This window comes from Tetrao urogallus (genome assembly GCF_951394365.1).
Source record: "Tetrao urogallus genome assembly, chromosome: 4".
NCBI classification, from domain to species: Eukaryota; Metazoa; Chordata; class Aves; order Galliformes; family Phasianidae; genus Tetrao; species Tetrao urogallus.
In genome coordinates this window covers 26,597,795-26,741,973 of record NC_136817.1, presented here as the reverse complement: position 1 = coordinate 26,741,973, position 144,179 = coordinate 26,597,795, and the positions used below count along the sequence as shown (strand labels likewise).

At 41.5% G+C, this 144,179-nt stretch overlaps 8 protein-coding genes across 8 annotated transcripts; 5 read left to right on the top strand and 3 right to left on the bottom strand.

The window, feature by feature from the left end:
• Nucleotides 1–43,963: 43,963 nt before the first annotated feature.
• LOC306945638 (glycerol-3-phosphate acyltransferase 3) lies at nucleotides 43,964–60,495 on the bottom strand (the record flags this gene model as incomplete). Its single annotated transcript, XM_079534406.1, has 12 exons — nucleotides 43,964–44,090; nucleotides 44,628–44,707; nucleotides 45,230–45,358; nucleotides 45,624–45,709; nucleotides 46,144–46,199; nucleotides 47,350–47,465; nucleotides 47,864–47,957; nucleotides 48,170–48,259; nucleotides 48,738–48,812; nucleotides 49,285–49,555; nucleotides 53,432–53,504; nucleotides 60,352–60,495. 12 exons carry the CDS (start codon nucleotides 60,493–60,495, stop codon nucleotides 43,964–43,966), a joined length of 1,341 nt encoding a protein of 446 aa, XP_079390532.1.
• Nucleotides 60,496–71,118: 10,623 nt separating this feature from the next.
• Nucleotides 71,119–87,987, bottom strand: LOC306945367 (glycerol-3-phosphate acyltransferase 3-like; the record flags this gene model as incomplete). Its single annotated transcript, XM_079534093.1, has 12 exons — nucleotides 71,119–71,233; nucleotides 71,696–71,775; nucleotides 72,961–73,089; nucleotides 74,184–74,269; nucleotides 75,417–75,472; nucleotides 76,918–77,033; nucleotides 77,321–77,414; nucleotides 78,355–78,444; nucleotides 78,578–78,652; nucleotides 79,776–80,046; nucleotides 81,618–81,690; nucleotides 87,832–87,987. The coding sequence occupies 12 exons, from the start codon at nucleotides 87,985–87,987 to the stop codon at nucleotides 71,119–71,121; spliced, it is 1,341 nt and encodes a 446-aa protein (XP_079390219.1).
• Nucleotides 87,988–94,340: 6,353 nt separating this feature from the next.
• ABRAXAS1 (abraxas 1, BRCA1 A complex subunit) lies at nucleotides 94,341–100,275 on the top strand (the record flags this gene model as incomplete). The annotated part of the gene is made up of 9 exons (XM_079534568.1): nucleotides 94,341–94,427; nucleotides 95,063–95,153; nucleotides 96,355–96,391; nucleotides 96,966–97,032; nucleotides 97,860–98,053; nucleotides 98,434–98,553; nucleotides 99,007–99,091; nucleotides 99,514–99,625; nucleotides 99,763–100,275. The coding sequence occupies 9 exons, from the start codon at nucleotides 94,341–94,343 to the stop codon at nucleotides 100,185–100,187; spliced, it is 1,218 nt and encodes a 405-aa protein (XP_079390694.1). The 3' UTR covers nucleotides 100,188–100,275.
• A 1,160-nt stretch (nucleotides 100,276–101,435) lies between these two features.
• MRPS18C (mitochondrial ribosomal protein S18C) lies at nucleotides 101,436–103,695 on the bottom strand (the record flags this gene model as incomplete). The annotated part of the gene is made up of 6 exons (XM_079534092.1): nucleotides 101,436–101,506; nucleotides 101,590–101,649; nucleotides 101,980–102,037; nucleotides 102,356–102,439; nucleotides 103,269–103,330; nucleotides 103,437–103,695. 6 exons carry the CDS (start codon nucleotides 103,693–103,695, stop codon nucleotides 101,436–101,438), a joined length of 594 nt encoding a protein of 197 aa, XP_079390218.1.
• A 45-nt stretch (nucleotides 103,696–103,740) lies between these two features.
• HELQ (helicase, POLQ like) lies at nucleotides 103,741–119,141 on the top strand (the record flags this gene model as incomplete). The annotated part of the gene is made up of 18 exons (XM_079534914.1): nucleotides 103,741–103,893; nucleotides 104,202–104,928; nucleotides 105,403–105,581; nucleotides 106,111–106,311; nucleotides 107,285–107,357; nucleotides 107,794–107,891; nucleotides 108,377–108,475; nucleotides 109,191–109,336; nucleotides 110,222–110,461; nucleotides 111,261–111,402; nucleotides 111,699–111,803; nucleotides 112,305–112,524; nucleotides 113,657–113,814; nucleotides 114,896–114,994; nucleotides 115,285–115,458; nucleotides 115,919–116,032; nucleotides 118,389–118,523; nucleotides 119,064–119,141. 18 exons carry the CDS (start codon nucleotides 103,741–103,743, stop codon nucleotides 119,139–119,141), a joined length of 3,141 nt encoding a protein of 1,046 aa, XP_079391040.1.
• Nucleotides 119,142–121,939: 2,798 nt separating this feature from the next.
• On the top strand, nucleotides 121,940–126,332 carry HPSE (heparanase; the record flags this gene model as incomplete). The annotated part of the gene is made up of 12 exons (XM_079534091.1): nucleotides 121,940–122,103; nucleotides 122,905–123,050; nucleotides 123,208–123,333; nucleotides 123,445–123,618; nucleotides 123,690–123,861; nucleotides 124,001–124,048; nucleotides 124,748–124,841; nucleotides 125,059–125,165; nucleotides 125,239–125,353; nucleotides 125,624–125,742; nucleotides 125,865–126,011; nucleotides 126,173–126,332. The coding sequence occupies 12 exons, from the start codon at nucleotides 121,940–121,942 to the stop codon at nucleotides 126,330–126,332; spliced, it is 1,572 nt and encodes a 523-aa protein (XP_079390217.1).
• A 2,425-nt stretch (nucleotides 126,333–128,757) lies between these two features.
• On the top strand, nucleotides 128,758–135,358 carry COQ2 (coenzyme Q2, polyprenyltransferase; the record flags this gene model as incomplete). The annotated part of the gene is made up of 8 exons (XM_079534225.1): nucleotides 128,758–128,971; nucleotides 129,250–129,416; nucleotides 130,668–130,789; nucleotides 130,994–131,079; nucleotides 131,915–132,048; nucleotides 132,489–132,677; nucleotides 133,361–133,412; nucleotides 135,336–135,358. The coding sequence occupies 8 exons, from the start codon at nucleotides 128,758–128,760 to the stop codon at nucleotides 135,356–135,358; spliced, it is 987 nt and encodes a 328-aa protein (XP_079390351.1).
• Nucleotides 135,359–141,643: 6,285 nt separating this feature from the next.
• On the top strand, nucleotides 141,644–142,494 carry PLAC8 (placenta associated 8; the record flags this gene model as incomplete). Its single annotated transcript, XM_079534090.1, has 3 exons — nucleotides 141,644–141,755; nucleotides 141,826–141,950; nucleotides 142,342–142,494. The coding sequence occupies 3 exons, from the start codon at nucleotides 141,644–141,646 to the stop codon at nucleotides 142,492–142,494; spliced, it is 390 nt and encodes a 129-aa protein (XP_079390216.1).
• Between the last annotated feature and the right edge of the window lie 1,685 nt (nucleotides 142,495–144,179).

The window sequence follows — 144,179 nt, the reverse complement described above, 5'->3', positions numbered from 1 at the left end:
ATGCTGAGAAACAAGAACTTACATAGCATTGTTAAAGGAGAAACATATTCCATACATATGGATAAATAAATCCAATCTGAAGACAGTGCACAAATCCCAGAACAGAAAAGGAGACACTTGGACGATATCCTTTACATTCTACACTTACATTTTTAAAATATTGCAGTACTTAGAAAGGCTTTTTAAGTATGACTACCACATAAGTAATTTTGAATGTGATTCATTCTTATATGAAATATTGCACTATACATACTCTGGACCTAGAAATACTAGCTTTGGTTATGGCTGTTAATCTACTTGGTCTCACTAAAGAAACAAAGCTTGCAGTCATGCTACCTGCCTGTATTTCTGTCCCTCCCCAATAGCTTTTCAACCCAAGAAGAAATTCAGACCAACTCTGATGGACTATCAGTGGTACTGAAGACACAGAGCTCCAACTGCAGCCAAGTAGAAGAGACAGGGAGAGAACAAGCCCCTGTCAGGGCCTCAGGAGAGATCAAAGCCATGACATACGCTCACCAGCAGAGACACAAATGCTGTTGGACTCCTTTCAGAGAGTGCACACAGAAGCACATTCTTGAGACAGACCCACACAGAGCCAGACTTTATCAGCTCCCCTGTTAAAAGCACTGCTTGTTCTACCCATGCAGCTCCTTCAGCAGTGACCCAAAATGACTCCCACACTCACAGTACCTTAGTTACAGTGAATTGGAGAGGTGATGGAGGAATCAAATCACTTTCATGTAGGAGAGATGTACGGCTAGAATAGTTTCCTTTGCACTGTTAGCAAGCCCATTTGTATCACAACACACAGTCACTTTGTGCTTCATGCCAAGGACCTGCAAAAACGAAAACTGCAATAATCCAGCAGGAAAAAAAAAAAACAAATCAGTGTGCATTCTGACTTCCAGGTTGTGGAAGCAACCCGAGCACCTGGCACTCACTTCACTTGGGCGTTAGGTGCCAGTGTCTTGATGGTAAGCAGAGGGCCATCAGGTTCACTGCCTGCTGCTTTTGTACAAAGTCGCTTAGTACAGAATCATCTTAAGCATGCATTAATTACGCTGCACAATGTTTACAATATGCAAATAAAAGTTGTCTTCTCTCCTACAGAGAGAGGCTGACCTCCACCCAGGCAGACTCTGAGTCTCCAGCAAAGCTTTGCTGAAATCAGCAGAGCTCTGTAGAAAGATGGCAGTTCAGCGTGGACAGCAAAACCGGGATTGAAACCCATGTGAAGGGACAAAGAAAAATAGTGCCTGTTTTAAAGTGCATTTAAGTCCAACTATTTACTGAATAATAAATTATTTGCTAAAAATCTAAGATGAACTGGAGCCTTATAATGATTTTACTATTAATTCAATTCTTCTAGAGTTCTTGGTCTTAATTAATTGTTGCTGACATAATTATAAAATATATTCCATTTTATAATGAGTATAAAGTTCTGAAATACAAATTGAAGATACCTCACATTTTTAATAGTTGTTTCTTAACCTTTTAGGGCATCTCGTTTTTTGTGGTTGACGGAGTTGGTGTGAGCTTTTTTTCTTTTACATATAGAACATTATCTCAGATATTATTGGTCAGACAACAGGACAGATCGCGTTTGTGTTCTTTTTTCTCTGCAATGCTTCCATGCCATGAATACAGTTATTATAACACATCCCACTCTGGCACTCAGCTGATAACACCATTTATGGTCTCCATTCGCTCTGTTCTGCTCCTTTTCATCTTACTTGATGTCATCTTTAATAAAGCAGCAGAACAACTGTTGTGCCACTCCAGAAGATGTCATCATCTCATTCCAAATAAGTATGTGCCACAGCTTTTTCTAAAAAGAATCCAGCAAACCAGTAGAGTCAGCATAAACCTCTAGTCTAACAACAGCTGCATGCTAGAATCATACAATTGCTCAGGTTGGGGAAGACCTTAAAGATCATCAAGTCCAACCACAAAGAAGAAATGTGATAGAACAGAACACGGTAATGATACTGTTGATCTTGCTTCTGTGCTCAAATTGTTGGAATAACACATTAGTGGAAAGCACTCAGATGGCTACTTAAGCAACCTGCTGTGGGGAACTGCTATAGTAGAGAGTTGGACTCAGTGATCTCCAGAGGTCTATTCCAATCTCTATGATTCTGTGATATATACCTGGAGAATATATTCCAAAACTAATTGTAAAGAGGGGGCCATGCAAGAAAAACCTGAAGTCTGCCATGACCACACTAAGGTTTTGAAGCATTCTTTCTACTCTCCTTCCACAATGTTCCAGTAATTAACTCCTTCTGACTTCACTGGGAGGCACCACACAACAGTTCGAGGATGCAGCCTTGATTCATGTAAATTCCCACTGCAATGTGAACACATCCCTGAAGGAACTGTTCTTCGTGGAGGGCGAAAAGTTTCTAAGAACCATGAAATTAAATGAGGTATTAAAAAAATAGAGTTAAATGTAGAAAATGAATTAATAGGATTGTGATCTTAAAGAAATAGAGACTTTTTGAGGGTAAGTGAGAAATGACAACAGCCAGTTATTCCTGGAGTCTGTTTATCTGGTATCCATCAGTTCACCACAAAGCCAGTAATGCTAACTCTCACAGTGCTTCAGCAGTGGAGTTCCTTCAAGATGATAAATCCCATTCCTGAGATCCTTTCCCAAAACATACACTGTTCAAGAGGGCAGCTCCCCCCAGTACAATCCCTGGGAGTTAAATTCAGAGCTTGCCTTCCCTTGAAGGTTCCCTGCAATCTATAGGCTTGCTGCTTAATTGAAAAGTAATGAAGATATCCATGCGTAGCATTTCCCCCAAGACTGCTGATTGCTATAGCCAAGCTTTTTCCTAGACATGTGAAGAATGCTTAACGCGCTCACATCCCTCAGGTGTTGCCAGGTAGCTTTGTTTACTAGCTACCCAAAAAATGACTCTTATCTGTCAGAGGTGGCTGCATACTCTGAAGATCAGCCTGGTACTTAACTTGACTATTAAAAAAATATTATGTATCCACCCTCCCTTCAGATCAGCTGGGAAGGATTTAGGTCTCAGCTCAACATGTGAGCTAAAATAAATAAATCACATTTTATACAATCATTAGAAGAGAACAATGAACAAAGCTCATTACCAGTTTTTGACAGAACTCAGTATGTCAGCAGCGCAATCCACACGAGGGTTATAATATTTTGCAGTGCAAGACACCAAAACCTGTCTGGCTGGCTTTGAAAGGCAGCGTGCTATCAGGAAACACGAAAAATTAACACCCTCTGAAAAAATGCAAGGTAAAAAGAAAAAAAACCACCTTGTAAGGAGGCGCTGGTAGCATCATCTCTGTAGCACAACTTCAGTGGGGCAAAGTCCCCACTCTTCTTCCCCCAGAGCTCTGAAACCCCTGAAATGAGCTTGTCTAGATTTCACACCGCTCCTGTTGCTCAGCTTCTCTTTGAGCTCAAAGCATGGTGAAAAATAGCCATGGACAACTTTTGAATACATGCTCCAGGATCTTTTAACCATTTTCTTCTCACATACGAAGGAAATATGACTTTTTATAAATCTAATCCCCTCCCACCTATCCATTACATGTATTCAGGGCAAGCATATAACACCTCTAACTCTCCCCTCCCAGACACTACCAAACGTGCTTGCTGTTGCTTTCTTTGCACACCTGGAATAACTTCTGACCAAGTGAGCACCTTTTTAATGGCATCATTTCTCATTTACTTCATTTTCTTACTGATTTATTTTAAAAGAACTGTCTTTTTAGCTCTGATGCTGTTTTCTGTCACAAACAGAGAAGGAAATAGTCCACTGTAGGTCAGTAATAACAGAAAAAGAGTATAGATTTCCACAAAATGGTTTCCTCCAGCCACAGAATATTCAAGACTGCAACTAGTAATAATAATAGGAGTTGGAGGCATTTTCTTTTCATCCATGCACATTTCCTCTTGTCCATGAGAACAGTCACGAGTTTCCATTAGCCAAAGATACCAGAATACTGATGAGACTCTGGGAAGAGCTCTGTTCTTTATTGCAAGTTGGCAAGACTTGCTTTTCTGACTCTATCCCTTGCATGCTTAAACACCATTTGAAGTGGATGAGAAATACAATTAAAGCAATTTCATCTTTGCAGAAAAGGGTATCACATGGATGAATCAATATGCCTCAAAATATACATACAGAGATGAGACATAGGAAACCATCAGCTGCAGGAATTGAGGTTTTTCAGCCTGGGGAGGTTAAACTGAATGCATGATGGAACAGTCATAAGATACATAAACATTTTGCTGCAGACAGGAAAAGAATGACTTGTTCTCCACATTCAAATGGAGAAACCAAAAAGGAAGGGCCATAAGCTGCAGGCAGAGAAAACCAAATTAGGTTTTAAAAAAAAAAATCCTTTCTAACGCGAAAGATAATGAAAGCCATGCAACAGACTGCCTGGACAGGCTGTGAAGCCCCTGGAAAGGAACACCTTCAACCATTCATTGGTCAGACGTCTGTCAGGAAGGACAGAAGTATCACTGAAACTTCTTCAGAGAGAGAGAGATGCTCCATAACATCCCTTCCGCTCTATTTTCCTACAGATTCTGCAGTTACATTAGGAATGCAGCTGGGGCAAAAAATAAATTAAAAAAAATAATCATGGCATTCAGATGAGAAAGCCTCTCCTTTAGGTAGTGAAGATGCACTTGTGTCTCAGTAAGCGGCTGTTTTCAGACAGAGGAACAACACTAAAAATAAAGTCTGGCAAGGCCTGACATCAGTACTACATCTTAAAGCTGAGAGCTGGCATTTATAGTTTCTCAGGCAGTAATGACACAGCCATTTGCTCAGGTGTACCCACATTTTTGGGTTGTAAATAGCTCGGTGAAAGGACTGTCCCTAATTGTTTCCAGCCTTTTGTTTGTACACCACCTAGCAGAACACTGCTGACCATGCTGAGGCCATGGTAAACTGCAATAGAAAAGTTAACTGCCAAGCTAAGGAAAGAGACAAGCATTTAAAGGAAGTTTATGTGACTGCTGGAAGCACTCATTTGGTAGAATCTACATTTAATGGTCTATACATTTAATTAAATTTAGTCAACTGTTTCCTGAGGGAAATCACTGGTGGGAGATGACTAGGGACCCATAAGAAACCCTTTTTAGAGCTCTGAGTTAAAGAAACAGGTCAGGGGGAAAAAAAAAAAAATCTCCTCTACAGGAAATGTTTACTAAGACCTCTTTGTGGAGATGGAAGGACTCAGATTACTAGGCTTCCAGACCAAGGCTCAGTTAAGAAGGAAATTTTTAAAATGCTAAGTAGGCAGAGCTGTCCATAAGACTGCTTGGTTCAAGAAAGTTCAGAGTTTACTCTTGTGATAGAGAAGGCTGAGGCTCTCATGGAAAACATGATAAATGTGTTTTCCAATGTAGTGCCCTGAATGCCAGCACATTTTTTTGCTGAACATTATAGGGATACTTCGCCTACTACATAATTGATTTTCCAGTAAAACTGAGCCTCTTTCCCGATTCCAATAGAAATCTGCAAACCATTTTCTTTGATTATCCAGTACTGGGGTAGGAAAGGAAGCTCTGAGAATAACAATTGAACTGTGCACGTGTGTTCACATAAACAGGGCTATTTGCAATGTCCAACAGGTTTCACAAATCACAATAATATTTAAGCAACTGAATGCTTCCAGCACATATTCAAGTATTCAAACGTATTGGATTCAGCACAAAACTTTTCTTATTATCCCAAAAATTTCCTCTAATTTGAACAGAAACTACCAAAGCCTCCTATTGACGAAGAGCTGAGAAACTGTTCCATTTATGTATTAGCTTCTGAAACTTACAGAAGATGTAATTTGGAATAAGTCCTCAGGTAGGTCAAGACCACGCGTGCTCTCCAATCTGCATAAGCACTGCGTACTGTGCTCAAAGCATCATCTGACAGACTAGAGGCCTTTTCCAACCCTAACCATTCTATCATTAGCCTGTAATCAGATAACATATCGTAAGTAAAGCCTCCTATTAATGTACCCCACACAGAGGTCATACCAACAAATGCTATCTCTTCTCCAACACAATGCATTTAGGCTGTAGAATCTGATGCTGTTTAAGAATGCTTTGGCCCAAGACTCCAATATACATTGTCATCTTCCTGACTCTTCCAGTCATAACAGGAATTCAGAAACAACGAACATAAAAAGAAAAGGTGCTAGGTGTCACATCAGCCTGTAAGTTGCTGGATTTTTTTGCAAAGCATCAACAGCCAGTTGGCTACATCCTGTTCTTAGGTAAATGTTCCCATAGTCACATGAGCCCATGCTATCATTTGACTGTTTCTAGATAAGTAAGTCTGTACTGTTTCAGTGAAGAGAGAAAGTAGTAGAAAAGCAAATATCTTTAAATGCTCTGCAAAAACTTTCCTATCACTGCTAGCAGTGCACTGTTGGCAAGCGATGGGAGCATACTGCTGAAATGCAAATGCTTATTCCTCTGAGAATGGATCCAGGTACTACAACAATTAAAACACAATCTACTGGAAGAAAACAACAGCCTCTAACACCAAAACTACTAGAAGGGACATGGCAAGAACTTGAGGCACCTTTATCCTTCCAGTAGTCTGCTCAGCTCTCAGAGAGACCCACTCATGCTAATCTTTGCTATTTTCCAGAATATTCTGAACCAAAACTATCTCGCAATGTAAAAGCGCATTACCACTTCCTTTCCTTTTCCCTCTGAAATAACCTACTTCGCAATCACAATTTCCTTCAAAAGTCCACAACATGTAGGGGGGAAAAAAAAATGAGTGCATGAATAGCAGGAATGTGTGGAGAAGGCAGGTAGAAGGGACAGCATGCATCCAAGTGCCTAAGCACTTACCAGAGCCCTGTTGCAAAGCAAGGTTTATCATATTGCAGTAGCGAGGGCATTGACTGCTTTAATTCAGAGGTATGCATCCAGGGGCTAAGGCCCTCTTGTCATTGATACACTTGACTGGCAGGCATGGATCTTCCCTGTCAAAATATCCAAGTGTTTAAGTAATGACTAGTGCCACTTGAGTGGAAAAAACTAGGCGAGCTGTCAATACAACGGGTGTCAGAAGCACATTGTTACTCATCCTAATCACAGTAATTGTACACAGAGAGAGGCAGAGAAGAAAAGGAAATGAATGCCTATCTGCTGGCAACAATGCAACTTCATTTAACCTTAACAGACCAGGCATTGATATCATTTCTTCCTGGCACTCTCTGCGATCCTGGTGTCAAAACAGCTTCTCATTTGCAATGTATGACAATTTCCTCACATCTGAAAAGACACTGCTGCAAGTCAATAGACTATAAATTGCACTTGGAAATGGGATCATCTTAACTAAAGCCTGCCTGCTTTCCCCAGGAGGCCCCAGCCTGCTCCCCCTCCTTTTAATAATTTGTATGTTTAGGTGTTCGGTCAATTTACTCTACACTTGTAATGTCTTATAGCCAAGACCATCAATCAGATTCGGTGTGACAAAAATATCCTGCTACAATATTACAAGTTATTAAAGGGATGATGGGAGAAGGCTGCATGCATTTACCGTGTCCCTTTTTTCTCATCTCAGGAAAGCTGTCACAAACCTGAGCTGGTGATTCATCTTCCCTTTGCTACCAACAGGTAGCGGCCAGGAGTGGACTTGGATGAGTTGCTCTTGACTCCCAACCCTCATTCCCTCTCCAGCTACCCACTCCTCCCTGACATTTTTCCCCCTTCTAGGAGAAGGCATAGCACACTGGCCATTGCAAAGGCTACGTGAGTTATTAGTTCACAGCTTTCAGAAAAACAAGCAAAGAGTCCCAGAGAAGTTCAGCTTCAGTTAAAGGGCCCCATCACAACCTGTGACATTGCATTTTTTGAGGCAGTTACATTTAGACCAAAAACATTTTGCATCAAGTTCTAAAAGAAATGTTGTCAAAATGCTTCCATTTATATATTACTTTCAAAAGTTTTAAAATTAATATTAAGTTAGAATACATATTATATTCTTATGTGTGTAAGAAATACATAAGTATTTTTAAGTTTCAGGACTCACCATTTTTCCTGAGCTTTAAGTTAGAGGGCAAAATGGGGAAGAGTGAAATGGCAGCAGCTGACTCCTCGGTTACATGGACTACAAACTGTCTGCACTAGGGTGTCTATTTATGACACTGCACATCACCACCAGAGCCACATGTCAATTCCAAAATTGAAAAAGAAAGGGCTGAAATAAAGTAATAAGCACAAAGAACAACGGGAGGCCTGCATGCTGCCCAGGGATTTCTGCAAGTGACAGTCCAGGTCAGGAAAGGTCTGAAAGGATGCAGCAAGCAGCACACAGATGCTGGGAAGAGCTACATGATCTTTCTTCCTGTGTTTTCTTTAGTGGGAGAGTCACCTTGACTGCTTGTGATAATCTAGCAGTCTTTATACTTTAAACTAATAGTCTTCCACCAAGACTGCAGTACTTCCTATCTTCTTTTGCAATAGGGGCAGTGTTATATGCCTGATCCAGAATTCCAGCATGATATCCTCATGCTGGCAAATCAGACACACAGAGAATCTCTCAGATACTTACAGTCTGCACCATAACTGCGAAGCAATCATGAATGGGGACAGTGTCACCCTAACAATGAAATACATGCCTGTACTGTATACGTACATGCAACTCTGCTCAGGAAAAAGAGTCACAGCCCAACTCACCAGCACACTGTGTGCTCAACAATGTCTGCTACGTACATTGCTGAAGTATGTATTTACAAACAGACTCAGATTCCACTCAATTTCCCCATGCTGTGCTATGTTTTGTTCCTCTTTATTACCTATGTACTGTGATCAGCAGATGCCACTGAAAAGCTCCTTGCTACTAAATGACAACAGGCTGTACCCAGTGATGACTGAACTGCAGAAAGCTATGTGTGGTACTCACCCCTAGCCTTGCTCAGGAGTGAGTCTTCAGCAGGACACTTTATTTAAAAGGTTTCTGTCACTCACAGAGTAACTTCTTGCTTTATACCTAGAAAACAAGCAAGGGAATCACAGACAAGTTTTTCTGATCCTTTCAGTTCTAGATACAGTATCTGTGAGGTGGCTTCTGATTTCTGTAAGGGAGTGGACACAACAATCCTTAGAAACCTACTTTTTCAAGAGGCAGATACCTACCAATTGCAGTGAAATTACAGAATCATAAAATGGCTCAGGTTGGAAGGGAGTTTAAAAACTAGCTCAAACCCTCTTTTGTATGCAGAATTGTCACCTACCAGCTCAGGCTGCCTAGAGTCCCATCCAAGCCAGCCTTGAGCGCCTTCAGGGATGAGGCATCCACAGCTTTTCAGGGCAACCTGTTTGAAATGAATATAAGAAAATCATGTAGCCCATTTCCAATGTCATTTCAGTGTGGAATCCTCTCAGTCTCAGAAGACTGTTACACTATATGCCCATTACTCAGATTCCTCCACAAGATGGCTTTGTTTGCACAAGAAACAAAGCACACAAGTTCCACAGGACTCTCCTGAGGGCATTTACCTTCAAAAAGGTGTTTTGGTCATGGACAACAGCTGCAATCCATGCTGTGAGATGGCCCTACAGGCAGCACCTGCAAGACCCCTATGGCTGGCACACAGCACAGAATCTCTCCAAACCAGCAACTCATGTTTGTTTTTCACTTGTTACTGGTGACTAATGTCAGCAATGTTGTTGGGATGTTTAAGTGCAATTTCAAGCATGACTGGTTTCATATGCTGTTTTTTTTTAAACAGAAAAGGTCACGGCCGTTTTGTTTTGCAAGCCATTAAGGAGGAAATTCATAAGGCTCAAATCCACAGCGCAAATTAGTACACGGCTCAAACCCTACCATGAGGTCCACAGTTGGCTTTTTTTCAGTGCATTGCACTTCTGTGATTTAGGCAGTCCCACAGGGGATTGCAGGGCAACAGCTTTGCCTTGAAAACTGAAGAGGAGGCGTACAAAATTAGTGATTTTTTTTTTTTTTTTTTTTTTTTAAAGCAGTGGCCATTTTAAAAACAAAACAGCATTCCCGACATAACAGGCAGCCTCACTAATTTACTATTATCTTGTGTAGCAGAATTTGGACAGCAGCAGCCATGGCGTGAGTTACAGCAAGGCGTGCTGTAGGATGCTGTGATCTTTGCACAGCCAGCCCATTTTTTTTATATTGAACTTTGAACACACTGCAGCGTCTGCGCCTGTGGAGAGATGGCCCAGGAAACAGCTAGAATATTAAGTACCCCAATATATGTTTCCCAAAGGAGGCTGGTGCTAATATTATACATTGCAACAACATTGCCTGAATGGTTTATTAATGGTAGCAAAACAGAGTGAATACGACATACAATGATAATAACAATAAATGTTATTTATATGGTGCCTACCCGCGACAGCACTCTAGAGGCCTCACAAAAATACACTTAAAATGCTGGCATTGCAGTATTAAAATATGCCCAAAGCTTCAACGAATAAAATGGATGTGATGTTAAAAATGTGATTTACTTATACGCTGTTCCCTCAGCAGCAAATAGACATTTTAGAGGGACAGACCGACATTTTTTTAAATGGCTGTCAATTTCATTTGCCCGTGCGTTTGGAAGGCACCTTACAGCAATATGAACACACTTTGAGCACAAGCCATCTGCAGTCAGGTTCCTTTTAGGACTCAGAGCAGATTCCAGGGCAAGAGAAGCTCCTGAAGCAACAAGATTGCATTATGTATGCATGCAATTATAACTGCAAGGTAAATAAAAGTGAACTTAGCTTTAAAACGTTGCTAGAGCACGAGACAAGTGTGACACAACCCAGGGATACCTAACCATATCTGAAAGGTTTATTAAGAAACAGTAACAAGACTTTGACCAAGGCCCTATTTATCTGCTAAAATCCTTTCCTTACACACTTAATCACAGCAAAGCTAAGGGGAGCATCAGCTCATAGCTGTAGCTGAAGACTTCCCCCATTAAACACTCTCAATTATGCACCAAGACATCATGTGTTGCCTCTCCTCATCTTCCCACGTCAAATACATTTAAAATGGAAAACACTGAGCACACGGGGAGTGTGCACAGCATAACTCAGTGTCCCTGTGCCCAACAAATGCTGTTTTACAGAAGTGTGCGTGTGTATTCATGCTGCCATTTTCAAGAACAACTATTCCAGTACCACAGAGAGCACACTTTGGGCCAGATTGACTGAGCAGACACTTGGCTGCAAGGAAAACAATCTAGTCTGAACTACACTCCTGATAAAAAGAGTCATTTGCCGTTTGTTGTGGGTTAATCCTGGTACACAGCCAAGCCCTTCACTGCTGCTCACTCGCTCCCCTCAGTGGTAAGGGGAAAAAAATGAGAAAACTTGTGAGCTGAGATAGTTTAAGAGGCATGGAATACCCCTTTGATCAGCCAGCATTCACTGTTTCAGCTGTGCCCCCTCCCACATTAGCTGAAACTTGGGTATCTTAACAACATTGTTTTGGTCACAGATCAAAAACACACTGCCAGAAGGGTGGCACAATAGAAAAAAAAAGATTCTATCCCAGAGAAAAATCATTGCACTTTTAGATACTTTAAATGTACTTCAGTGTGTTGGGTTTTGGGGAGACTTTCTTTGTTTGTTTTCCTAAAGACAGTAAAAACCTGAGGTCACATTGGACTCCATTGGAGAACCTGGCAAACAGGTGCAACCTGGCAGTAAATAATAATTTAAAATAAATAATAATCAGCAAAGTATTAGTTAATTCCAAGCAGCAGCATTTCAAAAGCACCGAAGAATATAGCCTATTTTCTCTATAGAACACACAAATCATTACAGCAAACCATCTTTAATCCCAGGGATTCTCTGGGACCATGTAAAGACCTACTGCTATCCCTCTCCACGCAATAAGCGTGGCATCCTTCTTTGACTGTGAACAATGAAAATTTCTCCTTTATCAAAGAACCCGAGGGAGAAAAATCATCTTGTCTTTGCATAACACACCACTCATTTTTATGCTTTATATAAAATAATAATGAATGTGGAAGGATCGCTAAGTTCCAAATCAATCACAGTCTTTTGATGTTATTATTAACTGCACATACTCCATTCTTGTGGTTTATGGTATCATCAGAACCCCTCAATTGATTTATACCCTGGTGATCTAGTTGTCTCTATTCATTATCCCATATTTAATTAATATATCCCTCAGAAGGAGTTGTCAAAAGACAAAGTTAATTACAGCAGCAAAAAAAAAAATCTACTCAAAATCACGTGTCATATTTTAGTTCGGTGACAGCTCCTACAAAGGAACATTGAAGCCACTTTTGTACATTTTGCTGCTTCAGTGAATAACTACTGTTGTATTTTCCCGCCCAAAGAACACAGCAGGCTAGTCTCTGCTATTTACAAGGTACTCCAGACTGAAAAAATTCTTATTACGTTACTATGTCTTTGAACTAGGCTTCAAGTCCTGATCCAGAAGAATGAAGAAACTGGCAACAAGTTATTAACCTTATTCATCAGATTTAAGTAGCACCCTTTATTGGGGGAAAGAGAGTATCATACCTGGTATATAAATTCATCAGAATTTTATTCAGAATTATTCCAGCTGTGCAGGCAATTTTTTCAGAAATGCCTTCATCACATTCAAACAAATGGCTCCTTTTGGAGGAATGTTTGCAGAAATCGTACGTTTTTAAGTTCACGTTGGAAAATATTGATATAAAAAGAACACTCTAAGTTTTAAGTATAAATATTTTCTGTGGGAACTGGATTCCAAGAGCTGCGTTTATCCAGAGGTGTAGGGCTCACACATTCTACAAAAAGCTGCCTGGCTTTTCTCAACTTTTGAATATTTCAAGCGATATCCGTGGGAATCCAGTTACAAATAATTGGCATTTTAAGACATATTTGCAGAATTTTAGTGAACAATTTTTAATTGCGAATATGCAGATGAAATTCTATCTTTTTCCATGTATAACTTAAAAAAAAAAATAAAAAGTCAGTCTTTGAACTGCATGCATGAAGTAAGCTGATGATGAACTCTGCTACATATGTAGCACTTGTGCTTTTTGTCACAAGTTGCGTCCCGCAGTAAATCTACTGGACTGATATTTTTAATACTTTTTTGTTAAGGTTCGTTTCTCATATTCTTCTCTTAATATGGCCACATACATTTGTAACTCCAGGTCTAATAGAGAAATAGTAATTCTCAGAAGGGTATCAAAGTTAGAAATATAAACTTGCAAAAAGTGATCTAAAGTTGACCCAGGGATGAAAATCAACATTACAACTACTCATACCTTCCATCACGTAATATCTTACTGTACACAGCATATATCTACATTCTTTCTCAGAAACCCCTTCACAGATCTTAACCATATAGTTGCTTCAAAGACCTTATGACAAAGATTCCTGCACCTTTTGGACTAATGACCACTGTTACCCTTCAAATTTTTACCACTTGCACCATTGCTACTTAGAAAGCAGTGATTACATAAATGTTATTCCAGTTTACAGATCTGCAAACCTGCCACAGACCACTTACTGTGACCTCATGAACCACAGCCCGCAACTTGGGAACGGGAGCTTTGAGATTCAGTTTCCAGCTGTGTGTGTTTACCTACCATACATTAACTGCACAACAGAAACAGCTGTGGAATGAATGGTATTGCTACAAAGCAGTTGAGGACACCCACATAAAGAAGCATAACTCTGCTCTTGATTACAAAAGCATTATAACACGTATTTCATTTCCTGAAATCTTTCTTTTGTTATCATTCTCAAATTCTTAAACATAAAAGGGGGGTTTCAGACATCAGTTTTTCTGATTATCGTTTCAAGAAGATTTGACTACAGTGTTTCTGACTGCCACAGTGCACCACTATGACTATGAAATATGTCAGACCTTCCCTCAGAGCCCCAAAAGTTTCAAAACTTTCCCAATACTGCTTATTTGGGACGCGTAACACCAGCATCCATGACATAGTGGATGCATGTCGACACGACATAGTCATAGCATGCTGAAAAGTACCTCTGTCTGTGGACAATAATAACAATTAACCTATCAGACAGGAAATCACACTCTAGCATCCACCTAAACAAGACTAGTGTTGCTTCTTGAGCTGCCTGGACATGAGCTTTGTGCCCCAAGCAGGAGCATAGTTGTTGTGATCCTCCCTAGAAGACAGTACTGTGAAAATGATCTGCAGGAGAATGATGGTACTTCACTCCTTAGTCCCTCAAGATAACACCTTCAAAAGCTGCTGGACAAAACTAGATTCCTTAATCAACATTTAACCATTTGTTGTCTTGATCTTGCAAAGCACTTAATTGCATTCTGTCTGGCAGTTCAGTTCACATCCAGCTGCAGCTCTGCCTACAAAACTGATGACAATTTTCAATGCTTTGCTAAACTTCCAAAGCTGACCTAAGAATGCTACTGCAAGAGTTGCCTGGAACCCACAGACTCCACCAGCTCCCTTTTATCGCAGTGTCCCAAAAGGGGATACAATTTCCAGAGGCACTGCGAGTCTATGATAGAGATCATCAGGTAATTCTTTCTATGTTATTCAGACAATTTAGTGAGATTATTTTAGTTTATTAATCATTTCTGAGCAGACTTCAGCTTCTTATTCATTTATTTATTATTTGCATAGTCTAACACACAGCTAGTGCAAGCAAGCATTAGCAAGCAGAGAAAACACCTTCAGCCCTCAACTTTGGTTACTTCAACATGTGGCAGAAAATATTTAAAATGATGAACATAAATAAAGAATGTGAATAAAAGACAAGTATAGTCAAATATATGATAATAAACAAAATTATTAATCCTTTAAAAATTGAAAAAGGAGCTTACTGACCAGAATCAGAGAGTTTGTCTTTTGGGATGAGAAGTAAATATCTCCCATCACTGTCTAGCATGCTCCAGGAGCCACATGTTTAAGGATAGAGCACAGCTTTCCGGCAGTGCTGCTTTCAAGTAACAAGTGAAAAACTCGTGCTGGCATTGAGATACAGTGATAACAGATACAAACTAAGGAAAAAGGAGAACAAGTCTGTATGGGATGGAGAGTATCAATATTCTTTCATCAATACAAGGATACTAAAAGCGTTTTTTAAAAAAAACTTCTCAGGCTGCCTGCACGCATCCCTGGCACAAATCACCAAAGTTGTCTGAACACTGTATGAATTAACTGAGAACCCAATAAGTAAATACTACTCCTTCACTTGTACAGCAAAAAACGGAAGGGAAAAAAAGGTTGAAGTGTCTGCTTGGGAGTATATACAAACTAAATCAAAGGTATTGTTCAAAATTTACAGCAGGTCATCTCTTCTTTTTTCCTATTTCTTTTCAATATCGAATGAAGGGCTGACCAGCAAGGTCAAACTTCCCTTATTAATGAGGCATTGCTAGAGCTTTGTCTCATTAGGGCACTCAGAACTATGCATTTACTGCAATTTGCAGCACTTAATAGAGAAAGGTCAGAGCGGGTTACGTTCAATTTCCACTTGGCAGAGGGAGGAAAAATGGAAGCAATTCATTTGCACAAATTTGAATAATTCTTCTCAGTCTCCTTTTCTTTATCTATGTCTAGATAATTCCTGCATCTTAGCCCACTCACAATCATCCCAAACCTGCCAACAGGCAGCTTTCTATGAAGGCCGTAATGGAGCTGACAGATTCTATGAATCCAGGTGTCAGAAGAAAGCCATTCGCTCCCCCCTTCCCCTCACTCACAACAGGGAATAGGAGCTGCCTCTAGTGAGCTCTTAAACTTATCATAAATGTATCAAGATTGCTGTGGGCCATGAAACAGCTGTAGACAATTAATCTTTCCACAATTCTTCGGCATAAGAATTGCTTTCTCTGCGAAGTAACATCTGCCATGCTGAGGTGATTATTCATGGGCAATGGGCGCCACCATAGTTTTATGCATAGAGCCATCAGTGGCAATGAAGCAAAATTTATAGTTTTCCCTGGTTCAGTAAAAATAACATTTCAGCTGCATTAAAATGTCATCCATCAGCATTGTCCCAGAGCACAGGGCCCCATCTCATCCAGAGAAATTAAAAAGTATTCATTTTAATGCTAACTTGTGAAGCTTGCAGTGACATTGCTTTTTTTTTTTTTTTTTTTCACCTCCTTTTTTTGTAAGCTATATTGAGGAGGAGGCGGAGAACTGAAGGAAAAGGTTACGTGGTGCAGCGAAGCTGAGGATTAAATGTGCTACTGGGGAGTAATGATATACCAATTACTGGGCTGCTGGTTCTTATTTATTCATAACCCCTGAACGCTTAATCAAAAATCCTTGAATCAAATTGAACAACTAAAGAAGGAAAGTTATTTCACAGAGATAATGTAATTCTTCAGCTTAAAAAAAAAAAAAAAAAAAGCAAGAGGGTGCCAAATGGATATAAAGGCAAGACACAGCTCTTGCCAGAGTGGTAGGGTTAGTCTTTTAAAACATTAGCTTAAAGGAGTAGGGAAATTTAAGCCGGAAATGTAATGGTCGTAATTTACAAGCAAGTTTCTATTCTAATTTCTAGAGTAAAGCTGATTAATGCCTGCTTTGGCACTGTCCTCAAGAGAGAGAAGTGTGCTAAAACTTATGGTATGAATTAAAAGTGCTTTGCGTTGCTAATGTGTCATGGCTAGATTTCCACAACCACACTGCCTGGATAACATCTTCCCCAGGGTAAGGCTGCTGTCCCTGGAGCTGCCACTCACATCGGCAAGGATAACACACATTGGATTTAAGAATCCATTTGGACAGTCTATGGACAAAATATATTTTTTCCTTGGTAAATACACAACAAGAAGGAAGAGCAGACCACATCTGTTCTTGTTGGAACAGGACCCAGCCGTCCTATGCCCCAAGGCCCACATGCAGCGAAGAGCTGTAGTGGGCCTAACTCATGTCAGGGCTACTAACATGCCTGGTTTATTTTAGGTGGAAAGAAAATATTCAGAGTATGAAGAGATATATGGAAAAGGCTTGAAATTCCAAAGAGTATTCCATACAGTATCTAAATGGGTCTCCATTCAAGTTTTCTAGAAAATCAGGCTAAATTAATTTCTGAAGTGTTTTAAGTTCAATAGAAGCAGCAGATTGCACATGCAAACCCATTTGAAAAGAGAATTTAAAGTTAGCAGCCTCACCTTTAAGGAGAGATTGCTTTGAGAAGCACATCAGCCTTGGGGCTGTAGGTGAAGAGCCTCCCCACAAAAGCAAGCTTAGCTCTACGCAGGAGTACACACAGTGCACACATGGAGTATATTTTATCTTCCTCTACTTGGTTTGACTCAGTGTGTCCACAGACTGGTTTTACCAATCAGTTTTATGGTCACATTTGCGCCTCCTAAGCTTTTTCTTTCCACAGCATCTAAGTGCAGACAAGTTTTCCTAAAGGGTTCAAATCCTCTATATTTTGTGTTTTCCTTACAATAAATCTTATTACAGTGTGAGTGCTCAGAAAGAGAAATTCAGGCTTGGATCATGAGCGAGACTTAAATCCTTCAGTAATTTATCTGATGCCAAAATAACCGCTGCTGTGTCCAGAGCAGCTCTCATTTTATTAAAACAGTGGTAGCAGGTAGATGTGCTATTATTAAACTACTTAGTTCTGTACTAATGCACAGTTTGTTCAAATAAAAAATACCACCTTCTCTAGCTTGAGAGTCTCAAAACAGTGGTAAATGCACAGTAACATACAATTTCCAATCTAATGTCTGCATCTGAGGAAGCGGTTAACTACAGATCTGAAAGATAAACTACGTGCCCACAAGCACGAAGCAACTCTCAGGAACTGAGTGGTGGTAAGCAACTCCAAATGAGGAACAAACAGGATTGTGATAAACTGTTACCTACCAGGTTTGGTTTCAGGTTCTTTCTTCTGTTTCCTATGTGTTAAGAGGACTTGCTCAAGACCCATGTTGAGGGTGCAGAAGGCTTGTGCTGGTCTTTGGTGCATTCTTCACTTTTTATTGATTACTGCAGAAATGAAGAAAAAAAGAGAGAGAGAGAGAGAGAGAGAGAGACAATGAGACCTGTCCCCAGCACGGGAACAAACAAAATCATTGTGATGGTTCGCACATTCTTTCAATCACACTGCTGATTCATTGGACAGGACAGGATCAGCTCTCAGGTCCTGCCTGACCTCACTCAAATTATGAGGTGCCTTGCATAGAAGAAATATTACAATTGGCAAGATCAGAAGAGAGCAACAGTGCCTGCCAGGCTCTTTTGAGATTTCAATGTATCAGCCAAAGTGGCACGCTGAAGGACACAGGACCCAAAAGCAAGGGAAATACTGAAGGAGAATCGCAAGTAACAATCCTATATAGATTCAGAGAGAGAGTGAAACAGCTAGTGAGAAATTATTTAAGAAATGGATTTGACACGAGGAGAATATACAGATCAGCTCATTAAGGTGGAAGGGAAAAGACACCTCATGTTTACTAGACTGCTTTGTTGAATGGACAGAATGATGAAGTATCAGCAGGCAAAAGAAACAGCTATGAGAAAGAGACAGAGAATGAAAACAGAGGAAAAGGCACTAGGAAAGCTGGGAAAGGAAAATATAAATTTAGTATTAAAAAAAAAAATCCACGTGAAAGAGAAAGATAAAAAATAGAGATACAGTAGAAAAGAAAGCAGCCAATACAGTTAATTTTCAGCCTCCACAAGGCTCCAACATTTGCAACCTTACACTTAGTTATGAAATCCATCTAGGGAACATAGATCAAGATCCATTCTCTCTTCCATGGGCAATCCGAACTTTCCTGGATTCAGTCTATGTGCAGAAATAACATTTCAGTTACCACAGCTGAGAAAGCACAATCATCCAAAGAAAGTACAGACTTTGCATTTTTAAGGAGATTTTCTTTATTTTTTTTTTTTTATTATTATTTAATTTCACCTGATCTTGGCCCGTGTTCCTTAATCTTAAAAAAATATGGAGTTTTGGCTTATGCATATGAAGTTCTTTGTGCACAGAAGTAGTCCACAGGCTGTGGATGTCCAGCTTTGCAAAGAACAAGATCAAAGAAGGAAGAAAAAAAAAAAAAAAACAAACTCTTCCAATTTCTCTTTTTTCAAGTCAGAGAAGCCAGGATAAAATGGAAACTTGAGCGACCAAAAAAAAGTGTGTTACATTTCATGTGCTTAACTCTAGCAAAGAAAATAAAATATTTTAGATCTTAGTTAAGAACAGGGTTTTCATAAGCACCCACAAACAGACTCAAGATCCACTCAGTACCACACCAATCTCTGACAGCTTCGAGCATCAGAATCCCAGACAAACAGCATGAGATCAAGACAGTACTTTTTCTCCTGGATGTTAATCTCAGTTAGCAGCCTGGTCTAGTATTAAATGTGGAGGTTATTGGCCCTGCCTGTGGCAGGGGGGTTGGAGATTCATGATCCTTGAGGTCCCTTCCAACCCTCTGATTCTATGATTATTTCAGGGATCTCCTGAGCACTGACTGCCTCTTGCAACATCCAATCCATCTTAACAGCACTGCTGAACTTTTGATGAAATAACGGTTTCAGGCAGTCCTCAATATCTGCCTTTAGCTCACTGCTCTCTCTACCCCTCTCCACTATGAGAGTCTGTGAAGAAGAGCAGTAGGAGATGCACATCTGTTGGGGCTACTGGCAACGGTGCCAGGCAACTCCAGATTTTTCCAGCAGCTCTCAGGATATTTGACTTCCTCAGAGGCCAGGTTTATTGAGCATTCAGTCAAGCAATAGTGCTTGTCTACATGACTTCTTCATGCCTCAGCAGGGAAAACTGGCTGAGATGATCAAGTAGGTGAAGTTTTTCTGGATGCTAGCAATAGAAGCATAATCTGGTTTTCCATTCCATCTAGGAATGTTTCAACTCAAACAGTAAGCCACAAGGCTTTTAAAATTTGGCTCCTTTTTCAACTGTACAATTACCCTTCCCAAGAAACGTTAGGACAAGACTATTAACCACATTATTGATTTTCTAAAATAACAATCTTACCATGACTTCATCAGCAAATTTGCTGATGCCAGGCCATAACTACACTCAGTGGTCACACCAAGTCATCTTATCCCACTAGGAAGGTCTCTCTCACCTTGAAAATGCCTGGGTTTTACCATAATACAGGCTGAATGCTCCGGGGGATTCATCAAGAGCTTTTAATTATCATTTACACTCTGAGAACTGGAAACCCCACTGGAAGTTCATGTTCATAATACCTATCTGCACATAATTTTCCCAGATGCAAGTTTCCTCTGAGTAGAGTAGAAAAGTGCTCTGAGGAGTCATTCTTAGAAGATGCAACATATCATAACAGCTTGGATATATCCCCAGGATCTTTGGTTTTGTCTACCATGCATTGGATTTTACTCATTCAGCATCACAAACCAACGCAACACCGCTTCCCTTATGCTGAGCCAAAGAACCAGTGTAATAGGGAAAAGCACGACAAAAGCCAGAGGAGTTTCCCACAGGCAAAAGGGAAGAACCAGACCCTGGTTAGCCACTTGCCACGTGAGGTTATGAGGTCACAGGTGACTGCTTAGAGACATGGGAGACTGCAACCAACATGAGAACTGTCCTCTGGTCCTCAGTCACACTCTTCCATCAAACACTTCTTTATACTCATCTTTCTACTTGGTACATGGACAGATGTGTTCCTGTGCAGCAATTTATCAGCAGTAAGGCCTGTGCAAAAAGCAATTTAGGAGACAAGAGAATTCCCAGAGAGGAAAAAAAAAAAAAAGATGCATTTTTGCAACCTCAACCCTCAACTAACAGCACCCTTTCATTCACGTTCTATGACGCGCTCACATTCGGAGCCAGGCAAATTATATCCTTTCTCATATTCTTTCCATAAGGCTGTACACCTTTTTTTTTTTTTTTTTTTATACAGTTATTTACTATAACTTTACTTCATTAGTGTTAAAGACTTTATTTCATGTTAAATGTTGGGGGTCTTTTAAAATAGGAGACACAGGAAAAAAAAGAGGGCTACTTTATCAAATACATTAAACGCTTACATCTATTTGATTTTAAAAAATTGTGAAGCACAAATTATCCAGAGCTTAGCACTCAGAGTCTCTTTCTTGGCCTATAAAGTCAACAGTTATGGTGTTAAAGTTTAATCAATCCCATAAAATGTTACTCAGAAAGTGACCCTGGTGTTATGGCTGAAGTACATCTCCTACATTAAAAAGCACTTTCATGGAAGCCAGAGCAGTGTTATTGAAAGAGCAAGCTAATAGGTATCTAGATGAGGTTAAGAGAAGGAGGTAGAAGGAGAGTATTGGGAAAGGCAGTAGAGGAAAGGGAAATAAGCTTTTTTCAAGTGATTCCCCTTGGAGCTAAAATGTGGATGACTGGATGACCAGATTGGAAGGATAAAAAGCTCTTTTACAAATTGCCCAAAAGCTAGTTCTTTGTGAATTTCACAGTAAAGCTGAATGCAGTTTTCATATTCAATATGAAAAGATAATAGCAAACACCAATGGTTACATCACTGTAGTGAGACAATAGATACAATCACCTTCTGCAGAAGACAGGTTTCTGAATACCACTAAAAGTAAGGTTAATCAAATTGCAACTTTATCAGAACATAGTATTTGTTGGCAAAAGAAAAAAAATAAACCAAAAAAGATCACTAATTACAGTCCATGAATATTATTTTTGACCATTTTAATTCTGAATACAAACACATTTCTAACATCCAACTATCTTCCATGGAAACAGGAAAGCTCTAGGCAACACATGTCAGCCTTGCCACATATTCAAAAATTCATTTATGATTTGGAGTGGAATACTTGGTATTCTTCAATGTTTCTGTCATGGTCCGCAATAACTATGGGTCTTGCCACGAGTGAAGAATTTGAAAGCACACTAAACTTCTGAGGGAAGTGATATGGCTTAAAATCAGAAGAGGTAAGCCTCACAAGAAATTCAAAACTCAGCATGCTACTAGATCTTTGCACTTCACAAAGTACAACTTAGACTCTACCGCTCATCCACAAGTTAGGAAGTCTGCCAGATTTTACATCAAGATTATAAACTATGCTGAGCCCTTGGTCCAGTACATTGTGTCTTCCAAACCCATGTCTAAACATATGCAATCCACTCAGATGACCAATTTAAATCCAATAAAATTAGTATTTGAACAGAAATTATGGCAGAAGCTATGTAAAAACTGTTGTAGAGACACAGTCTATGGTCAACTCAGGTGAACAAAATTTATTTAAAGACCTAAAAGGAAAAAAAGTTCTTCTTTCAAAGGCCTCTGACTCAAAATCACTTGCTGTTGATAAGCAGTGTCTTCTTTAGAGTGTTGTTTCAGGCTGCATTAAAAAAGGGGTGGCCAGCAGGGAGAAGGTGATTGTCTCCCTCTACTCAGCTCTTGTGAGGCTCCACCTGCAGTACTGCATCCAGGCCTGTGGCCCCCAGTACAGGAAGGTCGTGGAGCTCTTGGAGTGGGTCCAGAGGAAGGCCACTAAGATGATCAGAGGGCTGGAGCACTCAGAGAGCTCTCCTATGAGGAAAGATTGAGGGAACTGGGCTTGTTTAGCCTGGAGAAGAGAAGGCTCCAGGGAGACCTAATTGTGGCCTTCCAGTTCTTGAAGGGAACGTATAAACAGGAGGGGGAATGGCTGTTTACGAGGTGGACGGTGACAGGACAAGGGGGAATGGTTTTAAACTGAGACAGGGGAGGTTTAGGTTAAATATTAGGAGGAAGTTTTTCACTCAGGGAGTGGTGACACACTGGAACAGGTTGCTCAAGGAGGTTGTGGATGCCCTGGAGGCATTCAAAGCCAGGCTGGATGTGGCTCTGGGCAGTCTGGTCTAGTTACTGGTGACCCTGCACATAGCAGGGGGGTTGAAACTTGATGGTCATCATGGTCCATTTCAACCCGGGCCATTCTATGATTCTGTGATGTTTTCTTGCTTAAGGAAATTTCAAGTGACTTTTTCTCTCAGATGATTCCAAATGAGTTATACTCTGAAGTGGGAATCTCATATTCCATATAATAATTTAAAAAAAAAAAAAAGGTTTTTTAACTGACACAGATGAACAAAGAACTAAAAAGTTGTCCTAGCCTGATCTTGAGTGTATTCCAATAGCACTATCCCAGAGGGTCTTTTAATGCAATAAGGACAACTTCTTGCACTTGTAAAGAACCAAACCTCATCCATTGAAAACCAAGAAACTTCTCATCATAAAGGAAGAAAAAAAGAAAAAAAATTTGCAAATTTCACCCAGAAAACAATACTGGACAGCTCCTTAAGCCTGCAGAGCACCCAGAAAAACCACTCACCAGCAAGCCCTCCTCAACTCTCCTCCTCAAGAATTTGTTAACATCCAAAGGGAATCATTCTTCCAACCAGTCAGAATTACATCTCAAATAACAGTATATTCATTTTCACACGATTAACACACAATGCAACAAATACATGCAATGATTCCAGCAGAACAGAGATACTGACAGAGCTTTGCAGTTAAGACTGAATGTCAAAAACAAGACAACAACCTGAGGGATAATTTATGGAAAGTTCTTCACAATTACTGCAGTTTCACAGTTCTTCACAAATAAATCTGAAAATGCTTTCAAATACTAGAACCTAAATGAATCAACTTGAATGTACGAAGGCGTTAGAATCTATCATCCAGATTCATGCCAAATTATATTAATCTGAAGTTCAGTTTGAACCTCTCACTTCACAACGTAATTTGGAATTCCTCCAAATTTCAGCAGTGTTTAGAGCCAAGGTTTTGATGAGTAGTCTTGTTGTGTACAGCAGTGCAAGTAGTACTTTAATACATGTAATACTAAAACGGAAAATTATAATACTAACTCAATTGTTGCATCTGAGAAGTTTACAATGCTCAAACACCACAGTTTTCTGTACAGTGCTTATGTCTAATTACACTATTTTCTTTGACATACCTATGCCAAATAAGCATTTTATAAACTGATGAGAGCACTCACTTTATTAACTTCCTTAAGCTGTTCAGGTGAAATTGCAAACATCCAGATGTTGACTTGAGTGGAACAGCTTCTAAGGTCTTCAATTTACTAATGGGTCCAGATCTCCAGAATGAGCAAAACTACAAGCACAAGAGACTGATTATCATAGTGCATCCACTCACCCATTCATTAGGGCACTTTATCTGCTTCCCCTCCACATCCCCCCCATCCAGGCTACCTTTAAACAGCTTTAACCACAAGTTTTCCTCCTTGCTGAGGGACTACTGCAAAGTTACTACTTCCAAAGCTTTCCTTCACTATTTAGCTTAAACCATTTTGCCCTCCTTTACACCTCACTATTCAAAGTTTATCTTTCCTGTATACAAGAAACAATTCTTCTTTTCATCTCATAGATGAGCAATATTTGTAGACCATGGTTTCTTGTTCAAAATTGAGATGGTAAATAATTATATGGCAAACAACAAATCACTCATCTTCCTGCCATGCCGCAGAATGCCAAAAATTGTAGTTCTTATTTCACACTAGAGCAAGGTTCTTTATTATAATCTTGACTGGGAACATACTAGTAGTGAAGAAGGTTTCTGATTTAGCGGAGATCAATGATTGATAAACAAATACAACTATACCTTCAGTGTAAAGTTCAGACACAAATCAGTGTTCAAATCCCTCTACTGCAGAGGGAGGATTGCTATCTCAGTGTTATTCCAGTCTATTCAAATTGCCAGCTAAAAAAAGGCTTCTTTTTTTGTTCCTTTAAGTAACTTATTAGTTAAAAGGATGTGAATTAACTTAGAATGAATGTTCAATTCATATAGTTGAATCGCCATCATCATTATTACAGGAAGCTCTAATCATTACACAGCCACTAATATCAGACATTCTGCTAGCTTGCCTTTAATGAACATGACTCACATTTCACTTTAATGATTCCTGCACCCATGCCTCCTCTCTACCTTCTGCTTCTACCATGTATGGGGGAAGGGTGGCCTTTCTAAAGATGAAAGGCTACCTTTTAAGAAAGGAATAATTCCCAATATCTTCATTTTATTGGTGCTCATGCTGCAAAGACTTGGATACATCCGGAAAGTCTAAGAAAGTACTCACTGCTATCTTCTTTCAAGGAGTCTCGAACTGTGACACTCTAAATGGTAGCATATCAAAGAAGTGTTATCCTCAATAGAACTGAACTGTCTGTAGCATTTCCTCCAGAAGAGTCACCTTCTCATCTTGCTCAATCAACTCTTCCTCTCCTACAAGGGAACACAGCAGCTGAAGCAGAGTGGAGCTGGCAGAAAAGGGGCTTGTAAAAGTGACAACACACAAATCCAAGTGCATCGCAATAAGGACAGAAAACCAAAGAGCCCATGGGAATACTTCCAAATGCTTGACCCCCTCCATTTTCACACAAATCTAATTTCATGGCAAAAGTCAGCTACTGAGATACTGCAGCTACAGATGGCTAAAATAGTCGCATGGTTCACATAACTCCGTTTCCTGGAGTCTTTAATATATTCACAGCACAGATCATTTTTCAAACAATCCCCCCTCAGCCAGGTAGCAGTCAAATATTTCTGTGGCTGCCATAAACAATTGCTTGAGAAGCATTACCAATAACAGCCAAGGATAGGCACAAATTTTGCGCTTCAGATGTCAGCTACAACAACAAAATATGCAGCTGCATTCAAACAAGAACACAAGGGAAAAAAAAACCTGCTACTTTGCACAAGACTTGCATTATATTCCTTAAACTTTTTTTGCCAGTAATTCTGCAGTTCAGTGCTGTAGTTTCTTCATTACACTGTCATTTAAACAGAATCCTTCTTCCCTTAACCTGACTGCTAGAGCCAATTCAATGCTATGTGCTAACATAGCCTTCACAAAGGATAAGACTTCAGCAGTTCAGATAGTCAGGTTGTATCCTACGGGTCGTGATTACGGGTGTAAATATATTTCTTCTCTACACAATGAGAAATCCTCTACTGCACTCATCAGTTAGACAGACTAAAACATTTTACAGCATTTCTGCTGGACAGAGGAAGGAAAAGTTTAGAAGACTTCACAGAAGTAGAACCTCTACATCCGTGCTAGGTGTGATGCCTGACATCTAACTACAAAGCATTCAGTCATCTGAGGCCACAGATGAGCATTAGTACAACAACTTGAAACACTTACATGAGTCAAGGGAAGTTAGAACATTTCTAAAACTGGTTAACAAGTTCAGCATTTCAGTTTGCTTCTCAATATTTTGATGTGTTTTTTTGTTGGTGTTATTTTTGTTTGTTTGTTTTTTTTGTTTTTTTCCCAAGTTTTATTCACACACCAATTCCTGACTTTCTCTTACTGACTTTAGAGAGGCTGGTAGAGTTAAGTGTCACCAAGCTTTTATGAAATAGTTTAATCCTTCAGAACCTGTATGACATCCATCCTTAATTTATAGCATCATACACCATTTAGGTTTGGGCAACTCCTGAATTAAGGGCTCAAAAACATTAACACTTTCCGAAGTGCTTGTTGGCTTAGTAACCAGTGTTCATATCTTACTTAAAAGATACAAAGTTCAATGTATATGCTACATTATGTAAATACTCTACTAATACTAATGTAGCCTACACGTGCTATCACTGTTTCTGCACTGTAAGCCGTTTATAGGGTAACTCAACGCACTCATATCTTAAATGGGATGCTGCTGCTCACACTGCTGCAAGACCAATTTGCATGAGATACTGGGGAGGGGCAATTTTTTTTTTGTCCATTGCTGCTTCAGACACAATCTGAAGAGCGTTCACTCATGTCAGTCAAGTTCAGCTAGAGATTACCACCACAGCTCTCCTTACAAACATGCTAGTGATGTATACTAGGTAGCAAGAAGGTAGGAGAAAACTGCAACAAGTTTCCAGACTGCCAAAGCTGACATGGACTAAAAACAAAAGAACACAGTAGCTATTATTACTTGCTGATAGGGACTTATGACAGATGGGGCTATATCTTTCCTGCAGTCATGCCATGCGAACCATTGAACAACATTTTGGGAGCAGAGTCTCCTGCAACACCTCTTCTTTAGCAGGTCTGGGCTTTCCTCACTCAGCCTTCTAAGAAAAAAAGAAAAAAAAAAACTTTTTAAGGAAACAGGAATGATAAACAAGCTCATTCAGGAAATCCTAGGCATCCTCCCAGAGATTTCATGCGTATAAACTGACAACACCAGGCCTGAACTGATCACCAATGTGGAACTGGCCATAATCTATTTCTGTGCTCAACACTTCCCACACCCTCAAATTTTCAGTATGACAGTTGTGTGGTGACCACATGGGAGGTCACTCATAGGTTGGGGTGGGTTGGGGACAAGCAATCAAATTGTTATTCACACTCCACAGAATGCTCCCAGGAAAGGACAAGGTTGGGGCACAGCATGCAGTCCTTCTGTCAAGAAATCTTACTGCCAATAGAGGGGACAGAACAGCATGGAGAATAAAAGAAGGCCTCTGATTCTACACTCTTTAAAGCAATAGCAAACAGTCAACAAGGAACTCCCTTCTAATTACCAGAGAAAGACATGAGACTACGTTTCACCTGCAGCCCTTGGCTACTGATTATACATGACATTTATGCCAGTGACTGTAACTGCAGATCTAAACGTTACTCGATCAGAGCATATCCCTTCATGCTCAGCACATAAAGAGATGAAGGATTTGTTTCCATTTTGGTTTTGGAGTATTTTTGGTTATTATTTCATGCATCTGGTTCCTTCTGCAATTGGTCTTCATTATGTCTTAAACTATACAGTAACCTTTTCTCAGTTCTGTGGTCTACAGCACACAAGCATTTGCAGGATCACAGTTGAACTATTTCTGGAAATGCTGCCCAAAATTTGTTTGTGGTGTAGCTCGGTATAGCTCAATCCATCAACACTGACTTTGGCCTAAAATGTTCAAATAGCTTTGGAACAGGAATGGAAGAGCCAAGTCAGCTAAAATAACATTGTTGGTATGAAATGTTGGCCAAAGCTTTTAGTGATCCCAGAACAAAGTGTCTTCGTTTGTTTTTGGTAAAAACAAAACTAAGATCCTCAGTACTCACTCACTGCTGTCATCTTGCTTCACATCTATCACAACCAAGAAGAGAAGCAGAACTGCTGATTACCACTGGAAAGACTGTTTTCCAGATTACCTGCAGAAAGAGAAAATGGTTAGCCAAGAAGAAAATGAGGTATGAGTTCAGAAGTCTGCGAAACTATTCCGCACCTAGGCATTGCCCATACAGATTCATTGCCCACGCAGAATCCCCTGAGTATCTGGGACCAAATTCTGACGTTTCGGTTGATGCTAAACAGCACCTTCCACAAGTAGCTGCAAGGGACTGTAAGCCACTGAGTTAGACTCTGACCCTCGCAAGCTCATACAAGTTCGCAATTATCCCAAACTGCATTCTTGTCAACAATGCACAATTTTCAATACATCACTCGCTTTTCAAGTCAAATTAACGCATCACAGTCAGACTGTGCTTCCTAGACAACTCTGTCCTAATTGAGACTTCCGTGATTTTATTTCAAGAAAGCAAGAGCTTTCATCTGTGATTTCAATTGCAGGGACAGATTGATAATGAACTGTGTAGGTTTCTCCAAACAAAATATCACATTCCCTGGATGCAGCTACCTGACAAAAGACATTAGAGCACAGGAGCTGGGACTGTGCTTAAGCTCAGACATGTATTGTTAAATGTGACATGCTCAATTTATCATTAGTTATGAAGTGAAAACGGATGAATACACATTCAATTTAGTTCAGCTGCTTTCTTCATTTATCATACTCTTTCATCATCCATCATTCTTCCCCACCACCCTTTTGATTTGAACAAATAACATACTTTCATAAGTTTAATCTAATTAATCATAATTGTAAGGTAATGTTCCCTTAATGAAGCGTATACTGAGCTTTATAAAGTTTGTTGCAATTTTAATAAAATCTGTTCCAGATAGAATCTACAAATGTTTTCAATGGAGCCAAAAGCATCCCTATCTCTCTCTCCCACTCATTACTAAGGTTGATGATGATGTATCAGTACAAGGAGTTGCTCAAGCATATTGCTCTTTTATAGAACAACTGTTCCAATAAATTGGAAAGCGTTCATCATTTTACGAGACAAGACGTGCAGTTAAAAAAGTTAATTGAAATAGACACAAATTAAGAAAAAAAACCTTAAGATTTTTTCATACCTTACTTCTATGAAATACACAATACTTGCTATCTTCTGAGGGCATCCTGAGTGCCAAAAATTGTATAAAGAAATTGCTCATTAGCATCAAAGATGGTAGGCAGAACTAGCAAGTTTTGCTACAGTTCTTCAACTGCAGTTAACCCAGAAGGGACCTGATGTCTGGCAATATCAATGAACAGAAAAATCACTGCACAAGACCAAGTGACAAAATTCCAGTTCTACTCAAGGAAAATCTGGTGAGCTGAGTCAAGTCTTACCAATTCCTAATTTCACTCTCCCCCCGCACTGTCTATGGTGAACAATGTTGCTTACCTTATCTAGTTGTGATTTCCCAAAGTTCATAAAACATTTCAGAGCATCTGGGCAGAAAGTGCTGTGGACATTCAATATGACATATGATTGTTATTAATGTGCAATTTCATTTGATCATTATTAACATACTGAGACTCTTCACACTGAGATTAACATACCCTCCATTTGCTAACACCAAAGCACACTCATTTGTATCTGTTTCAACTCTTATATCAGCAATTATTTCAAAGTTGCAAAACCAGAAACAGCACATTAGAGAATTGACTTGTTTTCCCCCTGACAGAATTTCACATCTGCAGGCCACTAATAACAGATGCCTGCCCTTTTCAAAATTGGGCAGCATATCTAGTTAAAAGCTGTACTTTGCTCCAGGGGGTTCTGTCCGTGTCAGCAGCCCAGTCATAAAGAGTACTGGCAAGTTAATACTCCACCCATCCAACCATATACCCACAACATTATTTCCACATTTTCATTTTTGAAGTGTAGTGTCACAACTTTTAATTCAGCTTCACTTCAAACTTTTGAGAAGTATCAGCAAAAGAAACAGTTTTACCCACTGTATGTAACTACTGCCCCCATCTAAGCAAGATGCAACTTGCCAAGGTGACAGGTGAACAACTCAAAAAGCATCTATTAAAAGCATCTAAAGCATCAGTTTATCCAGATGCAAGTCATTATAAGGCCATTTCATTATAGGAACGACAGTGTAGTTCGACAGCTGGTTCCCTAACTTATATTGTAAAGTTTAAGAGCTTTTCCCTTCCATTATGTGAAATAAAAGTTTCAAGGTTTCTGGCAGACCGTTAAAACAAAGTTTGCTTGTGACACTCCCTTGCTGTGCACAGCATTAAAGCCACACATTTTCCAGTGCTCCCCTCAGACCTGGAATCTCCCCTTTTCCAGCTCTCTCCTTCCCATTTTACCCACAACAATAACATGGGCCAGTGAGGAAACTGCCTGGTGGCACTTTCTGTTCCCCATCCCATACAACTTGACTTTTCCTTTTCCCTCCCCTCAGAGACCACTGTTTAAGCATAAGCTGCAACAGTAGCCAGTGGGGTCAAAGCACTGCTACCAATTAAGATAAGTACAAAGAATGAGATCAATTAGTCATTTGTTATCTTTACAGTGCAATAGCTGAAGTTCCACAGTATGCAGTCCAATAATCTGTACAACCCCCAAGCTGTTCATCTTCTGCTGAGCTGATCATTCATTATCAAGCACATAGCAGCATAAAGAACTCTTCATTGTTAAAGGCAACCAGTCTAGCACAAGTGACAAGTCTTTGAAGCTCCCGTCCATCCCAAGCCCATATAGTTTAAAATGTCTGTAATACACACGTTAAATCTTAAGCAGATTTATGGCCTGATCCTGTTTTCAGTGAAAGCAAAGGGAAAAACGTATCAAACTCTTGGGAATCAGGTTCAACAGTTCACAACAGTGCTCTGCCTTAAGCACTAACACTGTTGTAAGGCAGAAATACACGAGTCCAAACCAACAGATACATATATTCAGTGGAAAAAAAGATGCCTTCTGTGAATTGAGTGAAGGCAAAAAATACCACCCAGTTACCTGCTGAACCTATGAAAGATTTAATACGCAGGTATAAAACATACCAATTCTTATTTTCCTTGCTCTGAACTGGCCTGTGACCTCTGATACAAAGAGAATAGCAAGATGGGGATGCAGATGGCATGGAAGTCTCACGAGGTACACACAAGTTAATTCTCTACAAGAAAATACTCAAACAAGGTGATGCTTACCACTATCTCCTAACGTACAGCCATTTCTTTTGATAATAAAATGCTACTCTGATGAATCACTTCAACTTGGCAAAGAAAGACTGCACGTGACTCATTACTGCTCCTCAAAACAGTTCAGCAACAAAGATAGGATAAAAGACAACTCTATGGAAAGCAGTAAAGCCCATGACCTCAAGCTCTCAAAATAGGACCATCCGTTTAGAGAATAACCATGGTCAAAAAAAAAAAAAAAAAAAAGAATAACTCTGATGATGCAATGAGAGAGTCCAGTTGAAGAGAATGAGCTGGTCAGCATCTACCACCATACTGATGTTGAGAAAGAATTGATTATGGAAGAAAAGAAAGAAAAAAAAAAAAGCTTGCTTTGATTTGTTTTCATTTTGATTTTGAAAAAAAAAGTAATTTGAAATTAAATAAAAAAAAAATTCTCACAACCAAATCTCAGAATCTGCTTTCCTTCTGTCTCTTCATACTCTTTTTCCTACAGAAACTGATGAGTGGAAACAACCATGAAATGCTTTTTTGCCTGCTTTTTCTTGGAAACACAAGGGCAAGAAAAGAGAAACTTTAATGTGGTACAGAACTTCCAAGTTAAATTCTTCCATTTCTGAGAAGCTCAGAAGAAAAGCAACGCTGCAGTTTTTCATCCCAGTTCCTACAAGATTTCCACCAATGCAAGTGCAAAGAGGTAACATTCTAGGAAAACAATGCATCCATCTGAAATATCCAAGCTGAGGAGGCACTGCCTGGTATGAACAGCAGTCCTGCCTACGTGTGCCAGGGGCAGCAAAAGTTGCAGCAGTGCTGCATCTCTTCCAGTACAGCAAGTGGTGAGGGGGCAGGAGCTAGCCTACTGCAATTAGACTTTGCTCCTCCTCAGCAAAAAGCAGAGCTATCATTTTCCCAGCACTCTTCTGTCGTGGTTTTCCCATTCTTACAACTCGCATTTTCTGAAGGACTCGAAGCCACTCTGGGGTTGTGTCCTACTTACTATTGGCAGCTGAGTCCAGCGCACTCATTGAGGCTCCCTGCATCCAGTGAAGCTGGTGGATAAGCCTTCTATTTAAGAACTAATTTTTTACAAAGCCCAATCTCTTACATTCGGTTGTTGTTTGCCCAGGAAGTTTCTTTGTCATTTACCAGCTTGGTGAAAGGCATTTACTGAGCTCTGCTTTCCTGGCAGTAGAACAGAAAGGGCTTGGATTCAATTCATTACAGTTTAATGCCATATTTGCAGTAAGATTCACCACTTTAAAAGAAGAAATGTTGCCACCATACTACGCTGCTAGGAAAAGATAAGAAGATACACTAATTATCATCTAAGTTACATATCTGCCATTGCTAACTTTGCTGTACATAGCCACTGCAGCCTTACATTCAACTCTAAAGCAATAGCTCATAAAACCTGCCTCTGCCACACAGCACTGTCTGCCCAGAGGCACACTGCTAAGTTTTAATTAATAGATAGTTTGTAAGAAAACCACAAGGTAAAAACAAAAAAAAAACAACAACAATACATCCACCATGCCCATTTCAGCAAAACTACAACTCACTCCCATTCTCATCCAGTATCAGTTTCACAAGTGTATAACAGCATATAATCAACAATCCCCATGCCTGAGCTAAGCCTATTTGTTCCACATCCACACTCAGCATGAGGAAGCATTTCACTCGGGCAAATGTTTGTCTCAAAATTAGAAAAAAAGAATCCTAACAGCATGCGACCATTCACTTTTTCCAAAGAAAGCAATTACATTCCTTATGTTTTCCAGCTTCTGGTTAAAAAGGTGTTTTCCTGGAACTGTTCTAAAAGAAAACTGCCAGGAACAGAGCTGATCAATTAACATGAGGAAAGAAGAACAGTAGGCATATGGGTAAGTGGGGAGGATGTGCAGGGATAGAAGGTGGTAATAAAGGGGTAGAGAAAGAAATAAGTATTGTTTCTTGTGAACTACCTTATGTGTGCTGGCATTTTATCCCAGCTTTTAAGAGCGATTCAGCCTAGAGATAAAATTCAGCAGGACTATCTTGAATGGTAAGAGCAAACTTAAACCCTGACAATTACTAAATAAGAACATAATTAATTATTTCTTCAACTGAATAGTCCTGAATCCTACCACAAATCAATCAGCTCTTCTTGCCTAAGAAGCTCTGACTCTATTTTAGCTCAATGAAAACAAAATCAATGAAGGCCAATTATAGCCCATCTTGTTAGAGTATGCAAATAGTGCACAATATAGATGAGCTGCTATTGCTTTAGGGCGCTGCTGAGAAATATGCTTGTCAGGCAAAATGCAAACGTGAGCTGGTACTGGCCCCTAGCTGCATGCTGTAAAACACCAGCTCTTTTCTAACAGTTTTCAAGGGCATGCAAAAGCAGCAGAGATACTATGCACCCCACAGTAGTTGATCATTAGTTTATTACTCACTAATTTAAGTTGCAGAAAGCCCACAAATGTGTCTTAGAACAAAGGATCCAGGTTAGTTACAAGAGATGGTGCACAGGGGAATTCTTGAAGTGTGACTGAGCCTACTTTCCTTACAATACAGAAGATTATGAATAAAAGAAAATTTAAGAATAGATAACATAACATATCATAACAAAAGGATTTCAAAGATCCACCAACAGTAATTGAACATCTCATGCTCTCAAAGGAAAACAGAAAGCTCTGAATGCCCAGAACACATTTCTGGCCACAAACATAGGCAGTAGTATACATCCACTCTGCTACTGTGCTAATCTAAACCTAACCAAAACCCAGACTGAAGCATTGCAGGAAGCCTTCTTCTCTTCCCTCTGAAGAGTCAAACTGTAAAGGAAAAATTCACCAAAGCATTCACATGTGTAATGTATGACATCCAGCTCTCTGGAGACAAGAGGTTACTGCGAGACAAACTGCTACAAGTTGAACTCTGACAGACTTCCTGAGCTCTGCATAGCCCTGTGCACATCCCCCAAAACCTGGTCTTGCTGGGATCTGTTCGTTGTGAATGAACTTCCAATAGTTTACTCACAACAGTAATTGTGATTTACTCACAATTTAAACAGTAATTTACTCACAACAGTGATTTCAGTTCAGAAATCACCTGTAGAGTCTGAGTCTGCTTCTGCGTTCTCTGGCTGCAGCCTGAGCACACTTCTGACGAAAAGCTTGTTGCATGCTGACTTTCTGCCCATGCAGTAGAACTCCGTGCTTAGCTTTAAGGACTATTTTTGATTGCCAGCTTCATTCTAAATTCCCTAATGGAAAAATCCATATATATTAGCATATATATAGCTAATACTGACGTTTATCCTAAACAAAATAGCATTTTGTAGCTGAGAATTTGCTCTATCAAACAGTGTTATTATGCTCTATGTACCCATTGTAGCTTCCATAGAAATATATAGGAGGTATTACTTCCGGAGCAACCTATGTAGTACACTTATAGCTCTCACTAGTTTAGTCTGTTAGTAACAGACATAAATTACATTACTCTCCCTTAGGTTGAGTCTGTTTTGCCCAAGGTAGTAATTGGCTGAGAGTTTTACCTGCTACAGAGTCCATCTTTTTTTAAGAATCACAGTGACATCTGTTCGCCAAGCAATGAGGGAAGACATGAAAGCAGGAGTCTGGTCATTTCATACCAGGAGCTTGACAGTTTGTCTGTTGTGAACCACAAGGGGTTCAAAGTAGTAAGACATTTTTCAGTTTTGTGCCTGAGATCTTGCAGTGAATTCTGCACCATTTGGGTACCTCAACAGTGGTTGCTGTGTCACATAGAAATCAATAAGCTGCATTTGAAACCAGAAGTGTGTATGTACACAAGTTAGAGAAAAAAATGAATGTCAGACACTCATTGGTAGTGTCCTGTTAAAAGACATAATACCTGAAAAGGATCCGAATTGAGGAGTATATGAATTTGAAAAAGATATAAAGTTCATTTGACAGAAGTGCAGTTCTGACAGAAGCTCGTTACCTAAAACAAGAATTTGACAAAAGTAGCAGCATGCCCTAAATTTGGCTATTGGAAACAGCACCTCCAGAACCAATTAAGACTGGTGAGTACTTGCTAGTGAGCACATACCTATTAAATTTTAAACGTGTATCCACACTGTACAGCAATAAAGCAGCGACATTCTTGGTTAAAAGGTAGTTCTCAGTCTTAATTCTTAGCACAACTTTTACCAAGCCATTCCATCCCTCTCATTATGCTTCCAAAACTTCTGCTCACACTGCAGTAAATCACCTTGCTCACGTAATCTAAGGAGCAGAAATCAGTAGATCTACAGAAACTGGAAACCCTGATCTTCAGACAGCACTGATTATCAACTCCCTAGAAGTTTTCATAAAGAGATAAATGAGTACATGTCACTTTGAGGGAGAAGCAGAATCTAAGACAAACGCTGTTGCCACCTTCAGGGTTTATTTTGAGCACCTTTGAAACACAGCACATTTCTACATCGACAAGTGAGAGCACAACCACGTCCTGACTGAAACATATGCAGAACTCGGTGAAGGACAACACCCTTCAGTTAAAAGTAAGCTAAAGTTTGGCCCTGATGGTACATGAAGAGATGATCACTACTCCAAAAGATATGGAGGTGGTAACAAAGAAATGATTGAGCTGGGCTTGAATACAGCATACTCTGAGCAGCAAGTTGCTCCACAGAAGCTATGAATGCACTCCCTCTCCAATCACATCTTCCTCATAATTCATGTGTTATCTATAATTTCACAGAGTTAGCCCATTTGTGTTACTTCTAAGCTTCTGAAGACTTACATTTGAGCCCGATCTTTCTAGAGATGTCGGAATTTCTAAAGATCTCCTGGTACCTCAAGCTTAAGGCCTCTCACTATAGCATGCAATACCCACCAGGCACCTAGCAAACCTAGAATCCTGAAGTACCCTCCCATAATGTGCAACATCACCACACCCTCAAACCCTGATAAAATGGTTAACTTTCACCCTAAACCAGTCAAGGTAAATAAACACCTGGCTTAGGGACTTGTCCATTGATCACTGGTTTACGTTTTTAGAAGGTAGTTATTTCCAAGTTAACAAGAGTCCTCTTCCCCACCAAGTAACAGCCTTATTATTGCTGAACAGGACTGAGAAGTTCCTGTTGTTGACAAGGGATAACGCTTCTGAATCCTCATCCCTTTCCCTGAATACCAATCCAGTATTAGGAGCTGAGTGAACAAAACAGATGGAGAAGTTTGCAATTGTTGGAAAGGATAAATCCTTGACCAGGGAGCCAGCTTAGGTGGAGCCACTGAATTAGATGAAGCATAAGAAAGAGAACTACAGTATGCTGCACGAAAGGTAGTTTTGTGCTAGAGCCATCCTCACATGGGTTTCTACTTTACACAGCACTGTCAAGCATTGAGACTAATCCATTATCCCAGGATGAAGTGAGGAGGAACACAGCATCCTTCTCATTGTTCTTTCACAGCAAATAAAACTTATTGCAGGAAACAGTTACGTTCTATTTTAGGGAACCAGACTGGCAAAGCACACGAGAAAATCTGATGCCCACTAAGAAAAGCTCTGACTCATGTCAAGAACTCACTTCAGGGGCAGAAAACATCATGGGATGTGCTGCTCAGAGCTCCAACTGTAGGCGGTGGCAATGCTGTGGTAAGAAGCAGACAGCAGAACCCACTTTACCTGCCAACTCCAATAGTATCAAAGTGAATTGTATAAGAAGTCAACCTATTCCTCTCTAGCTCAGGCAAAAACCTGTCTTCACCACCTAAAACAACATTTCTACTGGTTTGTAAAGACTTAAGTAATCTGCCAGCCAATTTACTGTGCAGGGATGTAACTTAGAAAAAATGAAATAAAATAAGCCTATAATCTTTGATGCAGTCATCAAATGAAGCACAGCACTGCTTTGCAAGGATCACCAAATCCACTTTCTGCTAAGAACTTGGTGTATTCACTCACCCTGTGAGTGAAAAACTTCCTCTTAATATCTAGCCTAAATCTCCTCTACCTCAATTTAAAACCATTCCCCCTTGTCCTATCATTATCAATCCATGTAAACAGAGGTTATCAGTCTCTTGCTCCAAAATTAAAACCTCTGTCGAATCACATCTTTGAGATATGCCATGCATACAGAGCATCATCTGGTGTGTGATAAGAAACTGGACATAGTCCAGTCTGTGGATGAACACTACCACAGGACTTATGGACAAAGATGTTCTACTGCTGATGGGAACACAGGAAACGTCCTGGAATTCAGCAGGTAACGTCTTAGCAGGTGGCTCTTCCCAATGCACAGATGCTGAAACAGCAACCTGGAAAGCAAAGCAGATTTTCTGCCCCTGTGCCAAACCTAGCCTATAAAGAAAAGGAAGAAGTAGCCAGGAAGATTTCTCTGTGCCTCCCCACTCTGTTGCAGGTACAGCTCCAAAGCTCAGACCCAGGCAACTCCATACACATCTGTCCAGGTAGTAGCCTTATCACAATCTGCAGTGCAGTAAGGTGACCCATGACTCACCCATCCCATGCAAACTAGTGGTATGTTTTCCTGGATAAGGCCGATGCTTCCATATCTCATGTCTGCCTAGTATTTTAAAACAATAATATCATTTTTCTCAATAGCTGAAGGGTAAGAAGAGGTCATACACACCATTACAGAGCCTAAAAGCCAGATATTAATTTTGAAAGACTGTAATAGCTTTGCGATCTGTGCACCAAAAAAAAAAAGCATCACCATCATTCCAAATGATGTCTTACATGCACTGGCTTGTCTGTAAAATGAATTTACCTTTTCATTACTATTTACTGACTGTGCTTGTATTTCATTTGTATGGATTTTTTTTTCCAGCAAATAGAGGAAAAAACAGCCTCAGAAAATCTAATATAAAGATGGAGACAGTGAACAATTATTGGAGTCTGTATCTCGACTCCTGAGGTCACATTTCTGCATTTTTTATTATGTTCATTACAAGGAAACACAAAGGAAAAAAATAAAGGAAAACATTCTGGACGGCAAGAAATCAGAACTAGGAATGGCATGGACATTTTTCAGGAGCAGCAGTGCCAAAAAGCACAGCTGTGCTGAAACATTCACTCTTAGCACTATGCTTAAACAACTAGCTTATCATCCAAATCAATATTCAAAACCCCCAAGATTCCTTAGCAGCCTCCTAGTCCAACAGCATATGCTCAGGCATGGCTGGGTCAATACCTGTGTTTTGCAGCACGCACTGGCACACATCCACCTGCACAACTCCCAACCCAGAGCAATACAGCCCGTAGTTCTGTACCTGTGCCTGTAGCACCAACCTGCAGTCAGGACAGAGACTAGAGCCCTTCAAAGCTCTTGCTGCTCATGAGACCTCATACAAATTTCTCTAACTTCAGGACTGGGCTCATTCACATTAGTGTGGGGAAAAGAAATTATATACATATACTAACGATATACATATATAATTAGTTCCATTTTATCCTTTCTTAAAGCAAAGCTATCTCAGTGAAAACTTGTCTGCAAGGAAGGCTGATTAGTGTGCAACACAAAACTGCACTGAAAAGAAAAATAATGGGACAGTACAGAGACTGATGTGAAAACACCCTGAAGCTGCTCCTGGAGAATAAAATATAGCCCAATATTAGCAAGACACCAGCCTACAGTGTCCTGTATCAGTAAAGTAAATATAGCTTGTGGAATTCACCTTTCTTAAATGAAAATAGAAGGGTCTCCAATCAAGGACAGCATGTCCATTCAGATTTTAGCTGTAATGGTAAAACAGTTGCTCCAAAAATAGGACACAATAGCTTCTTGTCTCCATCGTCTAGCAATGCCACAATTGTACTTCCTACCTCTCCCAGAAAGAAGCAATTAGCCAGGCAGGAAGAGAATGTGTTTTTCCTCCCTTCTATCTTTAATCTAATTCAAGCTGTACAGAAAGGAAGGCAAAGATCAGGAAAAAGAGATTGGGGACAAGTGGAAATAGAGATTTTACTATCCAGTTAGGCAGAGCCATCATGCTTAGGCTTTTCTCCAAGAATTTACTTGGTTTTTGAGTTGTTTGCCACAGGAAATGCAATTTGCAACTTCATGGCAGCTGTGAACCAGGCTCTGCGTCCCTAATAACTTTGCACTTGTCACTTGATTCAAATGTTTTAGAAAGGAAGCAAAGTTCTTTAAGATCAATACAGCTTACCAGTTTCATTAACACAGACGGGCAGCCCAAGGACAGATTTCATTCGTGTTTCCAAAGAAAGTAACAGAGACATTATACATGGGAATCTGCAGCCAAGCCACCTAGTAGCATTGCAACCCTGAACCCCAAGTTCAATTAGAGCCTGCAGGCTGAGCACACATCTATATAGAATCCAGAAGGAATTAGGCTACTTTAGCACTAGTACTGACAGAATCTTAGATTATCCAGCCATTACGTCACATCCAGCATCCTTCAAAAAGAAAAGTCAGGAACTAGCAACCTACTACTAGGGTGTTAAAACTAACACCTTGAGAAAGGTTGCATAGTTGACTTCTGTCTTCATCTTAGTTAAAAAACCTTAATGCATTTTCTGGCTCCTCCCTTAAATACCTCAGTACTGCTTAAAATCCATTCCATTCCTCAAGCAAGAATTTGCAGACTCAGTAAATCCTGGGGCGTACAACTCTTGAGAAGCACTAAGCAAAACAAAGAAGAGCAGGAATGCATTACCACATTTGCCCTCTTAGTGTTCATAGCCATCTACATTTATATCACCTGTATGTCAGAAGCTTTTATCAATCTTTCAAGTAGTGGAAAGGACACAAGGAAAGTTTAAAACATAGTTTTGGTATTGGCTCAGGCTCTTGGTTTGAGGATTTTCAGTGGTCTCCTTCACATCAACCATGCATTTTCTGTGACAGCCTACATTTATTTAATGTTTGTTACATACAATCAAAGAGAAGCCAAGTGGAGGCAGAGCAACTTAAACACAACACAAACAACAGAACCCTTTGCAACACCTGCTGTGCACATACCAAAAATAGCAGCTAGATCTGAGAAACACAAGAACTGGCATATCAGTTTGATTTCAACAGCATCTTTGAAAATGACTGTCTATGCCTTTGTCCAAAGCCAGAGAAGAACATCCATGTTTTGCCACAGTTTGAAAGAAGAAATTCATTTCTGTAACTTGGTCTTCATACAAGTTGCAAGAAAAAAAAGAAAATGAGGTCTTAAATAAGAATTAATGCCCTTAGCTCTGAGCACTAGGAACTAAATCTTAATTTCAAACTGTGGATTTCTTGAGCTGCCTCAACTGATCCAAACCATTTCAGCATTTCCCAGACCTGTCAGAAAAAAAAAAAAAAAGAAAAAAAAAGAGGAAAACATTGTACAAAAAGCTTTCTGAAAATATAAGAAAGAAATGAGAGCAGCTTAACCCCGGCACTGAGCCAGGTGGCATCTTCTATTCATTGTCCCAGTGCTAGTACCATTTGGGTTTACACTGCTGCTCAAAAAAAATAGTATCCTGAAATTAAGAGACTCATTTCCATACCACTCCAAGAATATCTATCTCCTTCCTAATTCATTACAGTCCAGAACCATCTATTAGCAGTCACTGTTGCTGACATAGCTGGCATTGAATATATTAAAAAAAAAAAAACAAAAAAAAAAAACCAAACAAACAAAAAAACAAAAAAAAAAAAAAAAAAAAAAACACACAGAAACCCACATTTGCAGAGAGTGGTAGTAGTCTAGGAACACAACACAAAAAACTATTAAATCTTGCCCAGATGGAGTCAAAGACTAAACAAGATAGTATCTAGCATAAAGAAAGGAGGTGAGTATATGGAGGTTTCTTAAACACTATCAGCTTGTTCATTCATCTACTTCTGTAAGCATGCTGCAATTACAAAGTGATCAAGGAATGCTCTTTCTCACAGCCATACAGATGTATGCTCTTATTCAGTTGCTGTAATGCATACTGCTAATCTGTACTATTTGTTTGCTCCAATGTAAGAAGGAAATGGTTTGTTTACCACTTTGCCCAGTAGCAGTTACCTATGAGGCTCTGAAACTCAACTTTATAACACAACAGTCGATCCCATTTGGCTTGCTAGATATGATTGAAATATCATTTTGTTATATTTCTTATTAGTTTTTGATTCAGCAATTGCTTTCCTTTTAAAAGCCAGTTTTGCCTTAAGCAAGAACCAAATCAATCTTTGCTGCTTTCCCCAAATCTCAGAATCCCATGGCTGCAAATACTTGCATTTAACATGGCATCACCATGAGATTTCATTATCCACTATAGTTTGACTGCCAGCTATCAAATCCAGAAGCAGGAAATTGAGACATATCAGCCCACAAGTTGATTGTGAAGATGGTCTTATGAATCCTGCATTTACACCTTCATCTAATGCTACTTATTCCATCTACTGAAGAATGTAATACTGCATACATTTTAAGTTCTCTCTATATACACGCTTTTATAGGAGGTAGAACATTTAATATGCATCTATTTTGCATGCCTGTGCAATGTTCTGTGTGACGGAAAGTATAGCAATAACAGCAGGGTGGCAAAGTCTTTGGCTACACCAAATGAGCACAAGCCCAAACAGCAGCTGTGAACACAGAAAAGAAAGAAAAAAAGCTTCTTACCTTTTGAGGGCCTCAGGTAGCCAGGGATCTCCAGCAAAATACCCTTGCCTCCACTGCCAACCCTTAAATGAGGTCTGGGAAGGGGTGAATCCTTACCCCACCCCTTCTGGTCATTCAGCTACATTGCACGCACCTGAGTTCCACAGGGCTGGCCCTGCCTTCCCACCAGGTGCTCAGTCACTGGTTCAAGCTGTGACTTAGCATTTCTGCTACAGTGTGTACGTGTACGTTTGTGCATGTATATACACCTGTGCACGTTATTTAAAAGTTCTCCTTTCAGAAGGCTTCCTACTGACAATACAAGCTAGCAAATACAGCTCAGAGAAAACATCCAGAAATGATAACCACATTCATTAACCCAAAGTTTGCGTAAGTTCATCTTAACAGGACTAATATAATAGTTCAAAATGGAACTAGGTTCAAATAAGGGAAAAGCCTTTGCTTGCATCTCACTTTTGTTACTTCTCTAACCTTCTCCATACAAATAGTTTGCTCTTATAAAGGTCTGTAATGCTAAACCTGAAAGTATTATAAAGGATGGTTTCTGATGTTTTCTTCTAAGGTCACATACCTCAAACAGGTTTCATGATTAGTTGTACAAAACAAACAAAAATATGACTGTGCCTATGTAACACTCAGACATTTATGTCTGTGTAAATTCATGTACCTAGAGATAATGGAAAATGTACCAGGAATGCTTATTTGTAAGACTATGTTGGAACAGTTTCAAATGTGATTTTCAGTTCTAATACAGTAACTTTTTCTACTCTGTCTTATATTCAAAGTCTCTTTGTTACAGGAAAAGACATACAAAGTCAACTCACAGTTTGTTACAAATTTACAAACTCATTTTTTTTCCAGTTAATTACCTTAATTACCTGAGTCTCCCTGACTTGACTTCAAGTTCAGCCTGCATGATGTCTCCTACTCTAGACAGCAGAAACACTACACTAGTTTAAAGAGGGGAAAAAAAAAAGGAAAAAGGTTAGAAAACAGGTAAGTGAGAGCTCAGCAATAACTGGTTCTTTATGTTACAGTGACTTAAGTTTCCATGTTACCAGGAAGTAAAACTGTTTTGCATAAATACTCATAGAAAAGAACATAAATGCCACACAACACTCATTAGAAATATAGAATTTATTAACTCTTTACATTAAGACAGCAACATATTGCAACTTCGAGTGTGCCACTTGTATCATAGATGACTTACAGATCCTCTGTACAGCTTACAGCTGTAGCTATTGCTAGCCCAGAAATGTTTTACTGAATTGGAGTGGCTCTTTAAATCCTTCAGTCATTAGCAGCAATTTTTGCAGAAGGGTAGTCCTGAAAATCCACTTCGTGAAAATACATCTGTCAAAGCCTATGGTATCCAGCTGCATAATGAATCTTTATAGTTTGTAGTCTAAAGAAACCAACTTTGACAGCAGCAGTGGGCAGGGAGATTGAGGACTTGCCCCTTCCCTTCAGAAACAGTTTTCAATAAAGGCAATTCCATGTCATAAGGCCACCAAATTCCTCACTATCTTTGAACTGCACTTTTGACAAGGCAAACTCCTTTCCTATCCTTTGAGTTCTGCAGTCCTTACTCCCTTTTCCCCTTGCACATCCAGGTGCAAGCTAACAAAAGCAGTCAATATTACAGTTCTGATATCATCCTAAAACATTTAAGAAACCCACAACTAGAAAAGTCTGAGCAACAGAAAAAGAAAATTGTTTAAAGCTTCCAAGAACCACAAACAAGAATTATCTGCACAACCAGTGCCCTGACATTACTCAGTGTATTTCCCTTTATTCTTACAAGCTCAGAAGAAAGGCAGTAGTTTTGTTTTGTTTTTTAACCCCTTTAGTCTTTTAACTCTTCGCATGTTCTGCAGGAGAATACAAGGACTTACAGTGCCTTATTGCACAAAAATTCAGAGGAACAAGGAAGTGAAAAGAGATAAGGAGACACTGCTGTTAGCAGGCTCTGCACCAGCCATACAGAGAATATGCATACGCAAAAGGGATTTTGTTGCTTTGTTTTTGTGTTAATTAAAAAAAAAAAAAAAGAAAAACACTATTCCTGCTAAGGCTGGTTGCACAATACTTGTTTTTAAGAACCACCTTTCAGTCTGACTCTGTTCCTGCAGACAGACTTCTTTGTGATCCATTTCTCACTAACATCTTGCTGTAGTTTTTCTGTTGTTCTTCCTTGAAACTATCTTTGACTTTTGCTCGTTTCAGACCTCCATCCCTGCAGAGAAAGAGCAAAGAGTAAGCCATCATGTTTGCTGTTGAGTTTTGTTTGTTTTAAATACGCTATCATCAAACTACACGTCACATCAACTGATGTGAGTCAACTCTAGTCTTAACATCCAACATCTCAGAGATTTTTCTGAACTTCTACACCCAGTTTTAATAGGTTTTTTTTCTTTGTTTCTCTAAACAGTACGTACCTTAAGCCTTAATGCACATGTTGTCCAACTGTAGAGCTCATTTATTAAAACAGTCTGATCCAGTGCTGACAACAGGTTCCAACTAGGATACAAGTCTTTGCCCATCTGAGGGGCTATTTCCTATGGCCAGATGGCCTCATAGCTGAATCAGTTCACCCATTTTCCATAGATTTTTTTATTCATATACACGTATATGACTGTTACATTTACTCCCTTGTATTCTCCCAGGTAAAATGAAGTTAGATGCGTTTCTCAGTCAAAAAACATTTAACAACTAACAGAAGCCTACAAGCTCAAGCAGTCCATACAGTCTTACTAATGATGCAGTCACTTACCAGGGAAGTTCAGTCAGTCCCCCTTGGCGAGCAATGGCTGACCTTACTCGGTTGGCAAACTGAACAGCGTCTTCTCCATCCTTTGAGTGTTTTAAGTTGAATCAAAACAGAGAGAAGTAAATTCAACCTGACCTCCATCACCATCATCTGCTCCATCATTAACTGTGTACCAAGTAATTCCACCCTCCTCATGACAACATAACCTGAGGTTTCCATGAGATAAACATTTAGCTCATTTTTCTCCAGAATATTGAAGTTAAGGGAACTTGTGCTCCAAAAGCATGGATTAACAGAGAGGAGAAGGTTTTAAGCTACAAATGTACCATTAACTGCAGCTTGCATTAGTAGCAACACTATCATATACAGCAGTATATTTACCACTATTCTTTGCATCTTTAGTACAGCAATGGTAGTATCAAGCTGCATTCTACATTCAGCAGAGATTCTCCCAGTATTTCAATACATCTGGAAAAGCTAAGTCTAATCATTTATTAAACTAACCACCAATAAAAGCCCTGCATAAAACAGATTTGGAGACATGGAGTGGACAGGGGTTTTGGAAAAGAGTGCAAAGAGACACTTGCAAACAGTGACGATCTTACCTTTCTAACCATTGGTGGCATGTACCACACGTGGCAAACAATGGCCCAGCTAGTCATTATTCGCAGCAGGTAGCTGACAATGTTGTGTTTGCTGCTGTTCCAGAATGCATCTCCAAACTGAGGATCATACTGCAAGGGATCACAGGAAAAATAAAAATGAAAACACTCTTTCCCTCACAAATCACCACAGTTTGTCTTAAGCGCAAGGTGGGTGCTTTCAGCCACAGGCCAGGCTCATTCCAGTCACTTGCAAGCCAGGAATCAACCACAGCAAGTGGCCAGTTGTCACTGCTACTGCGCTTTTCATTAGCAGCTCTGAGACAGCTTCCCATCACCCTGACAAAAACAGACCCCAAATCATTTTCAAGTTGAGCAGCCAGACACCTCCTCATACCTTGATTGCAACAGGATAGATTGTCCCTCCTATTTCAAAGCTGCCCTTCTTGAACATCATCACGGATGTATTGTTTATACAGGTGCCTGTCCAGAAGATAAAGTTAGTATTTCACAAAGCCTAGTACATTTCAGTAGCAACAGCAAGGAGGAGTAAAGGCAGGCCGTTATGGGGAAGTTAAGCACCTCTCCACACTCGCTTTTCTTCCTTCTCTTGTGATTCATTTGCTGAATAAAGCCACAGCGTGTGCGAGAGAAAAAAGTCAAGGCTAAGGTTAGATCAGTAGCACTGTGAATAAACATTCATGGGGCAAAATAAACTGTCTTCTCATTCTTTGGCCAGGACACCCAACAAGCAGGGCAGTATTGCATTGCCTTAGGGTAATTTTACATGAAAGATGAATAAAATAAGAAAGCTAACCCAGAGGTGAGAATTCATTTGGACACCACAAATCACAAGAAAAGAACAGACATGAACGTATGCTCAACAGAGGGAAAAAAAGAACAGTTCAGCTTCTTACCTTCTGGGAAAATTAAGATTGGAAGCTTGTTCTTATCTGCCACATGTTCCCTGAGTCTGTGGAAGCAAAAGGTAAAGTTAAAACAGCTGTTCTTCCACATTTCTTTCCCCAGGCAGATGCATCAGATTACCAAACACACTTTAAGAAACCAAAACTGTTTAATGGACACAAATCTGTACTTTCCATTCTTTTGCAACAAATCTGAAACACTGTACAATGAGTCCTTCATTACCACATACAAATTGTTCCAATTAGTTTTACACTGAAGCAATGCTTTGCCTGTATGTTACTTTATAAATGGTTGTCAGGAAAGCCAAGCAACCTATGCCATTAGGTCATGCCAATTAACTCCAAGCAAACTCAGTTTACAAGTGGCTTACAGCAGGAAAAAACCTGCCACACTTGCTGGAAGATCTTTTTCAGCCAGATACTTCCCCACACACTCCACCTCCACATCAGCAAGCAAAGACTATCATGTCTAACACCTCCCTTCTTGAATTAAGCCTAGACAGATCCTGTTATAGAAAGTCCACTTTACATGCAGAATTCAAGTCAATTTAATTTAGATATAAATATTGGGACTTTAACAGCAAAGTAGCTGTTAGGATGATAATTTCCCAGATCTGATATTCTGTGGTTGTCTCTTGCAGTTCAGATCTTACTAGAACCTTTGTACCTGAACTGTTTCATTCTTTCAAGCACTTCTCTGTGACTCAGGAGCCATTCATTTTGACCACTGTACCAAAGCCCACTCAAACAAGCACTTTCAGGTCATTCTGAATAAACCTGATCAGTGGACACCATCTCTTCAACCCACTACAAGAACAACACTCTGTTTCATGCCAGCTTACAGTAAGTTGCAATAACAGTTTACTAGCGTCCCTATGATTGGGGTTTATAATCAGCAGTGCCCATGTGGAATAAAGGCAACTGCACATGCCAAAAGATGACACTTCTGCAAATCAGCCTTTTAAACTTCCAGGATCTTCAGGTCGTACAATTTCCCCATTTCCCACTGCAACCTCACTGCCTGTTTGCACTTCTGTCTTTCCACAAGCATGTCTCCTGCTATGGGTCTCTTCAAAGCTTACTTCATAAATTGGGATCTTCAATTGTAGAATGACTGTTCAGAGGTGGTCTTTCAATCACTAGAACGTACCAGAGTCACACGAGTAGCACAGTTCCCCATTCCAGCTCACACCTCACCTTTTTGTCACTAGATGGCGGTCTTTAATTTCCGAGCGCTCAAACCAGACATGAGGACAGGCCTTCACGGTGGCTCTTTGAATAACTCCCATCAATCCACCGTGAACCTGGCCAACCTGCAGGCCCAGTGAAACATATCAGCAAACAAAACCTCCAGAAAAGAGCAGTTTTCTCTCCTGCATCCCAGCAGATTAGGTCATACTGTAAATCACATCTCAGGATTGAGTAGTGTGCACCGAAGTTATTAAAGCACATTCACTTGAAAGGATCTATAAGCATGCAAGAAAGCCTCTGAAGTATTTCAAACAGAGCCTGAATTGACATTCCCAGAGCAATTTCATCAACATGAAACTTGAAGTCAGACTTCACCATACTTTATGTTTTTCCCCAGTGACTCATGCTCAAGGTAACCTTATCCACCAATTTTGAAAGCTAAAAAAATACTGAACTCGTGAACCATTATGTCAATCTTTCCTTTTCCCATCTTTCCTCTCTGCCATCAGTCTCCTCATACCATTGCATAGCATCCATCGTTGGTCAGAATGATCGCATCTATCGGTGATGTGTGGTTAGCAACGCAAATGCCTCCTTTCTGAGGTTTGTTCTCCCTGCAATTACACAATTAGTTGTTAGACTACTAGTGCACTCAGCACCACAACTCTGTAAAGCCATCAGTTAAATCATCACCTAGCATGACATAAACCTGTGGTTCAGGAACAAACTGCCCTCCCCTCCACACACCTCCCCCAGTTCCTAATAGAATACTCATAAACAAAGGAACATAAACACAGTTTTACAGCCGTAACATTAGCTTGCTTACTTGTTATGGTAATGGATAGTTCCAGACAGAGCTCTCACAAGGATCCGGGAGCATGTGAGGTGCACCACTTCACTCAGATAGTTTTTCAGACTGAAAGAGAAGACACAGGCATCTGGGGCATGCTGGAAAGCAGCTAGACACATGGGATAAGTCCTTTACCCTACTCAACATAACATAGGGCTAAAAGATTTTCCTGGAACTGCGGTGTAGGACTAATCCCAGGTCTACCACCCACTACTACACTATGCCAAGAGGCACATCATGTCCTTGGTCTCATTTACCTAAGCAAGACACTTGTGCTGGGATTTAAAAAACATTCTTTTTTTTTTTTTTCTTTTAGTACTCTAGGTGAGTATTTCTCATAGCAGCAAGAAGGGCCCCATCAAAGCACTAGCCTCAGTGCCAAACATGGCAAGCAGCCACCCTCAGCAAGGCAGCATTTTTGTGGGTAGAGCAGACTATCAGTAGTCCACAACATGTAAAGCCTGTCCAGTCTCAATCTTCAGTACTTTGGACTGATGCAAGGCTACGTAATTGACAGTTTGATCCTCACACAGATAGCACTCACCTGCTGTTTGGAAACTGTCCTATCACTGTTGTCCCCACAATCATTGAGGTAATCCCAATGGCAGCGAGAGTAAAGCTACAGAGAAACAGACATAAAAGCCAAGTAAATTCAATTTATATCAGTATCACATTGCAACAGAAAAGGAACTCCAGTGTTCAATTATCCTGCAGATCCTTTGCACAGTCAGTTAATTCCCTGATACACAATGCTCAAAACCAAACTAGCTAAGGCAGCAGCATCAGATGCCCTGACGCATGTAGTGTGCAAGTTTGACACTGATATTTAGAGGACTGCACAGTTTACATTCACGTTTTCAATATAAGCGACTTAGGGAAAGCATTCCACGAAGAGATGATCAATAGACCTCACGTACTGTCCTCAGTGCACAAGATAAATGCTCTGAATGGCTTCTTAGCAACTCAGAGGAGAGTTTAAGCCACTTGATCTTCTGCATATGCCAATTTTGACTTGGTCTGAAAAAAAAATGGGGAGGAGCACATTTATGTGATCCCTGAGCAACAAAAACCCTCTGCAGCCGCAAGCTTACCGGAGTGGCAGAAGGAAGCAGTACCGCACTATAACCCCAATGACCCACACAACAGTAAGCCTCAGGCTGACGTAGTGGAAGTTGACGTTAGTCCTTGTGAGGAGATTCCAGGAGACCAGCTCTTCAGAGGAAAACCTCTGAGTAACTTCATCTTCCACAATGGCCTCAAACCCTTTTCTGCAGAAATAGAATATGTCGGAGAATTGGAACTCCATTCGATGTAGACCCGCAATTTCTTTCTCCATAGGAGTTTCATTTCTTTCAATGATACCTTAAGGAAGAAAAGGGTAACCATATGAAGAAGCAAATCTATGAATTAAAGTCACCCTCCAGAACTCTGCTTTGGTTTAGGATACAAATCTACTGTCAGAGCTGGACTTTTTTTTTTTAAAGCTCACTGTTTGATAAGCATTCACTTGCTATATGAGCTTTAAAGACAAGTCATGTAAGCTAAATATAAAGATCAAGTAGCTGCTTTCTGGTCTGGCTCATGTAATTGATGACTGAAGAAATCCAGAATAGCATTTAACCAGAACAACCATCCCCTCAGACACTCAACTGCATGACAGAGGTCCAAGTTCAGGTAACCACTTTGTCAGATGCCCTCTGATGAACTGCGTATCTGCTGTGTCTCAAGGTTGAGACACACGGGGAAGGAGGAAGCATCCAGCTGTTTCAAATTACAAAAGCCTTTCTCACAAGTACACACCCTGCAGGGCTTAACTTCCCCTGAATTCCCAAAAAAGCCTTGCCATCCAGGGATACATTACATACAATAGTCACATTACAACTGATGTGGGAATTCTTTGTACTGCACTGTATCACACATACGTGTGAACACAAGGAGCTCCAAGAAATGCCTCAGAAGCCTCCAATGTAAATACTGAAAAAAGCACCCAAGAAAGACATCACACTGCAAACTCCTAGCACCTTCAGCCCTGAATTTTGCAGCCACAGCTTGCTATTTCATCAAGAACAGCACATTTTCCTATTGCTAGCCTATAAACATAAGGAAATAAATATGGCACACCCAAACATGCACATTTCCCTCAGAATCTGAATTATACAAAGCACCACATTCAGCAGCACGGATTACTTCTGTGTAGTGTTCTAAGCACAGATTGGAGCTTTATTTCACATCTCATTCCTTCTTTTTCAGGCAGTCCCTTAGAAGTGTCAGGGGGCCCAACCTCCACACTACAGGCCAGACAGCCCAGCCTCTTGCTCCACCCAGCTGTTGGGGTGGAAGAGAAGTCACAGCCAACAAGTGGGCCAGTGAGACTCCAGCACCCAGTGCACCAGCAACATTCCATGCACTGCTTCCCAGAACCCAGAAAGCTCAGCCAAGCAGCTGCCTTCCCAGCTCAGGCTTCTGAGCTCAAACTGCCATGAGCACTGACACAAGGCTCAAGTTGAACACACTGCTGGCACATCACAGCTGTAACCTTTCCTCACCAGCTGCACAGTCATCGTCACACCCCTGTGCACAGGCTGCCTTTGGGACAAGGTATTGCAAGCAGGACCTGAAGGTATTAGGATCACAACTAAGCACATGCTACTTAAGTGATATACTTAGCCCTCTGGTTATCAGAAGATAGTATTTAACAGCCTTTAATCCCTTGGCCGTAGGCAGAGCTCAGATTGCCAGAGGTAGCTGAAAGACAGCTTTAGGTAGGAGTACAGCAAAGATCTTTCACAACAACACACCATAGCTACGGCATTACTCAGCATGGCAACACGAGCCCTGAGCTTCTCAGTTCTCACACACTGGTTAGCTAGCTAATTATGCAAGCCTCAAACTTCTCACTATCTGCTACTTACATTACTTGCATATGTGACATCCACTAGAAGACATAAGTGACTTTAACAGTGCTTCAGTGTTTTCATACCCATCAACTTGAAGAGGAGTGCTTTTTGACCAGCCTGCACTTACACTGACAGCTCAGAGCTGGCTCCCCAGCTGCTCTGAGACCCAGATCTAGCCTCTAAATACCTGCTCAGCCAAGAGCTCAAATACTGGGACCAGCACAGAAGCACACTGCCCTTTAAACATTAAACAAGGAAACAGTCCCAGATGATTCCTCACGTAGCAAGAACCAGCTAACATGTTTCTTGGGACTACTCTTCACACACATGGGAGCTGACTGCTATTTTTGCTAACAGGTATGAAATACACAGGATTTCGGTACTGAAGAGAAAGGCAGTGTCTGCTCAGTCACCTTCTCACATTCACATCAAGAGACCAGGTGAGATTAGTATTTAAGGTATTTGAGTAAGCACATCGTTCCTCTGCAATGAAAAAAACTAGTCCTTGTATGTGCAACATTCCCTTTTTTCCTGACCCATCTCCCACTGAGCACTGAGTTGTTAGGACAGACAGGAGAGGTACTGCACATTCCCCTCGTGTCAGCCAGCACTGAACACACACATGCATACACACGTGCAGACCACCACCTTTACCCCATTTTAATCAGCTACGCAACAATTCATTATCAGCAGAAATTTCTCCTCCCTCAGTAAATATTGCATAATGCAACCAGGCCTGTCTCCTCGCATTCTGACACCTCAGCAAATGCCAATACAGGATTGATAGACCTTCACCCACCCCGGTCACCAAGTAGTCTCATCCACATACAGGAACCTAATCATAAGTCAGTCCCTACAAGAGTAGTGCAGAGAAAGCAGTTTGGTGTGAGAGCACAGATATCCTCCATGCTTCCCACACCTTCTCAAAGTAGATCAGAACAACATGCACTGTTTAAGTCTTCTCTCTCTAAAGCTTTCCTCTCTTTTCTAGGAAAAAAAAAACCTATGTGCCTCCACAATCAAACTTACAGGAAGGACAGTGCTCTCTCTGACTCTGCAATTAGAGCAGCACAGTCACATCCTCCACACTCTCAGTGACCCAAGGTACGATGGGACTCATCACCCTTAAATGAAGGATGAGTCTCACTCCCTGTATTACTGACTCCGTGGAGCATAAAGCAGCTGACAAAACACAAGGGAAACCACTACCTCCCTTTTTGTCCCCCCAAACAATCTTCAAAACACATGACACAGAAAAAAATAAGTTTTTCTCCAGCCACAACAAAAATTGTTAGAAGACCAATTTTGACATGCATTAAGAACTGCTGTGCAGTACCTCCAGTTTACTGTTACAGCTGCCAACTGGTAGCTGAGTCTGCTACCATCAAAGCCTGTTTCAGGCCTGCCATAAAGACAGCACAATAACCAGTGTTTCCAGTATTGGTAAGGATGCTCCTTTGCAGATGAAACACAATTAATCAGCTCTGCAGCTCAATCCCCATTATTGTATCACAGTCACATCAGCTAACTGGTAGAATCAGATAATAATTCACTTGTATGCTAAAGGGCAAACTCCTGCTTCCAGCTCTGCTGCCAAACAAAGAGAGAGACAGAGAAAACACTGACACTAAAGCAGTCAAGAAAACAGAGCAAATCCATGGTGACACAAAGGCAATTGGTACCAGGACCAGAGCTACACTCACTGCATACACAGTTCCCAGATCCTCTTGTGGCCAACAGTGACCCAGCACAAGCTACCATGATACATGCACTGTATGGGATAAGAAACAGTTGTTTTTTTAAACACCACCACATTATTTCAAACTTGGGCTAAAGAAAGAAATATGAAGCAACTATTCAGCCGTCTTAACAAAAGAGAGCAGCAAGAAGCTTACCTGTGAATTAACTAACTCAAGGGACCAACTCTTAACACCAGCACACTAAGAGAAAAAGTATAACAGCACACATATCCATAGACCTCCAATAGCACAGAGCTTGTGGAACACAGTCCACTATGTGGTCAGATCTACTAAGATATTACTAAATGCACCCTGATGCTCCCAAGATAGAGAGTTGGCAAACAGCTTTGCAGGCTGTAATCTGACTGCTGCTTTCAAGACAGAAGCACGTTCATATTGCAACTCATGTTTCCCCTCTGCAGGAACAGTGAACGTGCCAGTAGTATTGCAAAATAATTAGACATACAGTAAGTAGATGGCCATCCCACTCCGCTATTATTTCTCTTTCTTGAGCTCACACACACTTTCTCATTTGAAAAGGGCTCGGTCTGCCTACTCCAGCATGTTAGTCTTAACAATATGATCTTACTCCAAGTTCTTACCATTAGCAGCAGGAATCTTCAGCATCTGTGGTTGTGGCTTTTTGACACCTTTTTCAATCCGTATAGTGGCCCACTGTTGAAAAGAAAGAACACATTATTTTTCCAATGTAGTAATCACTTAAGAAATAAGTGTCCTGCAAAACAACACTGTAATTTTCAGTCTCTTCACCAGATAATAATCACTGGTATTCCTAAAACCATACATATACTACCCCTCTGAAGGAACACTGTTGAATATGTCTAATAACAAAAACCATGCGGGTACAGTCAGCACTTTCTGACTCTGCTTGCCAGTCTTCAGAGAAGCAACACAGAGCCTGTCATTTCAGGCACAGAGCCACCACAAGCCTTTGTCACTGGGCAGCTCCTGGAGCTGAGCAGCACAACATCCCTGACGAGCACATAGCACAGTGCAACTCATTCTACCAATGCTATTTCACTACAAAAAGATCAAACTATAAAAATAAGGTCCTCAGTGGATTAACTCCAACTGAGGCCTGAACAAGCCAGTTCACCAGGGCTAATTGTTTTTTACTATACAGTTTGGGAAAAGGAGACTGAAAGATGGGAGGAAGCAACCCTCGCTCCCCTGGCCACAGGGAGCACACTGAAGCTTCTCAGCACCTCCACCTGCCCACAAACATGAGGTCTAGATTCTACCATCATGAAACATCTTCTCACTCGCAGCTCTGGCGAGGCTGTAGCTAGTTTACATTATTCTTGGGCTTTCTTGACCTTCAGCTCTGTCAGTTCTGCGCAGCACCATGCAACAGCCCTTCTGCCTACTTCAGGTTTCATTTTTATCAGGTTGACCACGGCAAGCCCTTGGCTGCCCTGGAGCTTGCCCATCACCCTGGAGCAGACCTTCTGCCCTGGGTCCACTCCTCCACACAGCTACTTTGCCATCAGATAGAAAGTCCAGCTGAAGAGGACTGGCTTAACAGCTCACTCTGAAGGGGGTAACTGTTTTAGTTCCTTCCCCCTGAGACCTTACCTTATTCATAGAAAAGTTATTACGGTAAGTGCTTTCAAAAAAACACTGATCTAGCAGCTTCTATGGAAAAATATGGATCTTCTGCTGTTCAGACCTTCGCAGCTCCAGCAGCAAAGTCATGTTGGTTCACAGCACAGAAACAGGCTGTGTTAATCTACGCAGAAAGGACTCAAAGCAAGGTGGGACAGATGGAAGTCACAGGACATCGTTTGGGTGATGTGTGTGATTCAGCCCAGAGCTAAACCATGTTGTTTTCTCCCTTTCCATTCAACACAGCTGTGGGGCACTGGGGATTTAGGTCCATCCTGAAGGCATTACCTCCAGCACTTAAGCTCTCATGACCAGCACTGACAGAACTGCTTCCTATATCCCATCTCACTATATCAAGTCCTCCTCAAATAAGTCTTCAAAACCTCGCGCTGGCCCACTTTTGCTTTGCACAACCAGGGAAAAGAGCTTCTCTGGAGCTCAGAAAAAATATGCAACTCTCTTCAGATTATTCTCATTACAGAAATCCTGTGGTTACAAGCTCAGCTCACATCCAAAGAAAGTTTCAGCCCAGCCAAGCACAAGGCAGCAACAACTTGAGGATGCAGGCTATTGAGACATAGTTGTGCAATACTCTGAAATTTGCAATATGCCAATATATAGCAATATCCTCTGACACTTCACTTAGCAAAGCAAGTAATGGACTTTTCCCCAAAGCACATAGAGACCACAGACTCACGTAAGTCCACCAACCAACCTTCTACCACCTTCTCAGAATACATCTGTGTTTCCCACTCAGTCTAACAGTCTACTTCTTCATCTAACTTAGGCAAGCTGCAGTCCCCCAAAAGAGAACTTGAAGGGCAAAGGAAAAGATCAGAGAGGACTGTTCTTTTTGCCCTTTGCTTTGCCAGCAGATGGGCACAGGGCCACAGCCCAGCACCATTACAGATGTTGCACAGAGCATTTCCAGGGACTGCTGCCTTGCACTCCATCAGGGGAGAGAGAGCTGAGGCAACTTCACTTTTACTGCCAGCTCTCCCAGGAGACTGAGGCACACTTCAGAAAGCCATCCAGCCACCACATTAGGCCATCTTCCCTTCTTGTTCCTTTCTCACACATGAGACTTTGGGCACTTATCAGGGCACAACTCTACCAGCTGCTACTGCAAACTAGTTTTAAATCCTATTAGCTCTTTCTCCCATGTCTGTCAAACTTCCAAAGACCAGGCACGTGCCAAGCAGCATGACTTGATTCTAACTCAAGTTTACTTAATGTAATCATGCCACTTATCCTTAGGCACTTGAAATAAATTGCTGGCTTTGACAGCACCTCTAACTTTGATCAAGTGAGAAGCTTGTTTATAACCAACTTGGAAAACAAAAAGCACCTCATGCAGCTATGTGAGTTATTTTCCTTCCTCCTTGCCAGCTGGTGATCTGCACCATCCATTGCGACTTCAGCTGCTTCCTACCCTAATGCTCAGCTTCACACCACAAAGAACTTTCACTACGTAATCTGATTCATCTCACAGAGAGGAAAATACCGTGTCTGCGTATTGGAGATCAAAAAGCATCCTGAAAGTCAAGTACAGGCTCAGTTTTCTTAAGCAGATGACCAAAAAGCCATGTGGCAGGTTTCATGGATGTACTGCAGTAACACTGACATGAGTGCAGGTGCTGAGCAGGCAGCCTGAGGCACCAGGTGCAGACCTAAGCCTTTCTCCAGGGACACCAGAGCAGATTTTGGGAAGAAGCATAAAACACCAGATTCTTCAACACTAAAAGTAAGTTGTGCATCCTGTGCTACTCATTGAACTAGTATGTAAAGCTAGAAATCAGCAGTGACAAAGCATGCAAACACCACAGATCCAACTCGGTAATGTTGCTATTTGCGCTGCTCAGAGCTAAGTAGCTTTCATGCTTTAGTCACACACACAAGTCTGAAGATACCATGCTACATCTCACCAGATAAGAATAGCCTACCAACCTTCCCTTGAGAACATCCCCACTTCGTCCTGATAGGAAAGGTTTTTAAGTTTCCAACCCCTGAAAAACTCCCCCACGCACCAACAGCCTATATAAGATAGTTAAGAGACCTATGCGGGTTATGCAGTACTCAAGAAAGGTCCAATTAGACTTCAGATGCAAAATAATAATAATAATAAAATAAAACTGCAAAGGATTTTCAAAGCCAACACATTTACAAGCAGATACTATGTGCAAAGTCAAATGCAACACATGGTTTCATGAAAGCAAACAGAAAAGATCATTTGTGAGAATCGATCAAGTCAGTTCAGAATACAATGTGCATTTCCCCCATTACCCTAGTAAATTGAGCTTTTCTTGTTTATCACCTTGAAATATCATCTCTGATTTAGGAGCTGTATTCACTGATTATTGAAAAGAGAGATTACCAAACTACTGAAGCAGACTGAAATCTTAAATCATAACGGTGTTGGAATCACTGCTGATTTATTTAATGAGGCTGGCAGGTCCTGCTCAGCATAAAAGCTGCCATGCTAGTTTAGGTGATCACTCCTTCCTGGAGACCTTCCAAACCTCAAGAGCAACAGAGATTTCAGAGCACCTCCCACGCAATGGGAGGCAGGGAAATCTGTGTAAATGAAAACAGCAACGCAAGAAAAGGAGCAATCATTTCAGAGGGGGGTGAAAAGTTCTCTGGTTATCCATGTTATCTTTTCCTCACCCTCATGAGATGTCTTTGCCATTGCCTCCAAACAGGACAACTTGTTCTAGCTTTACAAGGAAAGAAGAAGGGGGATATACAACAGAAATGCTAAGCTGCTAATACCAGCTCCATGCATTATAACTTGAAGGCAAGACGTGGCTACAGCTGCTGCTCTTTGTGAACAGCATTTACTAATCAACAGCATCAGAAACACTGGTGCTCATTTGCAGTGAAGTTGGGAGCATTTCAGGTCAGTGTTGTTGACCAGAAAGATGTTGAATTAATTATTGATGCAACCCCTGCGGAGGGTAACCCCAGCTCTAGCAACCCGACCTGCATACAAGCAGTCTTCATTATTAAATCTGTTGAAACCACCCATAAGAACCTGCACAGGACCGGGGCAGCTAAGGAACTTAATTAACACAGCCAAGGAATTTAAGATTATGTAGTAGATGTGCTAAAACACTTTTCCAAAAGCTTTTTCTGGCCTGTCAGCATGAGTGCATCATCCCCATTAGACTCATCTTCAAGAGCTGCTTTTCATTAACTTCTGCCCCTTCAGAGCCATCCTCTCAACTCAGAGTTCTCCACCCAACAACTCACAAACAACACCAACTACAGAGATACAAAGACCTTCAACAGCGCTGTTAGACACCACTAATCAGCAAAGCTTGATTAAAGAAGTCAACAAATTCAACATGAATCAGCAGAAATCCCACAGTGATTCACAGATTTACAGGCTATGTATTTCCCCTTTTCTTTCCTCACCCTTACACTTAGCACCACATGCCATAGCTCCTAATCCCAAATGGTTTAGCAGCAAAGCTGATGCCTGGAGAATGGGGGAAGGAACACATCCCATCCCACGTGGCAAGGACCTACTGTTTGATCAATGGCACAAAGACATCCTTGTTGCCCCAAGGTATATTCTCAACATTAGGTCCTTTCAGGTTGTACAAGTGATCTCTAAAGCAAGCACCTTCACTTCATAGGTGCTAAATACTGTTACACCCTTCTCAGTGAAAGCGCATTCCCTGCCTGGCAGCATTATAAGTTATTAGAAATTGCTTCTGCTACAAGGGGCCACAGTTACATAATGTTAACACACCTACTACTCCAAGTATCTGCTGTGTATTATCACACTCTAGGAGAAAAAAAAGCAAGCCAAAAAATGCTTTCTCTGCTAGTCAAAAGCCCCAGAGATGGAAAACTTTGATGGAGGGGAGTATATGATTGAGACCAGGAAAGAAAGATGCACAAAATTAAAAACTGGAAGCAACCTGGGAGTGTTTAAAACCAACGAAGTTGGTTTTAAAGTGAGAGCTGTCTCACTGCGACAGATCACAGGAGGCAGTCTCTGTCATTTCAACAATAAAAAAGATTTCTGTGGTGAGTGATTCCACAAGCACCAACACAGCTGGGCAGCATCAGCCTAAAGTATTCTTCATAGAAGTCAGCAGCTGCCAGACAAGCTTTTGTAGCAATTACCCAACATTTGAACTACACACACATACTAACACTGTGCCCGAGATTGTTCTTATCACGCTGGAAGGGAAGCCACAGGCAGAAGTTTCCTCTCAATTTGGAAGAGCAATTTAGAAGCAAGTTAATATTCTGGAAAGAATACAGCAGGGGAAGAAGACTTTCTGATAACAAGTAGGCAACCAGCACTCCTCCAATATAAGAATAGCTTGTCATGGTCTTTCTCTATTTTCACCTTCTCATATAGAGAAACAAATACATGTTTATGTACTTCATATAAAGCTGGTCATCCCTAGTACAATACTCTGGGTTCAATCAATGCAGCCCAACAGAAGTACATCCTCAACACTGCTGTCTGTACATGCTTAGAATAATGTTCCTTGCTAAGACAGCTCAGCATGGCAAAAAGGTCATTGTGCACCAACTGATCTCCCTTGTCAGTATTATCAGCACACCAGAGCACAAGAACACTTTTGTTCTTTAAAGGAGCTTTTACTCTCCCTTTCCCTGGGCCGTGCCTGAAGCATGGGAAATAAGCATCGCCTCTTCTGAATCAAGTGTAAACAGATCTACTTCTACAAGCAGACAAAAATACTATCTCAAGCCCAGCATCCTTCTCATCTTGCTCCATACCACAGCCTCACGTTTGTCTGCCACATTACACACCAGTGGGGATTAACAGACACACTGCACACTTCAGACTCTCCTTTTACTTGGTACCCAGACTCCAGTGCCCAAGATGGTGGAGCTGGCCCATTGTAACAAATTAGCTCGAATAACGCACATACATTACCTGACAGTACAAGCTATGCAGAAATTCAGTACCACAATCACCATGCCCTTCCAGGGAGCCAAGAGAGGACCACACACCAAAGCAGAGCCAAAGTAGAGTAACCCAATAAACAGCAATAGTTCCTTCAAGCCAGCCCAAAGAGACAACAAATGCTGTAGATGTGCAATTGCTCTACAGGCCCAAGATCCCACCATTATCCTGGCAAAGATGAGGGGTTGGCTGGGAGATCCGAGGCTGGAAGTGAAAAGGAAGCTGTCAAGAGAGCCACTGCAAGGAGTCTCACTTGTCGGAGACTGCAGCATCCTATGACTCAACACAGCCACTACTCAGCAGGAAGCCCACAGACTGAATTCAACAGCCAAGGAAGTTCCAGGCAGCACAGCTGCACAAGGCCAACAGCTCCATATTCACCACGTTCCTCTGCTAATGTTATTTCTGTCACAGAGAAGTCAGATGTGACAATACCTATCTCCAGGGGCTCCTGTAGGCACTACCTGGAACTGGCTCTGCGACAAGCTGCTAAGCAAGGTCTATCTTTGAGCCAAGGGGACATTTCTCAACGACAGGCCAGCTATGAGATGTTCTCCACACGCACACATTCTGTAGGAGAGAACGATCCACGCCTCAAGATCACCTTGTTTCCTCTAAGCAGGATGAGTCTGTCTGCTCAGGAAACGAAGCAGAGCCCAACACGGCCGGCTCCTCACCTCAGAACCCTTCCCCAGCTTGGGAACGGCTACTCCGCACCCTCCACCAGAACAAATCTGTCTCAGGCCCCCCAGAAAGCGCTTGAAGCACGCTCACTCGCACCAAAAGCCTTAAAACGTACCCACGGCAGACACACCCAAGAGCTATCGCTGAAGAACGGGACGAACCGAGGCGGCACAGCCACAGGCCGTACCCAGCCCGCCGTGGCGGCCCCGCGCCCCCCGCCCGCGCACCACGGCGGTAAAGGACGTGTGGGCCGCCTACCTCCAGCGTCTTCACCAGCACCCACATGTAGGCCTCGGAGATGCCCAGCGAGACACCCAGCGCCGAGGGCAGCACGATGAGGGCGAGCACCAGCGAGAGCCACGCCGTGCCCAGCGACACCGCCAGCGAGCCCAGCTCCTCCATGGCGGCGAGCGAGCGCCCGCCGGCACCTCCGGCACCGCCACAGTCCCCGCGAGCGCGGGCGCCGCCGCCCTAAGGCCCTGCGGCCCGCCCCGCGGCCCGCCCATCTCGCTGCCGCCTCGGCGCGGTGTGCTGGAAAGGTGCGGGACGAGCCGGGCGTTCCGTGTTATTTAGGCACTTTGTCTGCAGGGGGCGCGCGGCGAGGGAACGCGCGAGAGCGTTGCTTCCGAGGCGGTCGGAGGCGAGAGGGCGTGGGGTCACAGGATCACGGGGGTCAGAAGGGACTGCTGGAGATTCCCAGCCCAACCCCCCGCTGGAGCAGATCCCTGCAGCAGGTCGCACAGGAAAAGGCCAGGTGGGTTCTGAGTATCTCCACAGACGGAGATTCCATGACCGCAGTGTTCAGTGCTCTGTCACCCTCTTTCATCTGGGGAGGACTTGTCCTCTTTGGGTTCAGTGGGCATTCTCTTGTCCAAAGCCCCTTGTGTCTACAGAGGGCTCACTGATCTCCATCCCCAGTTTGATAACTTGTTTGGGCTGATCTGCCTGTTTCACGGAGCTGTTGCTGTGGCCAGAGCTTGCCATTTATTGGAACTCATCTGCTCCTTTTTCTGAATCTTTTTCCTCCATTTCATCCCTGTTGTTACGCATCCCCATGTAGCATCCAACAATTTGTCAATAGATCTGGCATCCCTTTCTTCTGCTTTTGCAATTTCTTTCTAATATCTGAATTTGATTGTCCCACAAACAACGTGACAAAGGTGAATGCATGAGATTCTTTTTCAAGATCCAGATCTGCCCCTTTTCTAGCTGTTTAGCATAACCTTTCATAAAATGCAGACGGAGTTTCATCTTTGCCTTGCACCACCTGGCACAGTTTTGGTATTACAGTCTTTACTCCAAATAGAATTAACCTTTGATATTCAGTTATTAAACACCTCTGTGCTTGATTGTTAAGGTCCCATCCAAGGCTGACGGCTGGAAAATATTTATCTGAACTTCCTGCTTGGTATCTTGAGGTTGAATTTTTTCAGCTTTACCTTTAGCTAAGGCTGTTCTCTGTTCCTCATAAGAGGATGAAATGTCCAAAATTACCTGCAGATACTGCCAATTGGGATCATGATTCTCAATTATAGTTTCTAACAATTTTCCCACGTTTTCTGGGTCTTCTCTATATTCTCCTGCCATTTCCTTCCAAATCTTTAAGTCCTGTGTAGAAAAGGGGACTTTGAGGAATACAGAAGTGCCTTCCATTCCAACCACTTGCCTTAAGGGAGCTTGTATTACATCACCCCCTCCTCCTCTGCAAGTTATCCTTTATCCTTGCTATTGTACTGAAATGATCAATCTCTCCTTCACTGTCTATTTGACTGCTCACATCCTCCCCTCTGCCTCAGTTATACTTTTGGAGGCCACAAACAATTCCACATCCTCTTCCTCCTTTGATATCTCCTGAAATTTCTGACACTCTTTACCAATACTGCACCTGAAGAACATTGCTTTGGCAATTTTACTCTATGCCATTCCAGTGTTGAAACATTTGCATCCTTTATCAACAGTCTGCATTCCTTCTGACTTTTATAATCATTCCTCAATGTGACAAATATATCCATATATGATACCACATCCTTTCTGGCCCTTCTATCAAAAAACATTAGTTGTAAAATAGCATTATCACTAACAGTTCATTCCTTGATCTTCTGAAGTATGCACTGGCCACCATCAATTACACACATTATTAATTTTTCTCACGAAACAGATATCCTCCAAACATTCCCCAGTGTCCCAAAATGTAACCCAGTGCCAATGCCTCAGGTATTCCTTCTACCAAGTCACAGGGACCTCCCTTTATTATTTTCAACAAATAGTATGCCAAAACTGAGCTCTTCACAATAATTTCTTAAACAATATAAAAGAAGTGTAAAAACAAAACAAAGTTGTCATACTTCTGTCATCACTGTAGTAATGCGTGAAGACTATACACAGAAGTAATTTCCTGCAACTGAAATATCTTAAAATACCTTTTTACAATGTCTCTGGGACAAGCATTAGCCAATTATTTACCACTTCCTGAGAAGCAAAAGAGGAATCCCTGGAAAATAACATTGTTGTTCCCATTTTGCATTGATTGTTTCTTTGTTCCAAGGAAACAGAGAAGGTACATCCTGAACTAGATGTATTTCTGCTGTCATGCAACATTCATGTTCTAACGTTGGCAATTATCCGAGCATCAGCTACCAAAATAAATCGAAAAGAAATAATGATTATCCTAAGAATACATATGTTCTTTCCCATACCTGTATCACCTGGAACCAGATGAGTTGCTTGTGCTCAAAGCCAGAAAGCAGCTTGGATCAGAAACAACCGGGTGCTATTTCATAATATATACCTGCTAGCGCTACATTTAAAATTTGCATTCTCTTTTTTTTTTTTTTTACCATCAGGAAGCCAAACAAGGCCTTTATTCTTTATCCATGAATTTTCATTGCAGATGCAAATGGAGAAGGCCAGGGGAGGTGGTTTGTTTGTTTATTCAGGGACCTGAAATCTTTCTTCTAAGGACAGATGGAGAAAAGTAGCAACAGTGTAATCTGTCTAGCTCTTCAGGTCAATAATATAGACACACTCGTGCAACGTGAGGGTTTCTTTTATTAGCTGACAGAACCGTGAAAATTGAAAATAATGGATGATTTTGATCGAGCCTGTGCACTTGTTAGCCAATGTTCTAGTGAAACAAAAAGGCTGAACTCAGTATAGTGTATGTCTAATTTGGTACCACACCAAATTCCAGAGTTAGAGGGCTGAGATCCATCCATGTCCCTGAAACATCAGAGGAAAATTCTGGAGGCCTCTTCTAACATTCATTATGAGGAATTAAAATGCCACTTTTCTACTTTAACAAGATGGCTGTTTTACCTACCCTTGTTCTGGATGGCATTGGACATAGCCAGACACCTGCAGACTCCATGAACAAGTAGTAGGGAATGAACAGCTTCCACTATTTGTTTCTTACAGCATGGGAAGATCTCTATTTTGATTCCTGCTGTCACATAAGCATAATGGGGCAAAAATGCTGTTGAAAAAAAATACTAATGGGCACCAGTTTCAGGTGCCCAATCCGAGGCAAGACTGAACGAGTAAACAGAACCTACTGCATCCAGGTTTCCCTATACATTGAATGAATATTTCACAATGATATTAACATTAAACTGCAGAAAAAAATCAATTTTCACAGTGAGCTGCTCAAAGAACCTTTTTCTCTGCCTGGGAGAGCGTGGAAGAAATGTGTCTGGTGATCTGACATCCTCCTCTTAGTGACAAAGCTGCCAACTCCTGGAGTGAACATGTTCAAGCGCTTTCTTTCAATTTATCTTGCATTCCCATCAAAGGACAGCTAGCTGCTTCCTGCAAAAACTGTTGACTTACTTAAAGCAGAAATAAATTACCGTCCTTGCCAAGTGGCCTTTGCCTTGTAAAAAAAAAAAAAAAAAAAAAAAAAAAAGATACAGCTGTTATAAACCACTGATCATTTATCTACTGATAAATTAGTTTAAAATTAATTCCATCATTTCATTTTGTCTGCTCTGTACTCCATGAGAACACACAGTTCTACTGCCCCACTCCAAGCAGTGAGCCTGCTTTCTTCTTTCAGGCAGTGGGACCCTACTTTAACAGGGGTATGGCAGCATCGTTCCATCAGTGCCTCAGAGAGTGGCACTCATGTTAACGATTTTCCATGGCTTCAGTTTCTGAAGGCCTATTTTATGTGCAAAGACTACATACTTTCTAATGTAACATCATCCAGGAGAAAGTACAAACCACGAGAAAGAAAAATCCTGTGAAGATATATCAGCATTGTTAAACTCAGAAGAAAACTTTTTTGTATACCCTCACACTTTGACTTATTTCATGAAGTGTAATACATGCAAAGAAGTGCAGAAGTTGAAATTAAATGCTCCAAATTTATCTAAACCAGATGCTCCAAATGAATCAAAAAACTGCAGAGCCTTTTAATTTTTTTGGCTGCACTTACTTTATCCTACTTGATTACCAGTCCCTGTAGAGTTTGTCTCTGTGAAGTGTAACTGCAAATTGGTTTCCAGGATCAGGGAAATACTATTGAAGTGTCTGGACAGCATCATTTCCATCAGCACTGCTAAGTTATTATACTTACTATTGGCTGCTGGTGGGTCAGATCTAGTAAGAAGTATCTTTTTGTTTGTCTCCTGTCACTAGAACTGGCAGCTTCAGAATATCAAACGGTAAGTTTCTGTATTCTATTGGAAATAAATATGGTACTTATCCATGCTACCTTCTATCTCCTACCACTCTGCTATTCTGCAATGGCAGGTAGCCATTAAATCACTTGGGAATTCTGCTCTCTTTCATTTGTCTTATGACTGCAGGCAGGTCACAATTTCTTTCCACTACTTTATTTGCTATAACTCACTGTAAAAATTGATATGCTGTATACACAAAGGAGTCAGATAGTTTCAGCTTCAGTTTGTATCCTGGAACCTACTGGAATTCTATCCTCTGCCATGCTGCTGTGCTAATCCTTGTTGCACAGAAACTACAGATAAGCTTTAGAGGCAGCCTTGCTTTTACATAGCTTTTATGCCTAGCAGCCCGTATTCACGAGCTGCAGCAAATCGTGTGCAGGCTCCAGGAAGGATCGAGGCGCAGGAGCACTGTGCACTTCATCAGCTCAGCACTGAGGTGTATCCCGCCTCAATCAATTTAAATTCCATAAATCAGAGATTATGGTTGCTAGGAGTTCAGTGATACAGTTACAATTATAAAACTTTAAAAATCCTAAATCTAGCTTTTTGTTACAAAGTATGGGTAAATGTGGGTACCCCAAAATAGTGTTAACAGAAGCTAGCAGAAACAAAGCTGATTCTTGCTGAAATAGCCAGTGTGGAATGGATTGCAATAAAGACAACTGCAGCCAAAGAAAAGCACCCTTTTCTGCTCAGGACTGACAGTCAAGTGACCTTTCCCAGAAGCAACCAGTCCAGCGTTTTTCCTCACAATCATTGCAAGGTAGGCCCAAGGCCACACTCTTCTCTTTTTTCCACTTGTGGAGTTCTATTTTGAGAAAATTGTTACATCATCCTTGGCACAAACAGCTCCTATCCCAGCTGCACCTGTCACAGGGCTCCAGAGCCAAACTCCTGTCTTACCACAATTCCCAGTCTAGTAAGTGACACTAAGTTAAACTCAGACCCACTTCAGAAAACCCAGAAATATTTTTCAGCTTCTCTGTGCAAAGGTTAACAGCCCCAAACCAGCCCTGTTTACAGCACAGGTCACAAAAAAGGGGTACGTAGGGCAGTTCAGCTGCTCGCCCATAGATGGCACAGACTCTCTTTGGCTGCCCTTCGGCATTCCACCTGGCTCTCTTTCCAAAACGCCTGGGCTTCACATAGCTCCTCTATTACTTAGCTGTCAGCTTTGCACGTGTGTCTCACTCAACCAACAGTGCCTATGCTGAGGTAGAACCTGAATCTTTAACTCCAGCTTTAAAAAAAAAAATAAAATGGAGAGATTTCCTCCTGTTTGCAGTGATGACATGAATAAATGATGGGCAGACTTCCACAGGTGCTCAGCATTCAGCATTTTTTCATCTCAATACACACAAAGCATTGAGGTTGGAGCATTTATCCTCACATGTATGATTTCATCTCGTGGGATATTACAGCTGAAACTGTTTGTACTGAAATCATTTTTAGTACCTCTCTAGCAAGCAACACGTAAAGTATTTTTCAGCGGAGATGTCTTGGTGCTTGTTCCTGCACTTCATGCAACAAAAACACCTAGGCACGTACTTAAAGCTTAGCTCTTCATCGGTAAAAAAAGAATCAGAAGGCAACTGAGCATGGGTTTTCCTTTTGTGACTCGATCAGGATCTGTGCTCAGCTGACAAGTGCTGAGCTAATGTTACCAGTGTGTTAACATGGGAGGAATTTTGTGGGTGTTGGTGTGGTTCTATGCATCAAGCATGGGAGGAGATGCTCGCAGCACCTGGAGGGAGTGAAAATGCTAAAAAAAGACAAGCCAGCAGAGAGAAGAGAACCTGCAGTACGAACCAAAGGAACACACTGTGAGGACGGCACCTCCCACCACTGGCCACCGTGACCTGAGGCCTGGCAGCCTGCCTTTTTTTCAAATGCATGTATGTATGCACACATAGCTCCAAGCACTTTGCTATCTCTTGCTATCTCAGGGCCTAATGAAGTAAAATTACAACTTGAAATTCTACTGTTCTTCTCTATTCGTAATAGTACTGTACAGAAGGACAAAACGTGCTGCTATCCAGTCAATTAACTTCCCCTTTCATCTTTTTTACTTAAGTGCTATTACTGCTCGTGCTTCCCAGATGACACACGAATACGGGTCTGTGCCTTCCTGCCGCATGAAAGATGCGTGCAGTGCTGCCGCCTCCTGGTCCCACAGCGAGAGCAGCTGGTCCCAGGTGGGTGAAAGAGCAGCTGGATAGAAGTCAGCTTCAGCTTAAATCAAACATTTCATAAAGGCACTGTGGATGTTTTAGAGAACTTTAATGAATATATGATATATATATCTCATATATATGTGTGTATGTATGTATATATATAGTTTTCTAATCAATGGTAGGTGCATTTCATGGAATAAAATGAAAAAAGCTGACAAACTGAGTGGTTATTTGAAACAGAATACACAGTTTTATCAAATACGTGTGCATACTTAAATCTCTTGTAAAATTATACACTTATGGGTAAAGGAGATTGACTCCAGCCATATATGATGCACATTTAAAATACCTGGTACATAATCGATAGGCAATATTTAATGTGTAGACTAATAGCTAGTATTTAAAACAGACTAATGATGCTTGTGATGTTCTTACAGAATATGTTGTTTAACAGCTGCCTATATGATGTTAAAAAGTGGTATTTAGTAACATTTCCTATATTTTAAGAAATGACCTTTCTAAATTTTGTTTGTAAAAAAACCTGATATACATGCATATAGTATTTTCCTCTCTATTATTCCATTTAATACCTATTGGTACATAAAGTGTTCTGCCACATGCATCTTCCTTACAGCCAAATACAAATGCCAAGGGATATCAATTGATGTCAATAATCCTCAATTGCACACAAATCATGACTACTGATTAGTAAAGCAATTATCATATTAAAAGAGTTCAACAGGGCTCAACATACTGTAAAATTAGAAATCAGTCAATAGCACAGCCATTATATAGAACAGCATTGATTGGATGTACTGAATGCTAGCCTTGATGACAATTGATCAGAATGAACCCTTCTCACAAAGGAGTCTGGTACACTAATTGAGAAACCATCATTAAATAGAATAGATAATCAAGGAGAAGGGGGGGGGAGGAGAAATGGATACAAAGCTAAGAGAAACAATAGAGAGAAACAATAAAAAGAAAAGAGCCAAGAACACCTCTGTCCCTGTACTAGTTCCTGAGAGTACTTCTCCAAAAGCAGATGATCCTAAGAAACCCCCACAGGTCATCTCTATGATCTGTTTCAAAGCTGGGGAACGTGTTTGAAATCACACAAACAAGTTTTTCCACCACAAGCATTTCCAAAAGCAAATCATCCTTAGAGTATAAAACTCAGAGGTTCTGTCTGCAATGCATCTGTGACCTAACTTCACTGGTCTACTTGAAATCAGGCCTCAAATCACACAGCCCTGGAAAGCTGCACAGGCTGCCCTGCTGTTTTCACTACTGCTCCAAGAAATGGGTGGCAGAAAAAAGACCAGAACATCTTCTGTATTACAGTGCCTTCAGCATTACATTGAATTTCTAAGTACAAATGAAACAAACCTCTCTGCATTATAATGAAATGTTAAGAAGGATGTACAGAAAAGAGTCTTTTAGTGCCAACTAGATGGCACTACCACATTACTTTTAATGCACATTTCTTATAATACATAGAGAGAATCCCTGAAAACAGATGCAAAAGGGACTTGATCAGGTAGTTAGGAAAGAGAGAGGATCAGCAGGTCAGCTGAAGTCAGGGAGAAGAGCACTGCAGATGTTCCTAAGGATAATGCAGCTGCAGAAGAGACATTCGGACAACAGAGGATTAAGAACTCTGTAGTCACAGCAGTCAGTCTTCACATGCAAATGCATTAAAGGATGATGAGTGGTTTTACCAAACTCTGACTAAATTTTCAGAGTCCAAAAGGTCACAAAGTTACTTATCACTATGTCTTCTAATCATCTGTAACGTTTCTCTTGATATAAGTAAGATTTCTCATGTCTGAGCTAGGCATTATCTTAATAAACAGCAGGGCATTTAGGCATCCCTTACACAGTGTTGCCAAACATAGAAAACAAAGTCACACCTCAAGACTTCTGGTCCCCTCTGATCTTTGATAACATAAATGTTCTTGGAGAGCCAGGGAATTTAGAGAAGCTGTCTAAAAAACTGGTAAATTAGGGCAATGACAGTCAATTACACATAAACTCACTGGAAAGTTAAAAAGCTTCAAGTTACTTTACGCTATTAGCAGAGCAGCACAATATACTTTAAACATGAGAAGTGATTATATCCAAATAACTCTTCTTACTCCAGAGGTTAAAACCCAGAAATAAGAACCAGGCCCTAAAGTCATTTCGTTCTGCACCTATAATGTAAACGTAAAGACGGTTTACGCTTTTACCACAAGTTCTACTCCCCCCCCCAAGGAAGACGTAGGCAGTAGTAACACAAGCATCTTAAAAGTTGCTTTCAAGTGACTTCTTTACAAGCTCCAGTGTTGGAAGCATACCTGAGGGAGGACATTTTTTGAGTGCTTGATCCATTGGAAAAAAAAAAAAAAAAAAATTACATAAGAAATAAGTTGCAGTTTCCCAAGTTCCCACTCAGAAGTTATCATGAGAACATGATCTTTTTACTGCCATCACAGCCTCCTGCTGGAGGAGGAGGACATGGTTGTTTTCCAAAAGATCATAGCCAAGCAACTCCTCCATAATGCTAGCGCTCTCAGTGCAGTAAACAATTATGGTTATGTGTCTGCCAAAGGCCACTGCTGACAACTGCAAGTGGAATACAGAACATGCATAGAATATCGAGGGAAAGGAGAGGGAGAGATGGAGGATAGGTTAAAAAGCAACTATAAAAACAAGAAACAATTCTTCTAAGCATTGTAAGAAAGTAGTCTCCATTTGAAGTCAGGCTAGCATTCACACCTCAGCTATCACTGAGAAGTTGTTGGGTTCAATGTTTGCTTTAAATGCCACTGTCTGCATAAAAAAGTACCTCTTTGACAAAGTGTTTAGCTTTTTCTTGTCAAGATAGCCAAAAGATGGCAGAGAAAACAGACAGAAAGACACACACACACCCTGCGCCCACTCCTTCCACAGCTGAACAAGTGATGTGTGATACTTGCAGATTCAAACATGCAAGATGAGTTATAACTGTAACAAGGATCACACATCCAACAGTTCTTCTCCTTTCAGTGAGCTGGGGAGCTGTCGCATGACAGGTAGAGAGGGACATCATCTCCTATTGTCTTCTAAAAACATAGTCCAAATGAGAAAATTTGTGTTACAACAATTCTGATCTTGCCATCTCTTTCCTTCTCTGTCCTTTCTTTTTGCCTATTCTGTCTCCCCTTCCAACTCTGAACAAGATGAAGTGACATGGTAAAGCAAAAGTCATAGGCCCAATACGTATTTTAGCCCTCTACATAGAACTACAATTTCTGTTAGTGTCTTAAAGACCTCTGCCACACAGAAAAAAATATTTTCTGTTTTCAACTCTGGCACACTGAAGAGATTTAAGTAGTATTATTTAGGATTTAAGAAGCAATAACTACAACAGAACATAGTGGAAGCCATGACATAGGTTTTCCTTAATTTGTGCAATGCATTCAGACAGACACAGAAAGGAATATAGGAAAATCAGAAGACAAAATATAAATTTTTAAATATATTTTTGCACACCACTGTCCTTGGCTTTCACCAACTGATCCTCATGTCACACAAGCAGGCACCTGGAACACGTTGCCATGGCTGCTGTGCTGCTGTTGGTCAGTGGGAAATATCCTACCTGGCAATCACTTGTCTTGTGACATGGAGAGTAAAGTCAGCAAGTGCTTTTTTCCCCTTCTGACATCCAACACTTCATCTGCATCTTGGAATTCTGAAAACATTATGGTGAACTGTTCCACGTCTTCTCACAGGGCAAGCGTATCTCTACAACAACACAGTGCCTGCAGCTCACAGGAAAACAGCTAAACAAGGTGCTGATACAGGTTGTGAAGACATATGTTTTATTAGTAGTTAAGAAATTACCAGTTAAGTCTCTAAGTAACTCAAAGATTTCTTTAAAACACGTGTTCTAACGAACCTAGGTAATTTTACTGCAGATTCTTCACATTCATCATTGAAGAGAATTTCACAAGAATCTCATAAATGTTCCTATTTTTAAACCAATATCCTTACTTGAAATAAAATACTGTTTGTTCATGGCTTCTCTACTGTGTCATAAGCAAAATATCTGACAGGGACAGCAGGACAGAATTTTAATATAAAAAAAGCCCATTTTCCATGAGGATAAGTCCAGTCAAAAAAACAGGAGATAAAATAAATAACATTTAGTAAACATTTCCATTTCCCACAAACCCATTTTCTGTCACTAGCTGGCAATATTTTTTCTGTTGCTCTTCCTTGAAAGACTCTTTGACTTTTTTTCTTTTCAGTCCTCCATCCCTGAAAAATACCGATAAGGAAGTGGCCTTCAGTTCATGTCAGAGTAAAGGTAGAAAAACGTTACAATAATTACAGTGCTTAATAAGAGCAACTTTCACCCTAGATGCTGGCATTTGCAATGCTACACTAGATGTTTTGTTCTGCCAAGATCTATCACGCTATAAACAAGTGCCACCCTTTAATCTGATGTTTAACAAAGTGTTTATTCTCACCAAATTCCACTTTCTGGTTGGAACTACCTGTCAACTCTGTTTATCTTTTAATACTTTATTAGTCTACTATACTAGTAAAGCTGTTCACAAAATAAGGAAATAGTGCCTCACTCAGAGTCTGTAAGGGTGACGGACTACAGCCAAGCAAAGAAAACAAGGAAGAAGTTTTAAAAGGAATCCAGCAATAAGTTTTAGATTACAAAACACCTAAATACGATTTCAGCTCATTTTCAAAGATGTTCCCTCTTACCATGGAAGTACAGACATTCCTCCCCGAGCAGCGATGACAGCCTTGACTCTGTTGGCAAAGTGAACAGCATCTTCTTCTTCCTGTAAAAGATACCAGTGACTTGCTGTGCAGTTGAAATGTTTTCTCTATGTCTCACTCGAAGAGACACCTTTTGTCAGAAAATAGGCATCAGATATACTTCAGCTGCTCCTCAGGAATGCCACCTGGCAAGTCAGCATGCTGAGTTTGCCATCATCCAATGCCAAGAGAACAAAGTGTGAGGCTCTATGCCTTCCATGGCAATTCAAAGTAACTTGTAGAACAAGGTCACAGGTCTGGACAGAGCATGGGAATGTATGTGCACCCAGTACCTTGGTACCAATCTAACCCCAGGAAGCTGGGAACACACTCAAAGGATCACCTTGGAGACGTGAGGTGCCTTGAACAGAGCTGGGGCCAGATACCACAGTACCAGTGAATTTTCATGGGCCAGCGAGGGTCTGTTTGCTCCACTGCAGAAAACACTCAACTGGCTGTTTCCAGTATCCCACACAATCTCTTTATGCCAGAAAGAAAATAACCACACAGAGAAATGACTATAAAGTATTAAATTACTTAAATTGGTCTGACTTGCAGGGAGCTAGTAAATTGTGATTCTGAAGCAGATAGAAACTAGCCAAATGAAAACTCTAGAAAGAATTTTATAAGATTATTCACTTTCTGGAACTTGCTCACTAGGTAAGGAAAAGCGCTGTGTTCTCTAGTAAAAAAATAAAAAAATAAAGACCAGTAAAAGATAACCTTCCGGACCTAAGATCCATCTACCCCTTCCTACAGCTACTGTTATACCTTCTCAAGTCTATTACAATTAAAGGACTTTTTTTTTTTTTAATTTCTAAACAGATGGATGGTATATAAACCTATGTGTTATAAATGTTTTGTATACCAGGTTAGCCAAGAATTTCAGCAAGAAGCACTCTAGAGAGAGGATGCAAATCCATCTTTCAAAATTTTGCAACTTTGTTTTGTTAAGTGTGCAGTTTCTCTTGCAGCAGGCATGTATGAATGGCGACTTTCAGAGCAGCCCTCATCTTGCTCTCATTATCCTAATAGGCTACACATCCTGATTTACAATCTCTACTCAATTTTAGGAGTACAGTGTCACTTCCTACTTTTTCCATTACACTGTCAATAAAGACTTGCTGACATCATGACAACAGTAATGCAGGTTTCCTCTTAGAAACAATTTGTGAGCATTTCTAAAACACAGACAAAAGCATAAGTACCTCTTTGACCATCGGTGGCAGGTACCACACATTGCAGACAATAGCCCAGCTGGTCAACACATTAAAACCATAGGTCATCATGGAATACTTAGCGCTGTTCCAGAACGCATCTCCAAATCGAGGGTCATACTGGAAGACAAGAACGAGCTAAAGGGCTCAGACTGCTCTCTAGGTGGTACGTTAAGTTGTACAGCATACACACAGAACGACAAGGGCAGAGGTAACAGCAATCAGAGATGATCCAGAGATAAAAGAAGCACTATGATGATGATCCAGTAGAAGAGCACAAAAAGATATGATGGTAGAAGTTGTATGACGTCAGTTCTGAAGAAAGACAACCCAAAGGCGCAGGACACCCAGTACACGCAGAATAAGAGCACATCCTTGACTATATACAAGTGCAGCTGTGCTTAGTTCGGATCATATAGGCAGGGTTTTTTTTGTTGTTTTGTTTTGCTTTTTTTGCCATAATATAATGACTTGTTACACGAGGGACAAATCACCTTCTGGAAGTAATTATAGTTCAAAGCTCCATGTTTTAACATTTGTTGCAAGTTAATACAAGTTAACCTGTATATCCTGGCAGAAGAAAAGGGCCAACAGTACCCAGTGGTGAAACAGACACAGCGCTGATGGTTGAGGGAAGGGATTGCCTGCAGCAAGCTCCCCAGGGCAGTGATCATGGCACCAAGCTGTCAGAGTTCAAGGAGCATTTGGACCCTGCTCTCAGACATTGGGTTTTAATGTGGGATGGTCTTGAGTTGAGCTCAGCCCCTGACACTATGATCCTTGTGGGTCACCTCCAACTCAGGATATTCTGTAATTCTAAGAACCTTTACAAGTAATACAAGACCCCAAACTAGGACAGACCCAAACAAATCTTAACTATAATCAGATAGAGCTACTCAACATGTAAAGATTTATCTTCTACAGATGTGCTGACTTGAAAGGTTTACTTGATAATGCTCACACTACTTGTAACAATTTCCATAAGGTTATGCAACGTTATAGCTTCAGGAAAAGGAAGTCATGTATCTACAGCCAGAATGACTTGGCTAAAGCTTATTAGAGAGACTTGCAAGTGCCAAGGGAATAATTCAATTACTAGTGCCTTTATCCATCATGAGCCAGTAACACCAGAATGGAAAGACCAGGTAGAACTAAACACACAGCATCGTACTTTACAAGTTGTTCCTAAGCCATTCAGCATTTTCCATACTTACCTTGATAGCTACCGGATGGATGATCCCTCCTACTTCAAAGCTTCCCTTCTTAAACATCATAACTGACGTGTTGTTTATGCAGGTACCTAGCCAGAATGGAAATGAGTGAAAAGTTCAGTCCATTCTGCAGAAAAACATCAGCAAACGCATACTATATTGCCTTAAAGAGAATGAAGTTGCTAGAAGAGAAAAAAATCTTTCATTCAGAAACATAATTCCATTATATTATGCTCTTAGGTAAGAGACTAAGAAGCAAAAGGGTTAATGTCTCAAACACTCTGTAGAAGTGTAAAATCAGCACTGAACCAGATAAGGAGTAAGATAAAGAGTGATTGGAGGAGGAGAGTCTTGTGAAGGAAGAGAGTCAGTTTGTGATAATATGAATATCTGTTGAATTACAACAGAAAAATTGAATTACAACAGGAAAATTTAGTAGGAAAAGGAGAGATCTGACAAACTACACCTTCACACCAAAGAGGGTTAACTAGTAGTCATCTGGGCAGAGGGAGAGTGAGACTTCCTGAAGGCCCTCTGACTCACTCCCCGAATAGTCTAGATCTCAAATATCAAGTTGTACTTGGGCAGGGGTAAGGCCTTGCCTTGATCACAACGTTACAGGGGGCCTGACAGCCACCTGAGACCCCAGACTTATTTACAACTGCTGACTGAACCACTTCTTGGGGGGCAGGGCACAAGCATGTGAAAGGCAGAATACCGCCAGTTCAGGTATGCACGCACCACAGGAAGAGCAACCGTGTCTACACTGCGAGATCCGAGGGTGGAGACAGCTCATTTCTTTGTTTTATTCTTCCCTCTCTCTGTCTGTCTGCCTGTCTGTCTCTCTTTCTCCCCAAGTCATACTAGAACATAAAGCAAGCCATACTATATCTTATTGGCAATAAGCTATGATAGATACTTGAATCAAAATATCATAGTGGGATACAAATGAACATTTAACTGATCATTTGGTGTCATTTCACCTTAATTTACTCCAAATGATTCTTGAACTCTGTGATCTCCACACATTACTCAGAGTAGCTCAGAGTCAGGTTGCAACAGACTAAACAAAATAAACCGTCATAAAATTGTGTTACATAGTAGAATCTCACTTTTAATATCTCACAAGAGCTCACTAATTCTACAACTAAAAACAAACACCTCAGTTCTAAAGATTAGACATGATAAACTGCACTCAGTGTAAAGTGAGCAGAGCAATACAGAATTGGTTCCTACCTTCTGGAAAAATTAGAATGGGTAATTTGGCCTTGTCTGCAATGTGTTCTCTGATTCTGTGGAGAGAAAATAAAATTTCAATGTACACTTCATTTTTGCAGAAGACTCTCATATTTCTATGTGGTTGGGAATCTAAATATGGATTCTCTCTTACATAGAACAGGAAAAGCTCTTCCCTAGTAGTTCTTAGACAGACAGTGGTCTCAGCAAGGATGTGCACTAGTTTCAGGCCTTGAAGGTTTTCTCTTGCTAAATATGTAAATAGATTTTTCACCAAAAAAATCTTTGACAGGTTCTAGTAATGAATAACGTTGAATTTTTGTTAAACACTGTTTTGCTTTTTTAATAAAGACTATTCTATATTTTAAAGCCTTGTGCTGATGCATATATATATACACACACACCTAATGTTTTCCACACCTAGATGTGAGAAACGAAGCTATTTTACTGCATTTTCTTTATTACTTAAAAACAACTGCTTTTAAGCAAATAATCCACTTAAGCAGATTACTGACACACAAAATCTATCCGTTTTCAAGACACCTATCTGTCTTCCCTATGAATCAAGAGCCTACAGTTCCTCTGAACTCCATGTAAAAGAGTATAAACAAAACATCAAATACCAAAAAGAAAACAAAAACAGATCTGTCCAGGAAAGGGGCAACCTTTTCCCTTTCCTAAGGACTAATTGCCATAAGTGCTTGTTTCATGTTAGCTGCATTGCACCCTATTTCATTAACATTTCAGATGACTAAGAGGACCTAAGACACCAACAAATGGCATAACAAGTCTATCATTTTCATGTCCTTAAAAGTCTAATACACCTTCTCTGCCAGGAACAGCAGTGCAGGGCTTTGGAGCAGTGCAGGCATCAGGTACTGACACTTCTCCAAGATGCTCTTCCAGCTTCTAGCAGCTAGGTGGTACCGCCTACGAACTTGTTTAATTCCTTTTGCAGATTTTGAGTGCAAGACAGCTGAGTACCGTGGATGTTTCTAATGAGCTGCAACTCGCTTCCTCAGATAGTCTACCAATCTCCACAAGAAAATAGGTAAGCCTGATGTTAATGTTTGCTGTTGTCAGCTTTCCTTTCTCCTGTACTTACAACAGTTATAACCAGATTTCTGATGCTCAGAGCTTTCAGGAAAATGTGCAAAGGTAAGGTATGATCTAGGAAAATGATATGCTGACAAGAACTCTGATGTTGGTCCTGACATCCAGAATCATAAACTTTGAAAATGAATGAGCAGGCATCTGCCTGTGGCAAGCAGCCTGATTGTGCCAATGTGGAAATTCACAGAGGTTAAAGGACAAACAATCAGAAGCTCCAAAGAGCAGTGCTACAGCCTGCATCATCATCATCAGAGTAGTTCCAAATCTTACAAACACCTACAGCTGCCTGCCAAGAAGAGATTCAGGGTCACAACTCACTCAGCTCACAATGGGACCTCACAATTACAAGACCTGATGAGAAAAGTAAGCAAAGATCTCACTGTCCTACCTTTTTCTCACCAGATGTCGATCTTTCATTTCTGAACGTTCAAACAAAACATGCTGACTGGTTTGCATACAAGATTTCTGAATAAGTCCCAGAAGCCCTCCATGTACCTGGCCAACCTGTAAGCCAAAAACTGAAATATTTATATGGCAAAAATACACGTAATTATTTAATTGACTAAAATCTAACTAAAGATGCATCAACTTCTAAACTTGTTCCATGAATTATACCAATTGTTTTGGTCAAAAGTGTGCATTCACTTACCTGTCTGAACAGAAGTTCCGAGTAGGAGAATTTAAATGCTTGAAAATTCCACTCTCTCTACCAATAACTTTATCCTCCTGCCCAACACCGTATCTGTGAGTGCCTCAATATTACCAATATTTACCAGCTGTCTTGCTCATACCAAGGAGTAGCATCCATCACTAGCCAGGATTAGAACATCTAGTGGAGATGTGTGGTTGGCTACACAGATGCCTCCTTTCCGTGGTCTGTTTTCCCTGTAACAACAGCCATGAGAGTAATTACTTCACATCTATTCTTCAGACTGCAGGCCTCACCAGGTCATCTCTCTAGCGAGTGTACACCCACAACAAAGATCCTTGGTGACAAAAACATATAATAGACATACATTATCTGTATGTACAGATAACAGAAGCACAAGAACACAAGACAATTTAAAATACAATTATAACTCTAAGGTATGTTAAAACTTCTGGCAGTACATTACAGAAGCCATCTTTCCCCATGCATTTGAGAATTCCTTCAGATTTCAGTAGTTTTGGTCAAAACCATATTCCTTACAGCTCAGAATATGCAACATCACTGGAGAAAGCATTTCAACAGCATTCATTACCATTCTCAGAGGCATATATCAAAGACTACTCAAGCACTAAACTTGAACTCATAGATACTAATAAGCATGGCTTTCTTTCCTTCCTAAATTATCAACAAAAATTACTTTGAGGGCCTCTGTTACATAAACCTTCACAACTAAGCAAGCAAGATATTAGAAGTAGTTACTGAAACATCATCTATAACATACTAGAAAGGTGAATATGAAGACTTAGGTTATCAAGTTGGCTAATAGAGCAGTTGATGTTTTAATTGCCTAGAAAAACATCACCACAGAAACATGTTAATAGCAAACATAAGGGAAAATGTTTAAGTCTGTATTTAATGAAGAATACAGCACTACTCCAACACTGCATTCTCTGCAAATACCCAAGAGACAACACAGCAGAGCACAAAAACATCTTGAAAGAAATCCTGAAAACATATTGAAAGACAGACAGAGTCTACATGACCTACACAAGTTCTACCAAGGCTGCAATTCAATATGAGTATCAGTGTCCTAATGGAATTAAAACCCTCTCTGAAACTTGAGATTCAGCAGTGTGTGAGGTTTATAATAGACAAGAGCAGGGTTGCACCACTCACCTGTTGTGGAATTGAACAAGACCACTCAGACATCGGACACCTAATGCAGCACATGTCAGCTGAACTTGGTTACTCAGCCAGCATTTAACCCTGGAAGAGAAAAGTCACCCCACAATTGCGCACATCAACTCTCCAAATTCAAGCATATTTCAGTTCCAATACCCTAATTCAGCTCCTCAAAGAAATCCAAGAGAAGTGGAAAGAGCCCTCAGAAAACACCCACCTGCCATTTGGAAACTGTCCTACTACCGTAGTTGCTGAGACCAGCAAGAGGATGCTGAAGAAAGCCAAGAAGATGCTAAAAAGTAAAATAATCTTCATTAATTGGTAAGAATGAAATTTGGAAGAGGAAGCTGAAAGAAAATCTTTTAATCCTTTAATTCTTTTCCAGGATGCTTCTATCCACCATAAATAGCATCAAACTATCATCACAAAGCAGTCAAAGCCAATGAGATATGAGTACAGGTTTTCATTCGATTAATCCTCCAGTAGAAAACTGTGCTTCTTGAAGCCTGTTTTACAAAAAGAGCCACAACTTGGTCTCAAGGCATCAAGTGGAGAATAATTCATTGTCTTCAAAATAGATGGCAAGTAATGATTATGAGATTTGTTAACACAGGTGAAATTTCTGAGTAGCACAATAGAGAGCTACCATCAAGCTTTTAAAAATCTACTCAGAAATTTCAGTAGCTATTTCTATTCCAAGAAGTTACTCTAGAACCATGAAAATTAGGTACTGTTGGACACTAATGGCTTAGCAAAACAAACATTGAAGTTATCCCTACTTAAATGGTGTCCTCTACTTAAGTGGTTCTACATATTTAAGTAGACACACAGGCACTTGTGCTCTGCTATGTGCTTAACTGTTATGAAATCCTTCAACATATTCAAAAAGAGTAAGACATTTTACAAGGTTCTGCTCCTTGCAGGAATGTATTTATAGTTGTATGTGCCTTGTCAATGTGATAAAGGCTGTTTTCATGCAAAAGAACACAGAAATTTCTGTAAAGAAACACACTGTGGGCTATCTCTTTCTTCCATCCAGCCCTGCACTGACAGAACGCAGGCGTTGCTTCACATCCCAAGGGTTCAGCATACAGTCTCTCTCTTCCTCACAGAGGTAAAGCCCAACTCTCAGCTGAAACAGCTTTTATTTTACATAACGAAAGGATCTCCAGATCGTTGCTATGATTTAAAAAACAAATTAGATGAATAGATGCATTTGCATACTAACAAAATATACAGAACATAGGAAACATATCTTGAGCTTTCTTCCCCTCTGGAGATCTTTGGTGGCAACCTGGAAAGCAAAGTCATGTCACATTCTTTCTCATTTCTGCACTAGTCAATAACATATAACATCATACCTTCTATTAAAAGTAATCCAAAAACACAATCCCAACAAATTACCCTTGGCTCACCGAAAGGGCACCAGGAGACAGTACCGGATTAAGATCCCAATGATCCACACAGTGGTCAGTTGCCAGCTGACACGGTGAAAGTTGGCATTGGTTCTGCTGAGGAGATTCCAGGACAACAGCTCCTCAGAGGTGAACCGCTGTGTGACTTCATCTTCTGCAACTGTCTCACACCCCTTCTTGGCAAAGTACATAATATCTGCAAGGCTGAAGTATCCCCTGTGCTGGCCAGCAATCTCCTTTTCCATGGAGGTTTCCTCTCTCTGGATGATCCCTTTGTTTCAAGAAACAAGTAGAAAAATAAAGACAAAAAAACAAGCCAAAAGCATGAGGAAATGAGCCTTCCTTCCCACTTGGTAAAATGAACAACATAGAGTCCAAAAAAAAGTAAAATAACTGTACTTCTTAGAAATATCATTCCTTCTTTCTATGCACTGTAATTGAATTGGTATATTTTGTGTATATACTAGCACTTAATTCCATAAGTTACTTCTCTAATCCTATGCCATATCACACCACTAAATTATTGGAGGAGACAAGCATTCAGAATAAGCTGCAAATAAAACTCTGAGCACAACACCTACTTCACTGTCATTTATCAAACAATGTAAGTACACACAGCTCCAAATGTTGCCTGTACTGCTTAGACTACAGATCTCTCCTCTTGCCTTGACTCAAAGCTAGGTGTTGTTTATATTGTTGTTGATTTTGCTGCTGTTGTTTAGTTCTACTTTTTACAGCTGGGAAAATACTGTGGAACAAACACCTGCCTCTGGCATTTTTTCTCAGTCCCCATCCTCTCTCCTACAAGAGTCACCTCACTACCAACAAACACTAAAGCTTTAGATTTTTCTCTGAGTTATACACACCACAAGATAAATGCAGAGTAGAGAAAGAATAAAAAATAATTCATATTTCATATCTGTAAAATTAATGCCTCACAGGACAACCACACCAGTGACCATACCAATGTTTGCTGAGGTCACTCAGAGACCAGATTCTGGCTGGTTACAATGACTAGGATTTCACTGAACCATATCAGCTAATATTTGGGGGGTTTTTTGTTCTTTTTTGTTCTTTTTTTTTTTTTTTAATTTTTAAATAAGGCTCATTTTGAGATGTTCAATCAGCATACTATTAACTGATCAGAATCAGAAAACTTCCTCAGCTGCACTTTGGTCAAACTTACAGCGTCCAGGAAATCACCAGACTTGAAGGTCATTAGTTAATGAACCAGTCCATGTGACTAATGACTAAGAATGGCACTAGCCAGTTCCTTTGTGGGAAAGGAGAAAGGAAAAACAGATGTGAAAAAAATTTACTCTAATTCTTTCCCTATATCAAGTGCAAGATGTGTCTGTGATCCACAGGGTAGCATAGACGCTTTACTTGAGACTCAGGCTTTTGTATGCTAGGAGTTACAAAAAGCAAGAGAAAACAGAAAATGACCAATGTTCACAGCAACTGGACATCAGTCACTCCTAATCTTGTAAATAGGGAGGACTGCTGGAGTCAGAAATACAAAACAGACATAAAAAAAAGAGACAGCTTCCCTCCTGGTTATCAGCAGTTCCTTTCTTTACCCAAACTGGTTTCCTTTAATGCCTTTTATTCAGAAGACTCATTCGTTCAGATATCTTTCTTATTATACACATAAGGCCTCATTTGTTGGTTTACAACATCAGCAACTATTTGCTCATTAACTCTTTATTTACCATCCTAGTTTTCCGACTTAACATGAGATTAAATTTATGTATCTGTTCACTCTTTCCTGGGTAAGATACCACAGTAGCTGCCTTTATACCAGATGAACAGTGCTGTGTCACTTTTGTTCGGAGGTCTTACCGTTGGCGATTAAATTTTCAAGCGCCAGCACCTTCTGCATTTTTATCCCCTTCTCAATCTGCAGGGTGGCCCACTGTTCTCAAAACAAGAAAAGTAGATGGTGATGGTTTTCATTTTGTTATTTCCAGGTACTCTGTAACATCTTTACATGAATTGTCTGAGCCTCCTTTATTGAAGCCAGGACTCGGATTTGCAGTTTTCAAATTCTGAAGGCTGTCTTGAACACCTCCTATTTTGTTAGTTACATTGATTACTTGTAGTCATTATAATGAAGGATTATTTGGCTCAAAGTCATTTTCAGGAGTTTTTATTTTTCTTTAACCATATTACTGAGCTATCTATGAGACTCTGAGGACCAAGAGTCCCAAATTCTGTCTTACCCAGTCAGCTTCAGGCAACAGAATGATGCAAACTAATATTACTGACACAAAAACATGCTGGGAAAACAAAGACTTAAAAATGGATTTTTAAGAATAAAAGAAATGACATCAGTCTTACAGCGTTCATGAAATTTGTCTTAACAGAATACAAGGGAGGGACTATTTCATATTCACAGCATTTCCAAAGTAGTAGCTGTGGGTAACGAACTTTCATCCTTCCCAGTCTTCTTGAAAAAAAGCAAAATTTCTTCTACTTGTGCAGACTAAACTCAAGATCAACCATACCAATATGCCTACTTCTAAAGTTTTATGTTGGTACAAAATGTTTTCATGATACATATATGGGCATATAAACAGTAGCCCTCAGCACTAGATCTTCCTCAGTTTGTATCAGTATATGTGTCTTAATAAAGAACTTCAGGATCCTGTTCATAGGCTCTGATTGCCTTTTAAGGAATCAGTGGTCCACTCAGCAAATGTCCTCACCTGACATTAACGCTTCCACCTACGATGGACAAGAGTCCGTGCTTCTATTCCAGCTCTTAGCAAACAGTTCTTAGCGAGCTCTTAGCGAACAGCTTGTTTCTCATCTTCCTGACATGCATAACCATTTAAGCAACACATAGATTGACCACGAAGGGTTTTCATTGCATTGCAGACCTATAAATCTGCATGTGCCATTGACTGACTAGATTTTTGCTATGCTTAAGTTTTGCATGGTTCCTAACAGCTCCTTTCTTAGCCACTGAAGTTAAACTCGATGACAAGACAGAGACGGTTTATCATGGCAGAATCAGGATATTGTAGTTGCCTTTGTTTGACTTTTGCTACCTGCATCTTGGGGGGGGGGGAGGAGGGAACAAAAACACCCAAAGGAAAACAACAAAGATAAAAAGACACAGCAATGTGATACATTAAACTCCATTAAATCCATCTTACATAAGACTGGCGGGGGGGTGGAAGGAGGGAGGTAGAGAAAAAGCAACCAAATACAGACCTTTGCCTTATCTATGCTAGAAAATTAAAATACAGTGTAAATTTAAAATGCAATAGCTGTTCCAGAATCCCTTACTCCCTAAGAAAGCGGAACTGGTACATCAACTGTCTCAAGCTGTGATAACACATGGTGAGTCATTCAGGAGTGGGAATCTAGGAGATATCAAAAAAATACAGCCCACACGCTGAGAAAAGAAAGAAGATACTCCACGTGAAAAAGAGCATTCTGGGAAAAAAAAAAAAGAAAAAAAAAAATCAAGGTAGACACATTCTGCTGCTGGTCCTCATCCCTTCCCCAGCATCCAAAGGTATGAGGGATGAGAAGAAAAAAGATGGAAAAAAAAAAAAAAAAATCACCAAAGTTCAGCAAATAAAAACCCTTCTCTTACTTTCTTCTTTCTCATATTTTGTCTGTCACCCTTATCTCGCCCGTCATGCACCTACATGAACAGCCTGCCAGTTGGCAAGCAACTCCAGAAATCAGTTCACCCTTACTGTCTTCTGAATACCTCAAGAAGTCTACCTTTTGATTCCCAAGTAGAAAAAGGGTACAATCACTAAGTGACTCACAAAAATATATTAACTAATTCAATGAACAAGATAAGTCAAAACCAACCAGACATTGAAGAAATTGATATCGTAAAGCACAATATCCTGTCTCATAGTAGAGAGAAAAAGTGGGACAAAAGCAACGCTCTGTAATTAAGGAGGCAACTAAGGCAACAAAGGCAGAGGACAAAGCAGATGAGAAAGGGCTCTCTATAGAGGAATGGTTACACATTAGCCTGGAAAACAGCATCTACAAAATTTCAGCTGGTGCAGAACAGGCACATAAGATACAATTACATATTTTGTCTTCTAATACAACAACTGGGAAGCATCCTATGAAAGCACTGGGCAATGGATATAAGCAGCAGAAAGGTAACACCTTTGCATAGAACTGTCAGCTAAGTTGTAGAGTTCATTGTCAAGAACATATTGCTAAAGATCAACTGAAATGGGTTCAAGGAACATCAAGGCACAGGCAAAAATCATCATGGGATACACAACACAAAGTCACCTCTCCTAACTTATGAATCAGCACAAGAGGCTGAAGCAGTGGGTAGCAGGGAGAGTATTCTTAGCAATACAGCTGTACGTTCACGCGGCTCTTAGGCTTTTCATCAAGCACATAAGCTGTCTCCTGCTAAAGCCAGGACTAGGTCCATCTTTTGGACTGATACAGCAGCTTAGTTACCGTCTTCTCCAGCATTCTGTGACATCTGTATGCTTAATTTGTTTCTGAAATATGAAATAAGGCTTTTTGATTGCCTTTGTTTTGTACAGTATTGAGACAGAACTGTCTGTCTGGTCTTTGTTGCAAAACTGTAATGAGAGGCTGTTCTAAATAGCTTACAAAACCACAGATGTTGTAACTAACACAGAATTGAAGAGCTGAATGGACTAACTTCATTCCTAAGTTTGCTGAGTGAATGACAACTCAGATACCGTGCTTTCCTCCCACCCACTTCTCAAGTGATGAGGACACAAAAAGTCCAAACATCCCTCAGGTGATCCCACCTGAACTACTGAAGATTCGACTCCTCAGCTCCAACAGCCCATGCCAGGTGCCCTATAATTACCTTCTGAACAAAATGAGCATCCATAATACCGTATTATATTAATTACTCTCTTCACAGTACATAACATTATAAGCAACATGATACCAAACACTAACTTTTTTAATCTCATTTCTTCTGTTTTTCTTCTCCTTTTTCATTTTAAGTAGAGGTCAGTGTGTTGTTCAGTATTCTTTTTTTCCTGTATGGTGTAATAATTTATTTTTATCTCTTTATCCTTCCATTTCCATGTTTTACTATCTCTCTTTCCCTATGACCTCTCAAAAGCTTTTACTAATTGCTGACCAGACTGGGTTTTTCAATGCTCTTCTTAACTTTGTTCTCATGAGTGACAAAGGCACAGCATTTCCCTTGGTGAAATTACTCCATATAAAGTTTACTGAGGTAATAACCACAAGGCCAATGGGTTTTAGCGCCAGCTAAAATCACCATCTATGATCAAGCACTTATGTTTTTTCATCAAGCTATCCTATCTAGCCTCATTTTTCCTCTTCTTGTTTTTGAAGAGGAAGAAGATTTGCTCTGTTTCAAACAAACAAATACCTAGATTCCTTGCTGGAAAAGAAGCAAAGGACAAATTCAAGTATCTCTGTACATAAATTCCACCTTGCTCATTTATATCAGTCACTGTTCTCATTACTAAAACACTTCAGCAAAAATGGAAATCAGAAAGAGGCACTTCATCAAATGCCAATGTTAACCATTGCTTATGAACAAATTTTGCAAACCTGACCTCCAAGCAAATTCAGTAAGGGCTATAGATATCCTTTCTTTGCAAATTCAACACTGAAAAAAAATAGTATTTGGACTTAAAACCCAATTTTCACATCTACTCTTTTATTTTTCCCAAGTTCAGAAAACTTGGAGGAAAGTAAACTACATTTTTCTTTTTCTTTTTTTCTTACATATTTGTGCATTCATTTAAAGTTGTACAAAGCAAATATAGACTGCTCTTCTAAATTTTCTATTTATTTTGCAAGACTACATAACAGACTAAATGAAATGCATAACAACAGATAATCCAGTCAGCATCCAAGGCTGCATTTCTTGTAAAATATCGATCAGTTGTTACATACTGCCTAAAGAGCAGATATTGCTGGAATACCATTGCTATCATGCTGGTACACAACTCTAAGGACTTTTGGAGTACCTACTGGACAAGGCATCCTATTTCCCCACTCAAGTTAGCAACAACAGAGAATAGTCCTTCTGCATCACCTTGTTAGCAAGAGCTCAAACAAACATTGTCACAGCCAGAAACAGGTTGACATTTCACTAGGTTATCAGTGCCAAGTTGCTCATGTCTTGAACTGTGTGCAAGTCAGCCTTAAAGCTTACTGCATGCCAAGTAGCAGTTTCCATAGTGCTACTTGGTACTATTCCCAGGACTTTCAGAAGAGGCCCAGAAAGTGTAAGCATAGGCCTTAGCCCAGCATTTCCCAATACTGCTCACTCTTCCTGAGGGCAAAGTGAGTCGTAGCACAAGTAAAGGGGACCTAAATTACCCTCCATCCTCTCTCCCATTTCCCACCAAGATGCATCTTTCCTACTCTTGTGGCAAGAAAAGCTTTTTGCATAACATCTCAGCCTAAAAACAGCTAAAATTAATCAGAATATAAGGACAGATTAGAAATTTTTTTGCTTTCAAGACAGCCAGGGATCAACTTTCAACTGAATGACAAAACCAAAAAATGTCTACACAGAATCAGCCTGAACTGCAGTACTTCTTGTTGTGCTGTTATTAGCTGCTGCAGAATTGGGAAACTATACATTAGAGAGATCAGATCACAGAGCTATTGACTTACTACTTTTTTTTCTGATAAAACAATCCTATACATTTTGAAAGCAAGATTAGCATGCTCATAAACTTCATACAACTAAAATATATATATTAATGTACATTCCAAAGAGAAAGTCTTCCTACAGAAAGCAGGTCCACAATGGGTCAAATTTCCTTTGAAACTGGGAAAAGCATAGAGAAAGGAGGGAGGTAGGGAGGAAAAAATAAAAATAAAAAATAACAACAAATCCACAACATATATTTAAATATCTGTCAACTGCAGCAGTAAAGCTGACAAAAGAACTCGAGGCTCTTACAAGCCTCTTACTCAGATATCAGTAAGAGTTTCATCACCATACCACTGGCTGATAAAATATCACACATAAAAGCAATATTACATAGTGCCATGGTAGTTGGTCATATCCCACTGATATCAATATTTGAAAACAACTGGTAACATCTACAGGTTGCAGCCATTTCCACTATATTAAATGATGCTTAAACAGCTGAAGACAGTCCCTGCCAAGAAGTTCTTAATCACTAGTAAAAAAAAAGAGACAGAGGAATTCTAATAAGACAGAAACTATAGAGAATTGGCAGGGCAGAAGAGATGCAGTATTAATTATATCACATTGCCACATGACTTGTTTAATATGACGAACCGACAGCACCTGCTTTTGGCCATTAGTGAGCATAAAAAGATCAGACCTGAAAAACAACATGAAATCCTGGCTTATTAAAACCCAAAAGAAACTTTCACAATTATCAGCAGAATCAGGACCTTAGCCATGACTTGTTCACTTCTAGAGAAGTGCACTTCCAGAGGGTGGCTCTGCATTTCTTGCAGAGCAGAAGTTGTGACTGCTGGATCACACAGAATTATAAATGGGATTGAAACAAGTGCAGTCTGTACTCTTACCTAGAACAGTACTAATTCCTGTAATGTAACTGAAACAACCAAACCAAATCCATTAAACTTACGTACTTGTCAAATACTTTTTTTTTTTTTTTTTGCCACTTACAACTTTTCATAATTAATTAAATTTTGATTATATTTTATTTCCCCAAAATATAGCATGAAGTATTGTAACCAGCTTGAACTATTAGCAAAATATCACGGAATCTCTACTTTAACATGAGAAAACCTCAATCTGATACTGCACTATAACCCAACACTTAACTAAATGTCATTAAAGCTATCATTCAAAGGAATGATCACATAAGTCAAAAGTGGGGAACAAATCTCACCAAAAGACAATCAAAGAAACAAACCACACCTGTCCCCCCAAAAAAACCCAACACCCTATATCCAAAAGTCTCAGAATTAATGGAAACATTCCTGGTGGCTTTAATGGCATCTAATTCAAATGAACAGGTATTTTCAAAATTAAAAATGTCCTGTAGAAAACACATACCTTTTAATGTAATTCTCAACTTACCTCCAATGTTTTTATTACAATTTTCACATAGACATGAGAAATCCCCAGTGACACTCTAAACATCGAAGGCAACAGAACTAGCACTACAAATGAAGTCAGCCAGATTAACAAAGTTTTGCCCTCCACAAGGCTGTAGCCCTGTCTATTTTCTTCCATGCTTGCTCCTTTAAAACATCAACCTGATAACTTTCTTAGAATATTTGCTCATCTGCTGAGAATGAGGCAAGCTTCAAGAGACAAACAAAAATTACACATCCTAAAAGCCAAAGCTATTCCTAGGAGAGAGCTGCTGCACTCTAAACGTGCCACCAGAGATGCTCTCAATGATAGCACAATTTTTACCCCTTCTCCCGCCCTAGCTCCACCCACTTCCATATAATTGATAAGCAATTACTCACCAGATATAACACAGGGTAGAAGAATATGTGTCTGGTAATAAGGTGCTGTCAAATGAGGACTTGTCAATATGTCAAATAGTTTACCCAAGGTGTCCTGCCAATAAATTATAATACAAAATCAAGTAGGTGTGGTTTTCAAATAATCTAAAATGTTCTCTTCTAAAAAAAACAAAACCACAATGCAGAGAAAGAACTTCTCCAAATGAAGTGTAGTCAAATTACTATCTTCCTTGGTCAGACTTTCTACCTCACATTGAAATGACTGCCTCGTTTCAGTATTTCACCACAAGAACCAAACTGAAGCTTTAGGTTTAAGTCAGCTACTTGTTGTTTGTTTGTTTTAATACCTCTGAGATGTAGATGCAAATTGCAGCAGGCAGGAATCAACATCAGAAGCAAATAAAACCTGCTCCCTCTTGTTCTACAAGAAATTAGCCAAATTGTATCACAGGGTTACAAAATGCACTGTGGTGACGAAACAAGTCACACATCTTTGCAGTACTGGAACAGGCTGCCCAGAGAGGTTGTGGATCTTCCATCCCTGGAGGTGTTCAGTGCCAGATTGGATGAGGCCCTGGGCAGCCTGGTCTAGTATTAAATTGGGAGGTTGGTGGCCCTGCATGTGGCAGGAGGGTTGGTGATACATGATCCTTGAGGTCCCTTCCAACCCTGGCCATTCTGTGATTCTATGAATCCAAACACATTAGATAGGGAGGTTTCACCTTCTATCCTATGAAACAGCAATAATTAGTATAGTATTTTAGGAAAGATTCAGTACAGCCCCTAATTCCAGCCCCTAGCCTGTCCTTCTATATGCATCAGAGGAAGAGCAGAAGTAACTGTATCCGTAGAAGCTATGGAGAGCCCACCGACACCACTTAAAACCTTACCACAGAATAAATCAATTGACATTGGTGGAATGACTGCTCTGGGACTTCCAAAGCAGTTATGTGTGGATCCATGAAGGATCTTTCCTTTGCAGGTGGTCACATTTACAAGCTTGCATAACTGCAGGGGCTGTACATTTGAAACTTCCCATCCCCACAAACCATGGTCTGGTTTGCGTGGTGGAGCAGCCTCACTCCACACACACCGGATTCTTCAGGAATTAAAGCAGCAGTGCTCTAGAAAACGTGACCCATATGCTCCAGTCATGAACAGAAACACAAGAATCAGAGCGCCGCTGCCCAACACTAAGTCCTCCAGTTCGTACCATACACCCAGGGACCAACAAACAGGCTTCTTGTTACAAGCTCACGATACCATCACATCCTTCACTTGCCATATGAGTCAAGTAATCTCTTGTGTCCTCAGATTTGCTGCTGGATATCAGACTTCAGGTCCTCATAACACCACTGCACCTTCTTCCACAATCTAATTTTTGTCATCTTCCCCTCATTATTTATCTGCCTCTGATAATCTATTTCTGAGCATATTACATCTTCTGAAAAAAAAAACATTTAGTTACATTTTTATGGTTTCTGCTTTCCCATCACTCTTTTTCTCAATGGCAACTACAAGCCCCTGACTACCATGCAACCAGTCCTGCGCCGTGCACCATTACCCACCATTCCCAACCCATCTCACCAAGTTATAGGTTCTTCTAAGCTTCTCTAGAAACTGTATTTATTTATTAGAAAAACAGTTCTGTTTGCTCATCCCTCTTTAGCTGCCACCTCCTACATTCTCATTTCTGGCCTCTTCCTATAGCTGCCTGCCCTGCTAGCATATGGTCGCACAAGGCAGGGGGTTGTAGATGATAAGATGCTGATCCTGAGGCACAATGCAGCACATCTGAGAGCTGCCTTCAGCTTCAGCTCAGGTGACTGGCATGCACGCCAGCTGGGTGCTAAAACCTGTGGGCGGGAGGGTGGAGGTAGTTTCTGGAACCTGACTCGAGTCAGGAAAGGTGGGCCACATTAAATATCAATAGCCCGTCAGGACATAACAGTGAGGTGTAGCAACAGCCTTAATTGGCAATAAGCCTAGGTATAGGTAAGAGGGATCCTTTCTTAAAAGGAGACAGATTTCCTTACCCTGCACAGAGGAAGTAGAATTTTCCTCTACTGAGTGAGGGAGATTTGTTTTCCATCCTGTGAGAAATTATCATCTGCGCTTCCTCCCTAACCTTTATCAAGTCACATTCCCACAAATCAGAATAATAATGCGAACAGACAGCGTAGTTCTTCCCTTTCACCTTCTAAAAAGACAGAGCACCCAAACCCCTCCCCAGGCTCGCCCTTCCACACTGCTGAGTGACAGGACTTCAGCCCTCTGTTAGCTGTAATTTTCCTGGCAAACCATTCAGCCCAAGACCTCTGAGGCTTCCTCGGGGCTGCCATGACAGCTTCTACAGGTAATCCCCAAAAAAGCAGAACAAGCAGCAAAGTTATGCCTGCTAAGAAGTACTACTGAGTAGAGAGGGGGAACAAAAAAAGTACAGGGGGGTGGAGGGAGCTGGGATGTTGACAGTCTATTGCTCTTCATCCAGCATGTCACATTTGCCGTAGCAACAGAAAATTCCAACTTTTTGTCCAACTGCACAGGTAAACATATCCTTTTTGTGGCCATAGAACAAATACCTCCATTGTGACTTAACAGTCTGAGAGGTTACTTATGACAGAAAGCAATTTTTCTGAACCTTCTTCTTGCTAGTATCAGCTTATTTTGACATGACTCACATGCTTATTAGCTGCTTTTAATCCAGACAGATGACTTTTGGCTGCCCAATAAAGCTGGGAGACATTTGTATTCTGTGAGAAATGGTTATTCTGCCGTAACAGCGTCAACTGCCCACTCTTGGCTCTCAGTTCTTGAGGTCATTCTACTCATTTGTTACTATTAGGCAATGCTTTTTGGTTGTCTTAGGGAACTGGAACTATGACCCATTCATTTTTCCATGGTGTGGAGAAGCAAACATAGCACTATTACCAGTTTTAACAATAACAGTAATATTAAAATAATAATAATGAAGAAAGGCCCTCTTGGTTTTTGATAAAACTTTCCTGATGTTTCAACCTCATATTGTGCAGACTTCTCACCTGGTTGCTAAACAGGAGTGAAATAATCTCTGGTACCTTGGGTCTGCTTTTTATAAACACTGAGGTTTGTACTTCACTTGTGAGAGAGCTCCATGTCACCAGAATTACTTTAAAGATTACCCATTCTATGGTGAGCAATTTCAGTCTGAATATTCATATATGGAAATCACACTGTTCTCATGCAACAAAATGCAAATATCCACACCTCTGCATCCATACTCTAACTGACCTATCTCTGCTGTTCTTTAGGTCAGCAGAGATCTCATCTGTGTCACAAAATAGGTCTGTATCTGCATCTGACCACAGAGTTGTGCTACTTATAGGTTATCTCTGCCTGTCAACAGTCGAATTATGACATTGAAGAAGTATGTTTAAGCAGTGTATTACTCATTAGGATGATTGTAACATGTTTAGCTCTGACCACACTAGCATTATGGTTTCCTCAGAAGATAAATTCAGTCATTACAAAACCTTAATCACCATATCAGGATACATCTTTATATCACAAAATCTGGGAGTCCACTAGAGATCTGCCTACATTTGTTTAACTCAACAGTGTACAGATCAGACGATTAGGCATCGCATGGCTTTCAATAATGCACATTTGTCAATACATATCTTGTATATGATTTGCGTACCATTAAAGAATCATGGAATCATTAAGGCTGGGAAAGACCTCTCAGGTCACCTAGTCCAAACACACACCCAACCACCCCACCATGCCCAGTAACCATGACCCCCAGTGCCACATCTCCATAGTTGTTGAACACCTCCACGGAATGCTGACTCCACCACCTCCCTGGGCAGCCTGTGCCAATGCCTCACTGCTCTTTCCAAATATTTTCTCCTGGTGCAACTTAAAGCAATTACCCCTCATTCTATCACTGTTACCTGGGAAAAGAGGCCAAATCCCACCTCATTACAACCATCTTTCAGGGAGTTACAGAGAGCAATGAGGTCTCCCTGGAGCCTCCTCTCCTCCAAACTGAACAATCCTAGCTCCCTCATCCGCTCCTTGTAGGACTTGTGCTCCAGATCTTGCCTTTCTTTGGATGCAATGAATACTGAAGAATAATATGTCAATGCCCAGCATTTCTCACACTGATTAAATGCATAAAGTATCCCCACTGCTCTGGTATAGAAGTGGCTGCAATCACAGTACAGGGAATTTGGGGGCAATTTCTGAAAGATGCCAGAATTCATGTTCATTTTCACCATTTTCTCCACAAACAGCTATGTAAGCTAGTCACATCCTTATACTCTTGCTGCCTTTTACCAAGGCAACATAATCCATGTCACTGTTTGCTCCAATACATCTCTTCAGCTGCATAGTATTTATTACACATTCATCTAATGCCCTGTAGCCAGGATTGCAAGAAATGCCTGATAGCTATTTCCCATTCGTCTTTGCAGTCATTTTGCATCACCTGAAGAATTTGTCATCCCCTGTTCATTTATAAGCTTGTTGAGGTAGGGAAAAAAAAAAAAAACAAAACCAAAAAACCACTTAGACAATTCTTCTCTTCACTGGGAGAATAGGTAAGAAGTGCAACAATTCTCCTCTTCTGAGTATTAGTACCATTTGCATGCATTTAAATATACTTAACTTTATTTAAAAATAAGTATTACAGAAATAGCCATTCTTCTTCTAAGTTTTGCTGACAGGTTTAAAAGGAAAAGAAAATGCACTGAAAACATTCATTTCTAATGAAAGATAAGAACATATAAAAATACACGTGACACCCCCAAATCAATGGAAACACCCCTTGAGAGACTACAGGTGCATAAATATTATGCAAAAACTCATTTTTTACTTATACAAAAAGCAAATAATAAGCTCACAGGTAGTCTGTTGTCAGCAACTGTGAGACTGCGAGACCCCCCCCCCCCCCCCCCCCGCGGGGTGTGACGCGTTAGGCCCTCTCCCTGCTCTATGATAGATGGGTGGTTCGTGCCCTTAGGGGCGTAAACGAAGCACTTAGGCTATATAAGCTAGTGTATATGTGTAATAAACGCCATTTGCTGCTCATCACATTGGTGTCACCTCAGTAATTGGCCCAGCTGCAGTCTCCTGGGGAAGCGGAGCGGGCGCTTACTGCAACAGTAGTCCTGATGAAAGACAAAATTAAGCATTTCCTTTCCTGAAATGAAGAAACCCCAGTGGCCTTTAAAACAGATTCCTACCTCATTTCTAAGAACGCTGTAACTTCCACCTCTCCCTTCTTCAGGAGGTTTTTAGAGCTGCATTCTGATCAGGAACACCTGCTAAGAATGTGGTGGAAAAGATAACATTACTGCAAATATTAAAGGGAATATGACTATTAAAACAAGTCAAAACAGAAACTGCAGAGACTCCGTTCATACCATGAGGAGTGGTGCAATGTGCTTTTGTCAGATAGCTGCTCTATGTTATTCGCTGTCTCCTTCCCAGAATTTCTGAGGTTATTAGCTCAGAAGATTCCCACCGTGTCTCCAGACACACTCACAGCAGCATACCCTGTTTCCCTTCTGCAGATGCCAGCTCTGCCAGCTCTGTGCCAGGACACATTTTGAGGTGGATTGACACAAGCTTCCTACTCTTTAGTCAGAAATACAGTCTGCTCCACCCAAACTCCCAGCAGGATGACCCAAGCAGCTCTGTTTCACTGCTGTTTTGATGCTTTAACTTAAAGTCCAGTCCAGCCAGGACATCTCGGTTTGCTCCCAGGACCCACCTGCTAAACTGCCTTGCTCAATAATCATATTGTTTCTCCTTTAAGGGAGGTATTCACACTTGGGAATTATTTGATTTCTTAGAACCGTAGAATCATTTGAGTTGGAACGGACCCCTAAAGGCCATCTAGTCCAACTCCCCTGCAAGGAACAGGCGTCCCTCATCCAGGCGAAGGGACGGGCTGCAGGAACGCGCCAAGGTCGGCACGGATCTCACAGAGGGTCACGCCGACGGACCGCAGGCCGCAGGTAAAGCAAGGCACGGCACAGGACGGACGGGTCGCGCCGAGCCCTGCCCTGCCGCCGGCGACCGCTGGGGGCTCCCGCCGCCGCGGCGCGGCCCGCCATTGTCGGGGGCATGGAGGGCGAGAGCACGTCAGCGCTGCTCTCGGGCTTCGTCTTCGGCGCCCTCGCCTTCCAGCACCTCAGCACCGACTCGGACACGGTGCGTGCCGCGGGCGGGACGAGGGCGGGCGGCGAGAGGCGGCCGGGCGGGGCGGGGCGGCCGCTGTGCACGCACGCGGGCAGCGCTCGGCCGCCATGTCGCAGCCCGCAGCCGCCGGCCTGCCCGCGCCCGGGGCTGCCGCTGCCGGTGCCGCGACGGGCAGAGCGGCGGGCGGCGCGTCCCTGCCGGCGGGGAGCCCCGCTGACGGCGATGCGCCAACTGCTGACGGCCGTGCCCCAACGCGGGGCCGTTCGGCAGGGTTCCCGCTGCTATTTCGGCTGCTTTCGCCACTAACGACGCCGGAAAGTTGCTTTTTATTTCCTATCTAAAGCTAGGAGGAAGCGGCAAGAGGCGGTGCGGTGCCGCGGCAGCCATAGCGCTTCTGCCGGGGGCCGATAGAAGTTGTGGGCGCGGAAGAAGCAGCGCACGGACAGCCGCACGCGGCGCCCTTTCTCATAAACGCCTGAGAACGCAGCCCAACTTTTTGCTCCAAGTGTTTGCATACATTTAAAAATGAAAGAGAACCTGCTCTGTTGATCTGTGCACTTTTCGCCCCCCAAGGTGTTTACTTACAGTTAAGACCGAACTCCTGTTAGATGTCAGTTAACGTGACCTTTTGTTCTCTCCCGAAAAAGGAAGGCTTTCTCCTTGGAGATGTGAAAGGTGAGGCCAAGAACAGCATCACCGACTCACAGATGGACGATGTGGAAGTGGTTTATACAATCGGTCAGTGCATCCTCATTTCTCAAAACAAGCTTGCTGCCAGGACAGCTGTGACTGCACGCAACTGCTAGGTCCTGGGCTGCCCATTCACATCCAGCTGGGCACATGCAGCTTATTTTACAACATTTAATTGCTAAAAAATTGGTAATCTTAATCTGAAAAGGATAAATTTTAACAAACACAAGTTCCTAGCTCCTTGAGCATTGCTACTTTGCTTGAAGCGCAGTTGCCTGGCAGAAAGTGAACTTTAGTGCCTACAGTCATGTGAACTTCAATGCATTCATGCTTAATACAGAACTTGAAACTTATAAAATACTGTGGATGTTGCAAATTATGTACTTCACTGAGCAGATGGCAGCATTTTTCTGTAAAATCTACACTGCAGTGGGAGCAGATACGTATACTCTAGTAGCCCTAAGGAAGAATATATGCATACATAAATTTAACTTCATTCCTTCAGAACACAGTCAATACAAAAAAAAAAAAAAAAGTAATACATGCCTTCTTTCCAACCTTACTGACACCAGAGAAGTCACATCTCATTTTTCATTTTTACCTTGGTTTAACTTTCCTCCACTGAATCTCACTACTGAACCTGAAGTCTGAGGAAAGTGTGGTGCCATTGATCACACTACCCAAATTCTTGGCCATTATTAGTTGCTCTAAACTTTGTGAGGCTCTTTTTGGTTGCTTTGATCACTTTATTTGCTTGATTTTAGAAAATTTGTAACAACAAAAGTTGTGGAGACAATGGGTAAAAAAGAGGATTCTGAATGCTATCCCTTATCCTCTTTTCAGTGGTAGAAAGTTACCCCATGCTTCCCACACACCCTGTTCTCCAGCTTTATTTCCCTGCCTAGCAAAGCACAGATGCTGCTGCAACATAACTAAAGTTACCATTCTGTGATACTGTATTGTTTTCTAATTCTGTACTCAAAGGAAGGAAAAATTAAGTGACAAATTTGATTTCCCACTTGACAAAAATGTATCAAAAATACATAACTTATAGAAGTAGTTCCTCTTTACACTTGGAAAGAAATCTGGGTTAGACTTTCTTAAAAGATTTCCTTTAAGTAGACAATAGTTTGATACAAAGCTGTAGCATTAAAGTTCTTCCTCGTCCTTGTAACAGTTGCCATGACAGCACACAGAAAAATGTACATCTTGAGCTGACAGACCAAGTAACATCGATTTCTCATTTCAGATATACAGAAGCATATTCCATGCTACCAACTGTTCAGGTAAGAAAATTTTAAGATGTAGAAAAAGTTAATATTTAACATTTGTTGAGTCAAAATTATGTTTAACTTGTAATATATGTCTGAGAAAATCACCAGGATACAATAGATATGATGTCATCTCTGTAGAATTACAGATACTAAAAGTCTTGTTATTCTTATATTAGTTCTATGCATATTGCTTGTGCTTGTATCTCTTTATGTAGAGATGTGGTACACCACACCTTAGTGAGCTGTGGAACTAAACTACAAGCATGATGTCAGTCTGCTGCAAAAAACAACACCACTGCTTTTCAAAAATAGCATATCTTGACCCTTCACCCAATCAGAAAATAGAAACACAGGGTCCTGAGTGGGGCAGAAAAAACACCTGATAGTTGTAAATCAGGAGTCATTTCACAGACTGATTTATCAAGTTCTGTTGTAAATAGGAACACAGCCATGCAGATTTACATTCTGATGAGAGGAAAATCACAGCATGATTTCCCTCTGCAATCTTTCCGCAAATTAATAAATACAAACATTGCCAGAGAGGCACTTTACAACAAAAGTCTTAATTGTCATAATTTTCTTCTAGCTTTTATAATTCTGCAGGAGAACTGAATGAACCAGCCCTGAGGAAAATACTGTCAGGCTGTAAGAAGGTATTTTCAAATCTAATACGTGCCAAAGGACTATCCCAGCTTTTGGGGGTTGTTCTGTTTGATTCTATTTTTTTTTTATTTTTTTTTTTCCCTCCATCTACTCCAATATACTGCTTGTCAAGACAGCTCCCTTAAAGAATAGTATTAATTTAGGTCATCTTTGACTAAGGTTTGCCACAACAGTGGAATAGGCTCCCCAGGGAGGTGGTTGAGTCACCATCTCTGAAGGTGTTTAAAAACTGTTTGGGAATGGTACTCAGGGACATGATTTAGCAGAGGGTTGTTAGAATTAGGGTAGTATGGCTAGTTTGTGGTTGGACTTGAAGATCTTTTCCAACATGAGCAATTCCATGAATCTAGGATTCTAACTTCATTCTTTTGTTTTTTTCCTAAGTGAACTTTTTCAACATCCAAAATCAATTACGCTGACTCCTAGACTGAGACCAATTGAGGTCAATTTTCAGTTCACTCCCTTAGTTAAGCAGAAGCAAGTTCACCTACTGTCTTCTCTGTAGAAGAACATTTTTCAAGGGGAAAGTATAAACTGAAGAGCAGCAAGTGGCTAAGTAGCTAAATTACCTTTGCAAACTACCAGGTTGAGTATAGCCTCAGAAAACTGTTTCAGTGGATTCCAGAACAAGAGATGTTGTCATAGTAGAACATAGTCTTAGGCATTCCAGGCATTTACAGTTAAGTATTTGCTTAAATACATACACAGAACCATTTAGATCAATGCCTTTGTACTGAACTTCCCACTTTGCTCCATTATGGAATATATTGACATTGTAATTTAAGGGCAGTACTGATAAGCTTTGTTCTGTTTGCAGAGTGTAATAGGATGGTACAAATTCAGACGCAACACAGACCAGGTCATGACATTCCGGGAAAGACTTCTACATAAGAACTTGCAGTCACACCTATCAAACCAAGGCCTTGTATTCCTTCTCTTAACTTCTAGTGTGATGACAGAAAGCTGTTCAACTTACAGGCTAGAACATGCCTTACACCGGCCACAAGAAGGGTAATCAGTTTGTTTTCTAGTTTTAACAAAGCTGTTAAATAACCTGATTTGACTCGCTTTTTATTTTTATGGGTGTAATCGAGTTACTATTAGGACTCATTTATTTTAATTACAGCTTTTAGTAGGCTTCATGAAGCTACTGAGACAAGCTGCTAAGCGGCTGGGTTTAACAAGGAAATAACTGCATTAGAGCATGCCTGACATACAAAAGCAGTTTTAAACCATATACAGAACTATTGCTCAAAGTCTAGTCACCTGTGTGTGATATCCAGCAAGAATTATACTGTGCACCTCTAGTTGTGGTGCCCAGTGAGAGGGGACATTGAAATACTGAAGCTTAAATGTTAACGTGGCACTTTCTCACACTTATGCTCTTCAAGTCTCTTTCAGAAAGTTCCTCTAGTCGTTACCAACTTGGGTATGGCAGAACAGCAAGGTTACAGAACAGTGTCTGGTTCCTGCGCATCTTCTCGCTTTGTGAGAGCAGTAAGACAACACAGGTACAATATAAACCTTACAGTATTGGCAGTGAGAACAGTCAAAATAGGCACCTAGCACTGCACCAGCCTACATAAGGTAATCACAGCTGGAAACAAAACTTAAGTCTTGGTGACAAGAGATACACAATACTATTGCTAGAATTAAAAAATAGTCCAGAACGTTAGCCTAACAAGAGCAATTCATACTAGATTTCTTACTTCAAACTAAAGGTCCAGGTCATTTTTTCCCCCCCTTACAATTTTATGCATCAGCCAGTAGTCAGTACCATCTTCAGTAAGGGGTCTCTTGAAGTTACATAAAATAAGCTTTAGAAGATCTGACTTAAGAATAGCTAATCCTAAAACAAAGCAGTGAAAACCTAGAATGCTTCTTTATTTAACGAAGTTCCTTTCAGATGAGCATCGCTATCCACCGGAATCAATTTTCAGTTATACCATTTAATTTTCCCACAGGTCAGAATTCTTTTATGAAGACGGATCCTTACAGGAGGTTCACAAGATAAATGAGATGTATGCCACCTTGCAGGAGGAGCTGAAGGTCAGTTGAGTATACCCACAGCATAGATATTTTCAGCAGTACCAAACAGTCAAGCAAAGCATTTAGAATCCTGCACCAAGTTAAAGGTACAGTGCAAGATCTGAAAGTTCTTTGCTCTACATAACAGTTGCAAATATAAGTTAAACTTTAAAGAATTTCTCAGAATGCTTGGATTGATCTTTAAAGAGGATTATTTCTGGAAATTATCATCTCTAGCTCTTTTGGGCAGGTGAGGACAAGTAAAAGACATTGAACCTCACTCAATACAAGGCTGGAGTTCTCATCTCCAAAAAACAACCTCATTACTTCAGCTTTCTAATACTATTACCAATATCAGAAAGTCAGTACCTTTACAGGTTTTGCTAAAACTGAATTCTACTTCTGTTAATGCAGCTGATCTCAAGTGATATTTTTCTTTCCAGAAAATATGCTCTGATGTAGAAGTCAGTGAACGATCTGTAGAGAAACTCCTAACAGAGGTGAGACACTTAAAAGAAGAAATCAACAGAAAAAAGCAACACAAGATCTCTTCAGGTAAGTTATGTCCAATGGTAGCACTGGTAAGACAGCAAAGTTATTTCACTGTTGGAAAAAGAACACTTGTGAACTTGAGGAACCCAGAGCAGTATTGGTGGAAGTACACAAGAGGGTCTGTAACCATTGTTTTTCAGGAGGGAACAAAGATCACCTAGAAGAACCAAAGGAGAATGTTTTGCTTTGTCAGGCACTGAAAACATTTTTCCCCAATTCTGGACTTCAGACATGTATTGTTTCCTTCGAAGGAAGGATCTCTAAGAACTGTTGTAAGATTGACCATAATATTAACATCATGGACAAATTGACTCTCATGGCAGAGGAAGGGGACTTCACTGAAGCTGAAACAAAACCAGTAATCAAGCGTAAAGTCAAAGACACCACAACAGGACCAAAATCATTTAAGAAATTAAGATCGCTGCAACTTGACCAAGAATTACACCAAGATGAAGACAACAGCAACCAAGAAACAAAGCTTGCACTGAGTAGCACTGAAACAGACGAGGAAGCATTGATAAATCCCAAAGATACAAATGAATATTCATACTCTCCCACTTTCTGATCACTTAATGATTTGCCCAGATGCATTTGTACAAAAAGCAATTGCCAGCATATTAAAGTGACATAAATTACTGCACTAGAGGGATGGAAACAGCTTACTGAGTTTTTGTAAAGTACAAAGATGTATTTTTAAATACTCAAATCCTGTTTGGCCCAAGTCAAGCAGAGTCTAAATGACATTCCTTAATTTTGCCTTGCAGAGTCAAGTCTGTATACTCTATCTCAGGGTTTTAAAACCATGCTAGCACTATGCTAGCATTCCAATAATCTCACTTGATGCCTCAGTGATAGAACTTCAAGCTCCTACTGAAGATTTCAGGACCACTCCAACAATGAGCATCTCCTCAGCAGGTGATGTGCAGAACATCAAATCGGATGTATCTTAGAAATAGCTGTTTATATATAACAAAGTTTTTAATATTTTTTTACTTATCCTTAGCTATCTGGTACTTAATTGTCTCTTTCTGAAATGGAAGGGAAAAAGTGATCTTCAGCAAGACCTCTGGATAACTTTAGTGGTCTGTACGTCTAGAGGGAAGAACATTAACAACAAATCAGTTCACTCCTTACACTCCCCAAGGGTAAACAGTCTAGAATGATAACCCTCTCAACTCAGTATCTATCCTAAGGGGTGCACTCGTATTCTCAGAGAATACCACATGTTGGTCCATAGAGTGGCAGCAAGTTGGTCAATGACATCTCATTGACCTGCACACCTGCAATTTGGCAGAGAGGGTACCCATTCTACCTCAGAGCTTTTTGGGTTTTTAGCCTCTTCACAGCAGAATTCTGGCTGCCGGGGCAGCAGCTGGTTGTCAGGGGACACTTGTGTGGTTTAGAGCTACCTTCAGTTGTCAGGGGTACTTAAGTTTCAGTCATCAGGGGCAACAGCACATCCATAGCACACCCCCCTCCCATTGGTCATCAGCAGTTGAACACACAGCTGTCACACAGTGGACTGCTAGGTATGCACACTGACTGCATGGCGGTCCTCTCCTCAGAAAGGATCCCCACAAATCAGATTGAATGCCCAGGAAGAGCAACAGCTGAAAAAGATTTCTCCTGATCACCCACCAGTATTTCTCTTATCACTGTGACCACGGTAACCATGAAAGCTTACTGAACAGGTCACATCTCATAAATGCCACTGAACAAGCTTTGAGCCAAAAAACCATTCCAGCTAATCATACCAGTAGAGAATATTAAGCGTGATTTTGTTTTATTTTTATTTCTTTACAGTATGTTATTCTCAATACTTAACATTACAAATCTTGGGGTCTGTAAGAAATGATGGGTTCTTAAACATAACTGGCATAAATCCTGTAAGAAAATAAAATGGAGGGTCTTTTTAAATAAAGAATGAGTGTGACTTACCAAATACTATGAAGTATAACAATACTTACCAAGTATATGAGCTCTTTTTATGGCTTTTGAAATTTCTTTCTGCTTCTTATCACACAAGCCTAAACAAATAAGTTATTTTTAGCTTCCTGGCTTCAACCGTAATTCACTGATCAGTTTAAGGAGGAAGTCTTATTAATGACAAATTGTTCTGGCTTTGTCAAAGCCTTCTTACAAAAAGGTATGCACACTTACATACCTTTTTATGGTTAAGATTAAAAAGTGATTTCTTAAAGGATATTCTCAAGTCTTGATGAAGGCTACTAGTTAACATAAACATTTCAAGATGTGCACAACCAGTAATATCCAGTTCTGTAAACATATCTGTTTAAAGTGAACTAGACTGTAGAATACATCAACATTAAACAGTAAGTAGTAAGCATTCCACATACCTGTTATATGCCTGCCATAAATGCGGCCAGAGTATGGAGAAACAAACTGGGACAGAAGCTATTAGAAAGCAAAGACAAGAGTGTAAGGGTTGCTTTGTAAAAGAAGCTTTAACTTCTTCATATTTGGACTTGTTTCTTACAGAACTTTCCACATACCCTATCATTTAAGCCACACTACAGTAGAACTAGAACTGAACATTTTATTTAATAGGCCTACAGATTTGAAGTAACTAGTTACATTACTAGTTTTATCAGTAAACACTGATACTACTTCAGTTTTTAGATCCTCTAAACATTGGTATTAATCATTAACTTCAGACTTCTGTTCCCAAGCCGTTACATGCTTTATATAAACTTACATTTTCAAAGCACTCACCTGCACATTCTTGTAGTCCACATTTATTCCACATAAGATACATTTTTTGGGAGGCTCTTTATACGGATTCTCCATTTCTATAGGCTGTAATTAGACAAGAGCTAAAATGTTTTGCAAGTTTGCAAGAAAATAGTCAGCTTGCACTTGATTTCACATAGATCTAAAGGAAAAAGAATGCCTTCAAACCGAAAGGAGCCCCTCCCTTACAAAGGCAGGTTAAGGAAGTTAGGCTTCTTTAGCATGGAGAAGGTTCTAGGGAGACTCACTACAGCCTTCCAGCACTTGATAGTTGCATACAAACAAGGAGACTGACTTTTTATATGAGCTGATAGAAGTAGGACAAGTAAAGTGACATAAAACTAAAGCAGGGGAGATTTAGATTAGCTATAATACAGAAGTTCTTTACTCAAGAGAGCAGTAGGGCCCTGGCACAGGGCCATGGATGTCTTATCTCTGGAGGTAGTCAGGACCAGATCAGATGGGATCCTAGGTAGCCTAAGCTGGTGGGCAGTAACCCTGCCCACTGCAAAGGGTTGGGGGCTGGGTAGGCTGTGAGGCCCCTTCCAATTGAAACTATTCTGCAGTTCAGAAAAAAAAAAAAAAACAACAGTATTTCTTTAAGGTGTGAGCTATTGAAACAGCATGGAAGAGTTACATTCATGGTAGTAGGCTATACCTTATATAGGCACTCATAAACACTTAGTAGCTGATTTCAGGAACAGTGAGAAGCGATAAACACTGTAACCTATACAGCAACGTATCTCTCAATCACGAGAGCAGCAGGCACAGCACAAGATGCTATCTTCCTTTTCATTTTTGTTGTTTGACCAGCTCACCCACTGACACTGGATTCCATGTACAGCTGCCAGGAAGCGGCCATGGCACACCTGGCAGTGAGGTGAGGAACCCTTACCAAGTCAGACCCGACCGCCGCTTGCTGGTGCTGAAGACGACAAGGCCTCTCCCGCATCAAGGCTGCACAGCAAAGAGACAACACCATCAGCGGCAGCTCGATAGGGCAGCCTAAAGACACCGCAGAGACGCATGGCAAAGGGCAAAGAGCAACGCGCAGCCCGCTCACCAGGCACCCATCCGCAGCACAGCCTGCCGCCCCGCACAGCCAGCGCCGCCATCTTCACCTCTCCCACCTCCCTCTGCGCACAACTTCCTCCACGCCACTTCGCCAAGCGGAAATACCATCCGCTGGCCAATGGGGCTGCTGCCTGCACTGGTGGAGGCAGGCGATTGGCTGCGCGTCTTACACGTGATACAGTTTGTTTTGTTCTTGTGCCGGAAGCGGCGGTTGGGGCTGGGTGCCTCGTGGCGTTGCCGGCCGTCATGTACGCAGCCCCGGTGCCGCTTTGACGTGTCCCGACTCCCTCCTCATGGCCGAGCCCGCTCTCGCCGTGCGGAGGAGGAGCCTTATCAGCTCCGCTCGCAAACGGAGCCACCCCCCTGCACGGCCCGGGGCCGCCTCCTCGCCGCTGGCTCGCAAGAGACACAGTGCTGGGGGTGAGGGGTCCCCGGCCGAGCCCCCGGTACGGAGGTGGTGGCTGGGACGGGGGAAGCGGGCCGGAGCGAGGCTGTGGTGGCGGGGAGCACTTGAGCAGGGGGTGTGTTCGGGATCAGAAACCTCAGAAAAAGCTGCTGGTTGACTCTGTGCCGCATTTCACTCATTTGCAAGTATACATTCCATTAAAAGTTGAACTGACAAAGTGAAAAGGCAGATTAATTGCTTGATAAATTGCAGAGCAGTTAAATGAATTACACTTTATGCTTCGGTTACCGAGGTTTTTCCAGCTTGTTACTTTGCAGTGTTAATTCTCTTACTGTTCTATTTTCACAGTGTAACAACGATAGTGAAGAAGATATGTTTGGCGACCATGAAAGTGATTCTTTATTGGCTCAAGTTCTTGATGCAGAGCACCAGCACCCTCAGGAAAAAGGTGTGGACATGAAAGCAGCCAGGGAGTTTGCACATGGGAATCTTCAGTCAGAAATGAACCAGAGCAAGCAATGTAATTTGCATGCTACAGAAGATAGTAGTATGCATCAAGTGGATGAACGTTACGGCTTCCAAATGAATGAAAATGATGCTGGAGACACCAATGAAGACCTCAGTGATTCTGTTTTCAATGAATTGCCTTCATCACAACTTTTGTATTTGGAGAAAATGGGTGAGCTTTCTTCTCATTCCCAAAAATCTGCAGGCACAGAGAAGATGGATGAGTGGAAGAATTCCTCCTTGAACAAAATCCGGAGTCCATCATCTCCATGTCCTGACTTTGGACACAAGAACAGAAGCACAAAATCTTCCACAGGCTCTAGGTCTGATTCATGTAAAAGCGTGAGTCTTAAAGATCATCTGAAAAATGCTATGACTGGAAATGCCAAAGCCCAGACTCCAGTGGTCTCAAAGACCAAGCAGCTTAAAGAAGCTATTTTATCTGAAGAGATTTCTGTTGCCAGGGAAACTATTGAATCATCGTCTTTTGATATAGGCCCGTTTTATGGATTACCCAGTAAAGTTAAACATCTCCTCAGGCAATTTCGGGGCATTGAAACACTTTATGGTAATAGAACTTATGGGTTCTTCAAAGCAAACAATTATAAGTATTTTCTGTTTAATCCATTATGGTATAAAGTTACTTGTTTATGGTTGAATTACTGTCCATTATGCAAATTAAATATTGAAATTAAAATATTTTCAAGTCTAAAAGTAGGATAATGTAATACTACTTGTTGCATTTAAGGGAAAAGCCTAAGTCGTGTTGGATCTCCAGAGGAGGAAGCATAAGAAAGTTAAGGTAATAATAATAAGCTATGTCAGAAGAGAATTGTTTTTCAGCAGTGTGGAGGAGGAGGATGTGGCTTACAGGAATACTTTCTTGTGTGAGATCTGAGAAAATGGTAAGACTTGTAGCACTTAACTGAAGAAAACTCTTGAACGCTGAATTGATGAGTTTTACCCAGCATAGGCAAAGAGCCTGGTGGGGGACAAGAATATCTTTAAGAGGATTGGCAATAATTCTTTTTTAATTTTGCAGAATGGCAGCATGATTGCTTAACATTAAAATCTCTACAGCGGAGGAAGAATTTGATTTACTCGTTACCAACTAGTGGTGGAAAAACACTTGTTGCTGAAATTTTAATTCTCCAAGAATTACTCTGCAGGCAGAAGGATGTTCTGATGATCCTGCCCTATGTTGCCATTGTCCAAGAAAAGGTCTGGAAAGTTCCTGGTATTGTGCATCTTCTGCAGTGTGCCTTGTTACATGACTGGGTTTAGCAGTAGCATTAGGTAACTGTATTTTTCATAAAAACATTTTGGGAAATGAGTTGCTTTGCCTTTTAGCGCTGCTCTAAGATTCAATTTTATTCTAGTAGAATATTGTGGTTATCACTTCAATATGCTGAGTTATAAGAAATTCTTGAAATGACAGCCTTCTGCAGCGTCACCCATATTTTTGTTCTTATATCAGTGCCTTTTGCTGTCATCCCTTCTGGCAAAGTACCAACGTAATAGAAGCATATGCTACTCTGACTAAATCAAAATGAAGATAGAGAACAGTTTGATAAAGTTTGTGAATGCTTTTGCTTTTCAACTGGGGAACGTATTCATTATGCAATTGATTTAGATATGGGTAGGTTACATGCGTGATTGAGTAATTGAGACAGGTCTGAAATTCAGAATGAGCACAAGTTTGTTTTCCAGCTGACATTGCTTTTTTTTTTTTTTTTTTTTTTTTTAACAGGTTTGGGGTTTATCAAGCTTTGGGATAGAATTAGGTTTCCTGGTTGAAGAATATGCAGGAAGTAAGGGAAGATTGCCACCCATCAAGAGAAGAATAAAAAAGTCACTTTATATCGCTACCATAGAAAAAGGACATGCTCTTGTGAATTCTTTAATTGAAACAGATAGAATCAATGACCTCGGTTTAGTTGTAGTAGATGAGGTAGGTCACAAGATTTTCCCATAAATAGCTTTAGTTTATTTCATTGGTTTAGTTTCCAGGGCTTACCATGTCACAAGCAGTATAACTTCATTACTTCATTGGTACTTTGGGATCAGGAAACTGATCTGTAACCAATGCCTGTTATGATTAATGTTATTTTTATTCATCAACTGAAGTATTCTTTGTCATAGAGACTGCATTAACATATCTACTGTGTTTAGTGGTTAATTATAAATTAACTGTTTCTTAGTTTGGCTCTACAAAGTAACAAAAATTAAAAAGTGATACTGAGTTGTTTGGACCACGCTTTTGCATATGCATGTTGCGTGCCTGAATTTGATATCCTGGCATCTGAAGGCTGGTATACTGGAGGGAAAATGAAGTCACATTTCACTGAGAATTACCTGTTAGTCTGCTTTTTAATAATGTGACTGAGTTGTACTGCTAAAGGTTAGCTGTTGAATCACATTGTGTAATATGTGAAATCACGTGCTCAACTCCTGGAATGCTCCAGGCTGGCCTTAGTTAAACACAACTTCTCTAAATGTGAAGAGGCTTCATAAATAAGTTGGGCTTTTTCTGGTAGCACCTGCCTACTAAGAAAAGATTTGCTTAGGATCCCTAACAAGTGTTTCTTAAAAATAAGTTGAACAGGGTAAGTTTAGGTTGCTTCATCTCCATGCCAATTCTGTACTTGCAAGAGATCCTATTTCCATGACACTTGTGATCTAATTAAATGGAATGCAAATTTTAGCTGCTTGTACTCTTGGATCTTTTGTCCTGCAGTTCTTAAATACATATTAATTAAGTCAATACTTAGAGAAGAAGCTGAGCATGTCAGTTTACCAAGTAGATCTCTAGACAGAGTCTTGACAGACACTCAACTCAGAATTACTTAGAAATAAACGGTTGTATTTCTGGGAATATTTGTAACCCAGTAGTAACTCTTGGTTGATTCTCTTCCGGTCTGCAGTTGCATATGATTGGTGAGGGAAGTCGTGGAGCAACACTAGAAATGACTCTTGCAAAAATACTTCATGCTAGTAGTAAGTCAGTCTCTAAAATATCGTTCTATGATCTCCTGTAGAGAGAGATCACCTTTTTGCTTTCTAGATCTGTGCTGCCCTGGCTGCTTTTGGAAAATGTGTTGATTGCTTGGGTTGTTTTACCCCATGAGGATGGGCTGAGTGTTCTTGAAGCTTTCTTGATATTTTTCTGAGCAATTCTGTGCATTGTCAAACATCTTTCATTTCTTCATAGGAGCCCCTTTGCCACTGCAATTAAACATCTCCATAGAGAAGACTTCCTTTTTTATGTTTACATCTCAGGCAATATTTCTTAGCTACATCCCCATGAAAACTGCTGATCTGGCACTTAAAAGTAAATGCTAATAATGGATAAGCAGGCTTTTGAGTTAACTATTGAGCAAAGCATTTAAAATGGTGACCATGGAAATAAATTCTGTAAAACTTTTTTTTACAGCAAATACACACATTGTTGGAATGAGTGCAACTTTAAATAATGTTGGAGACCTGCAGAAGTTCCTGCAAGCAGAGTACTATACTAAAAATTTCAGACCGGTATGTACACAAAATATTGTAAAACAGTCAATATTGTTGCTGGCTTTAAAATTATAGCAGCCCTGTTCAGACTTTTAACATGGGCCACGTGTTTACTTTCACCATGTTTTAAAAATTAAAGCAATATGCATGGTAAGACTTGTAATGGTACTAACAAACTTTTTTCATGATTTGCCACACAGTGTATTGTGTACGTACATATACTTACATATATGAAATAGTGATTAATCATTATTGTTTATGTAATGCATGTGGAGTCTGAGCTAGTAGTCTTCAATCATGAGAACTGTTTATGAACAGTGATGCATATTCTTAGCTAATTAGGCACTTATTTTGCCAGAGCAGATAATTAGATCTATTTTTAAAGACTGCATGCATGTATTTAAGGGAAGCATGATGTTTACTAAAAAAACAGCTACATATTATTAATGGCTTCATCTTGGTAATTTGACTAGTATTTCTGTTTCTGGCTTAAATCAATCTAGGTAGAGTTAAAGGAATACATAAAGATAAGAGATACAATTTATGAAGTTGACAGCAAAGCAGAAAATGGCTTTACTTTTTCACGTCTCCTTAATTTCAAGGTAAGATCTAAGTTTCTTTGAACTATGATTATAAAATATCATTATTTGTTGATGTGTGCAGTGCTTTCACAGAAGAAATAACATAGTTGACTTGTAATGCATATAACAAAGACAATAGCAAACTTAAGAAGAAGAAAAAGGTCCTTTAAATATCAGATATTTAGCTCTATTTTAACATTTTTACTGCTCTTAGTAGAAAGTGGGGTTGGTCTGTTTTCTTTTCAGTATTTTCCCATGGGTAGTAAAGGACTTGAAAATTCCATAGAACTAACTACTGCAAGTCTTTGGGTAGATTTTCTCAACTGTTTATCACTTTTAAATAACACAACATACGTTCTCACTTTTAAATAACAGAACATATGTTCATTGTTATAAGCTTATTACTGACTTATTTGGATTCACTTCAATGTTAAGATTGGTGGATGATGGTATACTGCCACTTGCACGAGCAGCATTGCTACTGTAACACTGCAGGTAAAGATATTGAGGAGCAGGAAGAAGAGTGTTGATTTTTATATGGATATTCTGAGCTGAATCTTTCGGTAAACTGTAAAGTGCTTGGCTGGGAGAAGTTCATCCTACAAATTCTTGTTTAAGTCACCTTAAAACAAATGGAGAATGCACTAGGGAAGGCAGAGAACAGGTACTGAGTACTTGCTGAGTTTAAGAATTAAATTCTACGTTTGAAAAATGATGTTTGTCAATCTGTTGATAGTATTCTAGTAGTCTGGAGAAAGCAGATCCTGACCACATCGTTGCACTGGTTACTGAAGTTATTCCAAAATATTCCTGCCTAATCTTTTGTCCCACTAAAAAGAACTGTGAAAATGTGGCTACAATGGTTTGCAAGTATCTGAACAAGTATGTTTTATCTCCTGATTTTTTTTATTATATATGAAATTGTTGGCTAGAACTCGGGGTTTATCTTAACTAGTTTGGAAGTGGCTTTTTCTGGGTGATGAGGTGTACTTTGAATATACAGAATTACATGAAGCTATTAACTGGATATATTATAGAAAATTGCTGAAGGCTTATTAGTAAACTGTTTTACAAGATTTTTTTCAGCAGATTTTACAAATAGAGGACAAATAAATTAAAAAAAAAACATAGTAAGAGAAGGGTATACTAAAAAAAAAAAAAAAAAACATTTAACCTTATCTTATTGGCACTTATTTCCACAAGCTACTTAAAGACATTTTCTCTACAGCCCTGTATTTGGTCATGTATGTCATTAGTTGTCTATGGAAGTATCAAGTATTCTCTCCTTAGAGGATGTAAACACTGAACTAGGCTTCACGTACAAAAGCAGCTGAGATTTGTTTGACTGGATAAAAGTCTGATTTAATATAATTATAATCTAGTTTAAATAGCATGTAGAAAGAAATTACATTGATTGTTCAAATTCCTAATCTTGGAACCAATTTTAGTGTCTATAAACTTTGCTATAAGCTGATATTGACCTTCTCTCTTGTCTTCAATGTGCCTGATACACACCTAATCAATATTTGATGCCTTCTGTACCCATGCTTCCAAACAACGACAACAAAAATCAGTTGTGGGTGACTTTAGTCTCTACCTGTGTATTACTATTTTGAAGTTATCAGAAACAAATCTTTATCCAAATCTTTATCACATATTTAGTTACAGGAACAGATAATGGAGAGAAATGTAGAAGATATCTGCCTTAATTTTTTAAAGTGATTATTAATTGATCAAAGTCTGAAGAAATGTTTTTTGTTCTCAAAGAGAATTCAGAGCTCACAGGGAGAAAGAGAAACAGGACCTAATTAAGAACCTAAAGGATACTGGAAATGGAAGCATCTGTCCTGTTCTGAGGCAAACAATTCCTTTTGGTGTTGCCTATCACCATAGCGGCCTTACAAATGATGAAAGAAAGAGTATAGAAGAAGCATATTCTAAGGGTGTCCTGTGTCTTCTTGCTTGCACAGCTACATTAGCTGCTGGCGTTAACCTGCCAGCCAGAAGGTAAGTTAACCAAAAATATTACATTGTTTCATTCTTGCATTGTAAATAATAACAATAAACCTTAAATGGAAATATGAGAACTCTGTTAAATATCTTTCAGCTGTTACTTGGAAATTTCAGGAGGAAGTAATTTAACACAGTGAGCTTAGGACAGATGATAACTTTGCAGTTTTAATTCTAGGAAAAACATGTCAGTTACAAGTCTCTCAGAATGCACAGTTGAGGAACATTTTCCTGAACAGATGAAGGAATTTCTACTATATTGAGAAATTTCTTCAGTGTTCAGTAATAATGAGCAAGTGATGATGCTTTTTAAATGCTTTACAAGAATAATGTTTAAATCCTAAAATTGTTTTATAAGGAGAAGATGTTTAAATATATTTTACCAGAATAATACGCCAGCACTTGTTACACAGGTATTGATGGTACAGTTTGCCCTAGTCTTCAAGACCAAGAGACTGTTTGCTTAGAATCCAGTTTTGTGTGTCTGTGTTTGAGTAACACATCTGAGGAGAGAGAACTTTATTTTCCTAACAGAGAAATGTGGTCTGTTTTTAGCACTGCTGACTCAGGGTCAACATTGTTTGTGTTCAACTAATACAAAGGCTCTGCAGCAATTAAAATGGATTATAATTCAGACTTCAAGGTGTTAGATGTTTCCAAAAAAGTGTTCAACAAGTACAATTTTGCTTATCTTCGTTGCAAAGCATGAAGCATATCTAGAGAATGCATTTTTATGATATTGCAACTATAATAATTTTAATATTAAGCACAACTTACCAATGATTTCTTTTTACAGGGTGATTTTAAGAGCCCCTTATGTTGCTAGCGAGTTCCTGAAGAAGAATCAATATAAGCAAATGATTGGCAGAGCTGGTCGAGCTGGTATTGACAGTGCTGGTGAAAGTATTCTCATAGTGCAGGAAAAAGACAAACATTTGGTAACTTTCATGAAGCTGTTGGTGATTTGAGTCATTGGATTAAGTTGGTGACATAAAGAAGAGTAGATGAGGTCGTTAGCCTGATCTCAGTAGAATTTGTTTGAGGTAACTGACTTACAAAATACCAGTTAATTGCTTTAGTCATACATGGATTGTTTTCAGGCATTAGCTATAAATGCTTGATGTTTACAGATACTTGTGATTCTGCTTAGAAACAAAGTGTCAGTACTTCAGAACAGCTTAAAACTATTCCCTAAATATTTTTCTGTACCAATATATTTCTTGGGACCTTTTAGGTTCGGGATTTAATAACCAGTCCTTTGGAGAATTGTTACAGCAATCTTCTGCCAGAGTTCACCAAGGGAATGCAGTACCTGTTGCTATCATTGGTTGGATTGAAGGTATTAGTTAAGTATTATGAGCAGTTAAAGTGTTTGGGGGATGCAATAAATATTGTATTACTTGATTCTGTAGGAAAACCAGATATTTTTAACAGTTGAACTTAGCTAAGTTCAGCACAGCTTCCCTTCAAATAGGAAGTGCAAAACTGTGAATAATATTTTCCTCACTTAAAAAGCAATGACATAACATGATGCTTTTCTAGCGTGGACAAAACCAAAGTTATTGTCTACCTTCTCCAGTGTCTTAGTACTTCATTTTCTGATGCTAGATTCTACAAATAAAAACTAGCAACAGTCTAAACAAATGAACATAATAGAACAGCCAGGATAGTAAAGAAATGGACATGCTATCCCATCAGATCAATGATCAGCTGTCTATTCTATTTGTCACTTAGCTCTCTATAAACAACTTAAATGATAATCTGAGTAATTGTTTTGAATAGCATGCACTTTTTTGTGTGATGACATTTAAACATCTAATTGCTTCCAAATCTTATACAGATTGCAGTTACCCAAGAGGAAGTGTACAGTTTTATGTGCCATACATTGCTGGGTGTCCAGCAGCAGCTGCTGTTGAAAGAGAAGAGCCTCTCAGAGATTGTTAGAGATGAACTAGAAAATCTAATAGAAAAGGGACTCTTAAAAGGAAAAATAATGGAAAAGGATCAAAATTCCAAAAGTACACTAACAATCACACTGTTGGGTAAAGCTACATATAAAGGTAAGATTAATCTTATTCTTCAACAAGCCCTTTCATCTCAGCCTTACCTTTATTAATGTGGCTTTCTTTCTTCTCTTTGAAAAGGCAATTAAAAAAAAAAAAAAGCTTGCCCAGTGCTAGTTTAGTTACTAAATAATGTGTTGGACTGAAATTGAGAATGAGTAAGCATTGTGTGACTGAACGTTACAGGTATGAATCTTAACAACATGAATCACAAGACGACTCAAACTAGAACTGTATTAAAATTAATGACTTAATTTGATTTAGTGTTTGTAATGAAAATTACTCACAATCTCATTTTTACAAGTAGGCTAAAAAATAATGTTACTCACAATGCCTATTAAGAGACTAATGGGGAAAGGAAGTAATATTACATGTGGTCCAAATCTAATGTAAAAAGTATACCAGTGTATGGTCAGTAAGTATACAGAGGTTAGGCTTGATAAGATGTAGGATCAATAAGTATAAGCCTAACATCAATAAGATGTCAGGCTTAGCAAGATTATCACAGTGGAAAGATATCAAAATAAATGAAAATGCTCACCAGTGTTGTAGGCTCACAGTAAACTCCTCAAGGAGCGACCTCCAGACAGATCCTTCCTCAGTAGCAGTCAGTCCTTAAGAGGGGTCTAAGAGAGGTGGAGCCAGGCTTCATCCCCTCCTGGTAGCACAAGTGAATTACCTTCACCTGTGCTCCTGCAGCTGACTCATTGCTTGTCTCAGGTGGTCAAGCAGAGGTTCAGGCCATGATCAAAAGTTCCCATACAACCAGAAAGTACAATTTTTTTCATCTCATAGCATAAAGATGTAGGACAAGGAAAGCACTTGTATTTTACAGGCTGAAGCTATCTCTCAGTTTCATACAAGAGTTTCTTCAAAAGAAGATAATTCAAACGTTCCAGAAGCACACAAAATGTATGTGGAAACCAGTGATCGCAGACTTTTTGCAGTTCCTTTTTGCCAGTAATGATAGATAACAATGATTATTTGGGCTACGCTTTCCTCTTGGATTAAGATTGCACTACCAACAAACTTTTCTGGAAAAAATAAAATGATGACTTCATGTGAGAATCTGTTGCACTAAACTCTGTATGCCTACCTAAAATTGCTGTGTGTTGTCTGCTTATTTTAGGCTCTATAGACGTGTCGTACTGCAATCTCCTTTACAAAGAACTGAGGAAAGGCTTGGAAGGGCTGGTTCTTGAGAGCAGTCTTCATCTTCTCTATTTAGCTACTCCGCATGACATGGTTTCCAACTGCAGCCCAGATTGGATGATATACTTGAGGCAGGTGAGATCTGCATTTCAATGTTTGATTGGGGCATATACTAATGCTGCTTAGTGGATTTTGAGTGTGTTTATACATACAGAACGTAACTAGTACAATAATGCTTTGATGAAAAGGTAAAGATGTTAACGTTTTCAATCATAGGGCAGAAGTGCTTTTCTTTACCTCAAGAACTTAATTTGTGTTGTGCATTGATATTTTGTCCTCTTACTGAGAAACAGCAGCACAATGGCACTAAAGTCTGTATAACCGGGTTTGTACTCAACAGTTTGACAGGTAAAGAAGCTGCAGATCTGACTGCAGAGGAGTCAGCCTAGTATTCAAATATTAGATACAGATATTTAAAAGCACAGTTTTCCTTTCAGTAGCAGACTTCTGGTTTCAGTAACATATTTCATAAGAACTAGTTGTCTGAATTTTGTATGAAATTATCCTGAAGAGTTGTTCTGCAAGCTCAAGCATGGAGTACAGGAAAAAAAAATTGTTTGTTGGTCATGGAGCTTCTTATTTTTGAAATATTTGGTGAAACTGAACCAGATCTGTTTTTATATAACTCCATACTAGCATTAATCACTATCTGACAGGGAAGAACTTAAATTCCAGATGTGTTTAAGTAAATAACAAGACTTGGGAGAAAATACTAGAGTACATAGAAAAGCTACTGGTAGTTTGTGGTTTTTAACTAATTCATCTTGAATTTTATATAGATAACTGTCATTACCAGACAAGGTGAGAAATGTGATGCTGTGTGCACCTTAATAATTAAGCTGTGTATGCATTTAAAAAAAAAAACACACCCTTTCTACACATATACAGATGTGTTCAGCTGCTAAAATTCTGGTGTATGTGGCTTTAAACCAGTTGAGTTAAAGGTGAAAAAGTATGTTAGTTTCTTATTTGTGGAGGAGCAGGGAAAGCAAAATTAGCTATTTGCCTGCAGGTGATGTGCGTATTAAACAAATGTTATGTGAATTACTTTTTAGAGTTAAATATACATTGTCTAGAGCTATTATGATTTGTAACATTTAATTTCTAATTAGTTGTAATGAAGAAATGATTTTGACTGTAATCAATCTTCCTTTAGTTCAACCAGCTGAGTTCAGCAGAGCAAAAAGTAGCAGATATGGTAGGAGTACCTGAGAGCTTTATTGCAAAAAAGGCTTCTGGACAAGCCATCAGAAAGGTAGGCTGGAGATTTCTTACACCTAAGACAACAGTTTAGTCTTGTAATTCAGCTGTTTAAAAATGCTGGATAACTTTCCTGAAAGTATTTAATTATTACTCTTCTTTTACTCATTAACTTTCTTTTCACCTCATCTTGTTTTTCATAATGTTTAATGTATTAGGGTCTAACATATTAGATTATATTAGAGATGTGAAGGAACAGGAACGTAAAGACTTAATCCTTGTAGAATGAGCAGAAAATTGTGAATTTCATAGGGGGTACTGAGTTCTAACTTGTTTTATTCCTAGAATGTGGACACTGCTGTTGTGAACAGGCTGTACCTGTCATTTGTCCTGTGTGCCCTACTGAAAGAGACCAACATATGGAGCGTCTCAGAGAAATTCAACATGTCCCGAGGTTACGTGCAGAATCTCCTTACATCTGCTGCCTCATTTGCTTCTTGTGTTCTGCATTTCTGTGAGGTAGTGTACTAAATATCTCCTAGTATCTTCTCTTGATTGGCTTTGCAAAACTTGAAGTCTTCTTCTGTTATGTTAAACTCAATGCATACAGTGCATTTCACCTCTCCTGTGCGTAACTATACATTGTCAAGAAAAGAATGCCAGTACAAAGCATATTTCTTGTGTTAACAGTAAGCTTGATGGACAGAGAATACAAGAATACCTACTTCAGAGGTCACTGATCAGTGTCATTAAGTGCAGTTGATGGAAAATTATGAGCTTACCTTTGTGAGATGAGGCCTTCTGGTGATGGAATGTCACTGTGAGAAAAGAGCTGTCTTGGTTGTTTCTTAACCATCCCAGATTTAGTTGAGGAGTGCCAGATGCAACTCTGCAACAAGCTGTAAGAATAGCAAGAAGAGTTTTCCTACTGTCTTTTTTACTGCCTTTTACTTTGACTTAATTGTCCTTGTCTCTGCAGGAACTGGAGGAATTTTGGGTTTATAAAGCCCTGCTGACAGAACTTACCAAGCGCTTGACATACTGTGTTAAGACAGAGCTCATTCCACTGATGGAGGTAGCAGGGGTTCTAGAGGTAAGTAAACCTATCTTCAACAATTGGACAAAGGCAAACTTTTGTGCTAAATGTTATTATCACTAAAGTATCTCTGGAAGACCAGGCTAGATTTTATTCCAAATCTGGCATCATAGGAATACCTCGCAACAGTCTGTTACGTCAGGGACTGGTGGGGGAATGCGAGCTGGAGCCAGTCATATTCTCCTTCCAGTTGCTGCTGCAGCAACAGTGAAAGCACTGCATTTGCATACCAATTTAGAGCTTTGTGCTCAACTGTAAAACACAGCCCAGGTCAAGTTTATTTTGAGGTTAAGTTAGAAGATTATCACAGAACTACGGGAAGTTACACAGGGAACATAAGCTTCTAGTATCACTAATGCTGGTGCATGTATTTCAAATGAGAGATGTGACTAGTTCCTGAGGGCTCCTATTCAAGCATTAAGATACTGTGGGAACTGAGTGCAGGATTGTGAGTGAACCTCCTTTGAAAAGGATGTGTCTTTTCTATTCCAGCATACTGTAGAAATCACGTTGTCAGCAGATTGGTGGCAGTGAGTTTTTACACTGAAAAGTTAAAGCTATGGAGACTTACACCTTGATGCATTTTGTATGAAATGGCCTGAATTTGGTATAAAGGGAGAAGAAAGGTCTTCATTCCATGGCTTGAAGCCTTTAAGGGCAAGAAGAGTCTGAACAGCATGATTCTACTGAAGTTACATTGTACAGATTGTTCTTGAAATACATTGCTCTCATCAAGGTGCTTTTAAACAATAATTAAAACCATTAAAATCATACTGACAGCTGGTACTTCTAGCAGATACTGACATCTTGAACAGGCATGATTTACATAGTTTTGTGTGTAGGAAACTGATAGAATCAATATTTGGCTTACCATAGTAAAAGAGAAAACGTCCTTAGAATTTCAAGTTGCCAAAGAGCAAACTATGATTTCCCTGTTAGTTATTAGCAAGGGCAGGTTCTGAGCTATCAGTCATACTGTGCATACAGCTACAGAACAGTACAGAAGAGGTCTGCTGGCATTTAATGGATTTTTTTTTGTGAATTATGACACTTCACATCACTAAGTACTCATGTGTTGTTTGTAAGCTTTTCTGTTGGATACTTGTACTATATATATATGCCATCAGATTAGATTTCCTATTCCTTGGTGCCTTAACAATAGGAGAAAAAAAGTGTGATTGACCAAATATATGATGGCAGTTGTATGATCAATAAGCATACAGACGTTATATAGTATATAGAGAAGTTAAGCTGTTAAGATTATCACATTGAGAAAGACAATCAGAGATAAGTGAAAAGTACTCACCAGTGTTGTAGACTCACAAAAAACTCCACAAAAAGCAATCTCCAGAAGAGATCCTTCCTTAGTGGCAGGCAGCCCTTAAATGGCGCCTAGGAGAGCTGCAGCCAGGCTCCACCCCTTCCAGTCACACAGCTGAATTGCCTTCACCTGTGCTCTGGCAGCTGACTGAGTGCTTGCCTCAGGTGATCAATCAGAGGTTCAGGCTGTGATTCAGCAGTTCCCATACAGCAGTGTACCACTTTTCCATCTGATAGGAATTATTACTCAGGCAGTTAGAGCCTTGGCATTACCAAATGCTTTAAAAACTAGCCTAGAAATGCATTTGACTTAAACTTTGTATACAAGTTCAATCACTGTAAGTTTTGCAAAAGAAACATCTCCAAAAAGACCGTATACAGTAATTACTGTTGGGCTGCATTGCATTCTTATACCACAACAGGACCAAGCCTAGTAAAGAGAAGCAGGCCACACGTACTCCCATGCTGATTTTAGCTGTCAAATTCCAGAGAATCTCTCCTGTCCTTGTGAGCTAACAGCCATGAGTTGGCGTAAAACTAGAGGAAAAGATACAATTGAGTAAAGCAAAAAAAATATTAATAAGCTCTAAGCAGTGAAGTGCAGTCTTATCTGGAGTGCTATGGAAGCTCATGAGGTGGTATTAAAAGTTGCAGAAAAATAGGGGCAACACTTTTCAGGCACAACAAGCTCTCATTTCATTTAGATCTTCTAAAGAAAATAAGGCAGTGATTTGTGTCAGTGACAGCAAATGCAGAAAACGTGACAAAAGAGAAATGAGGGTGGCAGACACAGTACTGTGCAGGTGCAGAGGGAGTAATGATGCCTGGTTTACTTAGAACTGTGTAAGTTTTTTTCAGGTTTAAGTCAGTACCTCTGAATTGCTAGTGCTAGTTCGTATAAGGCTTGCTGTTCTTGGAAAGGTGAATCAAAGGGAACCTGGATCACTATTAAAAAAATATATATAAATGTCTGAGGTGGATTGAGGATTCTTATTGCCTCTTAAAATAACCTAACACAACTTCTGTCTTACAGGCACGAGCTAAACAGCTTTATAATGCAGGGTACAAAACTTTAGCACACGTAGCTAATGCAAACCCAGAAACTCTGGTGAAGACGATCGAGCATTTGTCACGACGTCAAGCCAAACAAATGGTTTCGTCTGCAAAGGTAAGCAAGTATGTTAAAAGAAACTACTTGAGGAATTCAAAGTTTCAAAAGTGAATATTTGAATAACATTAAAAGAAAGTGGAAGATTCAGTTTAGAAATAAAGGCATTTGTGAATATTTGCAGTGGCAACAGTGATCAGTATTAATCTAGTGAATTCATTTTCTTAACCACATTATTTATCTAAGATGATTACAATGGGGGTGAATTCAGCGACTACAGCCCATGATGCACTTAAATGATTGGCAAATAGAAACTACTTAAACCAATTCTTTTTCTGTGGGGGGTCGTAAAGAGTTCTCTTCATTAGAGAAACAAAGACCAGAAATGTTCTGGTAGCTTATCTGGAACAGTGAACAGTACAAGGTCTTGGCATAATACATAAGAAGATATTAGATTAGTGCTGCAGTCCTGTGAGCAACAGCATTGTTTCATTTCATTTTCAAGACCAGATACAAACCTGGAAAGGAACACTGATGTTTAATCCTAACAGTATCACAAATGATTGTCTTAATTTCCTAATTGTTTGATTGCTATTACAGATGCTGCTGACTGAAAAAGCTGAAGCTTTACAAGAAGAAGTAGAGGAACTCCTAAAGGTGCCTACGGATATCCCATAAACCTACTGACCAGCTCAGTCATAAAAAAAATAATAATGAATTGAAGTATTTGGGCATGTCTTAGGTTTTAACTTTGTCCTATGTATACATGCTGTAAATATAATAAATATTTATTATCTTTTGTATACATCATATTTGTGTGAATTTTGAATTGAAAGTATTTCTTGGAAACTTTTCTTTATTTGAAAATTTTGATAATGAAACTCTTCTGCACAGACCAGAATCAAAAGATGTGCTATTAAATAGCTCCCATCTTTATACATAGCTCTAGGAATGCTTTGGGGGCTGGACTTAGGTGGTGGTGTGTACTTATGTACATAGAACTATGGCTCATAGCTGGCTTAAAAAGCACAGTAAAAAGTGACGTGGTAGCATCATAAGCATCCTTTAGGACACCCATGTGTGAGCAAACTACTTTAAAACTTCTGCTGATAGGAGTTCCTGTCTTCTGGGGAAAGCTAATGGAATGAGAAATAGAGTTGTAGCTCTAATGAAGAAATACCAGAGTTGCATAAGGAATTGTAGATACTGCCTCTTCTAAGTACTATTTTTAACAGATTTGAACACCAAATGACTATTCTGTCTCTGTTAATGCCTGGGGAGAGAATTGTTAAGGATGATTCTGTAAGAGACTTTCAAATAGGGTTTAAATTTTATTGAAAGGTTTTGAATATTAAGGCAATATCAGAAGCCATATCAACTTCTGAGACTACAAAGGCAAATGATAGTTGTAGTAGTAAGGGTATTGAAAGCCATATAAAAGAGAGCAGTTCTAGCTAGAAGGTATGCTTCATAAAAGCAGCTTAAAAATGTCTTAAATATTCAGTCATGACACAGTTGAGCTCCTTTTTCAAACTGCTGTGTAAAACATGATAACGTTAAAGCACTTCACTTGAAGAGTTATCAAATATAGTTGGGTCTGCATTATAGAACACTGCTTCAAAAGGTGGTGGTGAATAAATGATGAGTAGTATTTTACTGCTGATTTGCTTGTTTCATTAGAGAAACCTTGAGTAACAAGTAAATAATCTGTTAGCCTTCTTTTGATGAAAAAACGCCTAAAAAGTTTAATTCTCCTACTTTCCTAATGGCTTTGGGATTTTAATAAATGGAATCGAATACTTGGAATATTAAACCAGGCCAAGAACTTCAACTGTAAGTTATTTCCAACACCTAGCCAGTTGCTTTAAAGGCTTATTGCTTTGCTCAGCTGTTACTCCCACTTGAAATGGTCTTACTTGGAACCTCATACTGAGGGATTTTGGAAACAAGCATAAAAACACGCCAACGTTTCTGAATTAATCCTCTACAAATAATACAATAAATCCTTACAGAAGGTAACTAACCTGCTGGCCAATCCTTGCAATCCTCTCTCACCACATGTGTGGTTCTGTGTGTGGCTTGCAGAAAGCTGTGTCCAGAAGGGGCTGGCGGGAGGCTTGCAGCCAGGTTCACTGCTGTGGTCTCTGTTCTGGAAAGGTGCTGCAGTGAGAGCTGACCCAGTGTCAGCTCTTGTTTCATCCTGTGACTGAAAGCTTCATTCATCGCTTCCACGGGCCTGGCATGGGGTGCAGGTTGCAATGAATACAAAGCACGTGAAGGTTTTGTTTAGGTTTATAGATAAATTATCTGGCTTCTGAAATCAAAGATTTGTGGTACACAGTATGAGGAGACATGAGGATGATGTGGGAGGCCTTTGAGAAGCACAGCCTGTGGTTTTAATTAGTTAAGAGACCTAATTTTCAGTACATAGTCTACTTTTGCAACTGAGTTTTGTTTCAGTGAGGTTTCTTACATAGAAAGACTAATCTGACACCGCCAGTAATGTTGATCTGCACAAATGCTGTGATGCCACAAGAGACGTTTGCCTTTTGTACTGTTTATTCTACTCTTCTGCATTTCCTTTGCCCACATAAAAGTCAACTGGTTCTTGCCCAGGAAGAGCTGGGGTGCTGCTGTTGGTGATAGCTCAGCACTTCCATGGTTGGGCTGCACAAATTCCCAGAAAGCACTGTTACTGCTATGAACTCCTGCTGTGTGCCTGCCATTGGCACCACTGGCTCCAGTGCATCAGGGGTGGTGACAGTGGGACAGGGCCAATGTGGATGGAGCAATAGCACTAAGAAAGGGTTTTTAGGCATGTCCTGGCCCCTACACCCTTGCTCTGGAGCTCCCAGTAAAGCACTTTGCTTGTACTTCGATGAGTGACAAATACTTCTGTATTCATCTCCCTTTCTGTGCAGGATTTTAAAACGTGCTTAATGCCATGTGGAAAACACCCTAACAAGTAATGCTAATTATCGTGTAACACCTGTAGTGTTACTTTGCAGCTGCAAGGGGCAGCAGGCTCCCCTAGGGCCAGCAAGTACCGGACCCATCGTCGCCACGATCCGCTCTCTGTGGATTGCATCCCAAATGTAGTATGGATCACTGGATCCATGTCCCAGTTGCAGGGCTGGGTGGCTGCTGCGAAACCCATGGGATGGATGCAGGACTTACTGCAACTCACCCCGCAAAGGGTAGATGCGTGCCATACCCCAAAATTGGAAGCATCCTGCTGATCATGATGCCAAGAGGAGTGTCGCTGATGCTTCCGCTCCGGCAGAACCGTGGGTGTGTTTACAAACGGCAGCGCTCATGCGATCTGGTTGGTCTCGTTCTGGCGGAGGGTGATTTCATATCAGGAAAACTGGGAGCGGGTGGCTGCGGGGCGGTGCTGGGGCTGCCCGCCCTCCAGGGGTGGTGCTGGGGCGGCGGAGCGGCCCGGAGGAGGAGGAAGATGAGAAGAAGAAGGAAGGATGCTGGTGCTGGTGCTGGTGCTGCTGCTGGCTGTGCCGCCGAGGCAGACGGCAGAGCTGCAGCTGAGGCTGCGGGAACCCATCGGGGCGGTAAGCCCAGCCTTCCTCTCTCTCACACTGGACGCCAGCTTGGCCCGTGACCCGCGCTTTGTTGCCCTGCTCAGGTGAGCCCTGCAGCTGCTCCACTCCTGGGTGAGCGGGTGAGAGGATGCCAGGTGCTGGTGTGTGATGCTGGCAGTGGATGATGCTTCTGGCTGGGACAGAAGCAGGCTGAGCCTTGGTGCTGCTTTGTGGATGCTTAGTGGGACTCTGGGTGCTGTGAGCCCCACTGAATGCCAGAGAGGTTCTGATGCGCGTGGAGGTGAACAAGTAGCTGCTAAAATCAAAGCCTTTTCTGATTGTGAGCAAATCCCAGCTCATGGCTTCCAGGCGACGGGCTGCTGGACTCTTCTTTCAGCTCTATTTCTTTGTTCTCTTCTCTTTTAGATTCAACTTTTTGGTTTTTTTTTTTGTTTGTTTGTTTTTCTCAAAGTCATTTAATTTCTTTCCTTTTCACCCACCCAATCCCAAATTCTAGCCCTGCCCCATTGCTCTGAAACTGTAAGGCAGCATCAGCTTTATCTGAAGGCAGGCAGCTCTGGCTGCCATGATGACATCAGGAAGTGCTTGGTGGCCTCGTATCTGCTGGGTGTCCCCACAGAGTGAGATAGGGCTGCTGCCATCCCAGATAGCACTGGAACTGCATCTGCTTTACTTTGAACACTCGTTCCACACACGCTCTGGTTTTGGTACAAAATCTATCCATTTGGTGGTTTTCCATGGAAAAAGGGAGAAATGGTGTAAAGCCAGCTTGAAGCCCACACTTAGGTGGCTCAGATCCTCTGCTGCAAGGTGTCTCTCTGAATGCTGCTGATGCTTTGTTTCCATGTGGCAGATTACCCTGACATTTAATTTACCTTCCACAGACACCCCAAGCTGCACACACTGGCCAGTGGGCTCTCCCCAGGCTTCCTGAGGTTTGGAGGCACTAGTACAGATTTCCTGATCTTCAATCCCAAACAAGATTCAACTTGGGAAGAGAAAGTCCTATCAGAACTTCAGGCCGAGAGTGGTAAGAGGGATTTGATCCCGTGCTGGGCAGAAATGGATGTCTAGTGCTCAGCCCCACACACACCTCTCCCATTTCTTTGTGATGAGTATGACCCTTTGTGTGTTGCCTGATATGGTGATGGCAGCTTGGTTTCTCCCACCCTTCTTCTGCCCTGCAGATGTGTGCAGATCATGGCCCAGCTCTGCTATGGTTCCAGAGCTGTTGCTCACTCAGTGGCCCCTCCAGGAGAAACTGCTCCTTGCTGAACATTCCTGGAAAAAGCACAAAAACACCACCATTACAAGTAAGTTTTTGATGGATTTTCCCAGTAGGGTTTACAACCAGCAGGTTGCAGTCCACAGTTCCCAGCTCCATGCTGAGACATCAGGATGAAGCCATCTTCTGCTTCATGCAGGAAACACACTGGACATCCTCCACACGTTTGCCAGCTGCTCAGGCTTCCGCCTGGTGTTTGGACTGAATGCACTGCTGCGCAGGGCCGGCCTGCAGTGGGACAGCTCCAACGCCAAGCAGCTGCTGGGCTACTGTGCACAGCGCAGCTACAACATCTCCTGGGAGCTGGGCAATGGTAAGCATTCCCACTTTGGCTGGGGATGAGCCCTGTGCACAGAGCGGTGCTGATGGGCACCTCTTCCCCAGAGCCCAACAGCTTCAGGAAGAAGTCAGGCATCTACATCGATGGCTTCCAGTTGGGACGTGATTTCATCCACCTGCGGCAGCTCCTAAGCCAGCACCCCCTGTACCGACACGCTGAGCTGTATGGCCCCGACGTGGGGCAGCCCCGCAAGCACACCCAGCACCTGCTCAGAAGGTAGACAGGGTGTCCAGGGCCCGTGTGACACCATTGGGAGGGTAGCAATGATGTGATCTGGGAACCACGGCATGCAGGGACATAGGGTGGATGCTGCAGCATGTCACCAGTACCTGCTATAACCCTTGTTTGACTGCAGCTTCCTGAAATCCGGAGGGAAGGCGATTGACTCTGTCACCTGGCACCAGTGAGTACCCTCAGCTGCTATCGCTGCTCTGCTTATTGGCTCTTATTTTTTTTTTTAAGAAATGTCAATTCTCATATGCTAGTGGAAAGGAGGAGGTGAAACAACTCTGTTAGCAGGTCCCAAATGCCTCTGTATTGTGCTTTGCTCTAAATAGCAGAGTATTCAAAGAAGACCCAAAATCTATTCCAGGAGTTGCATAGACATAGCAGCAGGGAATGCGATGTGTGCAAGGTCATTTTGATTACAAAACATGTTTTATCAATAAAAAGAGAAGTGATGTGCAGAGAAGTGAGAGCACAGCAGCTCTCACTTGCAATGCAAGAGCTGCATTGTATCTCTCCCTCTTGCACGGAGAGCTGCGCAGCTTTTTGGCATATGCTGTACTTTGGTGGGGAACAACAGTATCCTTGGTCCACCTGCAGAACATCTCCACCCACAACTGGGGCTTGCACCAAGTCCTCCAGCCACAGAAAGATATGTGACTGGGAAGGGATGTGGCTCAGCACAAACCGCATGGATGCAGCATGGTTGCAAAGACAAGCAGTGGCTCTGTCCATTAGAACAAATGCTCAGCAGCTTCCCAGCTGGTGCAGGGACACTTAGACTGAGCTTGAGTGAGAGCAGGTACCAATGTTGATATTCTTCCTTCATTTCAGCTGTTGGTTTTTTTTGGTTTTTTTTTTTTTTTGCCATTTCCAGCTACTATGTGAATGGCCGAAGTGCAACAAGGGAGGATTTCCTGAGCCCTGATGTGCTGGATTCCTTTGCCACAGCCGTACACGATGTCCTGGAGGTGCCTGCTCTTCTTTAATCCTCCCCATGTGGCTTTGCACAGAGACTGCTCTGCTGTGCAACAATTAATAAGCATCCTCCAAACTCAGCTGCTGCTGACAGTGTAAAAATCCTTAATTTTATCAAAAGTAATAATAAGTGCAATGGGCATAGGTGGTTGCAGTAACTTCAGCAGACAAAACTTGACCTATCTCCTATTTCCTTCCCTCTCCACATAGATTGTGGAAGCAACAGTTCCCGGTAAGAAGATATGGCTGGGTGAGACCAGCTCAGCGTATGGCGGGGGAGCCCCCCAGCTATCCAACACATATGTGGCCGGCTTCATGTGAGTGGCATTGGGAGCACGGGAGCTGCTCTCATGCTGAGCCCCAGTGTGACCTGTGGCTGGTTCCCGGCAGGTGGCTGGACAAGCTGGGGTTGGCAGCTCAACGTGGCATTGATGTGGTGATGAGGCAGGTCTTCTTTGGTGCTGGCAGCTATCACCTGGTGGACAGCAGCTTCAAGCCCTTGCCGGTGCGTACATGACCTGCTGGGAAAAACTATGTCACCAGGCTGCCAAAATCCCTGGGTATTTCTCCCTGATGTTGTGCCCATAAATTGGGCATGGGGTTTTCCTGCATGGAGAATAGTGCGTCTCCTATGGGTTTCCTGCCAGCTCCACAGTGCCCTGCAGAAGGGGCATAGCATTGCCAAAATCCAGGTGACGTGAAAAGCTGTGGGGACAAAAAGTGGAGTTGCTTCAAAAAAATGAGTGCTTGGTGGAGATGAATCCCATTCCCCCAGGACTATTGGCTGTCACTGCTATATAAGAAACTGGTGGGCACCCGGGTACTGGAGGCCAGCGTGGAGCAAGCGGATGCACGGCGCCTGCGGGTCTACCTGCACTGCACCAACCCCCAGCAGTAAGCAGCAATTGCCCACATGGTGGCAACACTATGGCCGTGAAGTCACCCCAGGGCAGCGGCAAAGAGGAAGTGTGTGGGTGTCTGTTGTTTCTACCAAACTCATTATCTCTCTCACACAGCCCCAAATACCGAGAAGGGGATGTAACACTGTTTGCCTTGAACCTCTATAATGTGACCCAGCGCTTGCAACTGCCTAAGCAGTTGTGGAGTAAGAGCGTGGATCAGTACCTGCTGCTGCCTCACGGCAAGGACAGCATCCTGTCCAGGTGAGCCCATACCTCTTCCTTTTGGAGCAAGGACTGAGCAGCGTGTAGGCAGCCTCAGAAACCTTGCTCATTTGGGGGCTGTTTGTTGTGCTGCTCTGGGTGCCCTTGCTCACACCCAGAGCCAGAGATGATGCCTGCAGTATCCCATCATGCCTTGGCAGAGAGGTGCAGCTGAATGGCCGCCTACTGCGGATGGTGGATGATGAGACACTCCCTGCACTGCACGAGATGGCCCTTGCCCCTGGCAGCGTGCTCGGCCTGCCAGCCTTCTCTTACGGTTTCTACGTGATCAGGAACGCTAAGGCTATTGCTTGCATTTGAGCACGCAGAGTAACAGGGCTCACCATGCGGTGCCGCTTGTTTTTGCCAGGTGGGGAGATTGTGGTCACAGGCTGGAGAAAGCCAGGTCACCAGAAAGGCTTTGGCATCCTAAGAGCAATACTTGAGGGGTTTGCATTCCCCCTTCTGGGGAAGCAGCCCATTTGGGACAAAATTGCCTCACAGCAGCTTTTTTCACCTGTATAAGGTGAGTTCCCACCAGTGCAGCTGGTTCTCTTGGAAGTATGCAACTCGCACCACCAGCAGCGCCTTACAATGTTCAGAACACAGCAGGGAGAAAACTAACATGCATCGTACTTCCCTTCTTTGAGCTTTAAAATGATGCTACCGGCTTAGTGTGGTTTCAAGGCAAAGGAGTGGCTTGTAGTTCGCATGAAGGCTTTACAGCGACAAGCAAGTTGATGTTCTTTGGAACTGTGACCAAAAAGGCACAATAAAATTTATATTTTAATGCAGAGTGTGAAAGGAGTGTTTGCCCATGCAGCGTATGTGCCTTGTGTGAAGGCTTATACACCAGGAGGTGATACATATCCAAAACACAGATAGGAAGCGCAACGTTTTTTAACACTGTCCTAGTTCAAAAAGGGAAGTACAAAAGGCATAAAATGAGTGGAAAAATCTCACATTGTCAATATAAAGTTGTTAGTGTATTATTGTTATTACAATAATACAACAATATAAGCTAAAATTTAGACATAAAAGCTGAAGGTTGACTGGTAGCTTCTCTTTAAACCTTTCTAAACAGATTTGTTTCGATGCTTGTGACTTCGATATTGGACTTTAAAAAAGTGATTTATATTAACTTTTGGCAATTTTCCTAGAAACTCTGCCCAGCTGGGGGTGGTTATTACCTGCAGGCAGCAGCGCTGGCTCTGCAGCCTCCACCGTTGTGCTGGAGACTCACATCTGCACATTTACGCCACACCTTGACCTCTGACCACAAACTGCATTCCTACATTCATTTTCATTTCTGACACAGGAAATGGCATTGCTCACACTTGGTTTACTGTAGATCAGTTTATGGAAGGTGGAGTAATATCAGTCACATGAAAATGGGGAAAGGGGAATCTTCTGAGAATGGGGAACAATTTGGCAATTGTGAGAGGAAGATGGCAGTGGGACGTTAAAGACATTAGATAATTCCTTTAACATCTGAAATCTTTCATTCGCTAGATATTGCTTATGAAGGGCTAGGGTACTTTACAAGGAATAGAAATCCACTGATTAAAAAAAACTTTTCTAGCTTGTTTTTCCAAACTTCTTAAATGTAGCCTGCAGAAGCCCTGGAGTTTGCTCATTGCTTATTTCAGAGGATATGACCAGAAACCCTGTCATTGTAACAGCAAATGGAATAAAACTTAACAAGACAGTGAGCTGTGTCTGACAGTACAGGTCAGGATGCAGGATGGTTTCCTCCAGCATAGATAAACAGCAGTGAAGCTTTCCTGGAGGTTTCCTAGGCCTGAATTAAGCCTGGGGTGACTGTTCTTGTCATGAAACATGACTAAAATGGAAAAAAAAGAAATAAAAATTTCTGAGTTTTACTCAGCCAGAGCAGGAGTATCCCTTGCACACTGATTTACAGCTGTGGAGTGCCACTTATCAGAATGGTGAATGGAAACATGTGAAAGTCACTTCGTTATTACAATGGTTTTCTACTTCCTCCTGGCAGTCAGCAATTTGTGGAACTAAAACTGTTTCTCTTGGTTTTTATCCGTGCAACAGCTCACAGCGCTGAAGGAAGTATGATAGGGAAACTGTTTTCTAAGAACCCCTCAATGGTAGCTCAGGAAAGTTTTTATTGCCCACATCACACTCACCAGATTAACTTTTACAGCTCTATCCAAAGCTCACGTCCCCAGTTTATGCTTTATTTGCGATTAAGTAACAGAACCAAGTAGATGAGGCTGCAGATCTGGAAGCCTTTTGCAAAACTGAATGTTTCGTGTTTACGGTCTGGAAAACGGGACATACACTGCTGCGTGGGTACACGTCTTTGCATGCTAGTAACCTGAAGGAAATTGCATGCATTAAACACTTCGGGCAAATTCTGTAGCCAAAGCAGACGGGCTTGTAGTGAGATGCTGCACTATAGTAGTCGAGAGACTAAAACGTGTTGTCACTTGGCTCCTTCAGGCGGAGCAACTGCTGCTCAGAGCCAGTGTCAGGCGAGGTCCCCACACAATCAAGGGCTGCTGGTCGTCTCCTATTGATTGCCAGCTTTCGGTGTCACTCCTGTCACCGAAAAGAGCCAGTAACAGTTGCCAAAAGCCGGTAACACCGGCCAACCGTCCACATGCCACCCCTGCTGTGGCGGCCCCGCGGCGGACAGACGGCACCGCGCATGCGGTGCGCCGCGCCACATCGCCCCGCCGGAAGACGCGGAAGCGCGTCTGGCGACGGCAAGATGGCGGCGCTATTGGCGAGATTCAGCCGGGCTTCCTACCGCTTCCACGCCGCGCGTCCGACCCTGGCCGCCACCGCCGCCCTGCCGCTCCGCTGCCCGGCCGCCCCCCCGGATCCTCCGCGGACCCTCAGTTTCTCGGCGGCCGAGCTGGTGCGGGCCGCGCCGGGTCCGCTGCGGCCCTATCTACACCTGATGCGCCTGCATCAGCCCGCCGGTACGTGCGCGAGGCGGGACTTGCGTCACGTGGTAGCCACGGCGACGCGGCGGCCAATGGAGGGCGGGGGCGCCGTCACCATGGCAACGCGGCGGGCGTAGCAACGCGGGGGGCGCGGGATCCTAAGGATGCAGTAACCATGGCGATTCGCATGGCATCTCCGGCGGTGGCGGGGAGCGCGGTTGCCACGGCGCTGAGGCGTGCCCGATGGAGGCGTGAGCCTGATCGGTGATGCTCTTTTTCTCTCCTTGCCCGTTCTGACCTCATTCTGCCTGCAGGGACGTGGCTGCTGTACCTGCCGTGCACATGGAGCATCGGGCTGGCAGCAGAGCCGGGCTGCCTACCTGACTGGCACATGCTGTCCCTGTTTGGCGCCGGGGCAGTCCTCATGCGTGGGGCTGGCTGCACCATCAATGACCTGTGGGACCGTGACTATGACAAACAGGTGGAGATTTTCCTCCCCCGTCCCTTTTTCCAGCATGCATGCAATTCATTTGTCTGTGTTTCTTCCTAGGGTCGTGGAAATAATTTTGTTTTGTATAATGCTACTGCATAGGACTGCAGCAATCTGCTCAGAGGGTGGTGAGGCCCTGCACTGCTGCCCAGAGAGGCTGTGGATGCCGCATCCTTGCGGGTGCTCGAGGCCTGGTTGGATGGGGCCCTTGGCAGCCTGAGCTGGTGGAGAACAAGCAGCCCACAGCAGGAGTTTGCATTGGGTGGGCTTTAAGGTTCCTTCCAACCCAACCATTTGACAATCCTATGATTGTATGATTCCATCCTTTTAAAAATATATAAGTATTTATTTGATTATCGTTAATTTCCTCTAGAGAATGACTGCTGAGAGAATCATGCCCAAGTATGAACTTATCCTCTCTGCTATGATATGTTTCTTCCTCCCTTTTGTTCACTAGCGAGAAATTAACAAAAGGCAGTGCCAGGTGCTGACATGTACATGCATGGTGGAAGGGAGTATCCTGGTGAAACCTCACTATTGGTTTATTTTCTTCTCTGATCCTAGGTTTGCCCTGTGATTTTGAATATTGGCCACTGTGAGGTTTTCCTTCCAGCACTGTTCTATCTGTCCTACTGGGGAAGTAATGACTCAATAAAGGTTTTGGGGCATCTTTGGCTGGTTTAGGGTTCAGAGATTATTAACAGCTCCATGTGCCAAGAAGATTTCCCAGGGTGTGCAATCAGTATGCTGGACTTGATATTGTAATTCGTATATTTATGCATTAATCTGATGTGGTTAAATGTAAAGGCTCAAATGTTCCCATAGCGGGTCTTTCTTATATACTTCAAAAGGCAGCCTGCAGAACAAACGTGCTGCAGGCTGAGTCAGTAGCAGGATTGGTTTGTGCTGCTAGTCATGGTTTGGGATTTGGTTTTGATATTAGTGATTTTTTGATAGATGTGTATTTTATTTTTTTCTTTAAATGGATCGTGTCATGTCCTAGTTCTGATGTGCAATAGTGTTGGTCACAGCAGTGTAAAGCATGTATTTAAACTGCAAAAACAGTATTTGAAGTTTTTGCAGAAGTTATTTAGGAATAGAGGAAAAACAAATTAAGGGGGTATATTTAAGTTCACATTGTTAAGGCATGTGCAAAACACTTGATACCTATTTAGTATGCTGTAGGAAGTTGGCTTCAAAATATGTTGAGTTGTGTATTAACATGATTCTTTCCATGTTTAGGTTGCAAGGACAGCAGGAAGACCCCTGTCAACTGGAGAAATCTCCACTTTTCAGTCCTTTGTTTTCCTTGGTGGACAGCTCAGCCTGGCTCTCTGTGTGCTCCTGAGTCTGAATTACTACAGGTGGCAGACAAGTTATCTTCTGTTGCTTAGAGTTTCCTTCTTTGTCCTTGTTAAGGATGCAAATTGTGAACAGCAAATGTGCTGGGGTCAGAGGGGTTGAAGTCATGGAAGTAGTTCAGTACTTGTAGTTCAGTAGTTCAGCACGTGCAATGTCTTGGGATCTTTAGACCAGCAAGCAATAAGGTTGCTTTTTACTTTTTACAGTATCATCCTGGGAGCAGCCTCCTTGTCTCTTGTGGTCACCTACCCTCTGATGAAGAGAATAACATATTGGCCCCAGTTAGTTTTGGGTGAGTTGGAAACGTTTTCAGTTCCCTCCTTCTGATCTAGCTTTTGGGGAGTTCCCCCAATTAGTTAGTAATTGAGCTTCAGCAATCTGGTTTTATGCAACTATGTGTTAAAATCAGATTACCTTGCAGACAACGTTCTGCTGTTCCAGAAGCTTCTTAAGCAATGTATAACACATACAGGAGCTGTGTTCTGTCTCATTTTTTTATTCATAAACAGCCCTGTCTTTTGTAGTGTTGAGAAAGAGAATGAATGTTTGGCACTTGAGAAACAGCTCTACTTTAAGGGTTGTCTTTAAACCTTTCTTAAAAATACGTTTGTTCAGGCTTCAGTCTCTACATCAAGTCCTATACTGAAGATGATGACGCTTCCATTTCAGAGTGTGCCACTAACACATCTCCGTGTACCTTGGCCTCTTCACTCCAGCTGCCCTCAGCTTTATCAGCCAGAATTACCTTTTTCAGCCTGGAAGTGCCATGCTTGGCTGCTGTGAACTCTTTTGTAGTCAATTTTACAGACATTGAAGTGCATTGATGTCAGTGCAGTGGAATAATTTTGAGCAAATGCTTCCTTCGGATAACAAAATCAAATTTAAATGGGGGGAGAGTATGTAGCTGTGCATATTTCTCCTTATATCTCCATAGTATTTAATTTCAAATTACGTCTATTACTTAACCTGACTGAAGCTATGAGCTAGAAAATAGAGATACCAGTATTGTAGAAAAAGCTGCAGACACACCATATGCTTGAGCAAATGATAGCGAATTGTATATATGTAATTCAGACTGCTCCTGGCACCTTTTTAACTTTTTTTCCTTTGGTTCTTTTTGTTTTTAGGACTTACGTTTAACTGGGGAGCCCTCCTTGGCTGGTCTGCCATCCAGGGGTCCTGCGACTGGTCCGTGTGCCTGCCCTTATACTTTGCTGGAGTCATGTGGACCCTGGTCTATGACACCATATATGCTCACCAGGTAGAGCAGCAGTGATAAACTTTACAGCTGTGTGTGTGTTTGTTTGCTTAATATACAGCCTTGGTTTCAAGTCGTTATGCTAACCTGCTGCGATTCTTCACCCTTAGATGACCACCAAAGGAAGCCCAGCCCTTGGACCTTTTATTGCTTTTTGCTAATGTTTTACATAGCAGACAAAAAGTGGGAAGTGTAAAGTGATTTTCATGCCCCCATGTCTGCACTGCATAAATAAATGTGCAGCTGGTATTAGCTATTGGCTGCTTCCCCAGCTCTAAGGACCTACCTTTTAATTGGGATTTTAATTTGGGGACCTACAAATTCACTTAAATAGGGTTCCTATTAACAACAGCTGGAGGCTTTAGAAAGGCTCCCCATTTTACTTTTCTTATGAAGTGGCAGTTAGATTATAGATGTTCTATTAATTGACCCTTTCATTCTAGGATAAGAGGGACGACATCATTATTGGTGTTAAGTCCACAGCATTGAAATTCAAGGAAGATACAAAACAATGGCTCAGCGGCTTCAGCACAGCAATGGTCTCGGGTTTGTGTGTGGCAGGAATGAACTGTGACCAGACTTTCCCCTATTACTCAGCAGTGGCTGCTGTAGGTGCTCACCTAGCACATCAGGTTAGATGGATTCGTTTCTACTTTCTGTTCATAGATGTTCTTGATAAGGAATCAGAGTGCTTTTCAACCTCTGGCAATTTATCAAGTACATAAAAAACAATCGTCTTGTAAATACCTGTGTAAAAATAATTTAAATCTTTTGACAAAAGCTTGCTTCTCATAAGTAACTTTTACAGACCTCTCTTTTGAAGAGACCTGCAGTGGTCCATAGGCTGTAGAGCACTCATTTTCAATCTGTTTCTAATAATTTCTGCCTCACCTTAAGCTGTGATGTCTTCCTGCTTCTGATAGCAGCTGCAGTTAGATCTACCTCAGTATCATGTATCTACGGTTTTCTCCTCACTACCTTCAGTAGCAAATGTCAATACTATAATTTCTTGATATCTGACAGTTCTAATTCACTGTTGTTTTTATAGCAGAAAAATAGTAAAGTTCTTGTACTTGCACAGGGTTACAAATTTTAATGTATATCAGGAAAAAAAAAAAAGAAAATTGAGCCTGCCCATGAAGGAGGCAGATAGGATCTTGTTATCCAAATGACTGCATTCTCCAGTCTTGTGGCAAGTTAGTCCTTAGGAAAAGTAATTGCTGGCCTTTGCAGGTGAGTGGTAGTAACATAGCAGTAATACTGTCAACAATCTGAGAGGGGAAGAATGGAATTAATATGAAACTTGCTGTTTTAGGGCCCATTATATGTAAGTGACTCTTTAGCAGGAAAGTTCATGCAGCTCATAGGTACTAAACATATTTGTGGGTTATAAAACTCCTGCAATACTGTGGTCTGTTACCTGTCAGCAACTGATTTCTGTAGGTATTGTGGAAATTCATGGAGGAAAGCATTCCACTTTTCACTACAGAGTGGCCTCACATTGCTAGTTGTGGCACAAGTGAAAATTACCTTCCTGCAGAGTGGATTTTATTGGTGAAGGTGCAGGATGTAAGGGGCGAAGACAATAGCTAAGCCATACAAGCATGCCACAAAGTAGCTTTTCATCATAGAATGGCCTGGGTTGAAAAGAACCACAATGATCATCGAATTTCACCCCCCCTGCCATGGACAGGGTCGCCAACCACCAGACCAGGCTGCTCAGACCCACATCCAGCCTGGCCTTGAATGCCTCCAGGGACGGGGCATCCACAACCTCCTTGGGCAACCTGTTCCAGTGTGTCACCACCCCCTGAGTTAAAGACTTCCTCCTAATATCAAACCTTCCCTCAGTTTAGAACTGTTCCCCCTTGTCCTATCACTATCCACCCTTGTAAACAGCCATTCCCCCTCCTGTTTATATGCTCCCTTCAAGTACTGAAAGGCCACAATGAGGTCTCCCTGGAGCCTTCTCTTTCCAAGCTAAACAAGCCCAGTTCCCTCAACCTTTCTTTGTAGGAGAGGTGCTCCAGCCCTCTGATCATCTTAGTAGCCCTCCTAAGGACTATTCTAATATTAGTTCTGCCTAAATTTTCACGTTGTTCAAGACTTCCAAACGCTTGCCTAACAGAGTTTAAAGAGCCTAATAAGCCATGTAAGGGACAGGTTTTCCTTAAGTTACTGAATTTGTGCTTGAGAGAGGAGTTTGGGTCACGCTATTATCAAATTTCTGCGCTGCTGAAGAAGACCGAGATGTCTAATTTGCATTGTGTTTCTGAAGGTACATCTTACAGCTTGGCTGCTGTTGGGTTTCACTTAGCCTTCTTGTGTTTTCATTTCTCTGTGCTCAATGTGCTGACAGGCTTTAAAGGTGTGAATAACATGGGATTCAGAGGTGCAGGCAGCATTTCAGATAGTTTGATGAGAACCTCATCTCTGCCCAAGTGCAGACAGCAGAGGAATGGGTTTGCTAGGGAGGCTTTTATTTCTTTCAGTTGGATGTGCTCTCTCGTGACTTCTTGGGTAGTGCAGGAGTGAATTGCAGGACTTGAGGTTTTGGGAGGTGTCTCTATGGAATGCTTTCACTTTTGTTGTTTAAGCTTTACCCTCATCATTCCTCCTGAAAAACTTCTGTATCAAGTTTCATTTCTAGCTCTTGTTTTTCAGTAACTTTGCTCTTGCTGCACTGTGTGGTTTTTTTCATCTCAAGCTGTGAACAGCTGCCAAGCTGCGCAAGTCTTGCTGCGAGCAGGTGTCCTAGTTCCTCTTTGCAAGGGGGATGTAGGTAAAAAGTGAGAAGCAGCTAAGCATTAGCCAGTTGTAGCATCTGGTGTGGCTGGGCAGGACAGGCAGGACAGGCACTCCACAGCTTTCCCTCTCCTACCTTGTTTCTACCATAGCACAGGGTGTGAGCAGGGAAACGGAAGGTGCAGGAATGTACTTTTGCTGTTTTCCTTCTTAAAGTTTCTGTTGAAGAATTAGCTTCCTTCCTGCTGAGGAAAATCTCCGAAGGCTTCTTTACCCGCTCAGACATTTTTACAGATTTTATTATCAAACTGCACACAGGCGTATCTAGACTGCTTGTACTGTGATTCATTGAGAGAGTCCAGGAGTCAGGTCCAAGTAATCCCATCCTCTGCAAGCACAGAGCATTCCTGTTTCTTTTGGGGTTCAGGGTAGGTTTAGAACCTGAGAGGTTTTGAGTTTATGGATCTTCCTGTGACTCTGATATGTCAAATCTTTGTATGTCAATATAATGCTAATGGTGGGATGTTTATACTGTGCTTTTGCAGATTTACACTTTGGATATAGATAAGCCTGAAGACTGTTGGAAGAAATTCGCTTCAAATCGTACTGTAGGAGTTCTGCTCTTCATAGGGATCGTGCTTGGAAATCTCTGGAAAACGAAAAACTCCAGAACTGTAGAAGAGCCTTTAGAAAGCAGGTAGTTGAAATTATTATAGATACTGATGTTTTAATCTGGCTAAAATTAACATAAGATGCCATCCTCTTAGATGGAGTGGAGCATTTTTAACTCCAAATTATTTCTGGTTCTATTTATTTATAAAAATCTGATGGACTTTTTTTCCTAAAAACAAATAAAACCAACAAAACACAACAAAACCAAGCACATGAAACCATCTTACAATGTAAGCTGTGACTACTCTTGAATGACTTCAACCTCCCTAGTAGTGAGGCTGTTCAGTTCGTCCTATGTAATACAAGGGCCTGCTCTCCAGACTACGAGCCCAGCAGTTTGTACAGAACAAGACTGATGTCTCAGTGGCAGAACATGGGAAAATGCAAAGCAATTCCAGTATGTAAATAAAATCTGTCTGTATGTGTTTGGTGTTAAGGTTTATTTCACAAGAATTTACATCCCAAGTTGGAGCTTGTTGTGTAAAGTATTTTAGAGTAATTTTTGTTCAGAACACTGCATACAGCCCTAGGCCTCTAGCACAAGAAGGATGCAGAACTATTGAGCAGGTCCAGAGAAGGGCTATGAAGATGCTCAGAGGGCTGGAGCACCTCTCCTACGAAGAAAGGTTGAGAGAATTGTGTTTGTTTAGCTTTAAAAGCTCCGGGAAGACTTCTTTGTGGTCTTCTCCAGTAATTGACAAGAAGTTTATAAGCTGGAAGGAAACAAAATTTTTTACACAGTCCTATAATGACAGTAGAAGGGAGAATGGGCGTTAAAATGGGGGAAAGATTTGGGTTAGATGTTAGCAAGAAATTATTTACTTAGAGGGTAGTGAGGCCCTTGCACTGCTGCCTAGGATGCCCCATCCCTGGAAGTGCTCAAGGTCAGGTTGGACAGGGCCCTGGGCAGCCTGAGCCGGTGAGGGCAACCAGCCCACAGCAGGAGGTTGGGGTGGGTAGGCTTTAAGGTTCCCTTCCAATCCAACCATTCTGTGATTCCATGATTTGAATGTGGACTACCAACTTAACAATCAGCAGCTAACACCAGCCAAGTGTACATAAGTAGTGGTTGGCACTAAGCTACCGACTCAACTTGAGAATTGAATCTTATTTCCTCCTTTTAATTCCAGTTGTTTACCTTCTGCTTTCTTGTATTTCTACACTTGAGAAAGGAACTTATTTGTAGGAGGTGGCCTGTGAAAAGTGAGAATAGCAACAGCAGGTTAAAACTACAGGGCTCCAAACTGTTCCTAGGTTTCCACTGCTTTATGGTTGGCTGGCTATGCAGTTGGCATGCTGGCTGCCCTTTTCTTTGTCTACCAGCGCCTGCACTGTGGGACTTGCTGTGGAGAGCACAACGGACACACCTGTTCCAGGAACCTAAAATGCCAGAGCTGACCTCTGTTCACCTGCTGGTGGGTGGTGCACATGCACTTGTCTACCCTGGTATCTTAGTTTTAGCTGAGAAGGAATTGTTTTTCCTCACTGTCTGGTATGATGCTGTGTTTGGTTCTAGGAGAAAAGCAGTGTTGATAACACACTGATAATAGTTAATATGTAAATGTAGTAAATGTTAATAGTTGCTGCTAAGCAGTGCTGTATAGAGCCAAGGCCATTCACAGCAAAGAGCCCTGGGAGGGAACAGAATTAGGACAGCTGACTTAAACTAGCTAAAGGGATACTCCATAGCATGTGACATCACATGGAAGGAGAGTTTTGAAAGAGGCAAGCGGGGCACTGGTGAGCAACTGCTTTTGCATCACTTGTTAATGCATTCACATATACATACACCCACTCATAAGCATTATCCTTTTCCTTTATCTTAAGTAGTTTATCTCAACACACAAGTTCTACTTTGTTTTCCCCAGTTTTCTCCCCCACCTCACTGGGAAGGGATGAGCCAACGACTAAACCACACAGGTAAAACCACCTGCCAGGTTAAACCACAACATCTGGTGACATCAAGTACCTTCTGAACAAATCACAACAGGTTGTTTGGCCTGACTGCACCAAAAGTTGGAAGAAGTGAGAAGTTCAGGAACCACAACTGTGTCAGCTGAGGGGAGCTTTCTTGATCCTTGATACGGGCTGGTTTAGCAATAGGGAGCAGTAGATTAGTTTAGCAAAAGGGAATTGATGTGTGCTAGTTGCAAAACTTTCAAGGTTAGCTTTCGCTTGGTATGGGAACAGTCTTGTTTTTCTGAACAATCCCCCTTCACTGAAGCACTGAACTCAGAATAGATTACTTTTGTCTTCTTCTACCTGGACCACCAGGTGCAAAGAGTTTTTCTTGGGTTTCATTTAAATTGGTTTAAGTGGTAGTGCACTGAGATAGTTGCTCATTATGGCATAACAAGCAATGGGAATTTGCCAAATTGGGGAAAATAGCTGTGGGACAACCAAATGGTACTGTGATAAAGCTGAAAATGAAATAGAGAAGTAGTAGTAAGCGGTCTACAACTATCGTAGGCCCCGACTTGTGCATGTCTCCAGAGGGACATCTGCATATATTAATGACTTATTGGAAAAATAATCAATATGTATGCAAATGCACTGCATATGTATGTCTTAACTGTTTAAATACATAACCTGAAATCCAAGAGTGCATGCTTGATTTGTCAAGCTGCCTGGTACATATTGCAAGGAATAAGGGAATGCTGCTTTCCAACACCACATTGGAGTTAGAAAGTTTTCTTCCCAGATTTTTCCAATGACATCCTTACCTAGGAATTCTAAAGTAGATTTTCCAGTTGTAAAAATGAAATACAGTAAGTTTCTAAACAATTATGTGACAAATCTGCAGGTTTTAGAGTGTCATCTGAAACATAGGAATAAACTCTAATTCCAATGGAATGTTAGAAGGCAGGCGTTCTTTATTCAGTGTGCCAGGCATCTTGGACCAAGCCAAGTGCACACCCACAGAGTCAGAGATATGCTTTATTCACGTGAGAGATGCATATTCATTATATTCCTGAGAAGCAGTTTACATTTTTTGGGAACTCATTAATATGTACTACTGTTGTTCAGGCATGCATGATAGAGCCCTCTGATAGTCCATGATAGCCATTTTTCCCATCTATTATATTCTTCCTCTTTCCTGACATTTGACTGCTTTTTTTTTTTTTTGTTAAGTTGGTAGTTCCCATAGCTTGCCTTGCTACAATGAAAGACTATTTGTTCCCAGTTTTGCTAACGTAGCATTAAACAATTAGCTTATAAAGTCCTTGTACATACTAAGTAGATAACAAAGAAATAAACAGAACCTGTACCAAGCAGACAAAGCAAGCATTGTGCATCCAAGGCAAGGAGCCAACACCCATCTCCACCAGGGAACACAGTAAAAACTTTGTTGAGTTAACCTATATCAAGAAAGAGAACTGAATACATTCAACTTCCTATTGAACTTTCATTAGGAAGCACTTATGGGGTAATACAAGAACACAGTAATGTAATTCTGTACAATCAATGAATATACAGATGTTATAGTGTACCAAAGAGCTTAGCTACATAGTTATTACACCAAAGCAGAAAAGAGAGGACACTTACCCATATCCTGGCCTCACCTGTAAAACTCCAGCAGCATAAATCTCCAGAAGAGATCCTTCCCCCACAGGGTAGTCAGCTCTTAAATGACTCTGGGAGAGGTGGAGCCAGGCTTCCGGCAGCACAGGTGAATTGCCTTCACCTGTGCTCCCCTGGCTGACTCTTTTCTCACCTCAGGCGATCAATCAGAGGTTCAGGCCATGATTCAGCACACAAATTCATATTTTTAAGTAAGTGTCTTAATGTTTCTAACAGTACCTTAGGAATTATGGTAAAAGTTACTCATTGGTTTCTTACATATTAACATGTCTTTAAGCCACTTAGGTTTGAGAAAAGTTCACATTCTGTAGCACCTATGGAAGTCTCGTGCTCCTCCTGCAGCAGCAGGGGTGCCCTGGGGCTAGTGGGTGCAGCTCTGCCCATGGCGCGGCTTGGAGGTGGATGGTCTTTAAGGTTCCTTCCACCCCATGCCTCGATGTGTTTCTGTGCTTACCTCAAACACACACAAAATGGCAGTGGAGAGTGGGTTTCACAGTGCCTTTCTTTTTCAGGATGTTGATGGTAAGGAAAAACAGCACCTCTGCCCACCAAATGTCTGTATGCACAGGGCTGGCAAAGGAAACCTGTCCAGATACCACAAAGTATAAAAGCAAAGTGTAAAAATATGGCTAACACTGCAAGGTGAAGGAAAACAAAGTAATGCCCAAAGCTGTGTGTGCCTCTGTGTATGTTTGCGCACAGCAGGGCACAAATCCTCTCAGGGTGAGGACTCGTGCTTACAGGTGGGAGAAGAGGTGATGTTTAGAAACAGTCCCTGCTTGGATGCTGTGTCTCTTCAAGGCTGTGCTGCACCTCACTCAGCACAGACAGCACTTTGTTACTGCAGAGCTTGGTGGGACCACGAGCAGAAGGAAAGCACGAGTGTCCGCACAGTAGTGGAAAATAGGTGTCTGGTGAGCGACTGATGGGGGCAAAGCTTCTTCGAAGTGCCTCCAACAAATCTCACCCCGGATGCAGGGAGCAGATAACAGCATGAGTCCTGCCCGTCCTGCTGCCTGAAGGCACCCTGGGTCTCTGGGGGAAGAGGTGGATGCAAGACAGGGTGCCTGGCTTTAGGTGGAGCAGCAGCTATGGTTTCACACAGGAAGGGCCTGGCCCCGCTGCCATCACGTCCCACTGCTCTGAGCACTGCTGCCAGAAGTGTTGCCTTTGCCCCACTGTGCCCTGCTGTCCTCCACAGGTTAGTAGCATGGTGCTGCCGCATGCTCCCCAGCCTGGAAGGAGTCGGATAGCAAGGGAAAATTATGTGTATGAATGTACATGTGTATTGATTTAAAGAAATTGACGAGTAGGAACTTAACAGCAAAGTTAGTTACCATTAAGCAAGGTATTCTTTATTGGCAGCGCTGGGGTAGCATCAAGATAACTCTCCAAAAATGCTTCCCCAGTTGATTGTCCATAAGCAGGTTATATTTTCCCATGTATTACGTACGTAATAGGATGAGAGAGAATTGCACCAGGGGAGATTCAGGTTGGACATTAGGAAATGCTACTTCTCTGCAAGAATGGTCAGGCTGCCCAGAGAGGTGGTGGAATCACCAACCATGAAGGTGTCCAAGGAACATTTAGATGTTGTACTGAGGGACATGGTTTAATGAGAACTATTGGTGGTGATAGGTAGACAGTGGGACTGGATGATCTTGTAGGTCTTTTCCAACCTTGTCAATTCTATGGTATTCACTGCATTCCCAAATTCTTAGCCTATCTACCCCGAATGATTGCCTAACAGATACACCCTTATGTAGCAATCTTCGATGTCATCTAGTGTACTTCCAGCGTTGTAATGGTTCATTGTTAGTCCTTGGGGTCGTTTACTTCCTCCCAACACTCTTTTTGTCCCAAAGATTGCTGTGGAATGCCAGAGCAATTGGAATAGTCTCTGCACGCACAGATAAGGAAGACAAAGGGAAACTTCTCGCTGTTCACCACGTCATTCCATTGTTTCTTTTGCCTTGTTAAAGTAGACCTGCCTTACAACGTCTTCCCATCTAAAATACTAAATCACAACTATCAACCACAACATCTAAGGACTACTGCAGTATTGCAAGGAAGCATTAACAGAATATTTTGTGTAATTACTTCTTCAAATCACTATTTTCCTACTTTCCCCTGCACAGCGAATGGCTTAATGCAAAATGTTTGCCACGTCCTACTTGGGGAACGAGGGACGCCGTTAAAAAGTTGCTTTACGGGCAGGCTGCTCCTTGCTTGCAGCTTCGTCCCGTTGCTGCAGGTGTCGGGGCTCCACGTTCAGGGTCGGCAGCACCGCGGCTGACTATCGGTTTCTGTTCTGGGCTCTGAGTCTACGCGCGGGACAGGGAGGAGCTCTGCATTCATTGGGGGAGAAACAAATTTGTTGCAAAACGCCCGCTGCCTGGCATCACTTTCCTCCTCGTCTCCGTCGGTGCACCGAGGTGAGTGCAGCCCCGAGGAGCGGCTCCCGGCGCCTCCAAACGCTACGTGCCCCAGCACGGTGCCAGCAGCTCTGCTTGGCACACCTGGGGCTCGGACGCGGGGCTTCTGCGAGAACGAGCCCTCCTGACTGCTGCCCCCTCCTTTCGCAGCCTGGCTCTCGACGATGGCCGTCCCCACCGTGGTGACCATGCAGCCCCAGGCGATGGCCAGGACCACCAGCGCCAGCCCTATGTGGCAGACGGGGCTGATGGATTGTTTCACCGACTGGAGCGTGTGTGAGTGCCGGGGGGTCGGGCGGGCGGCGGAGGCTGAGAGCGCGCGCCGACGGTGCGTCCCCCTTTGCAGGCTGCTGCGGGCTGTTCTGCTTCCCCTGCTTGGCCTGCACGGTGGCCGGCGACATGAACGAGTGCTGCCTCTGCGGGACCAGCGTGGCCATGAGGACCCTGTACCGCACCCGCTACAACATCCCGGTCAGTGGGGCGCGGGCGGCACGCTCCCTTTTTCCCCTTTTGTCTCTCAGCCCCCCGCACAGCCACGCGGAGGGGCCGCGCTCTGCACCCTTCCTGCCCGCCCCGTCGGGGATCGGCTCCGTGCGGGCGGTGGAAGGACGCGGTGTGTGCTTTTTCCCCTCTGCCTCAGACCGAGAAAACAAAAGATAAGTTGCTCTCTCAAGGCCGGTGGTAAGCCATCATGTCTCCCTTTCTGCGTTATCATCACCTGCAGGCAGGACAGCCCGCTGCTCTGCAGTCAGATCGCAACAAAGAGATGAGATGTGGAGAGTGACTGGCTCAGCACAGCTTTCTTGGTTCCAAAACGTGTTTTTGGGAAGCCCTGCTCCTAACGCCTGCCTCTCTCTCACAGGGCTCCATCTGCTCTGACTGCTGCATCTCCTCCTGCTGCCTCGTGTGCTCCGTCTGCCAGATCAAGAGGGACATCAATCGGAGGAGAGCGATGGGCATCTTCTGGTCGGTGTGCCCTTTCCTTGTGCCTCACGCCATGGGAGGGTGTATGTGATTGCCTCTTCCTCCTCACTGTCTCTTCTTCTACCCTTGCAGATGCCATAGAGATGACACCGCCTCTGCCTTATGGGAAAGGGGCACGGAGCCAGCTGTGACTATTGCATGTCTCCTCTTCATTCATGCCCCCAATAAAGAGCAACGTTTGCCTTGCCTCTATGTCTCGTGCAGATGGGTTTTCACCAGGGTTCTCCCAATTGTACCTTTCCTAAGCGATATGGGATGCACATGGGGTACTGGTGGACATGTCACCCTGTGTCACATCAGCAGGCTTCCTCATCACTGCGGGAGCAGTGGGGATGTTGTGCAGGCGGGGCGTGTGGACATTGGCCGGGAGGAGCAAAGGTTGGCAGAACCCAGTGCATAAAAGGGATGGGGAGTGGGGCAGAGCAGAACAGCGCCAGGAGCAGGACAGGCGTGTGCAGCTGGAGGGGGATTTGGGGTGAGACTGTGGGACATTGGGGTGAAACAGCACTGCCTGGGCAAGGGAAGGGGTGATGGGTATTCTAGTGGGAGTGGGGTTGTGGCATTGTAGGAGGAGCAGCAGCAATGTTGGGTTCTAACCCTTGTGCTGGGGATGAGAGCACAAAGCAGCCATGCCTTTTATCCCCAATCAGGGCAAACAGAGCACATGGAACTTTTTGCATGGGACGTTGCAGGGCATTACCATCACTTAATGAAAAACACTTGCAGCTGTAAAGCTGAAGAGAGAGCAAGATGGGGTGAAGAAGGAGTGGAGCTCCTCAAGTGGAGCTGTTTTGGGGCAGATGGGTGTCGGCATAGAGGGAGGAGTGGGTGTCAGGCAGAGGCTGCAGCCTCTTGGCTGGGAAGAATGGGAGCAGGGGAGCTACAGCAGTACTGTGTGGGAGATGGTGGCTGGGTGTGGGGCAGGGAGGAGGACAGAGGAAAAAAGCAAGCTGCCCTGGAGTTGCTGAGGGAGGACACCCCTTCCTTCCTTCCCCACCAGCCTTCCTTCCAGGACGCCCTGTGCAAAGCGCCGACCATGGCCACCCGTCACGTGGTGACAATCCAGCCTGGCTTCTCTGCACCCCCACAGCCCAGCAAGTGGCACACAGGGATGTTGGACTGCATGTCTGACTGCGGCGTCTGTGAGTAGGCATCAGCCCCATATCTTGCGTCCCTCCTGAGGGGATGTTGGTAGTGTTGCTGTGCTCCCCCCTGTCCTGGGTCAGACTGTGAGCTCGGGGCTTCCCTCCATTTCTCACAGGCATCTGTGGAGCCTTCTGTTATCCCTGCCTGGGCTGCCAGGTGGCCAATGCCATGGACGAGTTCTGCCTGTGTGGCAGCAGCGTGGCCATGCGGACGCTGTACCGCACCCGCTACAACATCCCGGTCAGTGGTGGGCTGGGGGGGAAGCGGTGTCGGGTGGCCCTATGGGTGCTCAGCCACGAGGGGTTTTTCACGTGATGGCATTTTCTCATCAGGGCTCCATCCTGGGTGACTACTGCTCGGTGCTGTGCTGCCCCATGTGCTCTCTCTGCCAGCTGAAGAGAGATATTGACTATCGGAAAGAGCAGCGCACCTTCTGGTCAGTGCTCCCTGCCCTGTAGAGCCACCCAGGGTGTCCCAGAGCCACTTTCCAGCACGCCCAGTGCGTCCCACCCCTCAACACCACTTTCTCTTGCAGATGCTGCTCCCCTGCCTGTGAAGTCGATGCTGCCC